Raw genomic sequence first — 121896 nt, 5'->3', positions numbered from 1 at the left:
TCCCACTTGCAATGGCAGACTTTCCTGCGTGCGGGAACTGCGGGTGCGATGAGTCATTTGAGTAACTACTCTGACTGCCCTCAGTTTGAGCGTGAGCGTGTCCTCATGACTGCAACGCTTCGGCGCTTACATCCTCATCCGCTTACAGAAGCCAAGATTCTAGGTCTTTGGACTGAACCATCTCAGAGGACAGCTGTGAATGGCCGGTCTTTTGAAGTTGTTAAAGGACTCAGTGTTGAATGTGTGCCCTGTGTACTCTAGCGTGAAAAATGATCTCCCATTCTCCTCTCCTTTTTCTTAGACAAATACGAAACTTTTTGGGGGAAATGAGAATGCACAGTTTCATGTAGCATATTTATTTTGTACGCTAGAAATAAGAACTATTTTTTGCACCAAAACAAAGATCCTGCAAAGCCTTTTCAGGAAAAGATGGCGACCTATTGCACAGATTACAATCGACGGAAAACATTGCATCAGTCTGCCTCGCCACTGCTGGATAAAGAAATGCTCGCTTGTGCACCTTCTCTAACGGTAGAGTTCGAGTGCACGTACACACGTTTATGTACGCGCACTCCCGTAAGCCTGCTGCGCAGCTTCATATGTACATCATCGAACTGTGACCAGTTTTTCACATCACGCAAACGATGGGGGGAATTCGGAGTAGCCGATATGCAACCGACGTCAGCGGTTGGTTGCTAGAAAGACCCTGACATCATGTGGACGGCTCTAGATGTTTGGCAGACTTCCAGTAAGCTCATTTTGACCAAAGTTTACAGTGTGTGGTGAGGTGATGCTGCGCAGAAAACTCCATTTGGAAATACTGGCGTTTTTTCTCTTCTTCTGGTCAATAAAGCATTTTCAGGCACTTACACCTCTACCTTCACCTGCATGTCATCAAAGGCGAAAACTGCTTCAGCGTTGCCACTCTCCATACTGGCATCTAAAAGGCATGGGTTGAATCCCACTCAAACCTATACCTTTCCGCGTAGTGTGGACGGACGTACGGATGAACAAAAACCTCCGGGTAAAGAGAAGGTAGCCGGTGAATGCATTTTCGAATTAAAAAAAAAAAAAACTCGTTCGCAGCCGCCGCTTTTACTCTCGCATACGTGACGCTGTTTCCCGCATTCGAGCCCCTAAGTGCCCTGCTGGTAGCCGTTTTCAGCCAGCCATTTGGCGATCTGCTTGTACTGCGACGCCATCCATGCAGAACTCCGGGCAGAGTTCCTGTCCAGTTGCTGGAAGGCCCAGGTGACTTCAGCCGACGTGCCGTTGAAGTTGTAGAACAAATTGCGCACCTTTCCGAGGGAAGAAAACAAGTAGGAATTAGAATTTTTGTGCAGGATTAAGAACAAAAAGATTATACACCGAGCCTTTAGGCGCCGTGGTACGGATACAACGTGATGGTATACTGCGCACCTGATCGAGCTCCTGGTCATTCACGATTTTCGCGGCTATGCGAATGAGTATCTCCAGAAACCTTGCTCGCCACCTGCGTGAATTCAGTCATTAATTGGCGTCCATGGCAAATCTTTGCGTTAAAGGAATGTAACATAACCTATCGTAACTAAATGAAAGGACGTCCCGTTGATCGGGCTGTGAATGCTGAAGTGTTTGTGGTTTTGTTTCTTCAATTAACCATGATAGCCAGTTAACCATGATAGCAACTGTCAGTTCTAGTCGGGCTCCTTTTAGCATTGAATTCGTGGGTTGACATCAAGAACCATGTCGCATTTTTTTCGCATCAGACGGAGTAGTACGTTATTGGGAGGCACATCCATACAGTGGTATTGTCAATAAAAGTAATATTGAAATAATTTTTCCATAATTTTAAGCAATGGCACTGTCGAAAAAAGTGGTTTAAAATATTTTTCCGTAATTTTGAAGAAATGTATCCAGAATTAGAACATCGCTCTCTAAATCTCGGTATTACATTCGATCATTTAACTATTTGATTCGTTGTTAGAATCGGCAGCAAAGTTACGCTACAGCCGAGCCCGGATATATCGAACTCGAAGGGGATATCGAAATAGATAGATATATCGATAATTCGATACATCAAAAATTGCAACAGATAAGCTTATCTGTGGCCTAGAAGCCAGAAAACATTCCACCCATGCTTGAGACGCACTTCTTGCAGCAACGTGCCGCCCGCTTCGCATTGAAGCCGCTGCTCACGCTGTTTTCGAACTATCCACTTCCTATCATAAGATGTCTAGCCAGTTAACGTTATGCTACAAATATAATAATCGCTCATTAAATTTAAAGTAAACTTAGTTTCCGCAACGCCTTCTGCAGCAAAGGACGTCACGCAAGAGTCGCCTGTTAGCTTTAGTTAGGTTGTCTTCAGCGCATGGGAGCGATGTGGGGTGTAAAGTGAATACAAAAGACCGAAGGCAACACCTAAGCACACCCAGTATACACCTCGTCACGCGGTTTCACAGCCCTAGCGCTGCCAGCATGTGTCCAACGCCGCACAGCCGACTCATCTCCGCCAACGACAAGCGATCGAAGAACGCCGTTAGAAGCGCCACTTTCAGGGGTGCGGCGCGCAGTCCGATATACTATATCGAACGGATGGCAAATTGTAGTTCAGATATAAAGCGCCACATTCCTACACTATACATAATTTTCAAGGGGATAAACAATGTGTTTGATATAGCCAGTAATTCGAAATATCCGGGTTAGATATATCCGGGCCCAACTGCACTCCTATTCCATTATTTTTTTAAAAGGCACTGTGCGCACACCGCTCCATTAAAGTAAAATTTGTAGCAGCTATGCTTCTAGGAACGGCCTGTGACGTCGCCAGAGCATAGCGAACAATCAACCACGCTACGTCGAGCATGCAGTCATTAGATAGTCACAGATTAGAGTAAATGGAGCTCGTACATGAAGAACATGGATGGCCAGTTCTTGCGGATGAAGTCCAGAGTCAGGTTCCTGCCCTCGATGCTGTGTTCCGCTACAAGGCTGAATATGCGGACGCAGTCGTTCACGTTGAACACCTTCTCGTTCAGGGCTTTCCTCAGGAGCCTGTGCGTAAAGAACGGCGGTGCCGGATGGTCGCCCACATTATCTCTTTGAGGGCAATATGCAGGCGTTCAAGAGCGTGAATGCGACGATGGCTCCCATCACAGTTTCGATCACGTAAGGCTCTTTATTTAAACAACACAATATCTTGCCCGCTCTCAAGGTGGCTTCAGAGCATGCAAGAAGTCCTGCCTCAGCTGGCGTCCCCGGGCCACAATTAAATGGAAATTCATACGGACACCTAATCCCATTATGTGTTGGCTGTGCGATAGCATTAGCAGCTTTTTATGCCTTTACCAGAAGTGACGTCACTTCCCGCCCAATGACGTCACTTCCTTACAGCTAATAAGAAGGTGCCAGTCTGGTGACGTCACTTCCCTACAGCCAATTGAATTTTATGACCGACGACGCATTGCGGCCGTGCGGGGTTTCAAGTGCTATCACACTGATACGTAGTTAAATTTCCATTGTATACTGATATGTTAGGAGGGCTCACGTATTCTTGCATGCAAGTCTTTTAACAAGTGGCATCTACGAGTGGACTACGCGATTGGAGTATATTCTGTTATAATATTTTATATAGGTGCCTCTCGGACGTCCCAAGCGATACACAACAGTTGAAAACCTTTTCCCAGTGGCTTAAGATTATGTAAGAATCCACATAAAAATTTGCGTTTCAAACCCGCGAGGAAGAAAAGAAAAAACACTGACGTCCTGGTGATCCTCTGGTTAGGCGAGCAGGTCAGTGCCCAGACGAGCTCCGAGCGTTCATATCCCGGCTCATGCGCGTGCTCTACGAAGCGGTCCCAGACGAACTTCCAGTCCGAGTAGTCGCCTCGCTGCACCGCGGTGCAGTACACGAAGCCGCGCTGGTTCCGGGGTATCCTGGATGTGGTTTGGTTTATGGGGTTTAACGTCCCAAAGCGACTAAGGCTATGTTGGCATGCACACAAGTACGCACACACGCGTGGTTTGGTTACAGAGGCTTTTAAAGCGAAAGCTTTACTACTTGCACTTTCAGCCTTTGCCGTGGCGCGGCGGTGCCACCATTGACCTTTAGTTGACCTCTATGTGACGTCATGTGTGACATCACGCCGAAGAGAAGGGCGACCGACTCGCGCCGTCGCAAGCCGCGGCGGTGCCACCACCGGCGCCTAACTCCTGCGCTCTCCGCTAGGAGCGCAACATGTGTTGTGACGTCACGCCGAAGAGAAGGGCGACCGACCAATACCTCCTTCTATGAGATATTGGACCGACTCGCGCCGTCGCAAGCCGCGGCGGTGCCACCACCGGCGCCTAACTCCTGCGCTATCCGCTAGGAGCGCGATTGTGGCGTTACGCTGAAGAGATTAGGCTCGACCACGGTGGAAGAATAAGCTTATTCTTCCACCGTGGGCTCGACTCACGTCGCTAGAAAGCAGTAGCTGTGCCAACCACCAGCGGCTTAACACTGCTTCGCGATCTCGCGCCGTCCGTGTGCGACGGCGGTGCACATGAACGGCGGCCTGACTGGACTGGATTGTACTGGATTGGATTGGACTAGAATAGATTAGATTAGATTACATTAGACTGGATTAGATTAGATTAGATTACATTGGATTGGATTGCATTGGATTGTATTGTATAACAGATGCATCGCCACAAGTCTAACCACAAGCACCACCACCAGCTACACTACCAGCTGAACCATGGCGTAGTTACGGATATTGCTTTCGCAATTACCGGGCTTAACCAAGCTAAGCCACAGCGAATTTTTTCTCACCCCAGTATACCACAAGTTATATGTGTCAGTACCGTCTCAACATGCGCTCTTCCACGATTTGCCTCAAATACCACTTAATGACTTCACAATTTGATTTTTTTTTTAGAAATAGGAACCATTGTTCCCAGCGCATCATGCTGCTTAGTCAAAAAATACCGACAAAGTGCTGACGGAGAGCAGGAGAGATTCTAAAAGCACAGTCGAAGCGTTTGGGTGCTATGCGACAGTTAATATAAATCCTTATTGCCCAAGATAACTAGACCTAATCTAGAGCAGTGGGGGGCCCTCCTGGCTGACTCCGACCCGAGCACACAGCTTATGCTGGTGACGAGGGCCAAGGCGGTGGTGGAGGCAACGGGATCCTGGAATAGGGAAGACCGACCACTGAAGCTCCAGATCTATCTATCTCGCACCCCTTATGTCCTAACTATTCTCTTCCGAAATAAATGTTTTTACTACTACTACTTTATTGCTCTGGCAGTTCATGGCCTACCGCTTGTATTTCTACATTGTGTAGTTACATTCGATTCGATTCATCGGCGGAAATCGCCTGCCAATAGATTTAGTTATAGATAGCACGCACGGTAACCCACGAGCGATGCCATAACGCCACGGGATACACGAATCTAAGAGCATTGTACACGCTGCAATCTCTGCCTGTCGGTTTGAACGGCAGGCGGAGACATTTCGCCAGCGCGAGTTGTTCTTTGCGTTACTCAACTTGTTCTGGTGCCGAGTGGCGCTCTTGAACGCCTTGAAGTAGTTCAACGCAGCTGACACGCATGGGGCGTAGTCGTAACGGCACGCCAGGGAGTAGATCTCGTTCCGGAGCAGACTGAGAAAGCAAGCACCAACTCATGTTCACGTAGCTCTTCTTAGAAGAGTGGAATCAAAGTACGTAGTAACTACACCTGTTTAGGTGAACTGAATTCAACTAAATGAACTTTGAGGACCTAATACTTTAGCGAGGTCCATTCATTGACGTACTGGCATACCAGGAAGTCATCCGACTTTTATGGATACATCTTAGTTTGTGCGCATTGTTTTTTTGTGACTTCTCTATTCTTGCTAAATTAACGCTAAAACAACCGCCTTTTTTGTTGTCAAATCTCAGCTCGACTGAAACCCTCTTATACGGGAGAAAAGCAAGCAAGCAATGGAAGGGAAATAAAACTTGCGTTTTTTGAACGTCGTCGGATGGCTTCTCTTCCCAGTTCAGTGCAGTATAAGCGGAAGTAATGAGGCGCAGGACGAACGCCTGCGTGTGAATATAAGAAAAAAAAAAGATGCAAGGTCATTTTGCCAAATGTGGTACACCCAGCTTCTACATGCTTAATACAAATACTAAAGGTGTTTTTGCAACACAATTCTGAGCGTTCGCTGCGTGTTGTCACCCACCTTCCAGGACGGGAATATGTTGGTGCCCAACAGGAGGTTCTCGATGTTCTTCCACGCGTTCAAGACTGCTTTCCACGGGAGAAACTCCCTTTCCTTGGTCAAGTAGCGGCTGGTAGAGAAGGCCAGGCTCATTTGTAGAGCGCCAGATCTGCAAGCGGCAGCGACGCAGAGATCTTGGTCGACCTCAATTCATTTCAACGTCGACGAGCGGGATGGTTTAGCACCCGTGTCACGCTTTTAGGTAATCTGAACTGGGCCGATTCCTTTATTAAAGTTTCGATGGAGAATTTCTGTTTTTGTCTGTCTTGACTTTTGAGTAGCCCTGTTAAATAACACAAGGACAAGAAAGTATAACACGTCTCGAAAGGCGTCATTTTACCGGGCAAGGTCGTAGACGTCGCTCAGGATCTGTGCCCTGTTCGGGTGCGGTATAGCCTGCAAGAAAAATTCAAGTTTTGAAAACAGAAAGCTAGCACACTAATTGTTTCAACGCTAACGCATATAGGCCAGGGAATTTCGAAGGTGGAAACTTGTTTTCACACCCTGTACCGAATGGTTTCTAGCTGCAGTCAGTGTATAAGCCACTATAACAGGCTCAGTTCAGCGAATCAGATTGCGTGCCAGAAAACAGCTGTTGGCTCACCGTGTGATCTTTCTTCAGCTGTTCGATTAGCATCATCCAGTTCTTCCTGTCGTAGTTCACGCGGTAGAATCCCTTGGCCTTGAGATTCAGCAGGAGCCACGTCGCATTGAAAGGGATGTCCGTCAGCTTGCCTGCGTCAGTAGAAAAGGCAAGACCTGCCCTGTAAACATCAGGGCCCCACTTTGCTCTCTTGAGGCATTAAAAGAGCAGACAAAAGACACTCTTCTTTACCATCGGCGTTTGAGAGCCAGACGACGGGAGGGTGGTCTCGGAACTGCGAAAATGGGCCTCCGTTCGATAAAGTGATGGGGATGTGCCATTGGTTGCTGAAAAAGAACAAAAAAAATGTTAGTTGTTGCGCAGCGGGACGGATTGTATCGGGGTATACGGACAGTAAACCTCCGCGTTACGCGTCTTTTCGTATATCGATACTTGAATGTCACAGAGCGCCGGCGCCACATTTCTCATGCGTGTAAGTGAATCAACGCTCCGCGACGACGCACTAAACGATATACTCGCTCGTTGACCTTGAGTTCAGAATCACTCAGCAACCAGTTCTCCAGAGATTAGCCCTGAATTAGTTACAAAGTGAAACAAAATGCGTGCCAAAGCAGTGAAATATCCGCAAATGTATTATTAGTACTCATGAACATGCGCATATATATGCACACTCACATGTTTTGTTTCTTTTATGCGCATACGCTGATACGAATTTTGTACGGTGTGGAAATTATCTGCTCAAAAGAAAGCACGGTTGATGGTTATCATAAGGAGGAGGAAGAGTGGGATGAAAAAACTTTTAATTTCAAGAACTCTCCCTAAAAAGGGGCAGGGGGAGAAGTGGTGATGTCGATTCCTCTTTCTGAGTGGGGCTCTCAGTCCAGGGTTGCGTTGTCGGCCATGGTCCGACAGGCACTCTCGATCAGCCGTCACCGATAGGTTGGCTTAGCGTCGGACAGGGCAGCCTGCTAAGAGGAGGATCTGGGGTGTGGGATATGTGTGGTTGGGCACCGGATGGAGCTGGACAGGCCCAGACTGAGTGGTGAAGTGTGGCTCAGAGGCATTACATCGTGGGCATCTATCGGGGTACTGCCGCGGGTGGGTGAGAATAGGTGTTTGCAGAATACGTTTTGGTAAGTGTGTGTTTGTCATTGTCGCCACGCCGTGGCTTCGGTCTTGGTTAATGTGGGGTGTGGGGGGTGGCAGTGTTGGTCTTTGCGTACGGCAGCGTTCTGTTAGGTGGGCGCAGGTGTAAAGTGTTGCGCTGATGTCTTCGTTGTTGGTGGTGGGCGTCGGTTGGGTGAGGCCGTCATCGAGGGTGCCGTCTCCTCGAGCAGCAACTTTAAAACATGTGTTCAAAACGGTAGAACGGTAGAAAAACTACACTCGGTGTGAGGAATGTGGAACATGCTTATATGTAGTCTAGACTTTTGTAGCGTAAAGGCACTCAATGGAACTCGATGACAATCAATTACCTGTTTTCCAGGCGGGGTTCGTTCAGATAGTAGCGGCACTGGGAGACCTTGGCGGTGCCTGAGGCGTAGAACCTCTTGACGGTCACCAGAGGGTAGCCGTCTTGCCTCGTCCATGAGTGCATCACCGAAGTCAGGTCCATGGGAGTGCCCGACATGTTTTCGACCTGTCGGCACGTCGGATAGAGCGTGTATATTTACTCTCACGCCACCGTATTCATGCATCGGCACCATCTTTGGGAATATCTTACAGGCAACTTCGTCAGCTAGAACTCGTCGAGGAAAGTCCGTGCAAGTCAAAGCTTATTATGTTACAGTGCAGAGCAGAAGAGTAATCCAAATGCGGGCTCAGAGATTAATAATCGCAATGTAATTTGTTTTGCACGACGAGGACTATACGACGGTTGGTCAGCCATGACTCAAAATCTATGCGATAACGACCGATAAGGTTATTACTATTTTGAAAGCACGAGCTTACTCTTGAGATTGCGAAGGCCATGAGCCACAGAGTGTGCTTGGTTAATTGGCGAACAGGAGCAACGAACGCTGAGGCCATACCATGTAATCTAATGTAACAGTAGTACAAAGGTCGATTCTCTTAATTATACAGACTATTAGCGTCTGGGTAACTCTGTTCATGAAGTGTACGGGGCATCACGTCGCATGTTCAGCCTGGCCACAGCGACTGTATTTCGGCGGGGCCAGAACACAAAGATGAGCGTACGTCAATGTTACACCTAAATGAAAGAGATTGCAACGGTCAGCATTGCGCAGCTGGGCTAGTCAGAGCAGATTCGAGATAATTATAGGAAAATCGAGCTTGGTCTCGAGTCCCACAATGGCGTTTCTAAACAGGCATCGTTATTATAAAGCGACAGCTGTATGGGTTTTGTTCGGTGAAATGATGGCGGTGACGGCATCCATGCGCACGATGTACTTATGCACCCTTAAACCTCTACACCCCCCCCCCCCCCTTCCCATGACTACTCATCGCACCTGGCTGCTTCTACCCTGCGCCGCAACCCCGCCAAACTCCCCCCTCTCCTGGCTGCTCTCGTCACGCAGGACGCCTGCCTTAAAAGGATGGACGAGCGGCTGCGTCTGACTGTACGTGATGCACTCCTACACAACTACACCTCCTCCCCTCCGTTCCCCTAGCCCAGATCACGACCCAACCCCGACACATCATTACTTAATACTGCACCCGGCTTCATTAAAAAATCAGTTGCTTTATCCGTAACCAGAAAGATACACAAATCAAAATTTCAGTACACATTAAACAATATTCCTCTTGATTCGGTGTCCGAATATAAATATTTGGGCATAACACTAACCTCTGACCTCAGATGGGATTCTCATGTTAACAATGTCACATCAACCGCCTTAAAACAGTTATTATTCATTAATAGACGCCTCAAACTAGCACCATCAGAAACAAAGCTTCTTGCATATAACACATATGTCAGACCAATTCTAGAGTATGCTAATGTTGTTTGGTTTCCTTTCACTAACAAGCTCACTAAACAAATAGAAGCAGTGCAGAGGAAGGCGGTCAGATGTATATTTAATAGACACAGGTTGACAGACTCACCAACAGAACTAATCAAACACGCAGGACTACTAACCCTTCGGTCACTTCGACTACTAACGGCATCGGTCATGTCGCTCAAACATGTGTGGATTACCTTGCAGATGCTGCCGCTTGTGATTGCCTATCAAGGAATGAGCTATAGACTACCCGCCTTGCCTGAATCATCGTTCATCATGCAAAGTGACGTCACCGAGGAAAGCTTTTGGAAACAACCCGCCAGGGGCACGTCGTCTCAAACTGGGCTTATAAAGGCGTCCCTGCATGGCTCCGTCTTCAGTGGGAGCGGCGGTACGGCATCGGTCATGTCGCTCAAACATGTGTGGATTACCTTGCAGATGCTGCCGCTTGTGATTGCCTATCAAGGAATGAGCTATAGACTACCCGCCTTGCCTGAATCATCGTTCATCATGCAAAGTGACGTCACCGAGGAAAGCTTTTGGAAACAACCCGCCAGGGGCACGTCGTCTCAAACTGGGCTTATAAAGGCGTCCCTGCATGGCTCCGTCTTCAGTGGGAGCGGCGGTACGGCATCGGTCATGTCGCTCAAACATGTGTGGATTACCTTGCAGGTTGGATATTATACTTCTGTATCACATTTTCGCACAAGTGATCCTTTTCTTGTAGTACTGCCGCTCCCAGTGAACGTTTTTGAAATGCTCAGTGTGGTATTGTCGCATCTTTCTCATCTTTCTCTTTTGCTATCCGGGGACATCGAAACCAATCCGGGGCCAACAACAGAGGAGTTATTGCAGCTAATCCTGGATAAGCAGACGGATATGGAAGCTAGACTAACTGGAATTGAAAAAAAACTGGAATCCTTTTCTGAGCTATGCGTTAAGCTAACTACTCTTGAAAGTACTGTTGAACACCTATACCGCACAGTCGACCAGCAACAACAAAGACTAATTGAATTGGAAGATAGAGCGCGTAGAAATAATCTGATAGTTTATGGTGTTCCGGAGGGAAATACGGAAACAAGACAGGATATTGAACATAAAGTGTTGAAAGGAATATTCTCTGACACTCTTGGTGTTACTGTTTCTTCGGTGGAGCGAATTCACAGGATTGGTGATAAGAAAAAAGATGAACACAGGCCCGTAATTATGAGGCTATATGACTATAATGAAAAAGCAGCTATATTTAAACAATGTAGCAAACTGAAAGGGTCCGGCTATAGTGTCTCTGACGACTACTCTCGCGAAACGTCACAAAAAAGGTCATTGCTTTGGCGTTCGGCAAAAAATGATAAGCGCGAAGGTGTGAAGATTAAGCTGGTCCATGATAAACTTTTTATCGATGGTACCGCTTACACGTGGGATTCGCGAACTGGCATGCGTGTCCGGCTCACGAACAACCAAGACGGTAAATCGCCCAGCCTTGATTGACGGGGGAAGGGCGAGCCGAGAATGCCGTATGCAAAATCCCGAAGCGAAGTACCTTGCATCACGGTTTTAAATGTGAATTCTCGCAGTTTACTGAACAAAATCGTTAACTTCAACTGGCTTATTGAAACGCACCACCCTTCCATTATTTGTGTGACAGAAACATGGCTCAACAACTCAATCTTGGACGAAGAATTTGTTCCGCCTGGTTATTGCGTCTTACGAAAAGACAGATCGTCCAGTCGCGGAGGCGGTGTGGCCTTATTTCTTAAAAGTAGCATCAACTTTTCCTCGCTACCCGATGTTCCAGAGACTGAGTCCGTCTGGTGCAAAATTCATACTTCCTTCTCGACGTTGGTTATAGGTGTTATTTATCGTCCTCCAAATGCTGATTACAATGTGTTTCCAGCTCTGAATGATTATATTGCAACCCATAGATTACATAACCACAAAATGGTTTTGTGTGGTGACTTCAATTTGCCTTACATAAATTGGGCCTCACTTGTGTCGACTGGTCGGGACAAGGCACAATGTGACTCGCTCATCGACATAGCCGTATCTTTCGATTTGTCGCAAGTTGTCCAATCTCCTACGCGTGGTGACTCTATACTCGATCTTGTGCTTTTGAACGAGCAGTTGTTACAGTGCGGGTTCAAATGCGAGGTCACTGATGGCCTTTCCGATCACAAAGCAGTCGTTCTTAATTTGAACATCGCACCTGAACCCAAAAGACCTGAATACAAGATGGTTACTGACTTCTCTCGTGCCGATGATAACATGATACTTGGCTCTTTGGCGTCAAATTTTGATGATTTTTTCTTTAGTAGTGATCAATGCAATGTTGATACGCTGGTCGAACAATTTTATAAAGTTGTGCATGACTGTCTGTGTAAGTTCGTCCCCAAGAAATGTGTCAAGAGAAACCCCACGCATATATGGTACAACAGGGAAATCATCCAACTTATACGCCGCATAAAGAGGCTTCGCAACCGGTGTAAATCACGGCATAAAAGTGATGCTGGGCTTCTTGTTTCCTTGAAAACGACTCTGCGAACTAAAATGCACGACGCTAAGAAATTTTATTATGAGAACACGCTAACAACATTTATGAAATCCAACCCATCCAAATTCTGGAAAACAATTACTCCGTCCGGTCGCTGTTCTTCATCATTTGTTGTTAATGATAAACCATGTTCTAACCCTTCAGTTATCTCCGAAGCTTTTAATAATTACTTTAGATCGGTATTTGAGAGTGACAATGGCACTACACCAACATTTAGTTTAGTCACTGAATTGCCGTCCTTCCCGAAGTTGGATATAACATACAATGGAGTTCTTAATCTACTGTTACAAATTGACGCGACGAAAAGCGCTGGAGCCGATGGTATACCCAATATGTTTCTAAAAAAGTATCCTGAGTGGTGTGCCCGCTACCTGACTGTGATTTTCCGAAAGTCCCTTCTATCCGAAACCGTTCCACAAGTCTGGAAAATAGCTAATGTAGTACCAGTATTTAAGTCCGGTAATAAACAATGCCTCTCCAATTACAGACCAATTTCCTTATTGTGTACTTGTTGCAAGGTATTAGAGCACATTATTCATAAACATATTGTGTCGTACTTGTCTAACAACAATCTTCTCTGTAATAATCAGCATGGTTTCCGGGCTGGGTTCTCCACACTCACGCAGTTAATTGAATTCTCACACGACATTGCATCATGCTTAAATAACCGCGGTCAGCTGGACGCCATTTTTATTGACTACTCCAAAGCTTTCGATTTGGTTTCTCATAGTAAACTCATTACTAAACTTGGCGCTTTTCTCAAAGGAACTCACGGCGTTCCACTACTAGGCTTGATCAAGGACTATTTACGGTTAAGATCCCAGTTTGTCACCTTCAATCACTCTCAATCAGCGTCTGTCTCTGTAACATCTGGCGTCCCGCAGGGATCAGTTCTAGGGCCACTTCTATTTCTCATCTACATTAATGACGTCGTCCAGATAACTGCTAACACACCTGTTAAAATTCGTCTATATGCAGATGACTGCGTTCTGTATTCAAACATAAGTAATGCATGCGACCAGCTAATTTTAAATAATGTGTTTTCTTCATTCTGTGCTTGGAGCAACACATGGCAGATGAAGATAAATTTCAGTAAAACTGTGTCGATGACATTCACTAACAAGAAGAATCCTTTGCGTTTTTCGTACACTAACAGCACTCATCAACTAACGCACGTAAACGAGTTCAAGTACCTAGGAGTAACCTTTTGTTCTAACTTAAATTGGTCAAAACACGTCGATTTAACGTGCTCCAAGGCACTGAAGAAACTCGGATTTTTAAAACGCACCTTAAAGGATTCGACTAAAAACTGTAAGCTGACGGCGTACAAATCTCTGGTAAGGCCTGTGCTTGAATACGCCTCGGCAGTCTGGTCACCGCACTTCGCTAAAGACATCACTAAACTAGAAAATGTGCAGAATAAAGCAATAAGATTTATATATAAACGTTATGACCGCCAGTTCTCTCCCACAGCTCATGCCCGCACCTTATCACTTGACACACTTCAACACAGACGCATATGTGATCGCCTTATCACTATTCACAAGATCATCAACAAATGCATTTATGTTGACGCCCCGCTTTTCTTTTCTTTCGCCAGTTCTTCAGCACGTGTCACTCGCCGTACTAACCCGCTTAACATTGTGCCGTTTATGCCGTTTTTGGACTCTTTCAAATATTCATTTTTTCCTTCGACAGTGGAGCTATGGAATAATTTGGATATTACATTACGTCAGATGTCTGTTGACCGGTTTGCGCAAGAATTGTCTAATCATGTATTTTCTTATTAATAGCACACTTTTGTTTATGTAAATGTTTATGTTTGTTTGTTTGTTTATGTTTATGCACTATCCTACTGTTTTATCTGTTTTCCATCCTATGTACCACTCCTGCAATGTCCCAACTGGGATAGCAGTATTTGTAAATAAATAAAATAAAACAGAGCAAAACTAGCGCGCCTTAAAACCATGTACCAACTCGTACACAATCAATTAAAAGTCGCCACTTCAAGATACATATCACAATCACAAACGCGACAAACACGTAATAAACACATACACACTCTAAACGAGTTTTCATTCCGTACTGACACTTTCAAATATTCATACTTCCCTCGTGCTATACGCGAATGGAACACCTTGAACACATCCATTGTTAGTAGTCCATCATTGAATTCCTTTAGCACACGTGTGGAAAATCAACTACTTATATCTTAGTATTTATTGAGTTCATATATGTCATTACCAAGTTATTCCTTCCGTTTGTGTTTTCACTTGTGACATTATTGTCCGCCAAAATCATGTCACATGCTCCTCACTCTGGTTTATTTGTTATTCGTATCTTCTAATGTAATTTCGTGTTATATTTTTTATGTACTTTGATTAATTACCATTGCTATTTTTTTTGTGTGCCTCTGTACTTTGAATGCCCTCCCTGTTACGATCCCTGATGGGATTGACAGTATCGAATAAATAAAATAAATAAATAAAATAACATTATCAGCAAAAATTAGAGCTTACCCGTGGAGCTCATGACAGTGTACATAGCGGCACAAAAGCAATAGACGTACCACACTACTAAATGAGAATTACTACACTGTCCTATTGGCATCAGCATTTCACACTACCACAGCTGCCGCTGCAGTTCGCCTTCTGCGAAGGTAAACATCCAGTCACTTTCTTTTTATTTCGGGATGCAAAACTGCGCTTATTCGAGATCTTTTCTGCAATGGTTCAGAAGCGTGACCTAAAGGAAGCGCATCTGGCAATTGACCGTACCTTCTCGAATGCCCTCCAGATGTCGTCTTCGTGTATGCGCTCGTGCCTGTACGTCTGCAAGAACTCCTGGAACAATGAAAGCGCCGTGTGTGTGAACACTCTTGTAGCCTCTCGCGCTGTACCGCTTCACCGTGCACATTTCTGCCACAGTACTTACGCTCAACCCTCTTCGGAAGCTGTTGTTGCTCAGAGAGGCTTCCACCATCCTTACTAGAGCAAGGCCCTGAAAAATAAAGCGACATTTACCTTGTTCGCGAAAGCGTTTGGTAAAAAGTGGAGTATAGCGAGTATTTAGTGCTTCAAATAATAGTGAGGTATTTTCTGGCAACTTGAGTTTTCTTCAAAGTTTAATATTCATTGTTTTCAAACATGGGGCGTAATAGGTTAACAGCTTTGTTACCTCCATTTTTTTGTTCTCTCTTTAGAGACGCTCGCATCGTTATGACCACCAGCTTGATGAGCGGGGGTGTTATACAACTACACCTGATATTCCTTCCTGCGGTTATATTCCTCTGTTACATTAGTGTTTAATAAATTGAACTTTCTATGTGCATTCGGACGCATGTCTTGTCAAGGACTATTAAGGCCAGAATGAGGAAAATAGCGACAATATTCCATTTGTCGCTTGTCTGAGTGCTCTGAACTTATCCGCGCTTTCAAACCAAAGTCATTAAGTTTAAATAAAGGGATAAAAATACGAGGTTTACTTCCCCTCAAAACAATGCAGGTGCATATAGCTAAGGGTATTTTGAAAGACAAAATGATATACATAAGGACGCATAACTGTATGTGGAAGACGAATATATAAGGGTAAAAGGGGTGTAAAAGAAGACATGCATATCGAGCATAAAGAGTTTTTATGCTTTTGTCCTCTCCGTAATGCTTCCAATGTAGGAAGACAAGAATGCATATCAATATAGAATGTTGTATGCATATCAACCAACTTGCCCAACTTTCTGCTCTCCTAAGACAAGAATGAGCCCACTTTTTTTACATTACCATTAGATTTCATTGAAATGCTGCATTATTCGTACGCCCTTAATAAGAACGCTTGTGGCGATAATTTTTATGCGAAGCATACTACTTTAGCTACCACTTCAGCCCTTCACCGTGGTTATGCGCCTCCAAATCACGTGATACATGACGTCACACCACGTGACACGATGACGTCACGACAGTAGAGAAACGGGGGCCCACCTCGCGCCGTCGCTGTGGTTGTGCGCCTCCAAATCACGTGATACATGACGTCACACCACGTGACACGATGACGTCACGACAGTGGAGAAACGGGGGCCCACCTCGCGCCGTCGCTGTGGTTGTGCGCCTCCAAATCACGTGATACATGACGTCACACCACGTGACACGATGACGTCACGACAGTGGAGAAACGGGGGCCCACCTCGCGCCGTCGCTGTGGTTGTGCGCCTCCAAATTACGCGACACGATGATGCTTCGCATTCTCCAGGCTTAACCAAGTTAAGCCTCAGCCATTTTTTTAACAGATTAATCAATTTTAAAAAAACGTACCTTCTTCAAATTGATGTTCACGAGAGGATTTTCAGCATGCGTCTCGATTGAGTCTTCGTCTGACAGCGCGTAGTGAGTTCCGAGACTGTCCAAGTACATCGCATCGTGAACGTCGTAGACGAGGTCCAAGTCAACCTATTCATGCGCATCAAGAGATGAATGAAACGAAATTTGCACGGCCTTTTTTTTTCGGATCACAAAGTTGAATTCTGCTACTGTCACGTTACTGGTCATCAAACGGGCGATGAGAGAAAAAAAAATGATGGTAATTATGTAGTGTGCTAGCTGAGCAACCCGCGCTGCCAGAAAGCCCACTGCAACATTCTAAACGGTTCTTGCTTTACTTAGCGACAAACCATTAAGTTCACTGTCCTTCGGCTGAAGTGTTGCAGCTCGCAATGAACTTTCCTGTTTCCGTGTGGCAATGCACCATAAAAGTTAATACCACGAGTGCGATTTCAGCTATTCTAGCCACGTCTGTTGGTAGTGAAGACAAACTAGCAGTTAAATAGAGCTTGCTTTGCTACGACGTAAAGTGCTTGATGTACCGTCTAGCTGTAAGACTAGAGAATAGTTGCGCGGATTGCTGCTGCAGACATCGCAACTACATTGTTGATGCAGCGCTAGTTGACTAAATAAATAAAATGTTCCGAAATTTATGGGGATATAATTAGGGAGAGCGAATGAACTGCTGACGACTTACGGCATCCCAGTAAGCGTCGATTTTCTTCAGTGCCGAGTACTTGTTGAATTCTGCCAGTGCTCGACTCAGCCAGATGTTGTTCCATCCAGACAGCGTCACGTGATTTCCAAACCACTTTAATGAGAAAATGAGACATTTTAACGTGCGACAGCTATTTGCATAAGATGGTCATCGCAGTGTTTCGTACACGCCATGACGTAGTGAAACGCTGTAGGACATGTTTGTCCATGTCATTTGTCCTTACATGGTTAGTCCTTGTCGCTGTTGCAGCGCACTAATGTTCTTCCAGTCACGTGGCCTAAATGTTCGCGCGACGGTAGCCTGTATCCTGGTGGCCACCGCGGTACCAAAATTTGTAATCGCACGATTTGTTGCCTCAGGAAGCTAAGCGAATTGCTCTCGAGTAAAATGCCAATAAAAGTGAGTAGATACAGCAAGCGTCAAACCTTCGTGGCGAAAGCTACACTACTATAGCTGGGACGCATATCGCCGTGAGCCTCCGAATGACCTTGAAACGACCTTGAGATAAGTCATGGCTAGTGTTGCTATGCGTTTATACCTAACCATGCGGGGTCCACTTAGTGGAACACCTTTTACCTTGAACTTTGTCCTTGACCTTGACTTTTGACCTCAAACTTTGACCCTGAATTTTGACATTGAATTGTCGTTGCAAGTTGTCGGCAGACGCAGTAAGGAAGCCACGAGGTAATCACGTTGTGTCACGTGATTCAGTTGTGACGTCATGTATGGGGTATATATAACCAGAGCTGTGCGCTGGGCTTAGTCACACGCTACGGAGGAAGGAGAGCGCGCTGAGGAGCGCACGTATAGTGAACCACATCTTCGAATATTGAGGCAGACCGCTACTGACCACCCAGCAGACATCGCTTGCTTATGTAGCTTTCGCTACGTGAAACTCGGTTCGGCAGAGTTGAACCGCTGCCTAACTTTTTATTCGAGCTGACAGCCATCGCGCAACATCATAGCTGCATAAGGCTGTAGAGGCGGGCGTGTACACGTACGCCAGCCGCCGAGACGTGTCTCACCTGCCCTGATATGGCCTGTGCCAAAGAGGACAGCCTGTGAACGGCGTCCTTGGCCATGGTCGTTCGGGGATTTTGGAGCACGAAAGTTGGCTCCTTCATGAAGATCAACCCAAAGTAGCCGGACGTGAGTATGGAGCAGTTGGCGAGGATCACGATGTCTGAAAACCAAAGACGCGCACCGCGGTCGCATATCTGATCGATGAAAATGGCTATTTATCCGGCGTGTATCAGGTTTACAAAGCAACAGAGCGCAAGAGATCACAGAGGTCAGTTCGCGAAGTCGCGTGTGACAAAGTGCGCAGTGTCTATCCGCTCACCGAGTTTTGGCATGGGGTACTTTGTCTCGTAGTAATCCTCGTAATGCTCGAGCAATTTTGGCACGATGTCCAGGGCCAACTTTTGGGCCAGAGTTGTTGCGGACGCACGAGTCCATACCCGCATCTGGAGGCAACAGATGGGAACTATGGCAGGTCGTATCAAAGAACAAGCTCGTCTGAAATGTGCACTGCAAACAACACCAACTGGCACGAGCACAAGAAAATGACACCTCATTTGTTTTCCTTCCAAGGACACTAGTGTCTATTAAAACCCAAAAATCACAAGGGGGGTGTCAGATTTCTGCCTAACGTGGTTGTATATATTCTTGGGGTCAGTTCAGCGTGAAGCAAACTTGAAATGATCGGGCTCGTTGTGACTGTATCGTTATCATAACTGTAATCCATAATACTCTTCTGAATTTTAATCAAGGCCGTAGCTTACCGTGCCTTTGCCGAAGGACGGAAAGTCGTTGAGTGTCAGTGCAATTAGCAGGGTCGGTATCTTCGGCGTCCTGGCGAAGGTATCGGCCACAAGATCCGACGTCCTAAACATGTGCAACAACATCTTAAGATTTCGAAATCTTATGTGCAGCGTACGCTTGTCTGCAGCTAGTTCCTGCCATCGACACCGCAAACTGACGTTCAGACACCTGGCTTTACTATCTGGAAACGTGTGCATGCAGCACTGAAGGGAAGAGGGAGGGAATGTTTTGTTACTTTGAACGCTTTCAGCAAGTTCTGGTCGAGACGTTTGTGCAACTTCCACAAGGTGAAACACACGTGGGCGCCCTCTTAGCAGCCACTGCAGCAGCCAACATGACACGGTTCGTAGGAGCCAGCTGCTTCACCAAGGATTATTTAGCGCGAGTAACGTAGTTTTGTTTCATGACGTGTCTCTTTCCAAGTCATAATCATCATCAGCGCGACTACGTCCAGAGCAGAACAAAGGTTTCTCCCATATGTCTTCAATTAACCGGGTCCTGTGCCAGCTGCGGCCACCTTGTCCCCGCAGACTTCCTAACCTCAACCGGCCACCTGACTCTCTGCCGCCGCCTTCTACGCTTGCCTTCTCTTGGAATCCACTCCATTACCCTTAAGGACCAGCGGTTATCTTGCCTTCGCAATACTTGACCTGCCCATGCACATTTCTTATTCTTGATTTCCGCTAGGATGTCATTAACTCGCGTCTGTTCCCTGATCCTCTCTGCCTTCTCCCTGTCTCTTAACATTGCCCCTATCATTTTTTCTTTCCATAGCTCGCCGTGTTGTCCTCAATTTAAGTTGAACCATTTTCGTTAGTCTCCACTTTTTTGTCCCATAGGTGAGTACCGGTAAGATATTGCTGTTATATACTTTTCTCTTGAGGGATACTGGTAAACTGCCATTCAAGATCTGAGAGTACTAGCCAAATGCACCCCAGCCCATAATCTTATTTTAGTGATTTCATTCTCATGATCTGGATCTGCGGTCACTGCCTGCCCTAAGTAGATGTATTTTCTTACCTCTACCAGCGCCCGGCTACGTATCGTAAACTGCTGTTCCCTTCACAGATTGTTGAACATTACTTTAGCTTTCTGCGTATTAATTTTTAGACGTACTGTTCTGCTTTGCCTAAGTCATTGATAGTGCTTAGCAGTTCGTCTCCTGAGCTACTTCCCAAATCACGCGATTCGAACTTGCATAATCACGTCCGCTATTCGCCTGAAACCAGCAGATATTTCCGATGTAATTTTTTTCCATATCCTTCTGGCAATTAAGATCGTTCCTCCGGAAACAGAGTTCAGATTCAAAAGCAAAAAAGGTCATTAAATAGATATTTATGCTTACAGAAGTAGTCTGTATTTGCTTTTGTGTCGCTGTCTGCACTGATGCTCTGAGAAACAAAAGCACGATCTCTTAATGTGCTGGCCATACTTCTGCATAAGACAAGCAGCACAGTACTTTTACAGCGCCATGGTACCGTGGCTAGATGACAGCTAGAATAAGGGCAAGTGGCGAGCCCGTACTCTTCTCCGCGTTCGTTCCTTCGAACATAATTTGCTCTGAATCGTTAGTTCCTCCAAGCATGTGCTAACGCTGATTAGCTTCTGGCTCACTCGATACAGTGGCAGTCTTCATATCGAGAGGCAGAAAGTTCGAGTCTGGACTCCACCAGCGGCACGTGGCTTTCTTTATACTTAATCGCTGTTCAGAGCGTGTTTTTCGTCGAAGAACTGAACACAGCTGCAGTATGTAATGTACCTCCTCTCTGTCCTGTAAACTGGCATGTTCGAGACGGCGTTGAGCCCCTTCTTGTGCACGATGGTGATGTCGAAGCTGGCCGTCACGGAAGGGTCGTCGAAGCAAGGGAACACCCTCCGGGCATATTTAGGGCGCATTTTGGTCAGCAGCACCCACCTGCACTCGCCAGGAATTCGCAAGACGCAACCAGCTTCGTAACCTCAAGCGCATAGCATCGGTGAATTTGTGTGCGTCCAAGCGCAGCCATGTACGTAACACGCTGAATTTTGTGAGGCTGGCTGAAGAAAGTCATTGGGTCAAAGTTACTCACTGTGAAGCTTATTTAGCGTAGGTTTGAGATATGCGTTCTGAACGCATGAACGAATATCATAGAAGCAGTTCACAGCTAGTTTGTCCACACTCGCTAAGTCTTCCTAAGAACCCGGCAAGTAGTACGATGGACCTTATACCGGGTGTCCCAGCTAAATGTAACCAAACTTTTAAAAAAGGCGAAGGGTCCTAGTCCAGTGAAATCACCTCAGGGTTGTTCATAGTCGCGTGGCCTAGTCTTGAGTATTTTTTTCAGTTGTTTAATTAGCTAACTTTTTAATTATTAACTTTAGGAAGAAAGTGTCAATGCAAACGTTTTAGACCACCTCGAAAAACCGCTAGTAGTGCGGTTTCCGTCAAGTTACGATTTACGTAGCTTCATTTATTGGCCTTAAAAGAAAGTTGTCACGTGACCAGCTGCTCGCTGACTTCTCGGTCCCAATGTGCACCCAAAGTCTCATCGAGGAGAGGACTTCAGAAAAAATCGATTTTATTCTTTAAGGCGCGTCTTGGGACGTTGAAGTGGCACAGTTGTCATGTGAAAGCTTTTTCTTATTGTCCGGGTTATGGTTAAAGGCCGGTAAAAAATCTACTTTACGTAAATATTACTTTGCTGCAAATGTCTCAGTAAGCTGTTTTTCAAAGCGATCTACAACTTTTTCATTGACACTTTGTTCCTCAAGTCAATAATTAAAAAGTTTGTTAATTAAGCTTAACTGATTAGTCAACCTTGAAGAACGAAAAAAAATACTGCAGACTAGGTCACGCGAGTCTAAACAACTCTCATTTGGTTTGAGACGGCTAGGACACCCCTTGTTTTTTAAATGCTTGGTTACATTTAGCTGGGACACCTGGTATATAGAGGGCGAGGGACGCCACCAGAGGTGGGTTAAATAAATTGTTTAAATTTCATCGAACCGTTTAACCTTCTTACCAAGGAGGATGAGCTATCTCATCATTAAAAAGAGAAAATTGTGCGTCTTTTCCTTTCCGAAAAAGAATTATACTTTACGTGAAGAGATCAACCACAAAGGAAGGTGGACCGCCTTCCTCAATCCTGCTCATTTCCGGTCTATGCGACTCGGGGGCTGTATACATAACGTTATCATCCTTACTTGTGTGCGTTGTCCACGCTACGTTCATTTTGCAAGTGCCTCTATCACTGTGAGCTCACGACCGCAGTATTTTCTAAGCTTCTTTGAAAAAATCGCATGATAACCAATTAACCATGCACAGAGACTTAAAGTTCTCAGTAACGTAGACGTTCTGTGCATCTGCTGAGAACTTTAGTATGTACAAAGTAAATGCGATCCCTCCTTTAAGCTATAATCATCCAATGTAAAACAAACCTTCGATTTCTGTACTGTCGTCCGCTGAAGTCCAGGTTGGTTCTGAGCAAGAAGTACTTTGTTTTTTTTTTTTGTTTTTTTTTTTTCAAAGGCGGCGCTGATTCAAAGAGCGTATATTACGGGAGGCCCCAAAAGAACGCCCATGCCGAGGCTATCGATCATACCCTTTCGCCAACATGGCTTAGGTATGATTCTGTCAAGATTTCTCAGCACATGAAGAAACGTACCGGGGCCGCCTGGTAACTGCGTCGACATAGCTCACGCGGTAGAGACCCTTGGGCTGGGTGCCGACCGTTCCAGAAAAGCGAAGCGTGAGATTGTAGCGCTCGTTTCTGTGGAGCTGTTCCTTCAACCGGATGAGGTACAGGTCCTCGATTACGTTTCGAGACGTGTTGTCAATGCGTAGGGGCTTCTGGACGCTCCTGAAGGTGGCCACTATGTTGAGCACGTCCACCGTCAGACTGGCCGCGGCGTGCAGGGCTATCTTGTCCGTGCGCCTCCTGCACACGAACGTGACGGTCACGGTTCCGTTGAAGCTGAAGTTGCTCGCCTCCTCGAGGCTGGGTTCGACCTCCAGGACGTAGTGGACGGGAGTAGAACCTTCCAGGAAGACGCGCCGTCCGCGCGTGGTCGACGTCCTGGGAACGCCGGAAGCGCTGCTGGTGGCGTCGACGGCTCTCTCCGTGACCTGCGCTTGTGGCTCGGCCCGAGGCACCAGCCCTTTCATTCCAGCGTTTGCAGGCTCGGTAGGCTGCAGGATGGCGTTGAAGAAGTGGTCCCTTCGGTGGGGCAGGAGAATGCCGGAGGGCTCGGGGTCGTCGTCGTCCTCACCGGAACGGAGTTTGGGCAGGACAAAACTGCCGACGGTCGCATTCGTCGCTGGTGCCGCCGCCGCTTTGGTTCGAGCGGCGGGACCGAGGTGCCACCACGTGATCGCGCGGGCTAGGTCGCTGCTGCGCGGACGCCCCGGAGGTGGCGCGCGCTGCGGGGAGCCGGCGACGGACGCAGCGCTGAAGCCCATCATGATGACCACGCTGATCACGAAACACGAGGCCAGGCAGGCGAGCTGCCAGGGTTGGTGTTTGACTACCGGTGCTTGCGCGCTGTCGCTGTCAATAGAACGAAAGAGCTTGTTGCTCAGGTCGTGTGCGGTCGCGTTGCTTGAACCAGCGACCCGTCGCGCCGACGAAGACATTGCGGAGCCTGCGGTTGTTGAAAAACTTGTCAGCACCTACGGAGCTTTCGCCTAGCGATGTAAATCTTGCTGTCGTAGCTGAAGAGACAGCAAAAGGCAGCGAGTTCTTGCTGCAGTACGTCAGAGTAAGGAAGCTCTACATATTAACTCAGTACGTGCAACTGAAACTGAAAAGTGAGGGTTCGGCAGCGGCCAGTTGGTTTCATATCAGTCTCTGCTGAATGGATAGCAATGACGTTATGTCCCAGTTTACTGTCCTTTATAAATTACCGCTGCTACACAAAATTTCTTCTCGATTTTCCGTGCTCTGTGGTGCTTTAAATATGTTACTCCTCTTTCCTTGACTGAAATGTCCCTGGACTTTCACATGAAAAGGAATTTCACCACTGACCTCAAATCGGTGCTGCACCTTCGTTCCTTGCTTCTTCTTCTTCTTCTTCTTTGATGCCAGCCAACGCACGTGGGTGCAATGGCCACGCGCGCGCAGCAATGGGCTAAAATCCCGGTAGACGACAGAACAAAGCCTGGCGTAAACTTCAAACTACACCTATCCAAATCCCCAATTGTGTAGCTTGTATTCGGAATGACTCTACTCAGACAAATGCAAAAATTGTGATAGCAAAGCCGATCTAAATCAAATGATCTGTAAATGCCGCAGTCCCTACCCGCGAGTCACTTTATCGACTCTGATAATTGAGAGGCTCTAAGGCTCAGCCCCGGCTCCCACGCTGTTAATTAATAAATTCCAAAGCTAAGTCCAGTGGGGTCATTGCTAGCTGGTTCGTCCTCACATTACAGCCCTCACATTATGCGCATATGTCCAGGCCACGTAGGGCCATGGCACTGGCACCCCGGTTCACACAGCGAAGTTGTGTGCGGGTCCTGCGAAGCAAGGAGGGCCTCCCATTCTTCCCCTGTTCCGATGGCGGGCTGTCCCTGCGGGGGAGGATCGCCAGGGCAGCCGAAGAGGATGTGGTCCAGGGTGGCGTGCGATTCTCCGCAGAGAGTGCACTCTGGGGAAACGGGGCGGAAGTAGGGCAGAATTTGAGAGGTGGGAAGAGTTCGGGTCTGGAGTCGCCTACAGAGGATTTGTTGAGAGTGGGATCGGCGGAGGTGGGGAGGAGGGTAGAGTCGGCGGGCAAGGCGTGCTTGTTGTGTGAGTTCTGAGGACGTGTGTACCCGCTGCCTCGAGAAATCCCGGCTGGGGTCGCCATTTGCCCTGCAAATAAGTAAGTAAGTAAATAAGTAAGTTTTTTATTTAGGACAAAATTTACGAAAAATTCTGTCCTGAGTGAATAGGCTAAAAAAGGCAGTTACCAGCCTGACGAGGCCATCCCACCCTTGACAGCAGCGGCAACTATTTACAGTAGTTTGAAAACACTTGTAAAAAGTACATACAAACAGATCGTAACAGTGAAATTATAGACAATGCATTTAAATCATGTACGCACAACATATTTGCAAGAGACACAAAGATACAATAAGTTGAAATGCAAACAAAAGAAAAATGCCAGCTTATGCACTTCATAAATAAAATAAATCAGATAGAAATAAGAAATAGTGTAATTGCATTTGCACATTCAAAATGATATTTGCATTTGTACAAAAAAACAGGATACATAGGATACATGGAAATTCCGCCTATACCTCCATAATGTACATAAGTTTCACTGTTTTCTTGATTTTGTGTTGTGACGGATTGGCCGATAGTATTTCAGAGATGGCAGGGTATTGATTCAGAAGTCCTCGCGTTAGCAGAATGTCACGGAGCCCTTTGAAACGGTGGTGCCGCCGAATTGGCCATGCACGCGGAGATTTATAGGTTGTGGGGAGGGGGGTACTGCGCTTCCTCCTACTGCTCATGTGTTGATATCCGGATTAATTTCGACCAATCACATGAGGTTCTTTAGCATGTACTGACATCTCAGAGCACACGCGTGCCTTTTACATTTCGTCTCCATTAAAAACGCGGTCGCCGCGACCATGATGTCCTCCATTAACATATATGCGGAGGAGTGCGGGAAGTAGGGTAAAAAATGAAAATTATTTTTCGAGAAAGGACCGACAGACATAGTAATTGTCTAACTTATGTGGACACCTATACCGCGCACTGAGGGAACGGATGAAGGAGGGAGTAAAAGAAGGAAAAAAGAAAGAGGCGCCGTAGTGGAGCGTTACTGAAGAACCCCCCTGATCACAGCACACTCCTCATGGTAGGCATCGTCTGGGCTCCATGCCAGGCGCCCCTTTTGGCAACGAGCGCCACAGGCACTCGCACACGCACCAGCCACGGTGGCTCAGTGGTTAGGCGCCCGGCTACTGAGCCGGAGTTCTCGGTTCCGAACCCGGCCGCGGCGGCCGCGTTTCGATGAAGGCGAAACACAAAAAGGCGCCCGAGTGCTGTGCGATGCCAGTGCAGGTTAGAGATCATCAGGGGGTCGAAATTATTTCGTATCGCTCCAGGCACGTCTTTCTTTCTTCTTTCACTCCCACCTTCCTCCCTTCCCCTTCGGCGAGGTTGAGGTGTCCATCGAGAAGTGAGACAGTTACTGCGCCATTTCCTTCCGTCAAAAACCAATTTCAAAAACCAATCTTCTCATCTATTACAAGTATTTCGTCGCGCAAATTTGTCAATCACGCACACAGCACTCCGCGTGTATGCAAGACCTGCCTGCGTTGTACACTGCGAAGACTAAACATCACAAAAGTTGGACAGGCAAGAGCCTTGGTACAGGACGTCGTCAGCGTGGATAGCAATCGCGAAGTGAGACAGTTACAGCGCCATTTGCTTTCCCCACCTCTACTGATACCTGATGCCTCCTGAAATATCCGCTAATTTTCGTGTGTTGTCTGCAGCTTTGTTCAGGACAATGTGTGTCCTCTATGCTCTTTCAAAAACAGTCGAGCACAACGAACGCTCGCTTATTAATGAACAAGGACGGGCCTACCGTCAAGGCCAGGGCGTTGACCTGCCACCAATTACCGCCAGCGCTTCAACCGCACTTACTTATATCGCGTCCGTAAAGCAGCTCATGAGCCTTGCCGAGGCTCATTGCGTCGGCAAAGAGCTCATGACCGCGCTGGAGAGCTTAGATAAGCGTGTTTCTTCAAAGACACCCCTATCACAGCTGTGATAAGGGTGTCTTTGAGGAAACAGACGCGCATAATGCACTTTTTGAAGAAATAATTAAGCTCCAGCTTTGTCTGGCTTTGCATTTTTGGATTTAATATGGTAAGTGCACTTAATACGAACTTCGAATACGACGAACAAAATCCGCGCGGCAGTCAAGTTTGTTATAAGTAGACTCTGCTATACGTGTATCCTAACGAGCCCCTCATTTCTTGCCCTTGTGTGCTCTATAGAAGGAACACTTTCGGGGAAAAAAATCACGTTTTTATCCCGATTATTAAGAAATGCGTTTCAGGTGCAAGAATCGGGTAAAATCGGGTTTTACCCGATTACGAAGGGCTCTAATTATACCATGCAGTCAGAAAAAAAATAGCGGGTGGGAAAGCGATCAGAAACGCGGTGACACGTATCATGTATTCTGTGCAGCCTGGTTCCTAGTTGGTGCTTCTGGGTCTCTGTAGTGTAGCTAATTAGAGAGCGAAGCAGAGAAAGGACCGAATCACAGCTTCATATTGAGCGATTCTGGCACGCTTACGTCCCACTAATCATACGTTTATCGAACGTACGTGTGACCCGTTACGCAGGAATTCCGGCAGCATTTCGGTTAGAATGTGGAAGAAGTGCAAGTAGCTTCCAGGTCAAGTAAAATTTTTGTCAAGGCCACGATTTCATACAAGTCGCACGTGCATGTGACAGCTCTATCGGCCCCACTGCAAAAAAAAAAAAAAAACACACGACATTGCAGTTTCGTCTTGTCCATAACAAGAGTCACGGTGTTTTTATTCATTTGATAACAAGAAAAAATCTGTAATCTGACCATCAGGTCATGCTGGCTGCTTCAAGAACGATAAGCTGAAAGGCAAACAATCGACTGAAAAAATTAGGCAACCAAAACAGCCACGCTCACAGCCACTTACAGCGCATGCACCATTACGTTTCAGTGCACGTGCCAATCTTTCCACTGCGTAGATAACTGGCGAACTACCCTATTTTTCGCGCACGAAAAGTCAAACTTCATTAAAAAATGGTACATGGCCTGATCTATTGCAGTAAAACGCCAGTTAACCGCCTTCATCAACCGCATTCTATGTTCGGCGCTCATTTTGTCTCGCGTAATTCGTTCACGGAAAAGGCGGGCAGGAGGCGCGAGCCGCGGAAAAACCTGAACAGCGTGCTGAACACTAGTCACTACCAGACAAACGCAGGGGTTTATGTGCTCGAGAGCCTTCTCTTTTGTTGAGGGATGAGAATATGATTTATTCAGTATATCAACCTGTCGCACCCTAGCTTATAGTTTGCGTTTTTTTATCTGCGCGGTAGATATGTGGCAGACAAGCAAGCGGTTTAGATGAGTATTATCATGGCCTAGGCTATGGTATTATAATGGCGCACTTGTTGAAAATCTACTTCGTGGTGTCTTTTAACACTATCTCAATTGTTTGACCAGATTTTGCCTTGTGCCGTCCTATGTTTTATTTTGTTTTAGCCGCTTTACCGGTTAGAGCAAATTAGTGGCTGTTCGCCCTCAGCATCAACTAATTTCGGTTCCGGTTTCGGAACCCTTTACGCCGTTTAGTGGCGTTACGTTCGTGCAGCAATGGCGGCTGCCGTTAGCGGCTGCGCGATGGGAACCATGAGACCCAAGAGCGGCTAGAGGACATTTTTTTTTCTTTTTCCCCTCTGTGTGCGTGTGTGTGTGTGGCGTGTTGCCCAATGCAACTGTCTCAATATTTTGTAGATCTCTAGTTGTTTCTGGTGGTCGTTTTGTTTCTTGTAGTGTCGTAGCAAGCCGGAAAGAGTAGCTTCATTTGCTTGTAAAGCGTCAGCGAACTCGGGCCCCCTGTAACGACACGAATAGCGATCGATCATTTTACGAGAGCAGCTCGCTTCACTCGTCAGTACCTGTGCACTGCGAACTGCTGGTATTTGCCCTTGCAGTTTAACCCGCTGTAACTTAGTTCTGGGAAGGCAGATTCGCGCTGTCTGGGCTATTCTGTTGTAAAGCACGCGGTTATTCGACTATGCTTAGCTGACACCATGCAATATGACCTGAACCCTCCTGCGCGAATCCATCGGGCTGCAAGATTTCAGAAAAGGTACGCTCACTTTTCGCCATGTACGGGTAGAAAACTGCCGGCCGTGTCGAGACGAGTACCGTACACTTGATATTTCCGGTTGTGTCGCTGTACCTGTGTCTGATATGTTTGTTTGGTATTCCTCCAGGCGATGACCGATAATGTCTTACAATGAATTGGAGCAAGGCTATCTGGGCCTGACAAGTCAACCACTTTTCTACATTGGGGATGACTGTGGTTATATTAACTGGAACAAGATAGAAAAGGTATACTTATATACTGATCTCTGCATGTGTGGCTTGTCCGTGTGCAGTAGAGCTTTCTAAACGTTCATGAAACTTGCGCGATACAGCGTAAGTGCGGGATACAGCAACTCCCATTCATTGCATGTTATTAGAGCGCTTATTGCATAGCATAACCCTTTCCGGGCGTTAATGCGCTATTCTTTGATAAGCTTCTGTTCACAACACAATGAAGCAGTATTAACTAACTTGGTTAGCAGTGGGCTAGACAGCCTCGATAATTTTTATTTTTTTTAATCGTATGCGTTGCAGAGGAATGAACAAAGAAAAGATATATGAAGCAGAAAGCATGGACCTACTGAACATTGTCTTCGAATATGTTATCCTGAGCTTTTGAGAAGATTTTGAGCATGAGACGCGTATGCTTATCGTTGCACAGCTGCCAGGAAGTTGCACAACACTGTGTGAAGCTCAATACATGTTTCAGCTGAGCGCACAGGCTGGACACGCACAACCGTGCAGGCCCATTGGTGTTATGTGAAACCCAAGATTGCAGCAGCACAGTCGCAAGCCATCTGAATGGTTTGAGGAAGCAGGAAACGTTGTTTGCTCCTTTCCCCAAGTTTCCTGCCACCCCTGCTGCCATCTGCGGTGCATCTGGCTGTCTCCAGGCTCTCCAATGTCTTACTATGGCTTTCCGTTGAACCTCTCGACAAATGTGTCCATTTTTCATCCATGGAACAGGCCTGCAGTGGATATTGCCGCTTATTGGAGGGCATTGCGATGTGTATGTATGCTTTTCTTTTGCTTATGTTCTCTTTGCTTTGTGTTGCTTGTTCAGAAAGACTTTATTAGTGCTGCCCTTAGTTTGCCTTGTCATAAGCTGATTTTGCTGTTAGAACCCATTATACATGGTTTGGCAGTGCATTTGTGAGATGCTTTCTTTATATTTAGTTCCTGGTTGGGGTTATTTTTTTGCATTGATTTGCCTTACTGCGCTTTGCCACATTGAGGTTCATGTTGGTTTTTCGCTTCTGTTACCATTTTTGCGCCATTGTTGCGTTCGTTCATTGCCTTTTACGCCTGCATAGTGTGATGTCAACATGCTCATGAAAGGGCTGCATGTTATTGGGTATCACCGCAGTTGTCATGCTTAGTGCTATACTCTGCACAGTAGCATTACACGGGTGTCAAATCCTCTGATATGCTTAGTCCCACGCAACAGCCAAGCACGTTACCATCAGGATTGGAATTCGTTTCAAGCAGCGACTCTACCAAATGCACTGTGCTAGTGCCAAAGGCTTAAAATGCGGTATTACCTTTTCACAGTCTTAAGATTCTATTTCATTTCATGTTCGACCTTCACATCTTAAAATTTTATTTCTCTTTTTTATTCACAAAGTTGATGGTGGGTATTAACATTTATTTATTTATTTATCTATTTATTTATTTATTTATTTATTTATTTATTTATTTATTTATTTATTTATTACATACTACCAGTCCTTTCCAGGACTAAGGTAGGAGTGGAAACATTACATTGTATAGTGACAGAAATACAAAGACAACTGGTACAAACAAACAAACCCGTAACAAAATATGCTTACTAAGTACTACACAAATGGTCATAAAGCAGAGACGAAAACTCATCACGAGATTCCACAGACACCACGTCATCAGGTAGCAGATTCCAGTCATGTGTGGTCAGCGGAAAGAAGGAATATTTAAAGCAATCTTTAGCAGCACGGAATTCTTCGACATATCGAGTGTGTTTATTATGGGTTATGCGAGATGTGCACTCCTTTATATAACATTGCTTATCAATCCCAACAGTTTCATTCATAATGTTATAAAATAGACACATATGCTTGTGAAATACTGTAGTTGTGTTAGTGGGCTGTGCTATCATGGTATCTATAGCAACAAGCCATGTGTAGTCTGGCTTGATATGAAATGGAACATTAAATTTGGTATTCAATTGGGGGTTACTGTCCTAAGTTCAATTGGCCACACGGTTTTTCCCACATAGACACCTCATTGCTACTTTAAGGATTTGCACAGAAAAAGGGAACTTTGGTTCTGGAATGCTTACTTCGTGTTCTCTGTGGTATTGAACTGCATTGCACGTTGCTATGTTTGCTTTAAGGTGCTGTCATCTTTGTGTGTGGATGCAGACATGTGTTTTGATCTCTGGTCACAGAGTGCATGGAACAAAACTTAGGGATGGTGATGAGCATGTTGAGTACTAGTTTGTGCTGATTAATCTTGTTCAAGATATTCATTTGGAAAATTATTTGTGCTCCAAAACTATGCTTCTCCTGTGGCCTTATTAGATGAGAACCTCGCACTTGCATTTTGTAAACGTTGACAATGCCATGGCTGCTACATTGAAAAGCAGATGTCTCAAATTATGGATGTTTGGGACATGATGGGGTACATGTTTGGACAATCTTATGTTGAAATTGGTGGCAAACTAATAGCAATTTAGGGACAGAAATATTGGTACTACTTAAAGGAAGGATATTGCAGGGCTGGGTCTGCGAATACGGTGGTCTTGGGCAGCATGCGGGAATTTTGTGTCGAGGCCACAAAATTTCGTAGTTAAATTATGTTAAAATCTAAACATGTTTTTTGTGTATCTTAACTGAGTGCAAATCAATTAAAAGGTACCATGGGATTGCTTACATGGTCTGAATTCATTTTCTTTGCCTCACTTTGCTCGCTTGCAAAGGCACATTTTATTTTTTTTCTCTTTTAAAAGTTTGAAAAGAACCTTTGGGCTTTGCAATTGAGTGCTCTCATCAAATTTTGGTGCAGTGTGCAGATACGGGTCCAACTAGTAAGCCATAAAGTTTTTCTTTCTGGTGTTCTAGTTATGAAAATCACGAAATGGTACTTATTTTATTAGATACTGCATTGTTTTGCAAATCCAAGCACATGTATCTTGTGCTTTGTTTTTGATTTTTCCAGCTTTCTTGAAGCTAATTTTGTTTTCCTGTGGTACATTACTTATGCTGAGAGTTGTCGTGAGCTGCTGGTAGGGCTAACATTTGTTTTCCATAACTTAAGTCTATTTCTCTCGCATGACTAAACTAAAGTGCTGTTTTCTTTCAGATCCTTTAGACATCTCTCTCACACACTTGTCTACTCGATGATCAGGCAGTGAAGGCTGCTTGCCCACTGAGCTCACATATGGTATACAGACTGCTACAAGACTATGCACCTTTGACTTACAATGGTCACAGCAACCCCCCACCCTCCCACCAGCCTTATAGAATAGTGATGCATTATTAACACTTTGGAAGGAAAAAGAAAAAGCCTTGTCCTCGGGAGTGGAGTGGTGCGGTAGTTCTTGTAATGGTCTGCACGGTACTTATAAGGGGTAATAACTATCCTAGTGCTGATACTGGAATGCATTAATGACTTCAAAATTTTTCATGCTTTAAGGAGGGCAAGGTAGCTGTAAAATCAAGGCTGTAGTGAGCAGGAAGGGTGCGGTTGTCACTACATATCCATTTATGCCTGGTGTTATGTGCCTATATTGTTTGTCTGGTAGAATTTGATCACCAACAGATATTGCGGACGTAGATGGAAGCACTAGTGCCTACTGATTAGAAAAAAAGAGGGGGAATTTTTCTGTGTACTGATGTTGCCATGCATGATGTATAGCCTCTAGCCATTAAGTTTTCAGTCCAGCCTGTGGTGTGGGACAAATTCATGAGTGTTTTTACCTCTCGTTGTAGCATGACCTCATTATTGCCGTCTACGCTGTGCAGCTTCCCGACACTTGTGAGACGAGATTGCAACGCTAGGTCATTTGTCTTCTGAACATCAAAACTACCAAAAGCAGATTTTCGTTTACATCAGTCCGAGCGTGCTTGTTAGCATGCATGTGTGAATGCATTAGCATTGGCATCACTCAAGTGTTCTTCAAGTGCTTTTCTTTTCTTTTCTTTTTTTCGTAGCTAGTAGCTGTGCATGGTAGTATATAGATGTGGCATAGTATCCTGATATAGAAACTGTGAGCGTGTGTACCAGAAGTGCGTACATATTTTGGCTTCTGATTGTTTGTTTCACCAATGACGTGTTCCTTGATTTTATGCAGAGAAACCCTTTCTATAAACTTTCTTTTTATTACATGACTAATGTGTGAAACACATCATGTTGTAAAATTTTATCAACTTTCCTTAGCCCCTGAGTACTATGAAAAATAGCTTCTCCCTTGATCAGTTCTGAGACATCGGTATTGAGCTTTTCTTTTTTTAATAGTATTTTCTCTTCCAGCCTTAACTTGGATATGAATAAGTGACTGAAACCTTCAGAGACTGTATGGCTAGCAGTACATTTCTTTTTTGTCTTCATTAGATATGTTTACATTAGTTTCGGAAACACGCTCGCATCAATCCTAGTTCTGAAAGAATAACCAGGTTCAGTTAAGTTTGTGTTAATGCTGCATTAATGTTTAATTCATTGAATGCTACAAAGCAGTTACTTTCTTTTTATTAAACACACAGTTATATAAGTCAAGCTGTCATAACTTTGATTGCAGTGATTTCTTTGTTATGCAGATTGTTTTGTGTGTATATGTTATGCAAGAAAACGAGAACTGTGAAACTAGGTTTGGGTGTTATTTGCTTAAGTTATTCCTTTTCCATGTTTGTTCTAGGATCCCGAACATGCAGACTCTGAAGATGAGAGTCTTGCTCCAGGGAAGCAAGTCCTTGTTGGCATTTGTGCCATGGCCAAGAAGTCTCAGTCCAAGCCAATGAAAGAGATTCTCACAAGGCTTGAAGAATTTGAGTACATCAAAACTGTTGTGTTTCCAGAGGAAGTCATCCTCAATGTGAGTCCGAAAGAACAGTGGCAAACCCTTAACATCGTGGTTGCAACCACAGGCACTTTTTTGGAGTTTCGTGACTCTGAATGTACAATCCATGTTATTACTTGCCTTTTGCGAGATCGATCCCATCGCAGTTCCTGTGCGTGCACGTCATTTTCATGGTGGTTACAGTGTCAGGTTTTTCTCGATGCCCTGCTAAATGTATGTTCAGATGCAGTGTTGAGTTTAGTTGGTACGATGCCATGTTTCCGCTCATTGGCGTTTTGTTTCTTGTACTTTTGAGTGAGTGTTCATAGCAAAGGCAGCTAGGAATCTTTTTTTCGGCAGAGCATGCCCTTTCAAAGCATAGGTGCCATTTAAAGGGACACTGAGGAGAGCACTATTAATATTTTTTTTATAGTAAAATCCGATAGTTCGGCATGTCATGGTTTTGTTGCCACTTGGCCGGCAGCGAAAGATGCATTTATTTCTAAGAAATTTGGATTCGAAGTTGAAAAAGTTTTTCCCGCCACTCTGATTCAAACTTGGGATTCTCCTATGACGACACAGGACTAAGTGACGTGAAACATGACGTGCGCATGACGTAGCGCAGACTCCGTGATTTCTGGCGGCCCAGCGGTGCGGCCTAGCAACAGCCGAAAAGAAAGCTACCGCCAGCCGCACGCTGAAGGCATCTATCGGCTATTGCGGCCGTCGCTACAGTCGCTTCGATTACGTTTGCACTGGCGTTTTGCCAGCGTTACGATGGATCTCGTTCTCGAAGTCTTCAACGAAGTTCTCGCAAATAGACACCTTTAGCATACCGTGTACCTTGTTACCGCTAGCGGAATACCGGGAGCACGCCTACCGCCGGAAAACAGGCGCTGATTGGTCCCGATGCTTCAGGAGCGCGCGTAGCTGCCGGGCACGTGGCGCCATCTGGCGACGTCAAGGACATTTGCGCATGCATTGGCTGCGCCTCAGGGATTTGTGGCTTCTCCGGTCCTAGAGTTGCTAGAACCATTGGTTCTAGCAACACTGCTTTGTCCTATGACGTCATCACGCTTGTGCTTGCGAGTTTGGCCTGTGGCGGCGATACCTGTATTTTGGTTCTTGCTCTTTTCTACGTTACAAGAGCTTTGTTGTCAGTATGAGTGGCGTTTTTGTAATCAGGAGCTGGTATTCTGTCGATACAAGCCAACTTCAATTTCTCCTCAGTGTCCCTTTAAGGCCGACTCCTCATTTTCTTTCTTCTTTCGTGGTACGTTTATTTTAGCAAAACATTTACAGCAGGTTCTTCTCTCCACCCGGACCACTGCCACTAAAATATGCAGCCTTTTTTTATGTTGTTTTTGTCCAGATAATTTTTAAAGTTCGCTATTTTTCTGATCTCAGCTCATGCAATTTCTGGGGACACCATTGCATCTGCGATGTTACAAACCTTGCCCACACTTTGATTGATCATTTCAAAACGTTTTATTAACAGGGTCATCCAGCAATTGCAGTTGCTAGATGACCCTGGATGACAATGTGCATCTTCGAAACAGAAGTTGATTCCGTGATCCTTCGGATGTTTACATGACAATTCCTGGCATTTGGATGTTGGTTTTTCCGTCAGTTATGACTAATGAATTTTTGCACATCCTTGTAGAGTATCAGCCACTGGTATTCTGTGCCGGAAAATTAACAAATTATTTCTCTTGAGCCCTCAGTTTAGTATTAGACCTAAACATATTTGTTTACAATGGAAACAAAAAATGGCGCCTGAAAGCGATATAAGAGCACTGGAAACCACTTTTAAGTATCATGAAAAAGTGTCATGTGTGGTTGTAACGCGAGAGCGTTAGAGCGGCCATTCGGAGGAAAAGCCGTGCGCATTGTCACACTGATTCTGGTTTAGTCAAGATGGTTGGGACATTACATAATGAGCTATGGAATGAAAATGATTAAACATCGAGTTAATTTGTCATTACGTAGCATGACTGAAATGTTTTGGTTTATTGGTTTATTGGGGTTTAACGTCCCAAAGCAGCTCAGGCTATGAGGGACGCCGTAGTGAAGGGCTCCGGAAATTTCGACCACCTGGGGTTCTTTAACGTGCACTGACATCGCACAGTACACGGGCTTCTAGAATGTCTCCTTCATCGAAATTCGGCCGCCGCGGCCGAGATCAAACCCGCGTCTTTCGAGCCGGTAGCCGAGCGCCGTAACCACTGAGCCACCGCGGCGGGTGATTGAAATGTTTTATGGCATATAAGAATGTAAAGTAAATTAATTACTCTGAAAAAGGTATTGGAGTAATTTTTATTTATTTATTTTATTTATTTAATACTGCGGAGTTGCTTGACTCCAAGCAGGCGTGAGCACAGATACAAATAAAAAAACAAGATATGCGCGAGCGTCATGCAAGAGCAAACAGATGATGCGAAAAAAGAAACCAAAAAGAAAAGGGTTTCACATACAAAAGGCTCTCAAATTATCAACAAACGTTTCTACATTCGGGCTGTTCACTACACACTTCGGCAATTCATTTCCACTCTGTAATCGAACCCATGACCATTGGGTTCGAGTTGGGACATGCTACCCATATGCCATTGAAGCACGTTTGTTCGACTTAGTTAAAAGGAGCCCTTGCATAGCTTCTGGTGTGTCACGTCCTTTAGTATGCCTAGTGATGTATGCTAATGAGAGCCTATAGTTAGAAAAAGATAATAATTAAGAAAGAAAGTAGGAAGTAACAATTAACGCTGTTACTTTGTAGTACCCTTAAAGGTGCACTGAAGAGGAATCTGAACTCGTCTTTTTGCCGCGGGATCTGCACGTTCCTAGCATTCTTAGAAACTGCGACTTATTGCCCTGTGTGGCCGATTTCCCTAATTAAATCGAATTAACGCCCGGCTCCCGCCTTTTTTTTTTAATTCTGCCTGGTACGGTGGGCGGAGTCGACCAACGCATGGAGTGCCTTTCACCCAGTCCCGTGGTGGCTTGCCGCTCTGCCATCGGCGGAGTAATACGTAGTAGCCCGTAGAAGCAAATAGTCCACGCGTATTTTTATTTCTGCGGGCTTATTTTGCGGTTGTATTATCTGCAAATGAAACTATTTATTCACGGAAACCTAGAAAACAAAATGAAGCGAAAGCAAAGCCTCCACGGAGCTGGCTGAAAGGCACTCCCTGCGTTGGTCGACTCCGCCCACCGTACGAGGCAGAATTAAAAAAAAAGGCGGGAGCCGGGCGTTAATTCGATTTAATTAGGGAAATCGGCCACACAGGGCAATAAGTCGCTGTTTCTAAGAATGCTAGGAACGTGTAGATCGAGTTCCCGCGGCAAAAAGACGAGTTCAGATTCCTCTTCAGTGCACCTTTAAGGCATAGCTTAATTGTCCCCCTAGTTTTAGTACTTGCCTGTTGGCACAACTTTTTTATCATGCACTCTGTTAATAAACTGTGGCATCTATTTAATTGGTAGCCTGAATGCAGCTGATGGAGTGCCATTTCTTTGTTTTATTTCTGCAGGAACCAGTTGAGGAGTGGCCGCTCTGCGACTGTCTTGTGTCTTTTCATTCCAAAGGGTTTCCCCTGAACAAGGCCATTGAATATGCTGAACTCAGGAATCCATTCATTGTCAATGACCTTTTTATGCAGTATGACATACAAGACAGGTAAGGTTTTGGACGGGAGCTTTGACTGTTCAGTAGTTTGTAATTACAGGAGGTTTATTTACAGACTCAAAGATAGGATTGGTACATGAGAATAAGAAACAAAAAAGTGATTCAGTAGTGTTCTTTTATGCTTAAAAATGTTGGTATTCACCAGTTATTCATTAAGGTTCCTCTTATCATTAAGGTGCCGTCTTGCAGCCCACTGACCTTGAAGATTTCAGACTTTGTTTCAGAAGAACTTCACTCATACTTTTTTACCCTTTAGTGACCTACAATCATGAGCAATAATACCTAAATGACTGGTTTTTCCTGCCTCCTTGAGTACAGTGGAACCTCGTTGTTACGGGTGGACAAAGTTGGGGCACATGTGCGCACTTCTGCTTTGTTTTCGTGGCGGCCGCTTCAGTCCTATACTTTCGTCTACTGGCACCTAGAAATTACGCTTTTAAGCTGCAGGTGACAAGGAAAACGAGGATGGCAGAAACATGGCTTCGCAGCAAACCTGTGGAACCACATCTTGTACACAGCTGCTCGCGCGCCATTTGCCGGAGCATAGTTTCGTTTTCGCTCTTTTGGTCGTTCACGCTCATGCTGCAGCGGCAGTGGTACTGCACAGACAGTTGCGGCAAGAACCATGCCGCTCGCAAGCGAGCACAGCGTTGGTGTAGGTGCAACACATTGGAAGCCGCTGAACACGGTTGAGGCCAAGCGCCGATAGAATAGATGAGTAGAGTCCCTCTTTGGCCGGTGCGCCGTTGCACTTGCGCGCATTGCGTGCTAAACGTAGGCTGTCAAAGTTCCGGCACAGGTTAAATCACTATCGCGAAGTGACACTCGCAGCTTATCATGCGGGAACACTGCCACTATCGCGATGTTGTATTGCGTGGGTTTCTATGGGAGCTTGGGCAGTACTGGCTTAACCCTTTGAAGGTTTTTGCCGTATATGTATGGCGACGGTTTTCTGTCCCGCAAGGTCTTTGCCGTACGGGTACGGTTTCGATCTTCCGTTTGAAATTTTGCGCCAAAAGAACAATGCGTGCTCACTGGGGGGTGCTGCCACCTCTTAGGACTTACAAGAAGTGTTTGAATTTTGTGCTGCCTTCTTACGGAGATAAGCAGAACTTATGTCTAGCTTTAGTGCGGCGCCACAGACTGCGGCAACACCCCTTTTGTAGTTTTGGTTTCTCCGCGTGATCGCAACGGAGTCGCGCGAAATTTGAGTTTTCTTTTTGTCAGCACTATCTTGCAGGGGCTGCTGAAGTTGATTTCTATCTTTATTGGCGCTGCTCTTAGCTTGCTTATCACCGTTGCTCGCGAGGTATTCTCGCTCTCTGCGGCAAAGCGCCTACACGGTTTTGATTCCACCGCGGGATCGCAACGGAGTCGCGCGAAACGTGTTTTCTCTTTTTGGGCACTCTCTTGCAGAGGCGGCGGAAGTTGATTTCTATCTTTATTGGTGCTGCTCTTAGCTTGTTTATCACCGTCGCTCGTGAAATTGTATTGAACATTTTCCAGTTGTGAGTGATGCTGTCACCAAAGTACTGTTCCTAACTTTTTTACTATTTATTCTCGATTATATACATTTTGTAGATTCAAGATCCGCAATAAAGTAATTTGACCACCTGGGAAAGTTTTCTTCAAAATAATTCAACAAGAAACTGTAGCCAGGAAAACGCAGCATCCGAGAACGTAACAGCGGGGCTATACTGCAGTTGACTTGCCTTGAGACAAAACTATAAATTTTAAATATGACAAAGAAAGAGAACAAAGTAAAAGGGAGAAATTTTTGGTTGTGGAGTAGCCTTTTTTTTGGTATAGCTTCTGACATTGGTTCTTTGTGTTTGACTTTACTTTTGCTTAGTTTGTTTCCCAACATCTTTGTTCTGTCTGCTTTCCTGCTAGTGGCCCTAGGACTCACTCTTAAGTTAGTTGTATTCCAGTGCTGCCAAGCCAATCATGAAGGAAGAAAAATTTTACTTTCACTTCATAGTGTTCGTACAGTGTCCATGACAGCACCCTGTCACACTGCCTTTCTCCATGTGAAAGATTTGTGAATGTGATGATGTACTGTTACTGGATTGGATCTGTTATTTGCACTCAAAAGCCAATATTTCCACCGGAACAGCACTATCATGGACTCTGTATATGCCCACCTTGCCTACATGTGGTCAGCTGCAGGTAGTCAGTATCGTGTAGCGTACCACTGTACAGCAGTTGTCAGCAGTGCTGACCGAACAGTTATTTTTTACGTTATGTTGAATACAGTAGAATCTTGATGATGTGATCACTGCTGTTACAAATTTAAGCATGATACAAATTGGTAAAATTTCCCAGCCAAAGGGCTCTGTGTTGAATGGGCTGAATTTTGGATGTACCGAACTGTGGATGATATGAAATTGGGAGCCATGGCCACACCCACAAGCAGAACGCACTGTTAGTACTGAGCGACAATGCATGGCAGGTACATCGCCGACATTGCTATCGCCAGTCCCGCAGTAGGTACCACGAGCAGTACGTGGTGATACGCAGCAGTAAGTGGATCCCGTCTGCTGAAAGCACATCCACGTGAATGCATGTTTTGTGCTTCTGCATGCAGGTGTCAATCTTTTTTTTTTTTATGGTGAAAACATTTTTTGTGACCTCCTAGGATTCGTGTCACCAAGGTCCTACTACTGTACCGTTACAATTAGTAAGCTCTGAACAAAAATATAACTGTTTGTTAAGCAAAGAATGTGAGGCTTGCTTTGTTTCTTTTTGCCTTTCGCTTTTTCTGACTGTTGGATTAAGCAGCATATAGCCTCTTGATTAGAAGAATGCTAATGAGCCTGCACAGCAATATAATGTTGGCAATTTTTTTCACCCAGGAGGAAAGTCTACAGCATCCTTGAAGATGCAGGCATAGAGTTACCAAGATATGCTGTCTTGGACAGAGAGTCTGCTGATGAGAAACGTATGGCTTTTATAGCTTTTCTCATGCTTTGCATGTTTGTAGGGGATTATGGTGGCGATTTTATTTTGTTGGCAGCTAGTAATAAGCAGGCATGCATGGGTGCACTCGGCACGATTTTTGAAATGATTTTGTTTACAAATTGCTGTGTCGTGGCAGCAGAATTTTATCCTTGTCATTGATGTTCCATTTGGGGAATTTTTCTTTTTTCAAAGAATTTGAGGAGTAAAATTTGATGAAAAAGAAATTTTTATGGAGTTTAGGGGAAGTTTAAGAACTGAAATGGTCTCACTTTTCCCAATTGCCAGAGTTAAATTTTAAAGCTGCTGTGGGGAAAGAGGGTGTGCAATACGGATTTCGGGGTCAAACTGAGGGAATTTTTGGTTACGACATGGAGCATAACTGATCCACGATGCCATCTATGTATCATGCCAGAAGAGTTTCTGAAAGTTCCACATGGAAGAAAAATATATGTGCTTTAAACCACAGTGATGTTGCATACAAACAAAACTGCATTCCTCCAAAGCTGCTCTTGTATATGTGTCATTGAAAATGCGTATATTTTTAATATATATTTTGATTTTCGTGTCTAATGTTCACTGCAAGACTTGTGAAAATATTGGCACTCTTGTTTTTGGGCTAGATTTATTTGGCACCTTTTCTAAGTGAATTCAGTGCTACTAATTTCATCTCATTCAGAACGGGAACTTGTTGAAGGTGAAGATCACGTTGAAGTCAACGGTGTGACATTCAACAAGCCCTTTGTGGAAAAGCCAATTTCAGCTGAAGATCACAACATCTACATCTATTACCCAACAAGTGCAGGGGGTGGCAGCCAACGCCTGTTTCGCAAGGTCAGTCGCTGCTGACGTTTTGCTTAAGGGGGGACACTGGTCTTGAAAAGAAAATTTAGTTAATTTAGTCATAGTTATGAAATTTTCAGGGCACATGTATTTTTGTGCGCTGATTCTAGATATGTCATTTAATTTCATGTAAAACAATTCCTTGAGCACTTATGCACTTTTTATGCAAGTATTTTGTGAAGAGTTTTGAAGAAAATTTGCTGTGGGAAACTCGCTGAAATGTATGCCATTGGGTTCTCTTGACACCAAGGAATACAATAAAGGTAAAATTATCATCCTGCCTCTCATAGAACAGGAGTAATAGGGTACTGAAGCTGCCACTCCAGAAACAGGAATACACAATTTCCTTCTCATTTCTGAAGCGACAACTTCAAAACTCTACAACTTAAGTTCTATGATAGGCAGGAAGACAATTTTACCCTTATTGTATTCCTTGGTGTCAAGAGAACCCAATGGCATACATTTCATCGAGTTTCCCGCAGCAAATTTTCTTCAAAACTCTTCGCAAAGTACTAGCATAAAAAGTGCATAAGTGCTCAAGGAATTGTTCTACATGAAATTAAATGACATATTTAGAATCAGCACACAAAAATACATATTCCGTGAAGATTTCGTAACTGTGACTTCATTAATAAAAATTTTTTTTTCAGGACCAGTGTCCCCCCTTAAGCTTCAAAGCTACAACCGTGGTACATTCTGATTGCATTAGCCTTGGCACTAAAACCACTGTCTGTGTATTAATATTGGGCCAGAATGCATTGTACTATCTACCGTTTAAAGTCGGACGAGACTTCAAAAATGGTTTTCAAAAGTTTGCTGTTGAATTGTTGTAGTAGAAACTATGGCTGTGATATTTGATAGCAATCTTCTAAATGAATGCTGCTTGCATTAGAGTTCAAACCTGCTTGAAAATCTTGTCTAGTGTTGTTTATTTTTGTTTCTTATTTTTTCCTTTAGTCTGCCTTTTTCTTGTTCTTTTTTACACTTTTATAAAATCCCGCACAAAAGAATTTTCAATACCTTTTGTTTGGTGCATTATAGCCTTACTTATTCGCCACTAAACCTAACACAACACAAAACGTACCTTTTTCCTGAAATCTACTGTATGCAGGGGCCTGAAATTTTTTATGAGTGCACACAGTTATTCTACAAAACTGGACTAAAACAATGCTTTTTGAGGAAGAGATAGATTTTTGATGGGTTTTTTTCTTTCTCAGTGCAATAAAATTACCACCCTCGCGAATGACTTTTTTTTTTGTCATAAAAATACAACTTTGGCTCTTGATTCTAGCTCCAGTCATGTAAAAGGCATAAATTTGTGGACAATCTTTGTTTCTTTACACCATATAGTTCCTGAGAAAAGGTGCATAAACCTCGAAAAATACTCTTTTTGTGGAAAATCCAAATAATGACTCAAACTTCCACTTTTCCACTCAACAGGACAACCAAAAAGGACCAGAAAGGCATTTTTAAAGTCACGAATACTGAAGTGTAATATATTTTCTGAAAGTTAAAGAAATGATCTATCAGCAGGTCGCAAAATCTAAAAATATATTTTTTTTTTTACAAAACAAGTGGGCTGAGAAGAATGCAAATATAATGCCTCTGAAAACTGCCACTTTTCTGCTGGATGTGACGCCAAAAAAGGATCAGAAGAGCGTGTTCTTGAAATGCTCCTCAATATGCTCTTGAACAGAATTTATTTTCAAAGGCTGTGTAGCCTACCTGGTTCACTAGCAGCCCTTGTGTAAGAACGGCAGTTAGAAATGAAGATGACATCAAAACTATAAATGAGGTCTCAACTGCCATCCTTCCATTTGTGTTGTTACATCTTAATAGTGTCGATAGCACATGACTATAGATACAAGTGATAAATTCACATATGCATGCGCACGCCCCCCTACTAAAGGCTGAGGAGGCCCAGCATTATGATCATCTGTAAATAACTCCATCCAATTTTTTTTTGTGCGTGTATTGTCTTGAGTATTTGGCTGGTACTTAAAGATCTGATGGGTAATGATGTGCAAGATTTCTGAGAAGCAGCCTGTGCCAATGAGCATTTTTTTTTTAGAGTTATCACTAATAAATGGTTCTTGAAATACTATTTTATATCATTTTGACAGGGCATGAACATAAGCTTCACCCAATTCTAAGCTCAAATCAAGAAAGGTCAAATAATTGAACCTGCTCCATACTGGCAGCTTTCATCTGAAGCTGTTGCTATGTTTGCGACACTTATTAATGCTGCTGCAGCATCTCTTGGCACATTCTGGTGCTCTCTCATGATCGTCAGTGCTGCTTTGTGTTTCCATGCATTTCTGCGGTATGTGCTTCAGCTCATTGGTGCACAAACAGTAGCACAAGGCTTTTGAATGTGGAAACCTGATTGCTGTTTCCCATTTCGTTTCAGATTGGTAGCAGGAGCAGTGTCTACTCACCTGAAAGTAGAGTAAGAAAGACAGGATCGTTTATCTATGAGGAGTTTATGCCCACTGATGGCACCGACGTCAAGGTAAGCACTGTTGCAAATAAGGCTTGTATTATAAGAAGTGAGCATGATTGCATGTTTGACAGGGCCGTGTGAGCATGCAGTAATTTCGAATATTCGATCGTATATAAAGTATTCCACCCGAAAGTTTGGTATTCGAACTTCAAATATTCATCTTAAGTGAGGAATGTTTCTTGGAACGGTCGCTTCGCGTAGTTTCGATTCAGCGTCCCTCCTCTGGGGTGGCCCCAACTCCATGGATACCACCTAGGCATGCGTGCCCCCATGCGTATTCTAAGCAGCCTGTGCATGTGCACGACAGCGTAAGCAGGCGCAAGCACTACGTCTAGATTTGTACCTGCCAGGTGTCTGTGCCCACGCCGGAGCCACCACGGCAGCATGCATCAGTTGGAAAATGTATGGCTCCCTTGACTTCCGCTGGATGAGTCTGAGCTGGCTGCAGATGCTGCAGCTGCTCTTCTCCACGTGAAATTCATTAATCAACTGCGAGGGTGCAGGCACAGGAGGGAGCTAGCATGAGGCTCGTGGAGATGGGCACCCCTTTCCGAGGCCAGACACGATGTGGCGCCGGGCACGCAGGCACACGGTGCATATGCCTGACTGGCAGAATCCCATGGAGTCACCACTTAAAAGCAACAGTTGCACAATGACGTAATCACAGTAAAGACCAGCAGTTGGCAGAAGTCCCACAGATACGTTGGCTGTCCACATGTAAGCGCAGTGTGTGTCCGTTTTGCTGTGTCTTCGTCTTCTGAGTGCTTTTGCAATCCTTTAATGCACAACCAACTAGCCCTAAAACTACTGTTCACAAGTAGGTTGACTGCCCAAATTTCCAATGGCTATTTTTGCAGAAAGTCAACACAGCTTGAATGTGTGTTGCAAAGCTTCAATGCACTCTCTCTTTTTTTCATGTTATGGCCTTGTCTGTTAAAAAAATACATGATTTTGAAAATGCGTAGTTTGCCGTGCAGCCTTTTTTGTGTGCAAGAAGTACTTGAAATATTTGCTTGGAATTCGCTTCAAACGGAAAAAAAAAACACTATTTGCACAAACCTGATATTCGACCACTTTACTGTGTTATGATGAAGCCTTAGTCTTAACGTATGCATGTAGCGGTATAAATTCAGTGATTAGAATTGTTTTTTCACTTTGTAGCCGTACTAATCTAGGGTAGCATTGTTTCAGTGGGAACTCCAGTGCTGAAAGCACACTTATTTTCCTTTCTGTGTCATGCTTTTTCACTGCTCGAGTGTGTCGCGCCCTCAGACACATAGGCAGTGGCCGTCTTCCTTCCCCCAGGTGTACACTGTGGGTCCAGACTATGCGCATGCAGAGGCCCGCAAGTCCCCTGCCCTGGACGGGAAAGTGGAGCGTGACAAGGAAGGCAAAGAAGTGCGCTACCCTGTCATCTTGACCAACACTGAGAAGCTGATTGCTCGCAAGGTCTGCTTGGCCTTTAAGGTAACCACGCCCCTCTCTGTATAGTTAAATGTTGTGCAGCATTTCGGACATGCCCTTCTTTCCCTTCACTTTATATTTTTCCATGTTATTTGAAGTAGTGCTCAAAGATCTAAGGGGTTCTTTCAATGGTGTGCACTGAAGGTAAGAAAAGGGAGAGACTGGTAGATATTGAATCATCCGTCATACTTCCGCAAAAATTTACACGCCAGGACCGTGCTTTTTCTACGACTGCTTCACCTGGCTCGGTTGTCAACTTCTTTATTTGTTTTGTCGTGCGCTATCCGACCTTCGTAAGGCAACAGAGAGGAGAATGGAAGAAAGCAATGCTGCCACCTTTTACAGGCAGCCATGCACCCCACCTCTTTTACATGCTCTATCTGTGAACATCATTGTGGTTATTGGCGAGCCATTGAGAGCTGGTCACGACTGATATCACTCAAGCCTCATGACATTGCAAGACAGGATTTCATGAAGAGACCGGCACCAGATGTTGCCGTTAGGCTTGGAAATGGGACGTTTTAAAAATTATTTGTAAATTACCTGCTTGCCTTTGAGAACTTACATGTGCCATGAATGCTCAGTAAGCTTTATTCTGTATAATGCACATATTTTATGGCTGACTTCAAAACTGTTGCAAGGACTCTTTAATGGTTGCATGCTGGTACAAGTGTGCAATACATTGGCTTGTCATAGTGTGCTGTGGGCTGGGCTGCAACACAGCATTTATTGTGCTAGGTTTGCTTGCATGTTTTTACACTTTCGCCTAAGACAGAGCAATTTGTCCTTGTAATCAGGTTTGCTAAAACACCCACCCTCCCGATATTTTCATTGAACCTGGATTTTTTTTATTTTTAGATTAAACCTTCTCTGTGGCTTGTCTGAGTATATTTTCCTGCACAATTGAAGGGGGCATGTGGGTCTTGTGATTGCAAAAAATCGCTGAAAAGTCAATTTTTATAAAAGCAATTTTTCTTTCTAAATATACATCAAACTATATCTCCGCAAAATATTCATGATTAAAATGATCCCAAAGTATTAAAAAATGAATATTTTGAGGGTCTTGTGGTTGAAAAGTGAAATGCGAGCTTCGAAATGAAGTTCCACTTCACGCAATTGTAATTCCGAAACTGCCCTTGAGCTGCCACTATCTTGCTTCTGTGTGAGAGCTCAGTTTAAGCCCCTTTCGTTTGACACCTTCTAAGACAGCATCAGAGCAGTGCAGCCAATGCTTCCCGTGACACAATTTCCCGTGGCTCCATAAGTGCACACTGTCTTCAAGTCTCTTTATCTCTGTTCGTGATTTTACAGCTACTGTGTATACCTTTCGGGCTTTTTCTCTGGTTTGCTTTGGGTAATTGAAATGAGCTTGGAATCAATTTATTTGGGAGAGTTAGAGCTGTGCAGGGATGCTATATTTACTGGAATTTGCATAGTGCCTAAACTTTAATTATTTGCTTTCCTAAATTGCCAGCCATCCTATTTTGTTTGTTCCATTCATAGGTTTTTTTTTACCAATGTATTTTCACTGAGGCAAGTGCAGAAAGAGCATCACTGCACAGAGTGCATCTTGGGTGCTGCAGTTCTGTAAATGTTTCTAATAATTTATTAACAGTTTTTGGTTAATGGCCTGTAACAAAGAGCCCAATTAAAACCACATAGTATCTGCTTATAGATCATATTCTAGTGTAGTTATCCAAAATCTATGTGCATACTTAGTATACAAAAGCTGTATCTTACCGGTACCGTTACTCACCTGTGGGGCAGAAACGCGGAGGCTAACAAAGAGGGTTCAGCTTAAGGACAACGGAGCGAGCTATGGAAAGAAAAATGGTAGGTGTAACGTTAAAAAGCACACTTTCATGGTAATGTATATGTGGGCCATGTCATTAATAAAAAAAAAAAAATTTTTTTAGACCTGCACACCCCATTAAGCACTGTCTATTCTATAAGATGCAAGATTGAGCAACTCTGCACAGGGTGATCATATGTGTTGTGGCATGTTTAGAGCTTTAATATAAAGAGTACGCAAAAATTATCACTCATAATATGTTGAGTTCACCTCGTGTACAACTTAAAGCTCTTTGCATTGTAATGATTTAGATGTCTCAGAATGTTTACTTGGTTGCAGATTATTTATTCTTCAGTGCAGCAGGGGGTAACCTTTTTTTTTCCTTTAGTGTGCCTTTGTGTGTTCCCGTAATGAGTGGGGGGGCGGCCCTTTGCAACCGTGGTGCAGCAAACCGTTTGTGGCTTTGACCTGCTGAGGGCCAATGGCAAGTCATACGTGTGTGACGTGAACGGGTTCAGCTTTGTGAAGAACTCGATGAAGTACTACGACGACTGTGCCAAGATCTTGGGCAACATGATTCTGCGGGAGCTGGCCCCTCAGCTCCACATCCCCTGGTCCATGCCCTTCCAGCTGGATGATCCTCCCATCGTGCCCACTACCTTCGGGAAAATGTGCGTCCACTCCTCCTTGCATTTTGGCCTCCTTTGCCCTTTTTTACAGCGAACAAATCATTAACCCGAACTTGTATTATCTTGAAATATTGATTACATCTAATGTCCATGGAATCTGTGTGGTAGGTGTGTAGATAAGGGCTCTCAAACTGGATTCTGCAGAACCCTTGGACTCCTTGGAGTGTGTTTTTGTATTCCTCTAGTTCAGGGGTTCTCAAACTTATTTGCTTGGAGGAACCCCAAAAGCCTTCAATAAGTTCCAGGGAACCCCCCCCCCCCCCCCCCCCCTTCCCCCCTGCTTTCACTTACCAGCAATGTTGTCGAGTGCATTTTTGCAAAGAGAGAGTTGCAGAGGTTAAATGTTTATTGCACAGATTAATACAAATACTAATGTGATGGGTGGTACTGCTTCCCTTTTGAGAGCAAGTAAAAGCGTGGCTCAGCAGCACTCAGAGCCAGTCTCATATCAGCTGCCGGGTCAGGGCCGGTGAGGGTTCTCGCAGAACACAAGAAGACAGCCCGCGGAACCCCTGTGTTCCGCGGAACCCAGTTTGAGAACCCCTGCTCTAGTTTATAAGTTTATGCATGCCTATACCCCCACCTTTCCTTTGCCAGCTATATTTTGAGACTAATATATAGACTGTTTCGCTATGCAGCCAGTCATTATTAATTATATTTGGAGTTTCTTTTTTTTTTTTTTTTTAAAGGCACTGTGTCTGCATGTTACTGTATTTACGTGATTGCAAATCAACTCGAATGTAAGTTCACTCCCCAATATTAGGTGCCGGGGAAAAGAAAAAACATGTGCCCGTGGGCACATTCCAAAATGAAAATGTATTTACCACTGGACTACTGGTCCTTGCTTGTGTCATTGTCCTCACTAGTGCTGCCGTCGTCATCGCTGCTGTGGTCCCATAGCCCGTCCTAACGTCATTGTCCCGCAAAGTCCTGCACTTCGCAAACAACCGCACCACAGCGTCACGTCGAACAACTGAAAGTTTTGCCTCACTGCAGCCACTACTGCATCACCCGTTCGGAAACATCGAACTTGTGGCCTGGCACTCAGTTGTTCTTTTCTTCGGCGTAAATAATGACAGCCGTCTTGAATGTAGCCGTGAACGAGCACCTAACACTTTCCAGCCCTGGAGCACAAATGACAATTGACGAAGCACTATTAAAATGGTAAAACATGGCTGGCAGTCAAGTAAAACGCACCAAACAGAGCCAAAGAGAAACTATGCACAAGCAACGTCTGCTGTTCCATCAGCTACTGGCACTCCCCGGAAGTGCTGCTGTTCCGCTTTTGGAACAGCTGCCCTTCCATCAACTATCAACGCTCCCATGAGCGCCAAGTGCACATCTCTAAAAGAAAAAAAAAAATAATAGTAATAAATCCTTCCAAACAAGCGCCCAGAATAGCTGAATGCTACTGGATAGAGCCGTAAAGCAAACATAAAATTGCAACAACACTGTAGTATCCCTGATATCTCGTTTGTCTGCCTTTATTTATGGGGCCATGCTTTGGTTTTGATTGTAAGTCGACACCCCTGCTTCGGATTTTAAAATAATGAAAAAAATATGCCGGCTTACAATGATGTAAATACGGTACTATATTTTGCATTGATATTAGGAAGGGATAGAAGCCAAGTCACACAGTTTTCCTCAGCACATTATATAAGGCGTTCTGGTTTTCAAGGCTAAAGAAAGATTAGGAACCGGTGATGTGGGTGGCGGCTACAGAATGTCATCAATCTTTAGTTTGCACTTAGCATGCATGCCGTCTCATTCATGACTCTTCTCTTTTTGCCTTGCATTCAGGATGGAACTCAGATGCGTCATTGCTGTTATTCGTCATGGGGATCGCACACCTAAGCAAAAAATGAAAATGGAGGTGAAACACCCAAAGTAAGCACAGCCTGCAGTGCTAGCTGAATGTGCACTGTGCATGCCAGCAGTTAACTTATTTCACCCTTTTTCACAGGTTCTTCGAGCTTTTCGAGCATTATGGAGGCTTCAAGGATGGTCACATCAAACTGAAAAAACCAAAGCAGTTGCAGGCATGTGATGTGTTCAGTATTGTGTCATTGCATGTTTGCTTCTTTGTTTGTTTTAGTGCAACATTACAGTTACTGAACTTGTTTTGCGTAGAGAAACCTTGCATCACTATGCCTGTGTGCATGCAAACCTTGCAGGAGATCCTGGACATCTCACGCTTCCTCCTGAGTGAAATCGAACACAAGTCTGACCCGGAAGTTGAGGAAAACAAAGCCAAGCTTGAGCAGCTAAAATCAGTTTTGGAAATGTAAGGTTTTCCCCTTAATGGTCGTTGTGGTATGCAGACCCTTTTTTGTTTTGCTCATTTCAATGTGCAGGTATGGACATTTTTCTGGCATCAATCGCAAAGTGCAACTGAAGTACCAGCCTAAAGGAAGACCTCGGCACTCGAGCAGTGATGAAGGTAAGTCGCGACCAGTAGTGCTGTGTTCAGAAGGTGTAATATATTACTAATAGAACTTTTTGTTGCCACTAAAACTCATATCAACAAACACCCACTTCTGAGAAATCCTGTTGTACATTTCGTTTTGGTTGATGCTGTTTCTTTTTCCTCATTCAATTTTCCCTGCTGTGAAATTGTGTAAAAATGTTTTATTGCATGTGCAGAAAGAAAAACTCCCCACCCTCTTCCTTTGGCTCCTAAATATGAGTGCAAGACGGTGAACACTCGCTCAGCAACTCACATGGAGCCTTTAGAAAATGGCAAGTTCATTGTCATGGGTCTCAGGATGTTTACAGCCTCCATGTGAAAGGAGAAGCCTGTTGAACAAACTGGCTTGGCTCAAAGCATTGCTACTTTTTTGCAGCTTAATCCCACTGTAGTGCTTTTCTCACTTTTATACACCAGAAGAACTTTTCATTATACATGCAGAGAAAGCTTCAAAGAGCTTTTTATCCTTGATAAAGTGGGATTGCTCAGCCTTTTCTTGATTCTCCTGGCATTTGTTCAGCAACAAAAGAAAAGTTCATTGCTGAGAATTTGGCAATAAATTTCACATATCTTTGTCCTGACTCTCAAATGAAATTTGTGATGTTTTAAAGGACTTTGTGTGTTGGGTTTGCTTTGGTTAATCTTCCACAGTTTTTTTGTTCTTGCCCTTGTTGTAGAGTTATAAGTTAGTAGCGATGGCATATAAAATTACCTAGCTGTTGTGTGCTTATACATAAACTAATGTTTTCTTTTCTGTTTCACAAAAATCTCACGTGATGTCACAATAGTGTACATGCAGTAACGGCTGGTGGCGGCACTACTATATATCTCCTATACTTCAAGCCTTTCTAGCTTATACGAGCTCCATTTTTCATGAGGGTAGCTCCTTAGTCATAGAGAGTGGCACTAATCCACTGGGCTAGACCAACATGTAGTATTAGGCGTCAGTGTCCCTCTGGGACGTTTGTTTCTGCTCTGCAGACTACCCAAGGGAGCCGTCGCTGGTGCTCATCCTCAAGTGGGGGGGTGAGCTGACACCGGCCGGCCGAGTGCAGGCTGAAGAGCTGGGCCGAGTCTTCAGATGTATGTACCCTGGCGGACAAGGTACGCTTGGCAGCTCGGTCTTACTGGTACTGGCACATGCAACTCCTCCCATCCCCACCACCCCTCCTAGGTCGATCCCACTGCATGGGGAAACTGGTGACGCACCCAGGTCACATAGCAGCATTTGGTACACGAATGAGCTGGCATCAGAGTAGCGCCTTTCTTTATTGCTCAGATTCGCAGTCGTCTCTTGCACAATACCAGGAGTCATCGATGCCATTCGCTATGGTGCTTATTTCTTGGAAAGTTCCGACTGTTTTTCTGATGCAGTAAATACAGACACAGCTATTACTTTTGCCTGTGGCATGCTATGCGTAAATGCCCCAAAATGTGGCCCGGTTTGCTTCGTACCATCAGGATACACCAGAGGAGCCATACACAAAGTTTGAATTGCGCACTAGCAGGGCGGCTTTGTGTGCATTCTTTTCTTATTAATATTGTTCATCATTCTTTCATTTTAGCTGCTCCCAAAGATTGCAAATGTTCTAGCTGTTGAACATACTGAGTAAAAAGCACTCAGATCCACATTTTTTCCAAAAATTTTGGTACCAGGTCATGATGCTTGGGCATTCTTGAAGTAATTTTTAAGAAAGACCATACCAAGCTGGCTACAAAAAAAAAAAAATGAAACAAAGGCAGCTACAAAGGAGCGACTAGACAAAGCTTGCCTGCCTGGTCGTAGAAATTTTTGAAAATTTGAAGTAGCAGCTTAATTACAGATGTCTAATACTGTACAATATCACCTCCTTTTGGCACTCAGATCTTATCTCCTGCAGGCCTACCTGCAGATGCAGTCCCACCTCCGAAGCTTATGTTGAGGCTAGGGAGCTTTTATTTTTTATTTATTTATTTATTTTGATGGAATGGCTTTATGTGGTCGTGTGCATTCTCTGGCACCACCTGCTCCCTTGAAGATTCTTGTGACTTCATAGCAGCACACCTGAACACTGACTTCAGCATACAGCCGCGATGGGACAGGCTCTATGCATGGAGCTCATTGTCATCATTAGAGCGCATTCATTCATCCATTCTTTGTTCATTCACTTGTCCATTTCTTAAGGAGAAATTGGCCTTAGAGAATAGCCTTTTTGCATAAGAAGCATTTTTTATAGCAAATGTGGGTATATTTTTTCTATAGGTACACAGAAAAGTTTGTATAGGCCAGAGCATGAAGACACTTGTCCTTAGTAAAAGGCATTAGGCATTTTTTCTGTTGCTGAAGCTACAATATTTCCATGCTGCAAAAGTGTCTTTTCCTACCTCTTGTGACGTGCAGTTTCTTGTGCCAGTTGTTGTAAGGCTAGGAACCATTTGTTGTAAGGCTAGGAATAGTTCCTTTGCATGGACACATCTTTCACATAATCACATACAGGTTTCACTGAAAAGTAAAAAGACAGTAATTGGGCCCTGATTACTGTTCCTCCTTGATTGCAACCTTTTATGCTTGTATAGAATGTCACCCCCCCCCCCCCCCCTTTTTTATATAGTTGTGCATGCAGCTCGTTAAAAATAGTCTTCTTGGGGTAGCAGCTGTGAGTACAGACAGCTGTTTTTTAAAACTGCATTCCAAAGCATCTTGAGAAGAGGTTCAGTATGTGTCCCTGGGTGCTGTTGACTTATAAGTGTTCTGTTTTGGCCTTCGTAGTTGCAACCCATGGTAGTCGTTGCTACCTCTGCAACCATGCTCCTAGACTGTTCTTACTGTTGTTCCAACCCTGCCAATGGCGCGAGTGCCATTTCTGCAACCCCTAGATGAGGTGCAACCATTTCTTTATTTTACTCCTGAGTGTGCCAGTGCCACAGGACCATTCCGTTTGCTTTGCTCCACCTGTTGTTCACCAGACCCATTCAAGCTACTGTATTTACCATTATACTGAAATTTCTTCACTGCCTGAGATGTGAATGGAGTGCAGTGGAATCTTGCTAACTCAAACGCTCCCTGTTTTTCACTTCCTCATTTGAACTGGTGCTTGGGTGCCATCGGAGCCTTACGTTTTTAAAATGGGAGGTCTATCGGATGAACCGTTGAATATGGAGAACTTGATTCAAACAGCAGTGCTCACTGACACAGATTACTTTTTTGCGGGAATCACTTGGCAAAGCAGCATGTACTGGGTAAATGCTCAAGAAATGAAAAGTGATGGGAACAAAACACAGGAGAGCCGTATGTCATAGCCAGCACTGCCTTAGAAAGTTAGTAAGCACTGTTGCGGTGTTATAGTCACCTTTGTTGTTAAGTTCAGGGGTGTCTAGTTAAAGAAAAGCACTTAAGGAACCAACTGCTCATGCAAGAAGAATAGCAAAGAGCGCATTTTATTATTTGATGTCCATGCCAGTTTCAGACCCATGTAGTCCTGTTCTGCAGCTACATCTTTGCACTTCTCAGACAGTATGCTTCGTTGAATGAGTGTTTTTTTTTTTGTCTACTCTAGTCACATGCCTGTAAATGTATGACAAGTGAACTGTAGTTGTATATAGCTCATGACTCTGTGTGTCACATTTCGTTATAGTCCTGTAGGCTAAGTTGAAAGGGATAAGCTAGGTGCTTTACTAAAACATTTTTTTTTATCTCATCCAAGTTGAATTAGCAAGATTGTGCTGTGTAATGGTGCTCACCCAACTATAGTTTCTGCTGAAAACAAGTGCTTTTGATCTGTGAAGACAAAGCTGTTGGTTTTATTTGTTCAGTGCTCATTATAACTGCTTATCAACTTTCATTTTGTCTCTTCAAGCTAAAGAGCATGGAACCTTATTTTTTTTTTTTTTTTGCGGGCTCAAAAAGACAGATTTGAAGAATTATTGTATTCCTTCTTTCGTTGCTGCATTGCTATATGTAATAGCATCTTTGCTGTTCTCTACTGCTCCTTAACTTTAGTATTTGTCTCTACCTGTGCACAATAAGTATTTGCTGGGTTCAGAAGTACAAGTTTGACACCAGGCACATTAGTAAATACAGTACTGCACGGGTCATTGTTATGTGTGTTGTAAACTTGTAAAATCGTGCTGTTTCTTTTTCCCTTTCTGGTGTTTTTTTTTTGTTGTTGTTTGTTTGTTACAGAGTGTTGTCCATCCTCCCTTGCAGTTGCTGCTCCAGCTTATGTTGCTACTGGCGTTGTTGGCTTGACGCCATACCTTAATGTGTTTTATTTTTGCTTGTAGTGCCACTGCAAGGCTTTCACTACTCATCGAGCTAATGCGCCTTCAAACTTACTGTTATTCATGTGGGCTGTGCCGTATGTATGCTGACTCTGTATATCTGCAGCCACAAGCAAACTGAATAATAATACAGTGAAAAAAAGTATCTGTGAAATTCTGCTGAAACTTCACATTGTCAGCGTCTGAAACCTTTTGCGTGGTGAGAAAACAAAGGAAATAGAAGTTAAATTATTTTGCAGACATAGGCTTCTTCTTGAGTCTAACCATCAGCCTACCTACCTAACCCTGAGCCAAGCCTAACATTTTATAGCCTAAGCCTAACAATTATTTTACTATGCCTTGAAAAAGAAAAAGAACGGATGCCTTGCAAGCAGTCCATTATGCCACATGTCTATTACGTCAAGGAGTGCCTTTCACCCAATCATTATTCACAGCATTTTTTAGATGCTTTATGTAAACTACAGTTTACTTATTAGATATCTGCCTATTTTATTATTATTAACTCTAAGATTATGACAAGCAGTTCTTATGTCAGATTTAGTAATTGTTACTTATTGGCTCCGTCCCTTGAATGTAGGGTACTGTATGTATCAACTCATTATTATTACATGGCCCCACCAGCATTTCACACTGCTTTTGCTACTTCGGCCGACCTGTGGTAATTGGATGATGAGCGAGTGATGGCCTTGCATTGTGCACTGCGCATTCTCTCGTTTTTGCCAGCATTTTGTTTGACACCATATTCAGTTGCTGCTTGTTCTTCGCACGCCCTTCGTGAATAGTGGAATGCCATCAACCATTCTCAACGGCTTCAATCGAAGAAACGAGTGAGCATGATAAAAGGCCTTTCTACTCGTGCTTCCCTGTGCTCATTAACGCTGAGAACATTAATGCACTTAATTTCAGCTTGTTCTTAAAAGATGTGCTTACAGGTTGCCCTTTCAGTGCAATTTAGTTTTAAGATTTTTCTTCCTTAAAGTACCTGCCTTTTTCTTACTGTGTGAAACTGAAGCAGTCAAGGATTTGCAATATGCAGACCTGATGCTCATGTAGACGACTTGTGCATAGCTACCTGATATTGAGGTTATTTTCTTCTCTAGATACAGGTAGATTTCTACGCTGCAACACACCTGCAGCTAAAGGACTCTTTTAACCCTTTGAGTGTCATATATATATCCGTATGTTCTCCACTCTGCGTTTAAAATGCATGCTGGAGCACGAAGCTGGCGTGCCCGGGGTGGTGCCGCCATCTGTAGTATACATTTCTAGAAGCTTATATTGTCATCTCTCTGCTGGGTTTGTCAGTTGAAGGTCGCGGATTGTCGAGCAGCCGCGCCAACACCTCCCTCATGGGGGGGTGTCGCTTGGTGCTAGTGCTGTGTGCTCAGCTTATGAAAGGAGTGGAGGCTTCTTTCTTTGTGTGCGAGCACCCCTACACATGCAATTCCTTCAGTCAAACATTCATGAGGGTGGTTCTGGCATCTGTTGTAACTTTGTAGAAGTTCCTTTTGTCATTCTCTCGCCGTGTCCGCTTCGGGGCATCAGGTTTACGGGGCGCGCGCCACTACCACTCCACAGGCTTTCTCACCATTATTAGCGACAAGCCAAGGTCGCTGCATCGCTCTTCCATCTCCCTGTTTCATCTTTTGTTCATAAGTTGCCGTTTTTACTTTGTCCAGGACACGAACTGCTCCCTCCTTGAAGGTGCATCGCTCCCAGAAAAAAACCTGACACTCAAAGGGTTAAATTAAAAAGGCTGTGATGACTTTTTTTTTTAAACTGCTTGTCTCTCTTGTTGCTGTATCCTAACCATGCAGACCTTACTATGTTAATACATAACACTGATTTAAGTGAGAAAAAAAAAATAAATTAAAAGTATAGTCCATTGTTTGAGGGAAGATGAACGAGTCGTAGTTTCGTTACTTTTCAGTGTACCTTTCCTTGTTTTCATCTAACACCTAAAGCGTATGGCTTTGAGAAACTTTGCACTCACGACTGCACCACAGTGGAAGTCCGGCCTAGAGTATGTGTTTGTGTGCATGGTCGGCATTTCTTCTCCAACTGCACATTTAGCAAAGAGCCTGTAAATACGAGCAAAGAAAGAAAAAAAAGTGTACGGCTGTGACGTTGAGAATGGTTTATGCCAGGACAAACCACGATGGGGCTACATTGTGCTGTTATTATTTTATGATGCGCTGACCAACTTTAGGTGAATACGCTGGCACTCGAGGACTGGGATTGCTGCGCCTGCACAGCACGTTCCGTCACGACCTCAAGATTTACGCCTCGGACGAGGGCAGGGTACAGATGACAGCTGCAGCTTTTGCCAAGGCAAGTGAGCAGACACTTTTTGTTTTTGTTTGTTTGTTTGGACTGCTGTTATGAACTGAAGTTTACCGGGGGCTGTGAACATGATTTTCAAGTCAGTCTAGGTTCAAAGACCGTTCTCCAGTGATTATTATTAACTACTAGCAATCAGGTTTTGGTGAGCAAAAAAAAAACAAAAAACAATGTGCATATTAAATGCGAAGGATGAGGTGCAGCCCACTGCACACTTTTCAGAGTTGGGTAATATGTCAGAGCAAGTGAACTGCCATGAAACCCACGTACATCTGTGAATTGTCAATGAAATAGTCTTAATCGTTTTTTCTTGGGCTAGTTGGTTTTTCATGCTGTAGGTGTTTGCAGCGCACACGAAACACGGACGGAGAGAAAAGGGACAGAAACACAGCGCTGTGTTTCGTTCCCTTTTCTGTTCATCCGTGTTTCGTGTGCGCTGCAAACACCTACAGCATGAAATAGTCTTCAAAGGTCAGTGCGATGTCTTTATTGAATTAGTGTGTGCTGGAATTGTCCGTAATGCCTTGGCTGGATGCACAAATCTTTTATTAGAAATCATATAAGGACGCTGTCAACCTATAGGCAATTACTGTAACGCAACTAACTTAACACTAATTTGAGGTACAAGGTCGCTTTACAGATCTTGTGTTTGTGTGGGCAAAAACTACAGAGTTAACCATCATGAGCATAAAAAAAAAACTTACAGGCAGTTTTACACAAGAAATTATAAAAGGTGCCATAGAGTCTCCCAGTGGTGAATATGCATATGCTCGTAAAACATTTTAAATATACAATCACACCAGACAGCATGCTGTGTATACAACTCTACATTCACCTGATTTAAATATAATTGACCTTTTCTCATATGCTCTCACTTCCTTTCCTTCATACTTGTATATAGTACTACTCAAAGCTGCTGTCTTCTTGTGTGCTGCTGAAGAAATATTGATTGTCAAGGTTAAATGAATGAGTACTATTCTGAGTAATTATGCAGCAGTTCTTTCATACTTGTATATAGTACTACTCAAAGCTGCTGTCTTCTTGTGTGCTGCTGAAGAAATTGATTGGCAAGGTTAAATGAATGAGTACTATTCTGAGTAATTATGCAGCAGTTCTGTGCGGTGCAGTAGAGCAGGCTTATCTATAGTTTCTGTTGGTTAAAAACCTTTATTACTGCTTAAAAGGTATACTTATGAGAAGGAAGTGTTCTGACATATATATATATCACGTACACATTCTAACCTATCAAGTGTGTATGCCTTTAATGAGAAGGCTTCTAGATAAACAGATATGTAGTCTGAAGATACGTCTTCTTGTTCCCTGCATTGACTTGTCCCAGCCAGCTCAAAAATGGTGCAGTTAACACTTCTTGTATGATTTAAAATGTACGAGGTGCCGTAAAAAATACTATCTTCTACTTGTTGACAAAATACATTCTAGCCAGATTTTCTCTCAAATGCCTTTGGAAGTTCACTGTGGGAGCTATATAAATGATATCTTCCAGACACATAGGAAAAAGACAAGTCATATTTATTTTCAGTCAAACAAAACAGGCAATAGCTTAGGAGTTGAGTCAGTGGTTCTCTTGACTTGTGCAACATTCTTTAAGCTGACGGCTTTGCTGGTGTAACAGAGCCATGAAATAGTTTGCAAGTTTTTAGTGCTGGTTATCTCTGTCGACATGAAGCTAGTACTGTATCTAGTATTTTTTAACACATGAGGTCTATGTTGCTAGAATAAAAAGAAGCATTGTGTGCTGTTCCAGGGTCTTCTGGCTCTGGAAGGTGAACTGACGCCAATTCTTGTCCAAATGGTTAAATCTGCAAACACTAATGGGTTGCTGGACAATGACTGCGACTCCAGCAAGTATCAGAACATGTGAGTTCTCTTTACATGCATACTGAAAAAAAGAACCACATTGCAAACAACTGAAGTTGTGTGTCGCACCACGTGGCCTTGTCCTTCAAAATGCTAGCTTAATTGAGTGACTTTGTGCTTGCTGAGCGTTTATTTACGTCCAGCACGTTAAGATAAAATGTTCACCCTGCATGCTTTATTTTTTAATTTGTGACTAGTGAAGGTTATTTATAGCAGTTGAAGAAACCATGCACTTGCCAAAGGACATTGTTCTTTGGTGAGTATATGTTTTCTTGAACCTAGATGTTTCTCCCTTGCCATGCGGAATGCTGTAGAACCCTCGACAAAGTTATTTACGATCTTTGATTGTGCATAATCTTGCAGCCTGCTATAGGTGCAGAGGTTTGCGCGTTAGTTAAAATAACGGTTGCACTGGGTGCCCACTTGCATGTTGACTGGCTAATGTTAATTGTTTGGATAAAAATGTTTCAACATGTGGCATGAAAATTTTGCTGAAATTGAAGGGCATGCCTAAATTAAGTGCTGCCGAAATTGTATGGATTCCAGCAGTTGGATATTTATATTGTACTCATACCGTCAAGATGAGGGAGTTTCTATTATGCAGAGACACTGGAACTATACCGAAGAAAGTGCTGCTGTGCAAGATCATTGCTTGTAATAAATTGAACAGAAAAAAAGGATTTCCTTGTCTTCTGTTCTTTATTTGCCTCAGAAGGCTGTGCCTATGATACTTTCTTTATCATCTCAGTTGTCCAAACCAACCATGGTACAGTATGTGAGGCATAAAAATGCACTTCAGTACCTTTCACCTACAGCTCATTTTGGAGAGGTAACTTGGTGGTTTTGCTACTCTATCTCTTTGCACTTAAGGACCTAGGTTTTTTCCTGCATAGCATTGGTGCCTAGTAATCATATTATCACAGAAGCATCGTTTACTGCAGTTTTAACATTGGACTCTGAAAGCCAGTTTTTAGGCCTTTCTGTTTTGTTATTTCTTCTGCTTTTTAGTCTTTGTTGTTAGGGTTGAAGTTATAGGCACTTATTTCCATTTAGTATATGTATCACCTGTGTTTGAAACCGGATTTGGCTAAGCACCAAATAAAAAGCAATTACTGCCTATTAGGAGTGCTTAAAGGGCAACTCCAGTGATTTTTCGATGTTCATCGATCGGAATGAAATTTTAAGTCTATATTCTTTATGGTAGTCTGATGTCTCGTGTAAAATTTCGGACCTGAAAGCGGTGTAGTTTTTCTGCTAGTGAATTTTGAAGACAAGCGCTCCTCGACGCGAGCTGACACAAGCGGCACCCATTGATTGAGCAACTTCTACAGGCCACCCTGTACTATGACGTCACTGGCGTGTTGATGTGTCAAGATGGTGGGGGTGCGCTCGCGTTGGCAGTACAGGGGAAAACTGAAAATTGGTTTTGAGGAAAGTAAATGACACAGTGAGGGACAGGGACACTGGAACCATGAAGTAATGGAGGAGTGAACGAAGGAAGGAGTGAAAGAAGAAAGGAAGAAAGAGGTGTTGTAGTGGAGGTCTCCGGAATTATTTGGACAACCTGTGCAATTTCGCGCCATCTCAATGTGCCTGATGTAATGTGTACGCCAGAGTGATGGGTCACGGCAACTTCTGTTGTGCTATGGGGTGCATAAATTCTTCGTCTGTGACAACGGGTGTGGTCTACCATAGGTTTCCTAGCGATAAGAACCTTCGCGACAAGTGGGTGAGAGCTGTCCGCCGTATCAACTGGTCTCTGAGGAAGCATTCCTGCTTGTGCTCAGAGCATTTCGCGCCAGATTGCTATGAAGACAGCGTGTACTTCAGAGAGAGCTTTGGACTCGCTAAGGTTTCGTTCAACCGACGCTTGAAGGCAGATTCTGTGCCAGCGTTATTCGAGTACAACTGCCCATCTCAGCGGCCAGCTGAATGAAGCGCGACCATCAAGAGGAAGCAGACCACGGTAACCGTGCTCAAAGTATGTTGGATTTTAGAACTGTAGCTGGTGTGAATTCACTTCCAAAAGATCGCCGTCGAGACAAAGCTTCGCAAAGGGAGTACTGTTGGTGATGCATGCCCCTGTAAGGACGTTGTGCACTGTAGTAACGTTCCAGCAGCAGATTCTTTCATCAGACTGGGTCGGCAGGCACTCGCCACACGAACAGCTGTCAGCGGGAGCATCACGTTAACTTTTGTTCTGATGATTGTGTCACAAATGCATGCACGAGAAATGACTCAAGTACTTACTTCTCCGAGTTCAGACCGTCTCCATGCTGCAGGTGACGCGGCCTGTGGTGTGACTCGGCTGGCTCGCGCGTAGGTAGATCATACTTGAAAGGCGACTCGTCTAGTCCAAAATTGACAAATGAGTTGTCGTCTAAGGACTCGCTGGTCTCGGAAATGCTGTTCTCCGCGCTTTCAGTCATGTCGACAGCGTGGCTCAGGGTAGTTGCGGTATCTTCGGGGACTTCACAGTGCGGTGAACACGCCAGTGACGTCACAGTCAGTACTCCATGAAGGCAGCTCCCCGGTTTCAGTTTTGCAGTTTCGGTTTCAAGTTTTGCGTTGCGTTTTTTGCTGTTTAAAAATTATTTTCGGGTTGCCTTTGAAAACCTTATATCGTACACATTACAGGAGGTTCTTACGAACACGAAACAGCCATTAACTTAAAATGGCTGAAAAGCCGCCGGAGTTGCCCTTTAAGGGAATAAAGCAGTCAGCAAGGAAGGCTTCAAACACCACTAAGCTCCCTGTGTGTGGAGCTTTTGCTACTAAATGTGTTGGCAAGGAGGTGGCAGTGGACAGTGATGTGTAGCTTTTGCATTTGCCTGAAGACTCTGATGTTCCTTTTTTAAGACGAAAGCCTTTAATGCCTCATCGTTGTCGACAGAAGGTTGTCAGCAGAGGTGTCACGCTTTTCGGTTGGTCGAAATGTTTATGACGTCGGAGTGCGCGGATTTGCAGTAATGAGGTCACCCACGGATGCCTGACGCCCCCTTTTGGAGCAGCCGACAGCTAACAAAATAGTTGTCGTCCGCTCCGACAGGGGGCGTAAGGCGTCCGTGAGTGACCACATTACATACCTCATTACTGCGAACAGAGCCATGGATACAACCGATCTCATTGAAGCAGAGAGAGGGTTGTGCTAAAGAAGCAGTCAAAGTCGGCAGTAAAAGTGTGTAGTTGTAATGTGTAGTCAAAGTGTGTAGTCAAATAAAGCACCAGTACAGCACAAACAGCCTTGCAGTCAATGCCAAACAGTGCGCCAGGAAAGGCTTTCACCTTGCAGCACTTTAGAGAGCCAAAGTGCCCCCTGAATTTTTGTACAGCGACAGCTGTTAAGTGCCATTTTGCAAGTTTTGTGTTGTAGTAGTAGTGTTAGTAGTCTTTAATATTTGGCTAACCGGTGGGTGCATGGCCATTTGGAACTGCTCAAAAGGTAGTTACTGTGGAAGGAAGGGGTTATGATTAGAGTGGAGGAACAAGTAACAGGAGGGTGGTTACAGCCGAAATCATCCAGAGGGTGGTTACCATGGTAGGAGGAGTAGAGTTACCGTGAAAGGGGAGGGTAGGGTGAGAGTGTAGTGAGGCATAACCAGAGGGGGGTTACCAGGAATGAGAAGGGTGTGGTGAGAGTGGAAGAATCGCCAACAGGAGAGTGGTTACTGTGAAAGGAGGAGAGTATGTCAAGAGCATAGGAATGTATAACCGGAGGGTGGTTACCATGAAAACCACGCAAGTGGTAGTTACCCTGGAAGGGTAAGAGGAGGGTCTTCGTGGGAGGAGGAGTACGCGTGAAAAGCTAAAAAGAGCAATTTAGAACTATAGGGATATGAAGTCGCTTTCATATTCTCTACCTCAGACCTCAGCATATCATGAAATATAATTACCTTGCAGCTATCTCTGAATCTCGCGTTACACAGTGTTAACCATCCTGTGAATTTTCTTGCCCCTTTTATCCCCTGTGCATGCTTGTGTGCTGTAGGTGAATTTGGGCTGCATATCCCTGACGTCTCTGTACGTTTTCGGGCCGCTGACAGCCCCAGAAAACGCATGCTTTTGACAGTGTTCTTTAAACATTGAAAGTCATTACAGGGTGAAACAAAGACTGCATGAAGCATTCCAGGTGGACCATGACTTCACAGAAGAAGACTTTGAAAAGGTAAGAAGATGTGAATATGGAATAAAGCTTGCAAAAGTTAGTGGTCTGGCTTGATGCCAAGAGAAGTACTAAGCATGAAATGCTTTGATGTATATGAAGTAACAATTTTATATATTTACTGATATCATTTATTGAATATCGCACGATGTCCTTTGTGGCTGACAACAATGGTAGGGCATCATATGGCGATTTGCAGATGAAGTCCGGTATTGATTGTATGCTTGAAATCGCTCAGATGTGTGTTATATACAGCAATCTCTGGTTAACTCTTTCCCTACCATGGGGAAAATGACCATTTTCTGAAGGTTTCAGTACATTTTCTTTTCTGTAAAAACTACTGCATTCAATATTGATTGCAATACCTAAAAACAGAGCTGAATAAAGGTGATTTCTATTAATATACGTTTAAACAACAAATTGCATGTTGCAACAAAAAATTTTATTTGCTAAAAACGAGACTTTAGAAAAAAATTCAACAAAAGTTGCAAAAGCACGCTTGTATATTAAAAGAGAAAAATGTTAAAAATTTTCTGAAATGTGCAAAATGTTTGTTTGTCTATTGGCCACTCTCTGCAAAGAAAAAAAATTTCTATCTTGAATAGTATTGTTGCCACAAAAGAATAACTGGAAACCCCATCGTTGTGCATCGGAGCGCGGCCGCCTGTGTTTCAGGCTGGTTTTCGTCATCACCGATATGAAAACTGAATCATCTTCAGCACCTTGCAACATTTTCAGGCTCGTTGTTGCACAGGACGTCGATTAAATCACTCGCAGATGAAACGGAGTGCTGAGATTTGCTATGCCTTAGAGTGCGTGCCGCGCTTGCGGAGGCTACCAAGCGACTTCGATGGTACCGCATCTTCGGAGTGGTTTCAAAAAATGCCGTTTTGTAGGGGCAAAAAAAAACTACATCGGAAACAAAACTTGAGTACTCCGGCTATAAGCCAGATGCGCATCGTGCCTGTACGCAATGCGGAAGGCTTCGAAGTCGAGCGGCGAAGGCGTCATCTGCGCGCAACATGGCGGGCAATGAGCGCAGGTCCGCGTCTTCATTTCTTCGCAGCGCGTTAAAAAGTTCCCCCTCGCGAGACAAAAGAAAACTACATCGGAAACAAAACTTTGGTTCCTGGCCTATAAACTACATCTGCAGCGTGGTCATTAGCAACGTAGAAGGTTTTGAAATCGGGGCATGAAATTATCGTTAGCGGGCTAGCGATGCTCAATGGGCACGGTAGGGAAAGAGTTAAACTGCCCAATAAGGCTAATAAACATTCCACTCTTACCAAAACGTTATCTTTTAACTACAGATTTAATTTTTTTTATTATGTCACTATATACTGTTTTTTTATCTAGTGCTTTCTCACCACTGTAATTACTGGTGAAGCTGAGGTAATTGCAGAACTTTCGCTTGAACATGGCGATTTGCCACCAGAAATGTGCTTTTATACATCATTTAAGTTCTTCATGATTTGTGGAGGTTTTGGTGGAAATCTTTTTTTCCATTTGGTCTTTGTCATGGACTTCTGTCAGAGAGGGGGAAAAATAAAGCAATTTTAATTTCTCGGCTTCTGGTTATTATGATGAACTCTAGTTAGGCAAAGCTGTGAGAACATTTTATTTTCATTGGATATTTTGATGATGGTTTTACCTCTCTTCTGTGAACTATTTTACTAAGGTAGAAGGCAAAGTAAAAACAAGAATGTGCTTTGCTTTTAAATATTCTTTCATCACATGCAGAGCAGGAAGAACTTTCACTTTATAGTGGAAATTACCACCTGGCTTAAGGGTGGACGAGGCAAATAAAATGAGGGCAGCTGTTTATGCGAGTTGGTGTATCATGGCAACTGGTACAAAATATGTAAGATGACTGATCCATTTCATCTAGAAAAGAAAATGTATAGTAAGAAGCACCAAAACAAATGTTTTGATTGTGTGGGAGGGGTTGTTTATTCCCTGCCGATGTCATGTGGTAAAGTATACATAAGCCATACCGGGAGATGCTTGAATGAAAGGCTACACAAACACAGCAGAAACATAGAAAATGCCAAAAAAAAACCTCGCTGAACACTGTCAAGAATGCAAGCCAGGTGTGTGCAGTCTGATGTTTAATGAATGCATCGTCCTATATAGAAGTAGAAAACAGCTAACACGGGAAATCATTGAAGCTAGAGAAATAAGAAACTTGAAAGATGATTATGTCAGCACTCCTTCTGTGTCACTATCAAGGAAGGAGGTGATGTTTCTTGATGGTGCGGACATAACCTAGATGTGCGGTGGAAAGTGACTGGAGGTGTGATAGGATTGTGGGATGATATATTCATGTTCTCGCAATGGACAAAAACCAGTCCTGCGTTTAAGAATAAAAAATCAGTTGAAAGTTAGCACATGCTTCGTTTTGTCCTGTCTGATCGGGCGCTATTTGTCGTCAAATAAAATGGCTAGTTTTGACAAGATTTTCGATTGCTCTGTTATTTTCTTTCTTAACCTTCAGGTCGTCAACTGTCTTGTGACGGAAAATTATGACAAATATTCTGTACAAATTTAGGAGATGACTTTTTTTTTATGTGCATTCGCGAAAGTTGAGCAAATCATGCTTGTGATGGTTCCAACACGTTGCGAATTATGCGGGTTTTCAAAGTCGAATCACCATCTTAGTGTCAACATGAAAAGGAGCGATGTGAAGATTAGAACTTCTGTTGGTTGCATTGCCGCGTTTCTGTGTCCAAAAGCAAAAGCATACAAGGCAACGAAGGAGGCAAACGAAAGAATAAACTTTGAGGCTGATTTTCTTAGCGTTAATTTTTTCTGTGATTGCTCTCACTCGTCCCTTCAGCATTTCGTTATGAATGACCCTAGAATTATTCTTTCTTTACTTGATGAATCCTGAAACATTGAGGAGTGCAACAGAGCTCTAGATTTTTCTGTGTACTCGTGCAGTAGTTTTTGAAAATTGTTTTAGAAACATTTTCATGTAAATATGCATGCTGGAGTTTTAAGTTTTAATTCCATGAGTACTGGGGATCTTAAAAAATTGCTGGATTATAATTACTCAATAACTGCACCAGCTAGCTTAAAATAAAATGCAGTTCTGAAATGAGAATAAAAGGTTGCATATCTGTACCAAATTTAGTTCCATAAAATGGTTTTAATTGCTTTGTCAAGCTGGTGTTCATTTTGTTTATTTTAGCTTGTCCTCTGTCTTGAGTGCACTGGTATGTGTTCATCATGAATTTCCACCAGCTAGTGGCGTAATCACTTTTTTCTCTTATTCTCTTGCAGCTCAACCCCACGCATGCACGATCCATTCAGAATGCTCTGCAGTTTATCAAGAATCCCGTCAAGGCATGTCAGCACGTGTATGAGATCATTCAGGAGTTGATCAAGGTGATTAAATGCCGCAGAGATGAGAGCAAGACCCATGGTAAGTTGAGCTTGTTGCCGCCTACCGAGCGTTATTGTGAGAACTGCCCTTGTCGCTTGCTTGCGTCTGCCAAGTGCTCTGCTCGGCCTCGTGAATGAGGTGTACAGGTTTTTGCCTTACGCAAGGAAAGAGCTAGCCCATACAAAAATATCCTGCGTCTGGTTATATTTAATCAGCCCAAATAGCTGTAACCTTTCCTGTGGCCATCTTCAGCTGTAGTTTCAGGCCGATATACTTTCCTATAGAGAGGTAAAAACAGTTCATGGTTCCGAAGCTATAGCTCTAGTGGCATGGATTTTTCAATATCTAGCAATGAGCACCGCTTCGGGTATGTATAGAGGGTTGTAAAAGGCCACAGACGGACATAGCTTACCATAGAGTTTTTCCATAGATGGCCGTAGGCCAGTTATGTATGTAAATTAAGACCGCAGGTTGGGTAGTAACTTGTACATAATAAAGGACATTAGGATCAGCTGTGATTTTTGTTACGCAAGTACCCGCATGCTTTTTTTTTTTTTTTTCTAACTGCTCGGGTTCCTAAGCATGTTTCTTGCCACAGTAGAGCTTAAGAGTGGGTTAGCAGGTGATGGACTTTTTTTCTGTCCTACGTTTGCACAAGTCAAAGACAGTATACAAAGGTGATGTACCTTAAGCATTGCTTCATGTAGGCCCTGTGTTTAATATTGCAGTGTTTCATTTATATGAACCTCATGTTTCAAGAAACAAGTTTATACCTGGAGAGTAGCACTAGCAAGGTGCTTCACTGTTGTACGACAGCGCCGCTTACACTCAGTGCTGATGGTGTGTGTAGTGTGCCAGTGGATCACCTCCGTTTCTTTGGTGGGAAAGGTGAGGGCAGCCTCCTCCTTCCAGTGCCCCTGTATCACGGGGAGACATGGGAGCTGATGCTGCGGCGCTGGGCCAAGCTGGAGAAGGACTTCAAGCTGAAGAACGGCAAGTTTGACATCAGCAAGATTCCTGATGTCTACGACTGCATAAAGTACGACCTGCAGCACAACCAGCACACCCTGCAGTTTGTGCATGCTGAGGAGCTGTACCTGTATGCCAAGGCTCTGGCCGATGTTGTCATACCCCAGGTAAGTCATCTTGCGTGAAGTCCTGTGGCTATCCTTCCTTAGAATTATACTAGTTATCATCTTTATCCTTTCCCGCATTGTGACTATATATATGTATATATACATTTTTTTACCTCATTGCTAGTGTTTGATTGTATGTGTTGCAAAAATTTTCATTTCCTGTTTGTTAACAAGGGCCACTCAAACTCAAGCATCAATTTCTCTATATGTACCTTAATACGTACCTTTGTTCATGACATAGTCAGCTTGATGACCACACTCACTATCTGGCCTTCTGGGTAGGGCTCTGTAGTCACTGTGCTGCTACTGGGCCATCGCATGGTATTGATGTGCTGGTCATTGTAGGTGATAGGCTTGTGGTAGTGCAACTAGTGAAGCTGGTACAGCTGATGGAACCAGCTCAAAATGGTAAAGCGCTTTAGAGGGGCACCAAGTGAACGTGTTGTGTTGTGTGACAGTAAAGTGTATTGGGGACATGTACTAATCATATAGTATTTAAAAAGAAATAAAAAAGAAGGAAATTACGTGCTATCACGTCTACTCTTAAGGTGAAGCTTAAACATCCTTCTAATTTTTGCTTATACCATATGCACTCGTGTAATGAACCTACTTTTTTTTTCCAGAAAAATTGACATCAGTTTTGGGGGAAGGTCTCAGTATGCGGGGATAAAAAGGTTCGACAGATTTTTTTTGCGAGAGTTGAAATTTCATATATGTCCGCCTTCCGTTGGCCCGCCCGTCTGTCCGTTCGTCCATCATTGACAAAAGCATGCAGTCAGCATTCGTGTCGCCATTGTTTGGCATCGTTAGCTTCGGAAGGGGTTTGCTGTATCATGGACATGATCCAACAATTTTGTGACAGTCAACGGCACCGGCCAGTCGTGGCGAGATAAAGTGGACATGCTGAACACTGACCCTGAGGGTCAGGTATGGGTTTTTTTAGGAGGTTAAAAAAAATTCGCGGTACGGTTGCGAGTGTGTAATGTGAATGCTTAAACGTTAGCTATGGTGTGAGCGGAATTAGGCATTTTCGCTCCCGAACTTGAGCTTGCCAAATTGTCTGGGGGTGTGAAAGGCCTGCTTCCTTCCTAGCATTTGAGTGGTGGATTTTATGTAGCATTCCGGTATAGACTGCTATGCGAGCCTCCAATGCTGAATTGCTTGGTGGCTTTCTTAACATACACTGGCACAGCCGGGCACCAAGCAAGCCACTGTCGGCGCTCCTGTTAAGGTTGCACAGCACCTTGGCGCTCTGCTAAGTTTGTGGAGTGCGCCACCACTGCTGGAGCTCTCGTTAAGAGATAAACACACTATGATGTTACTAGTGGTTTAGCCTAGTAAGAACCCCTAAGCAACTCTCGGGACATTGAGTCATGCCAACAAGATGTGTAATTTGGTGCATTGGTGAGACAGTTTGGTACGTTGTTAATTTTTCTAGCCCAATCATCTAGGGTCCTCACATGAAACAGCTTTGCAATGGTATGTTTCATGTATGCCTATTATATATCAACTCTTGAGCGCCTGTGGTCTATCGATATTGTTACACAAGGTTGTTTTGCTATGCGGTAGTGTAAGTGAAGCTCAGCTGAGGTGTAACCTTTCTTGCAGGAGTATGGTCTGACCCTCCAGGAGAAGCTTACGATTGGCCTGGGCATCTGCACTCCGCTGCTGAAAAAGATCAGAGCAGATCTGCATCGAAACATCGACCCTGCAGCGGATGAGACTGAGAGCGTTAATCGACTCAACCCTCAGTAAGATAAATGTTTACTAAACTTGCGCAGTGGACAGCTTTCAGCTGGTGGAGAGAAACTTCTTAAAATTTCGGACAAGCCTGAAGAAAGTAGACATTGTTGCATTTTGTTGCTTGTGTGAGTACTGCAAGCCGTAAAGCCATAAAAAAACTTTTTATTTATTTATTTGGCATAATTTAGCAAATGAAAAATTTTTCTCATTCTGGCAGTGACTAATCCTTTAATATAAATGTTGCACTGGTAACCACCACTTTCATGACCATACTACGTTTGAGTGACTGTTTATTGTGCTGATTAATTTGTTGATGTAATGATCATTAAATCATAGACTGATTTATTTAATGACTCAATCACACAGTACTTGATTTGAGTTGAAAACCCAGATTTTGTTACTTGTGTGGCACTTGTTTGGTAGGATTGTTACTGTAGTGAGCGTCCACATCAGTCTTAATGTTCCGATTTCCTTTCCTGACATTCAGCTTGTTGGCAGTTGTGTGTTTTGAAAGCATCAAGCATGCATCAGCTCAACACTGATTGCTCCTCTGTCTTCACTATGGTGAAGCGTATTATTCTTTCCGCTGTTTATTGCGCAGTAGACACCTCCTCATTTCAGCTCACTAGACATCAATTCCTCACAATAGTTTTTTCACTCTGCCTCATCATATCATATATCTGAGATCTTTAGTCTCTCCTCGAATCAACGTTACACTTGCCCTGCCCTTGTGCTCCTGCTGTGTGGAAAAAACCATGAGAAATATACTAGCAGTACCATTTTGTTGACAAAGTCCAAAAAATGCATTGCAAAAGTTTGCTCCCTCCAAGGGTCGCCCTTTATTCCACCCCTGCCTGATGACTCCATTGGTGCTTGTTTGAATTCCTGAATAAGAGGTAATAATAATGCACAGGCCATTTCCATTGTGCTGGCTTGAATGTTCTGGCTTAACCAGTAGCCAGTGCCCCTAGTTAAACTAGTGTGACCTATCTAAACTAAATAGGCTTCCTCCCTCACACTGAATATAAGCTCATACTTGCTAGTCGCAGTAGAGCACATAACCGTAAACAGCATCGCTAATCGCTCGTCTTTCAAGATGAGTCTAAATGCGCTAAAGAAGCTTATTTTTGGTTTTCTGAACTCGGTTTGAATGAAATGATCTTTAGGGTACCGTTTTCTAACTTATTCCTTTAGCTTGCGAATGCTACTTCATTTTAGTGCATAGTTGTAACTTAGGTCTGTCAATATAACTGCATGGGATGGTCTGATTTTCGAGACATCTCTGGTCGTCGGAGTGCTTGGAAGGAAAAAACTCTGCATTGGGTATGGCTGAAATTGTGTACTGGGAGATCGCTGCTAGACTGCTGCTCTTGCCCAGGTACTCGCACGGGGTTTCATCGCCTGGCCGACACGTCCGCACAAGGCTGTACTTCACCAGTGAAAGCCACATCCACTCTTTGCTGACTGTGCTCAGATATGGAGGTCTGCTAGATGTAAGGAGACGGATTCAATGATTCTGCATGCTTGCAGAGAATCAGCGCTGCGATGCTTTGAGCTTTGCCCTTTTTTCTTTTTATAGGAGACCAAGGATGAACAGTGGCGCAGAGCCATGGAATACGTGAATGCAGTCACAGAACTAAACTACATGACTCAGATTGTGATCATGCTGTATGAAGACCCCACAAAGGTGAGGCAAAATTCCACTTCAGTTGATGTAGGACTCAGACAAGCTCACAGCCATCCTACTTGCGCTGTATACCAATGAGCTTTGCTTTGGAGTCTGTCCCTTATTCTTTTGTATCCCAAGTGGCCTTATCTTCGTTCTTATCTTTGACACATTGCAGAGGCATTTATTATGACTTGCACTCTGGATCCTCTAATCTCTGCTGTCTTGGAGAGCATGGCTTTGTTTTGTTTCGAAGCTATGTTTTCTATTTTGATCCCCTTATCTCTGCCATTTTGGAGAGTCTAGCACCAGGTTATCAGCTTTGTTTTGTTTCATATCACATGCTTTTGTTTCCTGAATATTCTCATACTTTTTCTTTTAAAAAAAAAATGCTTGGCATTGAACGATAGCCTTGCTTTGTTGTGCACCTTATTTGTTCCGCACCTGCACCCCTGCATATCAGGAGTTCTTGAAGGGACTGACATGTGACCAGTATTGATCACATACTATGGTGCAGATGAAAAGATCTTGCATCTTATTGATGGAATCAACCAAAGTGCTACAGTCTGTACAAAGAATTGCAGTTTTAAGGGGGAAGCTGGTCTGAGAAAAAAAATTTTTGTTAATGAAGTCACAATAGCGGAATCTTCAGGGAACATGTATTTTTGCGTGCTGATTCGAAATATGTAATTTAATTTTACGTCAAACAAGCCCTTGTGGACTTGTATAATATGTTATGTAACTTTTTGCCGCGAACTTTCAATAAATTTTGCTGCAGGAAACTTGCTCGGACACATGCCATTGGCTTGTCTTCACATGAAACTATGCAGTAAGGGCAAAACTATTATCCTGCCCATCATAGAAGTTGAGTTACAGGGCTTTGAATTTGCCACTTCACAAATGGGAAAAAACTGATGATTTCAGAATACTATAACTCACCTTCTGTAACAGGCAGGATGATAATATTACCCTTATTACATAGCTTGATCTCAAGAGAAACCAATGGCATGCAATCTAGCAAGTTCCCTGCAGTAGAACTCCTTTCAAACTCTCGGCAAAAGTTACTTAACATATTGCATAAGTGCGCAAGGACTTGTTGTACATAAAATTAAATTATATATTTGGAATCAGCATGCAAAAATGCATGCTCCCTGAAGATTTCATTGTTGTGACTTCATTAATAAAAATGTATCTCTAAGACCCTCTTCCCCGCTTAAATATGCACGAACAACTTTAATTTTCATTCACCAGTCAGTCTAAATTGTTGCTCTGTGCTTATTTCAGATGAGTGCAGAACATTACGCAAAACTAAAATACGTAACCTCTGTGATGAAAGTTAGTACTAGTACCCCACATAGCTGTATATGGCAAAACCTGTTGCTGTCACATACATTTTTTTTTTATTCTTTAAAAATAGTGGCATTTTGTTACTACCTCTTCCTCTCATCCTTTTTTATGCATTTTCTGATGTTAGAAAAAAATCTTGTTGGAAAATTGGCATTGCTTCTGTGCCGTCATATGGAGTGCTGAACAAAAAGGCAACATTGAAAAAATAGCACTACGTATCTCTGCCAAAGGGGCACTGTGCCTGTTAGCAGTGCCATGTTAACAAAGATACATAATTATCCATATGTGTGCTACATGCTGAGGACATTCACCAAGGTTACAGCTTTTTTTTTTTTTTCAGCATGTCACTATCTTCCTCACTTTTGCTATTATGCAGGCATGCTGCTCTCATTTACCATTATTTCCGGCATTGGTTACATTTATACAGGAGCTCACAGACCGAAAATTTCTTTCTGTCAGTCTAGATGTGGTGATTTTTGCTCGCATTATAGATGTGTCTGCAATTTGTGGTGTGCTGAAGACAGTCTTCCTTGCTTTACTTCTTCATTGCAGAGGGAATCAAATGAGGGATTTAAAATAGATAGCCAGTACCGCTGTTATAGGAAATTACCTCCAAATTTAATATAAAATGTAAGACAGGAAGCCAACAATGCCTGCTTTTAACACGTATATTTTGAACTGTGTTTAGTGCGATTTTGGCTGCCCCTGCCCCTTCTTAGTTTCATATTTCTCTATGATTTTTCTAAATTGCTACAAAACCTGCCAAATGCCATATCTATAAGTACATTTCAACAAAAATCATTGTGTTGTGGCTAGACAGGAAATCAGCCTGACACTGGCACAGTGCATGAACAAGTTGTCAGTGCAGATGAACCTCTCTGCAGGCCTTGCTTGCAGACTTGCTGGCCTAGTATGGCCTGCATGCTTCATTTACAGCTTGCCATTGTTACGCCCAGGACCAGCACTCAGAAGAGCGCTTCCATGTGGAGCTTCACTTCAGCCCAGGGGTCGTCTGCTGTGTCCAGAAGAACCTGCCCCCAGGCCCTGGGTTCCGCCCTCAAAGCCGCAGCGGGCCGGTGCGTAGGTCCGCTGCCTAGTCTTGAGGGATCTTGACCTTGGATCCCGCAATTGTTGTTTAGTTTGTGTGGGTGGACGATGCAGTTTAGGGCATTAATCTTTAAGCTAAAAGTCACTTGTGCTGTCAAGATCTGTGTGTCTTGGGCAGTTCGCTATGCATGCCTATACGACATGTGCCCACCACCTCTCATGTGAGAATCAGCATTGTAAATTGTGAAAAAGGAAACTTGGATGAAATCTTAATATTTCTCCTCACTGTAATATGTAGTCCTTATTAATGCAAAGTTCTAGGCATATATATGGACATCAGTGCTGTAATAAGTGAATTGAACAGCCCCTAAGAAGTTCCACTAATGAGCTTAAGTCTCTTTGTATGCAACTCTGTTATCATATTGCACACAGTGTGTTTAGACCCATGTGCGTTTATTTAACTCTTTCCTTACCACGGGAAAACAGGCAACTTCAGAGTGGTATGTGTAAATTTTTTTTCACCCATTGTAGCAAATGGAATTCTCTTTTCAATGATATAATTAAAAAACGAATCATATGTTGCTTACGAAAGAAAAAAAATCTTTGATTGGCAAAATTTGGGAGACTTGCACAAAAAGTCATCAGAAATATTAAACATATCTCGTCAAAAAACAGGAGAATAAAAAAAAATCTAGAATGCATTACTGTGCCAAATTTGAGCATTGAAAGTTACAGAATTCTTCATGCTGAGGTTTCTGGTCAGCAAAAAAATATTGGCTGCATGCAGTGCTTTGGGCTACTCCACAGTGCAGTGTCAAGCTGGACCCCGTGCAGTCTTGCAGATTACTGCATCTGCTACACTGCTGGTGGCATGGAATCGTTCAGAACATGCCCAGCACCTTCAGAGAGGCTCTGAAAGCAGCGAACCTCCTTGGTAATGGTGCAATGAAAGTTAATGAGGGGCCATCCGTCGATTGTCCGGGCTGGGTGGAGCACTCCATTCGAACTAAAATAAAATGAATGGACGCCATCCTTTTGCACAAAGCTCTCGCTAGCACTGAGAGTCCAGTGTCAACGCTACAAAATTGCGAGAATGCCATCACTTCTGATCAGGGTCAGTGCGAAAAGAGGATGCCACCTTGGGCACGATGCTTGCGTGATTGCTTTGTATTGACAGGTTCCGCACAAAGTTTAAAAATACTTGCTCATGCGGCTGACAAAAAAAAACAGATTCCGAAAGTGAAGTGCAGTCCTTTTGCAACATTGTGAATGGCATTACTTGTCAGAAGCAGCCCAGATTGCTTAGAATGAGGCATTTCGCGCTATCATTCAAATTGAATGATTTAATTAGGTGCGTCAAGGGAAGAGTTAACAGCAATATGGTTAAGGACAGTTTGAATATGAGCTTGTAAGTAAGTACCATGGCTACCTCTTTATTTGGTTATAGGAGTGTCCTCATCATCTTGTTAGGAATCGCCTGTCACACTGCTGTGCTGGTGGCAGGAGCACCATCTTGGAATTGAACAGATGAAAGGGTAGGCTGCCGATTGACGGCAGCTGAAGCTGGGAAACGTGTTTTCGATTGAACAGAGACAGACAGAAACTTGGATGTCAGCAGCAAGATACATTGGTTACACTGCACGCTGTTGTTTAGGTTCCTGTGTGACGAGGCTGTTCACAGAGCTGTACACATTAGCCCTCTCTAGCTCACTTGGACAAGCCAGGCTTGTCATAAGCCAACTGCCAGTTCTGGCTCTCATGAAGAGTCCAGCTTGTCGTATATTTTCTGGCGCTCTGTGTTCAATTTAAGGCGAGTTAGGATCATCCAAAGCATTTTTTGGCTTGCCAACAGATGGCAGCACGAGTACTAAATGATGATTTTGGTACCTTTTCAGAAAAAAACATGTCTGTTGTGGTTAAAGAGAATCAGTGGAGGATTAAAGTTATTTATGAGTAGTAATCCTTCTGGCGTAGACAGTCACCATGTAGCCTGTAATGTAGCAAACAAATCATGGGCAATCTTCCGTGCTTTGTCAGTACCTGGTCCTCGTCATTGCCATCATCAGTGTAATTATCATTCTTGCCAGCCTGGTTACATCCAGTGCATGGCAAAGGCCACTCCCATTGATCTCTAATTTGCTGTGTCCTGCGCCAACTATCATATCCCTACAAATTTTTGGTGTCGTAGATCTAAAGGTGGACTGAAACTACTGAGTTTCACCAATGAGTTTGGCTCATTTGTGTTATACCTTGTAAGATGGCCACTTTTGGTCTCAATTGGGTCTGAGCCTGATGGAGTGCTATTTGCGTGCAACAACAATGCTGCACATTACTTTTCAACCCTTTTCAATCAGCTGGCCTGTTAGCAGCCAGGTGGCGTGCACAGCCTTTATCAAAAGTATAAGAGCCAAGGGGTTTTCTCCTAAGCCACATAGTGGAGCTCTTGTTTGGTTTATTGGTTTATTTGGGTTTAACCTCCCAAAGCGACTCAGGCTATGAGGGACGCCGTAGTGAAGGGCTCCAGAAATTTCGACCAGCTGGGACTCTCTAACGTGCAATGACATCGCACAGTACACGGGCCTCTAGAATTTCGCCTCCAAAGAAATTCGACCACCGCGGCCGAGGTCGTACCCGCGTCTTTCGGGTCAGCAGCTGAGTGTCATAACCATTGAGCCACCGCGGCGGACTGGAGCTCTTGTAGCATCCATAGAAGAGCTTCTACATTTCAAAGCAGCAAGGATGAGAAGGCTTCTCACCTTCAAGAGATTTAAAACACTGATGATGCATGATGAGCCCCACATCATGGCCTCGAATGAAACCCTTGGGCTCTTTACTTTTGACTGAAGATGTAAATATACCTGTGGTAGATGCCAGTGCCACAATTCAGTCTGGGGACAGCGGTTTTGAAAAAGATGCTATTTTGGAAGAGTGGAGAGCTGGGTCTTTTGGTACATGGGTCGCACAGAATAAAACCAGCAGAGAGAAATAATACCAGCTAAGCGTTGTCCTGATTCATCATGTTTGTGTCCATTCTAGGAGGCTGGTTTTATTGCGTGTGACCATGGAATTTTGTGCCAGGCACGTTTGCTACATGAACCAGGGGTGCGAACACAAAGGTTCTAAATTTCTGCCCTAAATAAGGCTTCTACACCTCCCAACAGTACCGTGAGATGTATTCGCCTAAAGAGCCAAGAAACCTCATTTCAGATATCAAGCCAGTAGAGCATTGCACCTCTGCCTCTGAAGGCCATTCATGTTGCGCGAGTTGTAGCTAACAAATGAGCTTGTAATGAAATAAAAGTAAGCAAGTAACACTTGTTCTAAATATTGTGCACTCTTCATATTGCATGCAAGCAGGCAGTTTGGCCGCTTATTGGTTTGCATTTGTGTGTTTTTTTTTCTTTAAGATGACCTCCATAAATTTATTGAAAATTTCAATTGTGCTTCAGGTACCAGCTCGATTTTGGTCAAGATCAACTTTGATTGCAATTGGAATTGGCTGTGTAGGAATCTCAGCTCTGCATTCTATTCGATCCTGATTGACTTGGCCCAGTTCGAAAGTGCTGACGCGACTGCAATATATCGCTTGAAACCGTCTGAACCTACTAGTATTATGACCTGATGGAGGTTGTCAGGCAGTGCAGACCGTTGTTAGTAGGTTTGCAATGCGTATTGCTGCCTTCCTATTGGTCACCTTGCACAGCAAGCTTTGATTTGTATGGCCTTTCTTTTGAAAATGTGTTTTTCTTGTTCTCTTGTCAGAGAGAAAAGTCGTCAGAAAAGGGTATGCTCGGGGCAACCTCTCATGACCAAGGAGAAAAACCAAGCTGCATCGAGGAGGAGGAAGATGAGCTTACGTTTGAAGAGGAGGGGAAGTACGAAGAAGTATGGTCTGATCATGTAAGTAGGCTTTTGCGAATATCGTTTTTTTTATTCGAAGCGAAAACAGTTGTACCGGAGTGTATTGAACTGGAAAGGGATCGCGAAATAGTTGGATATATTGTAAGCATTGTGCGTGAACCTCATCTTCATTTGTCTATATTCATCATCATCTCTCACCTTTGTCTTCATCGCGAACGCCATTCCTGCGAGTAGTGTAAAGCCTGCTCCGGGCATTCTGCCTCACACGGGGTGGAGGTGCTGGGCACAGATGGGGAGATGACACCGGTGGGGGCAGTTGTCATGGCAGGAGACGGGGTATCCTCAGGACGGCTTGAAGATGAAGGAGGCGATGTGGTTGGGGGTGGTGGAAAAGTTAGCGGACAACAAGAATGAGCGTTGGCATCCTTATGTTGTTTGCCAGATTTGTAAGTAATGGTAAAATCGAATTCCTGGAGGCGGAGAATCCAGTGCCGGAGCTGCCCAGACAGATTTTTAAGAAGGACAACCAATATCAACTCAACATATGTAAAAAATGGCAATAGATAAGCTTATCTGTAACCTGTATGCAAGAATACATTGCACCCACGCTAGTGACACTCTTCTTGCAACAACGTGCTACCAGATGGTGCGCCTGCAGCACACCGCTCGCAAGGCATTGCTAGGTCTAACCTGTTCCACATGGAAGCTACTGCGGATGCTGCTTTGCAGCTGTCCGCTGCCTATCATAAGGTGTCTAATGCTATTACAGTGCACTATAAATAGAAAAAAGCTCATTAAAATTAAAATACAGTTGGTTTCTGCAGTATCTCCAGCAGCGGAGGATGCCACACAAGAGCCGACACTCAGCTTTAGTTAGGCTGGCTTCACCGCATGACCGCGATGTGGCATGGAAAATGACTACAAGAGATTAAACGGCACCCTCAAGCGCACCACATGTTCACTTCATGTAGTGGCTTCACAACGCTCGGCTGTTAAGATGGACTGATAAGATGAACAAATATTATGGTCTTTTCAAGTCTGTGCTAAATCCTAAAGGAAGTATACAATACATTAGGTTAGGGGCACGGTACATCTCTTGAGAAGCTTGCATAGAGGAGTTTGCTGTAGGAACACCAGTCAATTGAAAAAGAGCGACGAGAAGAAGGCGCACGCGGCTAATTTGACCAACCCAGGGCTGGCACTGTGCATTTTGTATCGATGAGTTCAGCGCAGTGTGCACAAAAAAATCAGGGGCACTTCGTTGACCTAAAGTGCGGTGAGGCGAAAGCCTTAAGCGTGGCGTTGCTGCTTGTGTCACTGATGTGTGGATAAGGTGTTAAGCTTCGCCTCTAAGAGCAGAACGCAACAGCGTCTTGCAATGCTGCCAGGGAGCCCATAGAAGGCCATCGCCCAAGTCAGTAAATTGGTTTTTGAGGAAAGGAAATGTATCTGTCTTGCGTATCTCGGTGGACACCTAAACCTCCTCATAACAGGAAGGGAGAAAGATGGGAGTGAACGAAGGCACTGTATTCACTAGATGCGCCTTTGTTCATTCCAAACCATTGAGCTAGCATGGCGGAGTGGTAGCGTGCTTGTCTCGCACTCCGGAGACCGGAGTTTGATTCCCGAGCTCGGCCAATTTCCTACTCGGTTTTTTTTATTTATCTGGTCTCACTAGAAAGGTTAATTAGGCTATTTGGTTAAGTAAGCAATTAACTAAACTCAGTCCCACTTACTTGGAGCATCACTATACCATCCCTTTAATTGGTTGCATGGTTACTAGCCAAAGTACAATTGGCCCCGTTTGAAATTCGTGCACTTTGACGTCACAACCGTTTCGACCAATTGAAAAGCGTGGCATTTCTGTCGAGAACCCCTGCTTACAACAATGAGGCATTAAAGGCTTCCGCCTTAATAAATTGTGTTCTGTGTTGGTGTCAGCGCAGTCTGAGCATACATAACGCTGCCAAACACTATGGCGGTCTGCTGCCAGTGAATTGCAGAGTGTCGTTTTGACCACATTGACATCACTGTGCCGCACACCAAGTCGGGGTGGCATCGCTGTCTGCGTGATGGTGCGTGAGGCATTGAAAAGATCTGTTGAGCACCCCAGTGCTTAATTCAGGCTTAGACGCCCGTTATAAGCAGTGCGACACTGCATTATCATTTGAATTCTGGTGCTTCAGAGTTTGCTGTTTTCCGGCATCACAGCCCAAGTCTTCGAATTAAGCTGTCTGCCAACTCAAATTGTCCAGTTATATTTACATTACAAATTACTAGACTGCAGAACTTTTATGAATGTATCTGGGATTTTGAATGAACCGATGTTGAATTATCTATGTATGAAGTTGGCAACTTGCCACAGGATTTTTTTTTTTTAAGGAGGCTGTGAGCAATCCCTTGACAATGGCAAATTAATACATTTAATGGGTAAAGCATGTCACCATGTACATATTAATCAATTTGCACGATCCTACACGTGGACTAAACTTCACAGCACATAATGCTTAGGAACGAAGTGAACAGAACACTTTTCTCTGTTTCTTGTTCCCTGAGCTGCAAGTTGAGGGAAAATGGTGAAGAGAATTCAAGATTGCATTAATGGCAGCCGAATATTGTAGCTTTAATTTCTGCTGTGTTGTTCCATCTTTTTATTTTTGTGGTAAAATTGCTTGTAAGGTGCACTACCTATTTTTGTTTTAAGGTGTTTTCAGTCTGACAAAAGAGGTGTTTTATGGCTCCTAAAGATTTAATTCGAGGCTCTATTGTTATAGTGTTGAAATAAAGCAATAGGTGTTATTTCATGAAGACAAGTTCTTTATTTATTTATTTATTCTATTTTCTTTGTGGTAGTATGTTTTCTCTGTCTGCCGTAAAATGCATCAAATGTAAACTTCTTTTTTTTTTGTGCGTACAGGAATCTCCGACCATCCTAGACGATGATGCCAGCTCAAGAGCAAGAGTGTCTCCGTCAAGAAGTTCTGTTTCAGTGGTCCCTTTGTTCCTCTCATCGCAGCCAATTCCAATTGGAAAGGTTTTGCAGTGCACCGCTATGGAGGCGGGTGAATGTGAGTTCGCTTGTTATGCACTTCTGAGACCAAAGTGATCTATTTTTGATGACTTGCATACTCTCAACCATACTCTCAACCCCATTAGTTGTTTGAGAAGAGTTTCAGTGATTTTAGCATTAAGGATAGGATCAAAGACCGAACTTGTGAGAACCTTTGCAAGGATGTGGAGTTTTCATAGTGTTTTGCGGTGTTTACATTGTTTTCTTTGCAACATGTGTTGCAACTTGTAGCTATGTGTTTTATTGTAGTGCACGCTAGAGCTGTCATCACCACACCCACACCTGCAGCTACCCATTCTGTTGCCACTTCAAAAGGTAAAGAGTCTGACGTTGCTTCAAAAGACGTGTATCTGTCATGTACGTGTGCTTCTGTGTTTGACCTCAATTTGTACGTCCTGTTATGCTTTAAATGTGCATTGCAATACTCAAATGACATCATGGCAGTGAGATTCAGAGAGCCTTTAAAGCCGTAGCATGTCGAATATGTGACTGACGTTCAGCAGAATAACTATGTCGCTTCGTAAAACGAGTTGTGCTGCAGAACCAGTTTGTGAGACATTTTTTAGAACCTGTACAAGCAAAAAAGTCGGTGCAGTACACTCAATTCATTGCATGAGCATCTGGACCTATGTGTTGAAATTAACAGGTTTGCTCTGTTGTCATTGTCGTTTACCCCACACAGTGGCCAATCAGTGATAGCGGGGTAGGGGGGGTTTGGCCAGCCAAGTGACGAAGGGCAGATGTTAGTTTTTCTGGCCCTGGGCTGCAAATGTTACTCGGTACAATGCATGGTGCTCTGTTGTCTCCGTTTTTGGAACTGCTTTCTTGAGCTTTGCCGTGCGAATGATTAGTGCTATTCATGTAGGGTAGATTAGTGCGTCGTGAGGTGGCAGTTAAGCATTACCATAACACGCCCATCATTCATCTGCGCACGCTTGCCTCTAAGCAGTGCCCGGAGATGAACGTCTGAAGCTGTACCCAATCGTACGATGCAACTCGGACAGCCAGCGACCGAGAAGTTTGGACAGCGATGCCGCTGAGCCTCCGAAGGTGGACAAAGGTGAGCCAGACTGGGCGACCACATCACGTTTGCTGTCAGTGCGTCCGCGCCGAATTGTTCTTCGGTGCAGTTCGCATCAAAGTTGTTGCTTTTCAAGTTGCAGAAAAGAAGTTACAATTTTCACTCCTCCTAGTGCTGCATTCAGCATCAATTGAGCCTCAACACTCTCAGTCTTACTGTAGGCACACAAACTCTGTACCAGTTCTAAAACTTGAGTCTGGTTTGTGTGGCACATTATGCTGTCCCCCAAATTACTGCCACTTGATTTTTCTGCCTAGCTCTGTTAGCTTTAAATCGCTAGATTAGTCTGCTTGGGCAATTTTTTAGCACTTTTCTTGGCCCCGCGGTTTTATTTTAATCTTTATCATATATGCTAATCAATTATGTTTTTCCTTAAGGTTTGACGTTGAACTGGCCTCTTGTTAATATTATTTTTGCATTTTTTTTGCATGCGTGTTTGCATCTGAGTTTGCTTCCCTAGTGCCTCAATTGGCTACCTGTTCTGTGGCTTTGCTGCTAATTGGCATGCCCACTGCTGCTGCTGCCGCTTTTGCTGCTCATTTATTTCTTATGGGGGCTTCTTTTTTTGTGTCCTGTGTTCCAGGCATCTACTGCATTCTTGCTTCCAAACATCCAACACATTGCGCATGCTTATATTAATGCAAACCGTAGTACATAGTGCTTTTAAGGAAGATGAATTAGAAGCCCTTCATGTAATGGTTTTGCATGTCTTTCAGTTAAGCCTTATTTTAATAGAGTGGCCCTTTTTTTTTTGCTTACTGGCATTGTTCAAAGCTTTGTGCAGTTCCAGTCTCAGAGCGATTCCCTTGTTACTTGCAATTCCCTAATTTCTAGGCCCACTGTCTTCAGAAATATTATCCATATGTTCACTAGCTAACATAAAAAAAAAAGCAACTGAGTTGAGATAGTAAAAGTGCTCAGTTCATCTGAAACAAGATCATGTCTAGGCATAGCACAATCTCAGAAGGAGCTGCGAGCTCACTCTATTCACTGTTACATACATTAGCATGCAAAGAAGTTAACTTGGTTCCCCCAAAGCCTAACAGCAAAGCTGACCATTCCTTATGAAAACACTGCCAGAATGCCTGACTTAAAGAAGTGCTGGCTGAATGGTATAGCTCATTGTTTTTTTCTTGTGTTCACTTTAATGGTTGTAGTTTCTTTTCTAGTATGTAAGCTGTGCCTTAAGGGTTTTGCTGAAAGTAATATATGTGCCAGTAAGCAGTTTTGTTAGGATCAGTTGCTTTACATCTAACAGTCAAAATTACTTGCTGCTTACTCCACTTCAAATACATGAGACTGTGATCGATCCTAAGCACCATGTGAAATAAGCAATAAAAATTGAGCGAGTCTGAGTTTGCAGGATAAAAAGTGCAGGTGATAAAAGGAATCGCAATAAATGGTCATGTGACATTATCTAAGGAAGTATTGAAAGGGGTTGCTTAGTGCTGCCTAGCATTGCACAGACCTAGCTGCATTACGTCCAACTTCATTAGCATAATCTGGTTATAGCTTCTGCCCTTGAAGTAGCCTTTGCATGACTATTCAGTCAAATTCGACCTTTGTATGTCACTAGCTGAGAACTTCGCAACTTTTGTGCAAGTTTGATAACCTTGGGAACAAGCATTTTAGTTTTCACTGTAAACTTTTGTCTGATTTCGTTGATTTTTTTTTTATTTTTGTCACACTTCAGCTCTAAGCATTTGATGTTTACGGAGTTGCCCATTTCTCATGAGGGGCAATCATTTTTGTACTGGGTTTTTGTACAGGCCGGGCGCCCGTCCTGTCATGTCTTTCTATGTATTCATCTGAAAAGTTAGCGCTGTTTAAGTCTGAAGAAAAGAAATTGATTGGATTCGAGTGTGACCATCCGAACCCGCGTTTTTTTAATGCACACTCCATTCATTCTACCTGACGGTGTAGGCCCTTACTGGTAAAACTCTGGCAATCATGGGTGGACAGGTTTTTTTTTTATTCAATTTTGACATTTTTTTTTGTTTAATCCAGCTGTGAACCTGTGAAAAGCCAGTTTTGAGTTTGTTCTTCAAAATAACCGAGCTTATATAACCAACAAATGCATGTGTAACTTGCTTTTGCTCTTTTCATTTTTATGTGTGATGCAGCAGGCATTTTGTTCAGACATTATGGGGTTTAATTGGAGGAGATATATATGTTCTCCCCGTTTAACTGCGGCTGACACAGTTCAAAACCGCCCGGACCCCACCCCGTGGTCGCGTACGCTACCGAGCCCTCGCCGACCACGGAGGGAACAAAGGAATGACACACTAGCTGACACAAACAAGGCATTTATTACTAACACAACAATAACGCCAGCTAGCAACAAAATACACTGAGGAATCGAGGACGTCCGACTCACCAGCACGGTTACGAGCGAATGTTCACCCACGCTAGGGCAAGGGAAAACTCCGAGGCCAGACGGGACGGACTGGCGGGAGCATGTTCCGACCAGGAGGCGCCCGTCGACAAAGAGCGGAGCCGTGCGCTTTCCTGGTGCCGAGCAGAAGAGACCCGTCTCTCCCCCGTGCGCGAGCAGCAAACGCGCCATCCGTGGCGCTGGTGTCGCTGCAACGCAAGCGCCCTCCCCTGTTAGTTAAAGTAACATAACTAAGGAGAGTGCGTTGCGGTAGTGCTAACCACAGTTGATGGTGCATTGCAGGAAAGCGAACCACAGGGGACGAGTGCGTCCCCACAACATAAAGTACGATTTTCAGGCACATACTTTTGGAACCTAGCATACTCTCCTTTGTAATACCTGAACATCTGGCTCTCACTAAATAGTTATTTGTTACCTCTTAATTAATGGGCTTAATAATTAGCGGATCTTGCAAGTCACAGCCTTAGCTGTTTTTGCGCGCAGAAATTTTGCATTATAAATTGCTGGACAGCAGGCCAGTGTAGCAGTCAGTCTGCATAATATTGTACATAGCAGATGTCTAATGGTACATACATGTGCTTGTTCCTTGCATTATGCTTGCACCCATGCTAGTAGTTACATGCATTTAGTGCTTAATGCCTGACAGGCGGGCTAGATTTAAACAGTACGCAAAAGCTGCTGCATCAACTTCTGTACAGATGTTCCAACTGTATCACCGTGGATGGAGACCGGTCTCTCTCAAACTGCGGGTTCAGTTTCCGCTCAGGTTTTACATTTTTCAGATTGATGGCATTTGGTGACATGTGAGTTACATTAAATGCCAGTTTAGTACTAAATAGTGAAGGAAATGCATAGCAACAAGGTGAAAAATTTTGCTCATTTTCAAACTAAGTTCTTTGTGGGCGAAGGCACTGAAACCTTCCATCGTTTCCCTTCATCTTCCTTTGCCCTATCTTTTCCCAGGACGATTGGTAGCAGGTTGTGCCAAAGTTATTTCTCTCAAAAAATTATGCATTTCCTGTTTAATGTACTGTCAACAGCAAAAGTTTACAAGATGTGGGTGTGGTCGCAAAAAATTATTTCTGCACAGTGACGCAAGCCAGTTACCTGAAATGTCTGCGAGTATATGAAGTGATGTATGTACTCCATCTACTGGTATTAGCATCACTCAACTGGGTCTAGAGACAGGGCTCCAGTAATTTTGTTCCAGAGTGCACATGTCCCATAAACTCTTGCTGCCAAGTGTAGTATTTGTAGATGACCACGCAGTTTAAGTTTTCTTCATAGTGCTCAAACCAGTACCATCATTAGACTTCTTGTCACCAAATGCTGCCACTCTGTGATGTTTGAGTTTAATCTATTTGTGACAGTCTAGGCAGGAGAGGCATTCACCGTTGGCATGCGACAGCTTGTAGGTTAAGGAAATCCCCCGCTGTTGTCAGTGTGCTTGACATAAAGTTGTTGCATTCCAGGTGCTCAGGGAGCATTCGCTTTGTTGGCGGTTGAAGCCTGGTGTGGCGCTTTCTATTTTCTTCCCATCACCGTGTGACAACGCGTGCTGGCAGTTCACGGCTTGCTGTACCCAGCAGAGCACCATACACCACCATTGTACTCCAGAAGATAAAGTTCTTCTCCAAGTTCTTTTACCATCCTTTCCTAGTTTTGCCGCCTGCTTTCTATTGTTTGCATGCTGCCTGGCTTTAGCCTCTTTCTCACTGTAGTCACTCTTTGTTGCATGCTTTTGCTCTTGATTGTGTCTTGTATCTAGGTATAACTGCATGGTCTTGAACAATACCTTTTGTTTATTTGTCTGTGTTTCTGTTTCCTCTGCAGCTGGCATAGCATGGCTGCAGGTTTCATTCTCCTGCTCACTGGACACGATTATTCTCTCTTATTTTGCCCCCTCACTGCTCATTATTTGCCTTCAGCATTTTACTTGTTCTCTCTTTGCTTGCAAAGGGTATTTACTGTCTGCTTCCCGTCAGACTTGACTTTTTTTTCTTTTGGTCTCGAGGTTAGAGCGCCTCTTCTTCCGCAACGACGACACACTAGTGCATGTCCAGGACTTTCTTTCCTCATCTTCTGTTCTCCATCACTGCTTCGTTTCTGGATACTTGGTGAGAGGTGTGTGGTGTTCTTCTGGTTGACCAAAACCGTGTGCCTTTGTTGGTTCTGTGCTTTAGATGGCTTTCACAGGCACCGTCATTCTGTCCCAGGGCAATTGAGCTCCTATCTGAGGATTTGCAGCGTCGCTGACCTCCCTAAGGTCTTTGGTGAGTGCGTTTCCTGTTTTTTTTTTGCGTGCTGCATCAGTTACCTGATATGCTTAGCTCTTGCATCTGTAAAGTTTGTTGTGTTCATGCTGTGTGACTTATGGGTGGACTGCAGGCTTGCTCTGTTGCTTTTTGTTGGGCCAGCTTAAAGGCAGTGCTCAATGGAAAGGGGGTATGTTATGCTCTATGCCCCTCTGTTTGAACAGGAAGCTGGCAGCTTTAGTTAAGTAAGATTGATCTTTGTGTTAGAGAGTAGCATACTGGCATTTTAACTATACCAGTTTACCTTGTTGCAAGAGTGCTTCTCTCGTGGCTGTGGAAGGGTATGTCTTCTTGCTGTGCATTCTCTCCATTTGTTGTGCTGCTGAAGTGGTGGCAAAGGCCTGGAAACATTCTTGTCTGAATTCATTTCTAGGTTCTTCTGGGAGCCTGTTTAGTACGGCAGTGATCAGTGGTTCTTCCAGCGCTCCAGACTTGAAAAATCTCTTTCCCACTGCTGTTGCTGGTGAGGACATTGTCACACAATCCTCGGGTCTGAGAAAAGGGGTATTGTACGGTAGTCTTGTTAAAGTGGAATTACTTTTTTTTTTGGTCCAGAAGGAGAACTTTGGGAATCAAATTGTCTTCACTGTTCAGTGCACATTAACAACCATACAACCATATGCTTATGGAGTGTCCGTATGCTCGTCACAGGAGCCACTGCAGTGATCTGACTTAGCTGAACTGGTTGGCTGGTGCTGATTATATCTCAGTCATGTCAGCACATCAGTCAAGACCAGTCCTGGGCACTTTTTATCAGCGGTTCTCCTGAAAGTAGCTTCTAGCTTTTGTTGCGGCGTCCTTGGAAAGCATTCTGCATTGTACACTCCACAGCATAGATAGCTCTAAAAAGGAATTTATTAATTTGAAATCATTGGGCTCATTGACACTAAGACCCCACATCGGCCAAAAAATTGTGGCGTTACAAAACTCACGATTGGTCGAAACTGTGTGGCAATCAAAGGCAGGAAAATGTTAACCAGTATTAGTCAGTACTAGTACTTACAACTGCACCATCTACAAGTGAATTGAATAGAATTAAAATGAAATTGAAAAAGAATTTCAGTGGAATTGGATTAGCTTTGGAATAAAATTAGAATAGGATTGGAATAGAATTGCAATGCTTTTACATTACTCACACTTAAGTTTCTTAAGTGCCCACGGTCATTTTTTGTATTTGTTTATGAACAGGAAATAAAAAAAAAAGCCTTGACAAGTAGGCTGGTGCTTTGAACCAGTGTTAAATGGAAACTTTTGAAGAATTCACAAGCTTGGTCTGTGCCTTGTTTCTGCAAGCATCATAGCACTCTGCCATGAGCACAGGGCTCGCACTATGTGCACGGTTTTGTTGCAAGGATAGGGAGTGAAAAGTTTAGGGAAAGGCCACTAATGCTCTTTTTGTTGTTGTGTTTTTGCAAGATGGCTTGTGGACACTCCCTCACCTTAACTGCACGCACGCATGCATCGCAGATGGCATAGTGAGCGTACCTTCCATCCGGCCCTTGGAAACACTGCACAACGCGCTTTCCCTGCATCAGTTGGACCAGTTTCTGGGCAAGGTGACTAGTACAACGTACAGACTGCTCCTGAGCTCTGTTCCCAAGGTGCCCACAGCCGGTACCACATTCAGCAACAGCCAGTTCTCAGCCCTGCCAGTCGCTTCACCCTCAAGCAGTAAGCAGGGTTCTCTCTTTATTTTTTTTTTTAACCCTTTCTTCCTCACTTTCTTTTTCCTGCCCTTGTGGGCACTGAGTTAAGCTAACACAAGCTGGCACTTGGTTGATTTTATAAATTCTAGCATGTCTGGTGCCTGTTATTTGACGACGTTGCAGTTCTCAGTGGACTGAAATATGATTGAGCTGCCGTGGTGACTCAGTGGTTATGGTGCTCAGCTGCTGACCTGCAAGATGCGAATTCAATCCAAGCTGCAGTGGTCAAATTGCGATGGAGGCGAAATTCTGGAGGCCCGTGTACTGTGCAATGTCAGTGCACGTTAAAGAACACCAGGTGGTTGAAATTGTCGGAGCTCTTCACTACGGCGCCCCTCATAGCCCGAGTTGCTTTGGGATGTTGAACCCACATAAACCCTGAAATATGATTCAGTGCATACTAAAGAGAGCGGTTCTAAAGTCAAGAATCATCAGCAGAAAATTGTTTGCTGCTATTGCTGCTGATGACAGGCAACCAACAGCCATGGTTCAGATGTGGCCAGCTCCTATTTCCAGCTTAGGCTCATGAAAACAAATATAAACCAGGAAAAGACATTCAGGCCCCCTTCATTCATATTACTAGCAGAGAATAATATCCAGAACGGGAGCTTATGGGTTTTCTGATGTTTCTGATGTTCCAGTCTGTGAAAGCCGCTAGGATAGCTTGATACCATGTGGAAATGTTGCACAGGATGGTGAGCTGTTCTAGTTGATTCTTTTCTGCATCATGCTATTTTGTTGCCATCTGTCACGTGACTGCAGGCAACAGTGAATGACGCAGCAGGTTTGAAAGAAAAAGGATTGTGTGTGCTGCAAGATGAAAGCAAGTTTCAGGGGATCCTGGGGTGTTTCCAGGTATGATATGGAGTGGACCGCCATCATTTGTGTCTAGCAGTGGGCCATCAACGCCAACATCATCAACCTTGGATATTTGGACAAAGCTGCGCCAGATGACGGAGAACGAGTCCAGTGCAGCGGAGTCATCGGGCACCACCAGCAGAAATAGCTACAGCACACCACCTTCACCGCACGACCCACGGTACTACAACAACAGCCTCTGAGCCCCTCCATTCTCACCATACAGTGGTTGACATGGCCCTGTAAATAATCAAGACAGAAAAGCACCTATTTTTTGTAACTGCAGGATTGAAAATGTACCATAAGTTGCTCCATGCAATCAGAACACCGCCTTAATCTAAGGATAGCATCTCTCTTGTATTTTTTTCCCCTCACTTTGGTATGTTTTACTCGCTTTGTTGAATAAATAGTTGTACAGAAAAATTGAGTGCTGTATCCATATTTCTCAGTGAACATTGATCAGGAAGAACAAAACCAAGAAAATCACTGGAAGCCAATTGCCAAACTTTTGCATTAGACCGAGTGGGTGTAACATTTATGATAGCATATAGCATTTGAAGAGATCTGTTTCTGTGCTGCTAAAAGAGCTCCATGTATGTATTGAACCGTGGTGTTGGTTCAGGTGAAGGGGTAATCGTACCCTGAAATTTGCATTTTAATGCGGTAGCATAAAGAGCCTCATTGGGGAAACAGTGTGTCATCGGTCATAAAATTTGCTGGTTGGCTGAAGGGAAGCAGCACCGCCAAACCAGATAATTCCCATTGGCTACAGGGAAGTGGCGTCGTCAGACTGGATGTGACGTCACTTAAGGCGCCAACAGCTCTAATGCTGTTGCCTACACATAATATAATCACGTGTCGCTATGAATTTTACCTGAACTGTGTAAAATGTAAATGTTTCACCTTCTGTTTGCCTTGAAGGAATTGGTGAGCGCTAAAAAACCGCGGAAAAAGGACGAACACATAGGACGAAGCGCTTTCTAACAACTGTTTTAATCTCAAAAGGAACATGACTAAATACACACATTTGACGTCTTATCATGCACAGAAGAGGGAGGTACGCACACGCTGACAAGAATAAAAATGAAGGGAAAAAAGGAAAACAGGTAAAAACTATGCGCGCTTAGAACAGCCGAAGATTGCTATTCTTGAGATAGGTTAATTCAGTTCCCCCTAACATCACCGAAGGGGAGCCGACGCATTGCTTATCCATTGCTATCCGCATTGCTTATTGCTTATCTCGAGGGATATTCCTTGACACTGATTTTACGGTACATTTGCCTTTGGTTATTGTGGCCTCTTAAACCATAGTCCTCCACTTGGTTACTTGATGCTTGCTAAATGTCTACCTGCTCGAAAATGTACCAGTAGATATCCTCGTGTTTACGTTGCAAGTTTATCTTGACTTTCAGCACTGCCAAAACAAGTGCCACATGTGTCTTCTCTCGTCCTTCAACAGCGTTTCGCAGTGGAAAACACCCTTTCCATGGGGAGCACTGCTGTGTCATGTTCATATCGCGCATTACACTGCGGTCCAAGTGCTGATGGGTCTCAGCAGCAGACTTAATTATGGGGCAAATGCCTATCCGACCACAGCAGAGGGAGGCTCCTCATGTAAAGTAGGGACCATGGAGTAAGATATGCAGAAGTGCTAACGTCAGTTGGCGCATTCGATGCATGTCAATAATGCCGCGCTGACATCATACGTTCAGTGTTTTCCTTCTTTTTAGTCTTCCCTCAGCTCCCTCTCCCCTACGCGATGGGCTATTCTGTGTACCCATGTGCTGTGAGATGTCAGCGCACATTAAAGATCCCCAGGTAGTGGAAATTATTCTGGAGATTTCAACTATGGCACCTCTCTCTCTCTCACCTTTGTCCCTTTCCTTACGGCGCGGTTGAGGTGTCTGCTGAGAATTGAGACAGTTACTGTGCCTTTCATGTCCTCAGAATTTTTCTTCAATTTTTTCTGATACTCTGGCTCAAATAACTCGTCTAAGAGCTACTGAGCCGGAGTACCCAAGAAAATGGAGGAAAAATTGTTTTGAGAACATGAAAGATGCAGTAACTGAGCTACTGAGCCGGAGTACCCGGGAAAATATAGGAGAAAATTTTGAGGACATAAAAGGCACAGCAACTGTCTCGATTATTGGTGAGCACCTCAAGCTGCGTTTCAGTGGAGGCGAAACGCAAAAGGTGCCCATGCGCTGTGTGATGTCAGTGCACCTCAAGATCCCCAGGTGGTCGATTTTATTCATTCGGGAGACCTCCCAGTTCTTTCTTCCTTCACTCCCCCCTTCCCTTTCCTTACAGTGCGTGTCCTCCAAGATATGGGAGACAGTTACTGCGTCATTTCCTTTCCTAAAAAAACAATTTTTTCCTCCATTTTCCAGCTTACCACTTACTAGCGCCTAGGGTACCTCAATCCCCTTAACATCTTTCTAGTGACTCAAGTACCACCAAGATTACCATTACCAGCCTTTCAGTACCACCTGCGTGTCGACATTGCTGCGAAACGAATGCAGCGGTAAACGGAGCAGTGATCGCAGCGACGACAAGCTATATATATTTACCTCGTGTTACGTCATGAATTCATCTCTGGGGTGCGCTACGAGGCAAGAATTGGTCGCCTGTTCTTGTGGAACGTGCAGACTGTAACCAGCTGAGTGGGCTGGACTGTCTCGCAAAATCAAGGATATTTCACAAAGAATGGTGTGTAGGTTCTTTTTGTTCATACTGAACTAACTGAATCGAGCTAACGTACCTATCCTAGAACTTGAAGCTGCATTCAACGTAACCTGTGTTGGCGTGGTGCCCCTATGATGTGCACATACACTCGCAGTCAAAAGTAAATGGAAGGGGACTTTGTCAAAAAAATTTAATTTCTTTAAATCTAAAGCATATTGGTCCATGCTTGTTGGTGCACAGTGAACTTCGCAAAATCACAATTAGGCTACACATATGTATTCACGGATGCATGAATTGTGGGGCCAATGATAAAATTTTTTCGTGAATATTGCCTTCCATTTACTTCTGACGGCACCTGTACATACTTTTGGGCACTGTCTAGCACCAGCACTGTGGGTCCTTGCCCCTACAAGTCGCCTTTGCTGTAGATACGGTGCTACGATAGAGAGGGGACTCGTTTTTAAAGAGCGCTGATCAAGCCTAGCAATATTGCAGCTGGGCTAAAACACGGCCGCTGTGATCAGGCTTGATCCCGGGTACTCCGGCCGCTCCGGCTCAGTAGACAGCCATGCAGGCACTCCAAGGGAGAAGTGAAGCGCTTCGAGCGTACAGGGTGAGAGCACAGGAGAAAGATTGGTATAGGTTGGTGAGCAGGGCAGTTGGGACAGGAAGGTGAGGAGATGGTAGGGCCATACTGAGGGTCAGTGTCAAGTGCACCAGCGCGGGTCTAGATGTTGACATAAAAACTGATAATCAGCAAATACTATTGTAGCACCCACTACAATATCTTCACATGGCATTCTTCATTGTGGCTATGCTACAATAACTTTTGTGGAAATGTAGAAGAAAAAGAATGTGCCTCAGACTCCTGCAATAATATATATATACACATTCTGCTTTTCTAATCAATTAGCTTTAGCAATAACATATTCAGTAATATTCTAAATTGATCAACACCACAAAATAAATTAAAAAAATCTCCTGTGCCCCTTGGTTTCTGTGGCTTTTGGCTTCTTTCATATATATATATATATATATATTGTCACAGAAGCAGGTAGGCAGGCTTATATTTGCCATAACGTCCAAGCGCCAGCGGAAACGGCCCGGCCGGCTAACCGACTAGCGAGCGAGCTCTCGGGCGAAGAAGAGCGCGTGCCAGCCTCCTGAGCGCGACTACTAGGCGGCGCCAGTAATGCGTTGCGGCAATATATATATATATATATGAGAGAGAAGCCAACAGCCACAGAAACCAAGGAGCACAGGGGATTTTTTTAATTAATTTATTTTTTGTGGTGTTGATCAAGTAAGAATATTACTGAATATGTTGTCGCTTAAAGCTAATTGATTAGAAAAGCAGAAGAAAAAACAACCACATGCCGCCGGTGGGATCCGAACCCACGACCTCTGAATTACGCGTCCGGTGCTGCTACGGCGACGGCTGTCAAACCTTCTGCTTTCGGGGGTATTTATGTTTACAAATAACCTAACCTTGAGAGTGTTCATCAGCGCCACCCACGTTCGTAAGCGGCGGACGTGGAACGTCCTGAGTTACCGCTGGTGTGACGTAGTACACACACACACACACACACACACACACACACACACACACACACACACACACACACACACACACACACACACACACACACACACACACACACACACACACACACACACACACACACACACACACACACACACACACACACACACACACACACACACACACACACACACACACACACACACACACACACACACACACACACACACACACACACACACACACACACACACACACACACACACACACACACACACACACACACACACACACACACACACACACACACACACACACACACACACACACACACACACACACACACACACACACACACACACACACACACACACACACACACACACACACACACACACACACACACGCACGCGCCGGGCGTCCCAGCTAAATGTAACCAAACTTTTAAGAAAGGCGAAGTGTCCTAGTCCAGTGAAACCAACTCAGGGTTGTTCAGTTGCGTGGCCTAGTCTTGAGTATTTTTTTTTTGCTCTTCAACGTTAATTAATTAGTTAAGTTTAATTCGCTAACTTTTTAATTATTAACTTCAGGAAGAAAGTGTCAATGCAAAAGTTTTAGATCACCTCGAAAAACCGCTAGTAGTGCTGTTTCCATCAAGTTACGATTTACGTAGTTTCATTTATTGGCCTTAAAAGAAAGTTGTCACGTGGCCAGCTGCTCGCTCACTTCTCTGCCCTAATGTGCACCCAAAGTCTCATCGAGGAGAGGACTTCAGAAAAAATGGATTTTATTCTTTAAGGCGCGTCTTGGGGCGTTGAAGTGGCACAGTTGTCATGTGGAAGGTTTTTCTTATTGTGTGGGTTATGGTTAAAGGCCGGTAAAAGAACTACTTTACGTAAATATTACTTCGCTGCAAATGTGTCAGTAATCTGTTTCTCAAAGCGATCTACAACTTTTCCATTGACACTTTGTTCCTCAATTCAATAATTAAAAAGTTAGTTAATTAAGCTTGACTAATTAGTCAACCTTGAAGAACAAAAAATTAGTGCAGACTAGGTCATGCGACTCTAAACAATCCTCATTTGGTTTCAGACGGCTAGGACACCCCGTGTTTTTAAAAGCTTGGTTACATTTAGCTGGGACACCTGGTGTGTGTGTGTATATATATATGAGAGAAGCCAACAGCCACATACTTATAACGAGCCCCTCATTCCTCTTTCCTTATTTGCTTAATATATATATATGTATATATATGCATTAGATTTGACCTCAGCATTGTGAACACATAATCGAAAAGTTTACTTAAGCTGCTGGCTTTTCGTTTATTTTCAGTCACAAAAATATGAAGACACGAGCACGTGAAGCCATACATACAGATACAAGGCTGATCTTTGGCGGCCATATTTCCCTTCAGACTAAGTATGAGTTTCATTCAAATAGTTTGTTAGCGCGTGAAAACACGAGGATACTTGCAGACGCACATTACCAGCATTGTGGAACCAGTCATCAGAATAACGTACATGATATCCCCTGCAGGAAGGAGGCAGTCTGCATGGCTGAAATACACCCCAACTGTAGTTGCAGCGGTAAACTTTATTGACCATAAGCCTCTAGTCCAGGCTAGGGGTGTGCAGTTAGTGGCTTAGTCAGCGGCATTGTAGCCAAGAGCCGCTCCAGCCGCCGCCGCAGCAGTCTTCGCGACGACTGGCATGCCTGCGGCTCCCCAGCTCTGGCAGAGGGCGAACACGCTGCCTTTAGCCACGACTCCACCCATGGTTGATTGGACAGCGGCGGCCAGCGAACCAGCCGCAACACCAGCAGCACCAAATCCTGCAGCTGTCAACACGGCAGGCGCTGCGGCGAGCGCCACCGTCGCTCCCACTGCCGCTCCCACTGCACACGGGGCACATAAATTATATGTACAAGTTGTTCTGTTCTCCGACATACATCTAATAAATGTTAAAAAGTAGCGGTGCAATCCGTGCTATGCCTAGACTACCCCACCATATAGACTGCTGGCCCGTGTTTCCGTTTCTGACATGTTCTTGTAGCCGATCATGCTGTCAAACCTTTTTTGCGCTAAAGGTCTCGCCGTCGACTGGAAGCCGCTAATGCCAAAGCCATTGTTAAGTAAGTTCTAGGAACACAGCATGTGAAATTTTCATAGGCGACTTGGTCGTTCCATGTTACATCTGGAGTGCTGGGCCATAGCCGGGTGATCAGATTGCGTACACGCTCATTGGTCCCGACGCAGTAATCATGTACATCTCGTCGACACATGGCACCATCTGGCGTCCGCACGGCAATTCTTGTGTAGAGACCCCACAGGATTTTTTCCAAGGGCAAAGGGATTCTAAAGCCCCTCTAAAGGGGCTTAAGAGATCCACGTGCTGCCTGTACACACACACTGTAAGCTCCTCTGGCCTGCCGCTGCCTGGTGTTCAATTTCCTTTTGGATGCTGTGAGTGCCTGCCTTCGTTACATCTTTATTGTAAGTGATGATTTAAACCCCTGAGCAGTTGGCCCAGCTGAAATTGACTATATGGTGAACTAACACACACAAGATGCAGGAGAAGAGAGTTTGGAAGCTCATTTAAACAGCACGTTACGCACCTATGCAGGTCGTAGAAGTGCAACTTTGTACGGATGGAAACTGGATTGACAAAACTTGCAGACAAAGAGCAATGAAACTGTAGCCGTTAAATGCGTGTTCATGCATTAATATAATTTACAGTCCTCCATAGGCGCAATCACTTTCAAGCCCATCTCAGCATACATGCACATTTCGATCCACGCAACCTTCATGGCCAAGGCCAGCTGGACGTCTGCGTGGTAGTTCCAGTAAAAAAAAACTAAGGCAACATGATTTAGTAGGGCTCAAGCAAGAGAACGACAAGCAATGGGTGATGAAAACTTTCTAGTATTAAACTGCCGTAGTGCCATTACTGGCTGGCTTTTAGTAAGTACAGTTATTAAAGGGAATTGGTCAGCTAGTAGGGTAAATTGAAAACAAAGAACAATTCACAAAATATTTGATGGATAATGGAAATAAGACATAAACCAGTCCTAATGGTTGATTAAAGACAATATTAAATAGGAAGTTCCTTTCAAGGATTCAGCTTTCCACTTAAAGGCTAGGGCTGGATGTCTGATAATGAAATGCGAGATTTAGCACCATGGGTACTATGTTCTGCTGCTATTCGCAAGACGTGGGAAACAAACTCCAACAAAGCACACGGTGCTCCTACCCTCACTCACAAGCCACCTCACAAATGTAATTGCATTGGGGTTAGAAACCAGCCAGGACGTCGTCAGTTTTCAGAAACAAGGCAACAAGTAAAAATAGTCTAGGATGGGTGTAGGAAAGTGAATGTACTTTACCTAAGTAGACAAGGGAATTCCCATAATGCATTCGAAAACAACGTAACTGGAGCAGCATTCTTATCATGTCATGCATCATGGCACTGATATAAAGGATAGCTGCTTGTACTTGGCTATCTTTCGCTCAGCTAGTGAGATTTACATTGCACATGCTGACCTCCCAGTGTGTAAGATTGCTGCCGGCAGCTAGTTTCTGTAACATCATAAAATGAAGCCAAATGTCCCAAGCCTATGCATTCAACAATACATGGATGTGAATGAGCAGCAGGTAATGGTGGAAGCAACGAGACAGAAAACATGGCATATTTGTACAAGAACCCTCAGATTTTTACAGCTGCTGAGCAGATGGACGGGTGCTCAAGCACTGATGTGACCTCAATAATGCAAATCTATTTCTTATTACACTACCACGTCATCCCTGTTATGGTTTCTGGCAGCGACGCCAGCACTCTGTCGAGGCCAGGAAGATAGCATGAGTAATGGGCAATTATAAAGCCAGTCGGGTGCGGGACGATCTTTAAGAACATCAGTTATCGCCCCAATCTGATTTCCTTAGATTACTTAAACATGTAGCCCACTCACCCAAAGAAAACAGGTCAGCCATGTCTTGTAACTGCAAGAAATAAAAACCAAATTAATCATATACCATGATTCAGTAGTGCTAATTCAAGCATAAAGCAGGAGAATCCTCTCAGTTGTGACAAATAGAAACATTCTTAAGTCAGTCAGGAGCGAAGCAGAACTTGTTAGGCTAAGCAGCTATGTAATAGCCTGGATAGTTTTCTTGTTGGCAATATTTTCGCTTATCTCTGCAGTTCAGCCCAACACAGACGATCCATCCATTATCTAGCAAAAATTCTAACAGCAGTACTAATATTTTATTTACTTAACAACAGGCAATTAGTCAAAGAAAAAAATGTGTTGACTAGAAAGTCTGATCGGTATTATAATAGATGCTTTGATGCTGGGAAGTAACATGTGCAGGACCAACACTGTGAGACACGACAGAGGTCTCCATTTGGTGCACGCATACCCCAACATTCTTTTGGAATATAGTGACACCATAAGGACATTTCGAGCATGAGACCTTTACACTTTCCCTATTTTAAGCAGTCTTCAATAAACTCTCTGAAGAGTGTAGCCGTATGTACTGGTGATGAGCTGTTGATCGGTGACAATATTTAAATATTACAACTTTGTATTCATTATGCATCATCTAGATTTGAGCAGGTCAGCTTCTGATATTCTGTTAATTGAAAACCGCAATTATTGCTGACATCAAAGAAGTTAGGCACTGTGCATTCTTGTTTCAGATTATCCACGTTACTTCCTCTTAAATTGTTTTTGATCAATTTCAGTATAATAGATTACCTATACAACAAATACAGGAATGTATTAGCATTTTAAATATGGTTCTTATTTAGCTGTACCTATGAGGAACGAACAGCTGCACTTGCACAACCACCACTGCTCACTTTTGCAGTTCAATTGCAGATAACATGCATTGTATATACTGCACCCGTTGTCCAATTTCCTGCAACATTTACACCTTCTGACCTGAAGCATATTTGCTTCAATCTACTAAGGCTATGCGGGTTAAGATCAATTAATTCAGGCTGAGGTAGCCGTACGCGCGGCAACTATGTACAGTTAATAATTAAGGTATGGTGCGATTAAAAATACTTGTATCTGTCTTACAACCGGCGCCTCCAGCAACAAAACAGCATTAAATCCTTCCAAACTTGTTCCCGGTTATCTATATTACCTTTCCGTGACGTCCACTTTCAAAGTTTTGTTTTTTATCAAAATCCACAGCCTAATCTAAAACGCTTTACTGCACCAAAGGTGTCTTAAGGCAAGGCTACCACGGAACAGTGCGCTTGACAAATAGTTGTGTCCGCCATCTCGCAAAACGGCAACGCAAAAAAGTATAGAGGGACTCTGGTAAAACGGTCCGCCATTCTATAGTTTCGCATTCGGGCCCACTACGTATTACGTCCTACCTATGCGTTCTCTTTTCGTCGCTGCAGTTCTCTTCAACGCAAAACACGGTGTGAGTGAGCGGTCAGGCAAAGCAGAAGTATATTCGACTTCATTTCGCTTCTTTCTATCTCCAGCAGCACGAAAGGCGACGTGATAACGGCATGGTGCGAACCGATATTGAGGTTGCTTTCACAGAAATAAGGGAACTGAATCGTCACGTTTTCCGACCTCAGAATGATTGAAGTAACAACTATAAGCTTTACCTTTTAGACGTGGGTCTTCTCGTCAATGCGAAGACAATGCGCGCCCGGCCCAACTGACGTGACTCGTCGAACCCTGCCTTATAAAGCAGCCTGCGCCGCCTACGCCCCAACGCCGCATTGGTCAAGCCTGCAGCCGGAGAGGAGGAAGTGGAGAAAGAATGAAACCATACACTAAAAAAAAAACAAGAAAATGCACATGGTATGCCAACGGAAGTGACAATTTTTGCTCACATGTTTAGAACCAAAAAACTCCAAAAGCGAAGTAAACTGCGTTGAAGGAAATTTAGCTACAATTTCTAAAACATTCTTGCAGTACTGTCGCGAAATGATCACATGCGCGCGCTTGAAATCGAAACCAAAACTGAAGACGTAGCACAATGTCTAGCTAAAGTAGTTGTGTAGCTTGCTGGAATGTGCAGGATATGTCGAAACGGTGAGCGAGTACTCGACTAAAGGGCTCCTGCAATCCGACAGCGGTGCTGCAATCGAGTATTGTCCAAATGCGCGTTATAAATGGGCCCCACACTGTGTATTCAGGTATGTTATCAATTTCGCCTATTGTCTCTTTGAGTGGGCTGTGCGTCGACTTTCTTACCGACGTCGAAATGGCAGAGATTATTAGTCTCGTCTGGTACGTACCGCGTTCTGTACAGTTAACCCCCAAAAAATCTTATTCTGTCGCAGGTAGCACTAAACGTTATTTATTTGTTTTCATTAATAACTATTGAAATAACTATATGTTGATGGTCATCCCAGCCGACCATCAACATCCATTATACCCACCAGTATGACCCAAACGTCTATGTCCAACAGTGATATCTATGTGACGTTACATGAATAATAAAGATTGGACGAGAAACAGTGCATGTATCTAAGCCGCCGCGGTGGCTCAGTGGTTGTGGTGCTCGGCTGCTGACCCGAAAGACGCGGGTTCGATCCCGGAGGCGGCGGTTTAATTTCGATGGAGGCGAAATTCTAGAGGCCCGTGTACTGTGCAATTTCAGTGTACGTCAAAAAACCCCAGGTGGTCGAAATTTCCGGAACCCTTCACTACGGCATCTCTCATATAGCCTGAGTCGCTTTGGGACGTAAAATCCCATAAACCTAAAACAACCATTTCTGATCGGACATTACGGCGCAACACATCTGCATATTGTAAACACGGCGCCGAACAGATATATTTTTTTTTTGCCCAAAGCAAGTTGTTTATAGGTTTATTGAAAAAGTTTGTTTGGTTTGTTTTATTGGGGTTTAGCGTCTCAAAGCGACTGAGGCTATGAGAGACGCCGCAGTGAAGGGCTGCGGGAATTTCGACCACCTGGGGTTCTTTAACGTGCACTGATGGGGTACATAAATTAATTAGTACAGAAGGAGGTTTTGATTTATTCGGCCTAAAGCGCCTCAGGTTATGAGGGACGCCGGCGTAGTGAAGGGCTTCGGAGATTTCGATCACCTGGGGCTTTTTAGCGTGCACTGACATTGCACAGTATACACGGGCCTCTAGAATTTCGCCTCCATCGAAATTCAGCCGCCGCGGCCAGGATCGAACCCGCGTCTTTCAGGCTATCAACCACTGAGCCACCGCGACGAGTTCACAGAAGGAGGTCCCAAAGTAAAAACTGTCAGGGGGACTTCCTGTTATTAACTGCATATATGAGGCAGATAAAATTATGCTGATAACATGTACATAGGCGTTGTAAGCATTCGAGTCTCCCACTATCCCCGGACGCCTAGCGCCAGCGAGAGCTAGAAGGTGAGAACCACGGCCACCTGGATCGGCGCGCGCGCGTGACCCGAGCGGCCGCGTGAAAACGGAGACGGGACTGGAGAGAGGGCGGCAGTGAGAAAGAGGGGAGCAGCAGGGAGAGCGACTCCGGCCGTCAAGTGATGGAGATCATGTATCCGAGAAATGCCTTGAATAAACGTGTTCAGTTGGAACGGGTGTGATCGATCAAGGCAGGCGGAAAACATGTGATTAAAGATGTCAGCAACTTGACCTGCTAAATTGTATCCCCGGCCGCTTGTGCCACCCATTGTGGTCGAAATAAATTAAACTGCGCTCACTGAACAAGCGCCTCTGGCTTCAGCACGAGGGTTCCATAACTATATGGAACCCATAGTATATGAATCCGAAGCGGAAGTGTATTCTGTATATGCATTGAGTATGTTGGTGCTGTGTTGCTATATATAGTATTCTGTGCTGTGAATGCTTGGCTTCTTTGACTTAATTTTAAATGTATAATTCCCATGATTTCATTCATTCTAAGACGTCGGCACCTACCTACCCACCTCCCCAGTTCCCAATTCAAATTCCTTCTTACCGCAGTGGTGGTGCAGTGGTTTGAGCATCCGCCTCGCACGCGGGGAGTTGCGGGATCCGATACCGAGTGCCGCCGGATGCACACCGGTTATGCAGGGGGTGTAAGCTTTCCCCTGGCTTGTGATTGGCTCATCTGGACTAAATGCTTGGGAAATGGGTTTATAAGCCCATCTTGAGTAAAGTGAAAAGCCTTTTGCCATGGTGCTCTTTGCCCTAAAGGTGCCCTTGCGCCATAAAAATTCATCATAATTCTTCTTGCTTCACAAGGTTGTGAAACGTGTAAGGTTGCACAATTTACTCTGCCCAGCTTGGTAGCTGCATGTTATAATATCTCTTGGATGCAGTGCAGTTGCCTGGGATCATTTGAGTCCAATTGGTTCAAGTGGGGGAAGAACACAATTGGAAAATTGAAATGGTGACAACCGGAAATTTCCCAAATTGGAACCAGCTGTTTACTTCGACTGGGCGAAGATTATGTGTAGTCATAAAAATTTGTGGGAATGTCACTGTAATATGCATGTGCTCCGAATTAATGGTCATGCATACAGAAATGCTCAGGAGCCGTTGACGAACATCGCGCACATCAGAGGTGCACAATATAGAAAAGGAAGCTTGAAGTATTGGCTGAAACATCGAAATTTCCGCATGTCCAGGTTACATTCCTGCGACCTTTACAGAATCACAATGGAAGATCTCTTTTTGCAGTACATGACACATATATGTAACGCTGGAAAGACATTCATGGATATCGAATGGATGTTTTGATGTCCCAAGCATCTGGGCTATGGCACATTCAATGGATGTTTTGTGGTTGCATGTGATTAGGTAACCTCACGTTAAAATTTAACATACAAGTTATAACGTGCCCGTAGTGTTCAAAACGTTTATATAAAGTTTCAGATATAACTGAATATTAATGCTAGTAATAATAAATTAGTTAACATATTGTAATTTGACATAGAATGTATTTTTTATGTTCGAAATATTTATATAATGTTTCATACAGGACTGGAAATTGACATTACAAATGCTGCAGGCGTAACGTGCAAATACGTAAACATGAAGATTGTGCCATTAACAAATCATGCTCACCATCAGAACAGTGACCAGCTGTGGTGGAAGTCAGAAAAAAAAACATTAAATAGCAAGCACGTTTCAGTGATGTTTATGGAGCACTGACTTAATACATTAAGAAAACGATTCTGCAACGCTACAAAAACGTTCCAGACCACCACAAGCTTATTTAAAGTACCTAACTTAAGCACTGGTTCAGTGCTTTTTTTCCACATTTGAGGCAGTATTGATCAGCTTCAACTAACAGAACTTTGCAACGCCATTGCGTCAGCAATCGCATCGCTCAAGAGTAAGCTATAATTGTCTTACAGTCGTTAAAGAGGGTAGGCAACGACCACAACAGACGCTCTCATCACACTTTCTGGGCGTCTTTTCAAGAACATGTCCGCGAGGCATTTTAGAGCATTCCTTCCGCACGCACTTGTAGCATCTGAGCCAAAGCTGATTTGCGTGAAGACTTGCAGCTCCTGCTCGATTAAGACCTTCTGATGTCACAGTGGAAGAACTCGGGGGTAGTATTTTTGCCGGAAGTTATGCACTGCCGCATACATACTTCCTTTATTGCGAACCACACTCGCTGCTTTTTTTTTTAGCAGAAGGGAGGCAGTGAGCGCATGCGCATTCATGACCATAGCAACAACAACAGCAAAAAACATTGTAGAATAAAGAGAGCAGACAATATTTTATCGTCGATTTTTAGTCATCTTATTTCCCTATCTCGCAGGCAAACGAGTGGTGCTAATGCACGTGCCGCTTCTCTGTTAAATAAAAAATGGTTCTGAGAGTTCAGTTCGCGTGCTAATGTGTCTTCTATAGTCGAATGCAAAAAAAAAAAGCGGCTTTTCCCCGTCAAAGAAGCTCCTTCCAGCTAATGGCGTCGGCCGATTCCCATGAACTGCTGCAGTCGAATACAGCTCGAGAACGAAGCGGCAAATGCCCCTTAAAGGTTTCCCTCCAGCTAATGGCGTCGGCCGATACTCATAAGGTCGCGGTTAATCCCCTTGGACGTGCTAGCGTGAAAACTGCTGCAGTCGAATACAGCTCGAGAACGAAGCGGCAAATGCCCCTTAAAGGTTTCCCTCCAGCTAATGGCGTCGGCCGATACTCATAAGGTCGCGGTTAATCCCTTTGGACGTGCTAGCGTGAAATCTTGGGAGTGGCAGATGAAAGGGGACTAACCGCGGCGTTAGGAAAATCGGTCGATGCCATTGATTGGACGGCATCCTTTGAGGGGCATCTACCGCTTCGTTCTTAAGTTCTGTCCAACTACATAAAGTAGTGTGGCCAGATAAAAAGAAATAAAAATCATATTGCCTCTATAGCTCGCACCGCCAAAGGCACAACGGGCTTCTATCCGACTCCAAAGAAATAGAAATGGGGGTTATAAAGAACTAAAAAGAAAGTCCGACTGTTGGATGCAAGTAAGTAAAGCAGCAGTAAATGCCACTCAAGGGCCCTCCTGCCAGTGGCGTCGATCGATTGTGACGACGTCGCGGTTGATTCCATTTCACGGAGGCACTTGCCAGTCACTTGCAATTTCACAATATACCTTCGGAACAACTTTTTATGCAATGCAGCAGTGGCAGGAGACTGGTCTTTATCCCCGACCGTGGGCAGTGGGCTCCTCAGCACTATAGTCGGATACAGTCCAAGTACGAAGCGGCAGATGACCCTCAAAGGAGCCCATCCAGCCAATAGCGTCGACTGATTCTCCCCCTTGATTCATTCTCCTAGCTCTCCCCCCTTGACCGATCGCCTTGGACCTGCTAAGGTGAAATAGCAGAGGGTGGCAGGTTACTAGGGAATAACAACGGCTTCGTCGGATTAACCGCGGCGTCATGAGAATTGACCGACGCCATTGGCTGGAGGGCAACCTATGGGGGCCTCTGCCGCTCCGTTCTTGATTTGTACCCGGCTATAGAGCGCAAGCATATAGCGTGACAATGTAGGGAGGGGACTATCCGCTTTCATCTGCTACTACCTGCATTTTCAGGCAAGCAGGTTCATTTCGTCATTCATTTCGTTATTCCATTCGTTATTAATCGACCAAACGTAATTGACGCGCGTGGGGGTACAGCCCCCTCAGATGGCCTTGAGCCCTTGGCGCTCGGCGACCTCGGTGGCTCTTCTCACGAAGTTGGATGTTCGGGTCGGAGTGAGCAATGGTGCCTTCCACTATTTGGGACTCGAGAGCTGCAGGTCCAGAGGAGGGGGGGGCCCTGAGGGCATGCATGCAGAATGTGACCCAGCTGGCGCGGGCGCCACACAGGCGACATTCAGGTGTATATACCACGGGGTAAATCATACAGGGCATATATGGCAGGGTTAGGAAAGGTGTGGGTTTGTAATTACCGCCAAACTACTAACTGAGGGTTAGTAAGGGAGATGTGGGCAGCGGGGTAACGAAGTCTCTCGTTGCGGTAGTACAGAGTTAGGTCGTGGTGCGTCTTCAATACGATCCCTCGCCGACACTGCAGGGAAAGGTACGCCACAGCCCAGTCGACGAAACCTCGGGCATAATTGTGGGCAGCCTCATTCCCCGGGTGGGAGGAGTGCGCAGGGAGTCGGATCAGAGAGATCTTGCTGGAGTCTAGTTTCACGGTGCGGAGGCGAGACAGGGTAGTGGGAGAAACTAAGCCCTTGACAAAATTTCGAATGGTGGTTTTGTAGTCGCTAAGCATTACTTTGACCGAGGTGCAGGCGATTGCCAAGGAGATAGCCACTTCCTCAGCATCCTTGGGCGCCCGGAACGTACGTTACCGGCTTCAAATCAAATCAAATCAAGTTTATTTCATAGTTACACTACAGTACATGGTTATGGGGTATATATACATCAGGAGGCCCAAAAGTCGAAACTGCAAATAGGGCAGAGGGTTGCCCTTGTTGTCAACGACAGCGAGCGCAAAGGCTACTTTGTTGGGGTATCTCGCGGCGTTGATGTGGACTGGTGTGTGTCAACGGGAGTCGCGTTTATGCAGGATTTTGGCCCTGGCTACCCTTCGAGCTTGGTGGTGCTCGGGGTGCATGACTTTAGGTAGGGAGGAGACCAGGAGGTTGCTTTGAATGTGGAAAGAGAGAAGTTTTTTAAGGTGGAGTGAGGCTCCAAAGCGGATGGGGAGCTTGGACAGGATGGTACGCCCTGTTCTCGTGTGGGTTGGGCGTTCGTACCGCGAAATAAGGTGAGCCTTCGCTAGTTCCGTAGCGATATTGTGATCTCCGAGGGCCAGGAGCCTAGTGGGAGTAAGCTGGGGGAGTTGCAAAGCTGATCTATAGGCAAGCCGATCTACGGGAAAAGCCGCTTTTTTCCTTGACTTGCGTCCGACTATGGTTGGAATTTTGATTTCCTCAAGTCGTAGCTCATAGTTGTCATCACTGCAAGAGCTGCAATTGATGGGTATACCCTGGTTCGAGTTCGATGGGTTTTTCTGACGATCTTTCACGTTCCCTGATCGCTCGCATCCGGAACTAGACACTGTACCAAAACGTTGACTGTACTGGAGCTGCGAAGGTAATCGGCTACGTGAGCCGGTCTAACCGTTTCTGTTTCCCCTCTCCCCGCGAGAGACCGCGAAGCGCGAAAGCGGAAGCATTCGGCAAGAGGGAGAGCAGCGAGGAGGTCCCATGCGGACAACCGGAGACATAACAAAGTCAGTCATTGTTTGGAATTCACACCTCTCAGTTGCATTATTCTCAGCCTGCGGGCGCTAGCCTCCCAACACATTCGTTGACACAACGCCCAGTTTGTCCGACGTATACTTTCCTACCCGAAAGGGGGATCTCGTAGACCACACCCGTGGTACGCCGAACGTGCGGCTTTGCATGTTTCGTTCCACAGCCGAAAGTCGCACGGCCGCTGCTGCTGATCTTGGGGTGTATCTTGGCCAATTTACATGGCGTGGAGAAGACGCCGTTTAATTGTTGCCAACCTTTTTAAGATTGTGAGACTCTCTGTGGATGTACGCGATCACTGTAGTGACTTAGCGCTGTCAGTTGTCCTTGTCTCTGTATTTTCTTTATTCTTCCCTCCACTACTTGCACCAGTGCCTCATTACAGCTGTCAGTACGCGGTCAGGGAACCCTTCTCTGTGCAGACTGCCTACGTTACCTTGAGACCTCGCCTGCATCATGTGAGGGCAAGACTTGAGGAGCGCGGATTCCAGAAAAGTCGTAATCACCCTCTTGACAGTTTCTGACTCGGCCGAATTAAACGATGAAGGACCTTCCTTGGCTCTACAGGCAAGTAGCACCAGCAGACGCTTTCGAGCTTGATAAATAATTTCAGGCGGTTTTGTTTAGGTAACTCATACGTGAAAGAAGGCTCCTTACCATTTTGTCCGAACTGTTTTAATTTTTTTTCTCACGATTTTCTAATAACAACCATAACGACGGATACCATAGAGAGACCTTTGTCCTGCAGTGGGCGTAGTCTGGCTGATGATGACGGCTCGTAGTTGAAGATCCTCGATTTTAAAAGTTACGGGACGCAATGCTGGATATTCGCAGCGTTAACTTATATTTATTTATTTATTTATTTATTATTCCTCAAAGGTCCCTTTCGGGACATTACATTATTGTGTTCTACATAATAACATGTAGAACACAATATTAAAACAATTTTGGTTTTAACATTAACCTAGTGTTTCCGATACAACGTAATATTAAGATTGTTAATTTTGAACTGTGTAATTACATTTAAGGACACAGCATTAGCGCAATGTTTACTTCGAATGTTAAACTAATGCTTACGGGTCAGTATTTAACATTATTTCACAATTTCTGTCACTGAAATACTTTTCTTATGTAACATACAACGCTATTGCTCAACTTATGTAACAATTTTAAACAATATTTTAAAGTTCGGTGCTGCCTGGGCATGTCACTTCACAGTCCCCAGCAGGAGATGTGCATATTGGCTCGCACCATAGAGGCCGCTATCCTCAACGCAAGAGGCTAGGGTAGAGTGCCTCGATGAGCACGTTCCCTGACCGCCCCTCCGACGAACCAGGCTTCATATCTCAAGGGGAATGTGAAATATACGGTGGCAATATCGGCTTAACAAAGTCTTTCAGTGCCGAAGCGTCAGTATAGCTGCCATCCAGGAAACAAAGCTATCTGATGACAAATAGACGAAAGCAGCTGTTGTTTTTTTTTCCTGATTATATTATTATCGTCAGCCACCGGCGACCTCGGTTTCAGGTGATTTATATTTACGTGCCTTTTTGCAGCGAGAAAGAAGGATTTTCTCTTTTCCGTTAGCTAGCATTCTACGCACACAACGCAAAATCTTGCTGCAGGGAGATTTCTACCGCTGTAAGTCGCAGGAGAGCGGCGAGAAAAGCAGCCAGCTGTACATGTTCATACATCTTTGGATCCGGACTCCTAGCGCCACCTGTGAAGAAACACGCGAGCGAATGGGGAGAGAATGATGAGGCGACTGTTGCGACGGGGGCGACGGCGCGACGGCGAGATTACGAGCATTTTCCTTCCTCCGTGATTACGAGCTTGGTGGTCACGGGTTTGACGATCGGGAGAGAAGTGCCTCACATTTCCTGAGCCGAATCAGATGAAAGCGCTGCTCCGCGAGTCGTAAATCGATATTACATCATGTAATCCATCCGGTTATCCTTCGTTAAAACTCGTTTATACGTAACTGTTGTCGATCGACAACCAGTGACTGACACAGGCAGAGTAAGTGGGGGAGAGCGCTCTAGACTAGCGAGCAGGGTGGTTAGGACAGTAGCGGAAACACTGTGTGTGTGTGTTTACAGACACACACACTCGCAGCTGACACACTACGCAAGGTATTCATGCTGAATCCTGTGTTGTGGCTCTGGCTGAATGCACAGTGTAGTCTTTCTGTTGTCCGATACAAACCAAACACAAAGCGGCATTAACTTTTGTGTAGATGTAAGTCTGCGAAATATCTTTTCCTTCAGACTTCTGCAGTAGATATATGCTCTCGATTTGGCCTCCCCATCACCGTGGACGCAAAATTCAAGAAGTTTACAAAGGTGCCTGCTTTTTCCTTGAGGCACAACTTTGATACATGTACACATGCTCCGAAGCAACACTGAATGTAATTTTATAGTAGGACTGTTCTGTGGCGGCATCCCTTCCCGTCGGAATTAAGCTGGGGTCAAGTTGGACTTTTCATGGAGTATACTGTTAAAGCACGAAAAAGCGTTACCAGCATACACACGTTGACAGCATTCATAGCCGAAAAGAGTTCATTACAAATCGGAAATTTCCAGTTGGTACCGCTAGAATTTTCCAGTTGCGGTCCCAATTCACAAATTGGAGCCATTATAGTTCCCAGGCAACTGGCCTGCATTCAGGAGATATAAAATGTGCTTCTCAGGTTGCGCAAAATACCTACTGTGGCAAATATTTGCGCAACCTTACATCTATTGCAACATTCGGGTGAAACATAACAGAAGTGGCTTGGGTACTGGAGAGGTGCCGCAGGCAGATGCCAACGTTTTACAAGTCAACTGAAATCATGGGAATTCAACAGGCATGCATGTACACAAACTACAAGAGTATATAATCACACAACGCCAATTATGCTCAGCAGATGTACAAAAGACACTTTTGCTTTGAGTTTATGCACAAAAATTACGGGGCCTCCATGCTAGAAGCAGTGGAGCTTGCCCACTGAGCGCATTTTTTTTTTAGTGGCGCAAGCGATGAATAAAATTTAGCATTTCAATCTTCGAAATTTTTTATAAAACCAGTACTTGTTCTGCGCCACGTTTATAACATGCCGCTGTGTTCCGCTACAGTGCCCAGTCGGAAATTAAGCTCGAACTGGAACGACTGAAAATCCAACCGGAATTTATTTGGAGTCAAAATTTAAAGTGAAAGCAATTTCATTTGAGTAATCTTGGAGCCAGTTGAAAAACAGTTTGTTCGACATAATCCGATCAGAGCAGTGGGAATCATACTTCCAAGTGGAACCAATTGTGTACCGTTAGAATCCATTGGGAAACCATTTCGTTCGACTGGCTATAGGAATATCACAATAGCGATCATGATAGTGAGATATTAAAAATCGATCCACTTCAGGAAGGAGGGGCTAAAATTCCGTGATCCCTAAAGCACTTACCTGATGTTAACCGACGTGAGCACAGTGAAAATTGAGCCGCTCTAATTAGAGCACTGTGCATATGGACGTCTCTACAGCCGGAACAGCTGTTGCTGCGGAAATACCCCCAGTCATTGTAGTAGCAAAATTTATTGACCAAAGACCCAAAATCAAGAACAGGAGTGAGCAGTCGGTGGCTTAGTCGGCGACATTATATCCGAAGTATGCTCCTGCCGCCGCCACAGCAGTCTTCGCAACCACTGGGATACCCGCGGCTCCCCAGCTTTGGCAGAGGGCGAACACGCTGCCTTTAGCCACGACTCCACCCATGGTTGACTGCACTGCGGCGGCCAGCGATCCACCCGCGACACCAGCGGCACCGAACCCAGCAGCAGTCAACACGGCGGGCGCTGCGACGAGCGCTACTGCCGCTCCCGCTGTACACAGGGCACAGAAATTATATGCATGCGCAGTTAGTTCCGTTCTCTGACACACTTGAAGGAAATGTTGAAATAATTTTCAATCCGCCATTGGCGCGCCCACTTCCAAGCCCATCTCTGGAGGCACCCACACTGCTATCCAGACGTCTTTTACAGCCAAGGCTAGCTGGGACCGCGTGGTAGCTGTGACTAATGAAACAACTCAGGGCAATGTGGAAAGGTGGTTTGAAGCGCGGGAGGCGAAGAACAAGATTAGTGCGAACAGTTGAAGCAAGTGGAGGAGAAGCAATAGGCAGTGCTCTTTGAGGCATTTAAAACGCTTAGCGTCGGTACTGGCTGGCTCATTGCTAAGTATATATCTCCCACAAGAGTAGGATAAGCCAAAAAAAAAAAGCATAATGCAACAAATATTCAATGGATAAAGGAAATGATGCGTAAACCGATCTTAGTACTTGAAAAAAGGTAACATTAAATAGGAAAACTTTTCCAGAATTCCGGTTTACATTTGAAGTCTAGAGCTGGATGTTTAACAATGAATTGTTTGAAATCCTGTACCATAGTAATTATATTTTGCTGCTGCACACACGACACGGAAACAATGAAACAGAATATGTGTCACGAGATCAAAAACCTACAAATATCTACAAACAACAACTACAAAAAGCTACAAATATCTATACACCTATCCATGGGCGTCCGGAAGGGGGGGCAAGGGGGGGCGGTTGCCCCCCCTTGGAATTACGGATATTATTTATGCACTAGTAGAAAACAACTACATAGCTGCCGCCTCCCCCATAACCGGCCATCGGGTGCACCCCCCTGGAAAAAGTTCTGCGGACGCCCTTGCACCTATCTATCTGTAGCTCAGCTAGTGATATTTACATTGTGTGCTGGACGGACAGTCTGCAACATTGCTGCCAGCAGTTAGTTTCTGGCAACGTTCTGAAACGGAAGCTGAATGTCCTAAGCCTACACATCTTGATATACATGGACAAAAAATCAGAACACGAAATGTCAGAGTCGCCTGAAATCATGACATGCTCTCACAAGAATCACCATTTTTTTCCAGCTCTTGAGCAGATTGGCGCTGAAGCATTTATGTGACTGCACTGATCCAAATCTGTTTTTTATTATACAGCCACTTTAGCACTATATTCATTGTAGGAGAACTGCAGATTGGGCTAGTTGGTGTAGATTCATATAGTGATGGCCACTGGAAATGATGGACATTCATTTCTAGTGGCCATGAAATATTGGACACTTTTAAAGCCAATCTCTTGAAATACTGACCACTGTCGACAGCTGATTTCCTTGGTTATATTATAAATGTCGCACAGTTCAGGTGCTCGCACTCATTTAGCAACCAAAAATGCAGTCTTCACACATAATGGCAAGTGTAGAATAGCGATGCATACCTATAGATGCACCGATGGTAAAGAGGTCCGCCATGTTTTGCAACTGCAAGTGATAATAAACAGATTGAACATATACCGTTATTGAGCATTGCAAATTCAAGCTTGAAGTATGAACATAGTATTTTGAATGGTGATAAATAATAACATTCTAAAAGTGAGTCTTTACTTGTCATGCAGAGTGCAAAGTCACCAAGGAAGATTGGGGACAGGGTATAGTAGCTGCATAAGAGGATTGTTTTTTGTTAACATTTTCATTTATACCTCGAGGTCAGCAGAGTCCAGACGGTCCAGACATTCAATCCTGTATTTAGCCTCACCTTTGCGGACCAAACTGCCGTTTTCGCACAGCCTCTACCACTACCTCACACAGTTGTAGTTCGGATGCAGATAATGGGCCTTATACACCTACACCTGTTCTCTCATTTCATGCAACAGGCAACAGTAGAGCCGTAAGTAAACCCTTATGTTTTTTAAGCGGCTGTAAGTATACTTTATAAGCATAAAACTTATGGATCATAGCGCCTTCTTCGCAACTGTTTAACCTGTCCAACCTTAAAGCGCGGCAACTGTATGGAGCTAATAAGCAAGGGTGACATTAATGCAGTTACATCTGATGCTGACAGCACCAAACTCGCATTAAACGTAACTACACAACTAAAGCTTTCAAACTTTTCATGCTGCTTTCACTACCTTTCCGTGACGTGTACACTAGATCGGAGCTTAGTTTATTCTAACACCACAATCGAATCGAAAAATCTTTCCTGCGTCCGACGTCCTGTATGTCTGGGCAACGAGGCAACGGTGCGCGTGACAGCTAGTTATGCGCCATTTCTCGAAAAACGCTATCGTAAACGGCCCGTCGTTGTTGTATAGTTTCGTATTCGGGCCCACTGCGTATTTAGGTCAGCCAGGCGCGTCCTCCTTCCGTCGATGAAGTACGCTTCTTGCATCAAATCCATGGTGGGAATGACAAGTCACGTAACGCAACGGCTTAACCTCACTTCGCTTATTTCTACCTTCACCACACGGAGTGGGGGCTGCGATAACAACGTGGCTCGGGTAAACGTGGCACGGACCGATCGCCGTAGCGAAATAAAGGAGAAACGAATCTTTTCATTTCCAGCCCAGTAGTGAATGAAGTAAGAACAACAAGCCTTGCCTTTTCGACCGGGGCCTTCTCTTCAATGCGAAGACGAAAGGAAGCGGCTATCAATGCTCTTCGAAGCTTGCCTAGCCTGAGCCCCTAAGCTACCGCAGCTGCCGCCGGTCTGACACAGCTGGCCATGCAGCTGACTGACTCGACGGCTCGCTGCGGCTCGATGTGGCTGGACCACTCGACTCCGCCGTAGCCGGAGTTGACAGAAGTGGCGAAAGCTTTGTCTCTGAGCGGACGTGAATACATTTGCGCATGTGAGCTAAACCAAAACTACCCAAGAACTAGGGACTAAACTGCACTGAGGCATATTTACGGCGTTCGCGCAGTCACGTCGCAAAATTTTCATCTGTGCATATGCGTTCTCGAGGCCGAAACCGAAACTAAAAGCAACTCTGCATATCCGCAGCTTGCTCGGATTATGTGCAGGACATGTCGAAGCGGCGCGTGATTACTGATATAAAGGCTCGTGCATTCGGAGAACAGCACTTTACGTAGTGTTCATTGTGCATGACAAATAGGCCCCGCATTGAGCGCGCTGGGCCATTATCAGTCTCTCTTTTGTCTCTTTGATATGGTTGCGCGTAGGCTTTCATATCGCTCCATGTTATCAGTTAGTAAAATAGCGATCTCTTCCTTTCTCAACTGCTATGAACCACGTTTCAGGCATTTCTTTCATTTCTTGAAACACTTCGGTGCAGCAGCTGTAACTTTGTAAATAGAGGCTAAAGTCGAAACGTTATTGAACCCTCGAATCACAAAATGCGGTGAATCAGCCTGCCAGGTTTGCGGACCCCGCAGTTATTACAGCGTAATACTTTTAATAGCATTTTACAGCAGCTAATTAACGAGCTGCCGAATACTCTGCAACTCACAAGGAATAAATACGGCGACACTAGCACTTTCCAATACAGGACCTTAACATCCGTCACCACACTCACCTTAGAACTATTAATATCATGGGCTCATGCTTCTATACCCACCCATCCATGATGGCACCCGGTGAGCGTGATTGGTTTGTTGTTAACAAGTTGTATAATAAAATTTTTACTCTATTATGCAATCTAGAGAAAGCACAATCCAAGAGGTTAAACTACAAAATTTCTTTAATTGAAGAGCATAATTACTGCAGTCAATATAATCGGGAAACAGTGTTTGTGGCACTTAGTATGTGGTGCTCCACCACCACGTACTAGTGTGTGGATATATGCGGCCAGCAGGAGACAAAGTGAGATGATAATTGTCAACATAAGGAATCTAATTAACTACATTCGATAAATGAACTTTTTGATGACTGCAGTGAGTGGGCATGTTTATATCAAACACTTTAGAGAAAGTCGCACTCCTACACAATTCTATTTGCTAAATTCTCCTCTCGCGGCGTGTGTTTCGTGATAATTACTTCCAAATTTTCAGCTCTATCCGCGTAACTGCACTTGCAAGGCAGCGAGGATTGGTGCGAAAATCCTCCATGCGTGACGCGGCGTATCCTCTCCCAACAATGTATGTGAAGTTGATAACTGCTTCCCTTTCACTTTTGGCTACCGAAATGGCGGAGACACCCGACGCAGCAGCTGCGTCACACAGAGGAGGAGTTTCGCCTCGCTGCTTAATTACGTGGAATCAGTGGAAACTTTGGGACCGAATATCTCGAAACACGCGTGTCTGTGAAGATTCTACCAATTGGAGTAGTACAGAATTACTACAACCTCTACGTTTATGATATAATCGTTAATTCTAGCCGGAGAGGCTAAAAAGTTCATTAATGTACTGCATTTAATTAAGTGCCTGACGGTGACAATTTTCTCGTTTTTGTCCCCTTGGCCGCGTAACTTATATGCAGAGGGGGATTTCGCGTACCTCTCAACGTCTTATTTTACAAATATCTCTAAAACTTAATTTTGATCACCCTGTATATTTATGTCAGAAGACCCAGCGACTGAAGCGAGCTTCTACGTCCCGTAACATTATTTTACCAGTACAGCGGAGCCACAGCAGCCAGTGCAAACGGACTGCTTCTGTTCTATAGTTTCGGGTTCAGGCCAAACATCCGCCCACTGCGTCGTTTTTCTCTCGCTAAAGTTCGGGTGTCCCCTGCCCAAAAACAGGACGTTAAACGTCCGGTCAGCCAGTATGCAACGATTTCATTGCAGTTAGTTCCTTTTTTTTTTGCTCTAACAGCATAATTAGTGCTCCCAAAACGATGAGGTGTGGGGCGATAGCAGCTGCGAGTCGCAGGATTGAGAAAATGAATAGAACGAATCGTTAACACATTGCCCGGCCTCAAGATGAACAATGAAGCATAAACCTTACCGTTTCGGTATGCAGGCCTTGCCAATGCAAAGAGGAAACGACGCGGCTGCCAGCACTCTTCACGCCTAACCCTTTCTACAGCTTACAGCTGACTGATTACGGCGCTCAGTCAGGCTCAGTCGACGACTGTACTGACGTGACGCAACCTCAGCGGTTCCGGTTGGTGCGGCTCGAAGGTCAACAGCTGTGATAGAACCGGAGCGGAGCGGACGTGACGACATTTGCTCACGTGGGTGAAACCGAAAATACCCGGGAATTATGAACTCAACTGCACTGAGGCATATTTAGCAGCAATTTTTACGGCGTTCGCGCAGTCACGTCGCAAAATTTTCACCTGTGCATATGCGTTCTCGAGGCCGAAAACGAAACTGAAGGAGAGAGGAAGCTCTTTAATGAAAAACAGATTTCAGCCGTCGTGAATATTCGCCGACATGCTACTCTGCGTAGGGGTGGGATAGGGGAGTAAAGATGGAAGAAGGGTGGCATAAAAGAGTGCGACCATTGAAGAGGGTTGCATTGCAATAGTCCACTGCATGATGGCTTCTTTGGACGCGAACGAAGTCAAGTTCTGTGCATGTACAGCGGGGTGATCAAGTGTTCGCGCAATTTGGAGTTCGTCTAAAACACCAATAGCGTCTAAATCGGCAAAAAGAATATCATTGCACGTCGCTGCTGTCTGTAGCAGCTTATAGGACCTAATATAGAGTCCACTGTGAGTGGCACTTTGGTGACGGACTGCATGCATTGTTCATAGTCGGCACGTTCGTTGGCGTACGCTGGGTATTCGAAAATAATATGAAGTACAGACTCAATTGAGCCGCAACTGAAAGCAACTCCGCATATCCACAGCTTGCTCGGATGATGTGCAGGACATGTCGAAGCTTCGCGTCAATACTGATATGAAGGCTCGTGCATTACGAGAACACCGCTGTACGTATAGCTCATTGTGCGTGATAAATAGGTCACGCACTGAGCGCGCAGGGCCCTTATCAGCCTCTCCGTCTATTGTCTCTTTGATACGGTTTTGCGTAGACTTTCATATCGCTCCATATAATCAGTTTGAGAAATAACTATTCTTCCTTTCTCAGCTGTTTTGAACCACGTTTCAGTCTTTCATTGTCGAAAAAAAAATTGATTTTTCCTCTCTGACACTGCGTGCGTGCAGCCCTCGTATATAGAGGGAAATTGCAGGCCGACCGAGGTGTGAATTCTCGTACGTCTCTGCAGTTTCTCTCCGAGTTGTTGGGTTTTGGTTTCACGGTGTCTAAGGTCCCAAAGCGGCTCGGGCTATGAGAGACGTAGTAGTGGTGGGCTCCGGATAATTTAGACCATCTGAGGTTTTTTAACGCGCACTGACATCACACAGTACACGGACCTCTATAAATTCGCCTCCATCGAAATGCGACCGCTGCTGCCGGGATATCGAACCCGTGTCTTTCGGGTCAGCAGCCGAGCTTCATAACCACTGAGCCACTGTGGCGGCTCTCCAATGAAGTTATATTGCATGGGAAAAGCTGCATTATTATGGGCGATATGAATTACGATATAAGTACATTATGGGCGATATAAATGTTGGACTTAATTATTGTAAATGGGGATTGATTATGCCTCTTTCCCACACAGCATATGACGTCTGACGGAAGTCCGACGGTTTAACGCGCGGCAGCTTCGGACCTCCGTCGTTCAACCTGTTTTTTACTTAAAGTCACCCCCCAGGCGTTCATTGGACCACCTTTGCAAGACGGCGGACAAGGCAGCGTTCATTTGACGGATGTCCGAGCAAGGATACACGGACATTTCTTGCAACATTTTCGTCGTTCAATCTGTTTTTTACTTAAAGTCACCCCCCAGGCGTTCATTGGACCACCTTTGCAAGACGGCGGACAAGGCATCGTTCATTTGACGGATGTCCGAGCAAGGATACACGGACATTTCTTGCAACATTTTCGTCGTTCAATCTGTTTTTTACTTAAAGTCACCCCCCAGGCGTTCATTGGACCACCTTTGCAAGACGGCGGACAAGGCATCGTTCATTTGACGGATGTCCGAGCAAGGATACACGGACATTTCTTGCAACATTTTCGTCGTTCAATCTGTTTTTTACTTAAAGTCACCCCCCAGGCGTTCATTGGACCACCTTTGCAAGACGGCGGACAAGGCATCGTTCATTTGACGGATGTCCGAGCAAGGATACACGGACATTTCTTGCAACATTTTCGTCGTTCAACCTGTTTTTTACTTAAAGTCACCCCCCAGGCGTTCATTGGACCACCTTTGCAAGACGGCGGACAAGGCATCGTTCATTTGACGGATGTCCGAGCAAGGATACACGGACATTTCTTGCAACATTTTCGTCGTTCAATCTGTTTTTTACTTAAAGTCACCCCCCAGGCGTTCATTGGACCACCTTTGCAAGACGGCGGACAAGGCATCGTTCATTTGACGGATGTCCGAGCAAGGATACACGGACATTTCTTGCAACATTTTCGTCGTTCAATCTGTTTTTTACTTAAAGTCACCCCCCGGGCGTTCATTGGACCACCTTTGCAAGACGGCGGACAAGGCATCGTTCATCCGACGGATGTCCGAGCATAGATACACGGTCATTTCTTGCAACATTTTCGTCGCTCAATCTGTTTTTTACTTAAACTCACCCCCCGGGCGTTCATTGGACCACCTCTGCAAGACGGCGGACAAGGCATCGTTTTATTTATTTATTGGAAATACCTGCAGCGCCCGAAGGCATTATTGCAGGGGGGATGAGGATACATAACAGAAGATTAGGCCGGAAAAAAAAGAGGAAGGAAGAAAAAAAAAGCAATACAACAAGGCATGACACAGCAAGTACAAAATGAATGAAATATGAAACAACAAAAAGACATGACGAAAAAAAAAAGAAAGCCAACTGCGCACTCATACATCCGACAGCAACGCGCGGAACATAGACTCTGAACGGCACTCAACAATTTCATGGGGCAGGCGATTCCAGTCATGAATGGTAGATGGGAAAAATGCGTTTTGATAAGTGTTAGTTTTGCATTTAATTTCTCTAATCTTCCACCCATGGTCAAGTCTGTTTGACCTGAAATGCGGTGGAAGTAAATAATTTTCTTTATCTATTTTTATTTTTCGGTGAAAGATTTTATACAGCATTTCTAACCGGGAGTTGGTACGGCGTTTCCGTAACAGCTCCCATCCCAGCGTTAGTTTAATGTTAGTAACACTGCTGTTAAAATCATAATTACTTGAAACAAACCGAGCGGCAAAGTTCTGAACACGCTCAAGCATGTCTGTTAAATTTAAAGTAGGGGGGTGCCAAACAACACAAGCATACTCCAATATTGGCCGAATATAGGTAAAATAAAGAAGCTCTTTAACTTTTAGTGGTGCCATTTTAAAATTTCTTCTTAGAAAATTTAGCATGCCATAAGCTTTAGCAGAAACGTGCTCGACGTGCTCATTCCAGGTGAGATTAGACGAAAAGTAAACGCCGAGGTATTTATAGTTAGTAACTCTGGAAAGTCGGGTAGAATCTAGTTTGTATTCAGCCAAGAAAGGGTGATGCTTGCGCGTGAAAGAAATGAACTGACATTTTATTGGGTTCAGAAACATCTGCCACTTCAAACACCATTGTTGTATGCGGTCCAAGTTGCACTGCAAATGACAAGAATCTGAAGAACTGTTAATAACATGGTAGACAACACAATCGTCAGCATATAAACGTATTTTACAGGTCATATATTTAGAAATGTCATTAATATAAACTAGAAACAGCAGAGGTCCTAAAACAGACCCCTGCGGTACCCCCGAAGATACATCCGACGGATGTCCGAGCATGGATACACGGACATTTCTTGCAACATTTTCGTGCAGCAGCTGTAACGCTTTATAAATACAGTCTCAAGTAGTATTTAGAAGCGTTATTGAACTCTCGAGTTAGCTGCTTCTTCTTTGGAAGCACATGCTGCTTCTGTAGCCTAGGTCGCCAATGTTCCAGTTCTTTGACAATATCATTCTGATCGTCAGCTAATTCACCTGTGCTACCTGTCTCTAATATGTCTTTGATGCCTTTCCTATCATCCTCAAACTGCGCTCTTTCTCCTCAGAATCTCTGAGTGCACAATTGTCCTCATCTTTCTCGGATGGAATGACGTCTACAGCCTCCATGTCGTCTGGAAGGTCCTGTGCTCCACTGTCGTCCAGCACTTTAGCTTCTTCAGGCGCTGACGAGCCAGTGTTCACCCCTGACATGAGTGCTGGCAGGTAGCTCTCGTCATGCTACTCGCGCGTTTCAGTTGATTGCTGGTGGTGGTCGGCCTTGCTCTCAGTCGCGGTGCTCCTGCCACTGCAGCTGCTTTCCGGACCGTGACTGAGCTCGCAGCTGTGTGAAAGCACCAGACTCGTTTTGCATCCCTCGCCGCAAACACTAGTGTACAACAACTCAGCGTCCGCAAACACTATACGCGTCCGCTTCCATTGACTGAATGTATCAGATTTTTGCTTTTCTTTTGAATGCGATTCACAGCAGGGTGTGTCATTTCCGATTTCGGCTGCGTCGGCACTGGCTTTTTCATCAACGTCCAGCCGGATTTTCTCTTTGCCATGCTCTGCAACTGCTCCTTTTCACGCGCTATTTAACACACTTTCCTTTAACTACGCTCTAATATCAATGGGCGAGACCGCTGCAATTGCATCGTCCGATGCTGTGCCTACTTTATCCAAATGTAGAGATGTTTCTTCAGTTGGCGAATGCGGGGCATCTTCCGCTTTTACAGCAGCAGTTACCTCTTCCACGTACGAGCAATCTTCCTCGGTGGCGCACTGGCAGGGCTACTCTACAGCTACGCACTCTCACTACTATACTATAAACACCTTCAATTCTTTGGCAGAGACTACTCAGAACCAGTTGCGAGTGTTCCACTTGAACATGCGCAGTATAAGACACAAACAAGAAGAATTACGCGACTTTTTCACTTCATTGTCCGTTGAATTTGATTTGATGTTATTCACAGAAACGTGGTTGAGAGTTGAAGAACAACCTCCATTCTTTCAAAACTATGCTTATCAAGGTGCTGTTAGGTCGCATGGAAGGGGCGGTGGCGTAGCCGCGTACGTCAAACGACCCATGTCACATGAAGTTTTGCGTGATTTTTCTGTCGTTAACAATGATGTTGAGTGCCTTACCATACGTGTGGAAAATAATGTAGCTGCCGTTATCTATAGGCCACCCGCAGGCAACAAAACAAATTTCTTCGAGTTCCTAGACGGTCTACTGCGACACCTTACTTGTACTGGTCTGTCTTTCGTGATAATGGGTGACGTCAACATAGATATGCTATCGCATGATGCCCCTTCAAGACAACTCACAGAATTAGTCACATCTTACGCATGCGTAAACACTATCGTCGAAGCAACAAGAGTGACACCCAATACTGCATCTTTGCTTGATGTATGTATTACGAACATACACCCACCGAATTGTGCTGCTGGATTGCTGACGCTAGGAATTAGTGATCACCTTCCAGCTTTTTGTCTTATCCCCTCTTTGCGTGGTAAACGTAGTCATGTACCAAAGAAGATCATCCGCAGGATAAATGATCAGTCATTGAAACTCTTTCTCGTTCTGGTTGCTACCGTTGACTGGGCATGCGTATTAAAAGAAGACGACCCTAGTAAGGCGTACAATATTTTTCTTGATAAACTTATTGCATGCTACAATCAAGCGTTTCCAACGGAACTGAGTAGGCCAAGATGTAAAAGAATACGGAAGCCCTGGATTAACAACTCCTTATTAAAGAAAATAACAAAAAAGAACCGTTTGTTTCATATGTTTTTAAAAACACGAGAAGAAGATGCTCTAATCACTTTCAAACAGTATAGAAATAAACTGAGCAGTGAAATTAAAAATGCTAAGGTAGAATATTATGAACAGGTTTTTGCCAAAATAGGTAAGGATCCCAGGAAATTATGGAATGAAGTAAAAAATCTCACTGGGAAGAAAGAACAATGTACCGTACTAAAAATAGTCACACCCACAGGCACACTAACCGGTCTTGAAGCGGCCACCGCCCTCAACGCCTATTTTGCCACGAGCGCAGTGTACGAGCAGGAAAATGATGAAGAGCAAAACTTGGTTGATAACAGCGTGACGATAGTGAACTCTATGGTTCTCGCACCAGTGACTCCTCACGAAATCAACAAACTTATCAATGGGATTAGAAATGATGTTGCTTCTGGTTCTGATGAAATTAAAGCAATGCCAATTAAACATGTGTCTGAAATCCTATCCCCCATCCTAGCAGACATAATAAATAAAATGTTTGAGACTGGAATCTTCCCTGACTCGCTCAAGATAGCTCGCATCTGTCCTATTCACAAGGGTGGTGCTGAAGGAGACATAAGCAACTATAGGCCAATCTCGGTCCTGCCTGTTCTATCGAAAGTATTTGAAGGGGTCATAAATATCAGACTAGAAAAATTCTTTGCGAAATATGGGGTAATAAGTGACATGCAGTTCGGATTTCAAAAAGGAAAATCTACCGAGGACGCGCTTCTCAGTATCAAGCATGATATTATACATAACTTTGAGCACAGGCTTTACACGCTAGGACTGTTTGTAGATCTACGAAAAGCTTTTGACTCAGTGTGTCACGATGTGCTATTAATTAAACTAAAAAGATACGGTGTTCGCGGCGTCGTCCTTAAACTGACAGAGAGTTACTTAAGCAATAGGCTTCAATATGTAAGTGTCCACCAAGGAACGACTACAAAAATAGTAATTAAACAAGGTGTTCCTCAAGGCTCTATTCTTGGACCGCTATTATTCTTAGTCTATATTAATGATCTCTGTAGCATCTATAATTCCCCTAAACTAATAATGTACGCAGATGACACGAATATTTTCTTCACTGCACGTACCCTTACAGAGCTTCAGGAGATTGTTAATAAGTATATGGAGTCACTTTCTGACTGGTTACATGCCAACAGGTTACAGTTGAATACTAATAAAACCAAATATATTATATTCGCTCCTATTAACAAGCCAATGAAGAATGATATTCATATTACCTTTCGGGGCACTCAGTTAAAACAAGAGGTGAAGCAAAAATTTCTGGGAGTATGGTTCCAAGAAAATTTGTCTTGGAACACCCACATTGATAATCTTGCTCTGGAGCTCAGTAGATCGCTCGGCTGCTTGTATAGAATAAGTTCACTTATACCTTTGTGGCTTAAAGTTTCTCTTTATTATACTCTCTTTTATTCCAGACTTTCCTACTGCATTTTGGTTCGGGGTACAACCTCTAGTAGAAACTACCTCCGAATACTAAAGTTTCAGAAGCGTGTACTTCGCTTACTTGAACGATATGCAGGACACCCACAAGACTTACCAACAGGTCCACTGTTTGTAAAGTATTCTCTGCTAAGAGCTGATGAAATTTATTGCTTCAAGTTATTGCAGTATGTACAAAAACATAAACTACACGCATTTAGCAGTCCCGCTGAAACACACACGCTCGCCCTTCGAAGGCAAG

The 121896-nt window shown here is 44.2% G+C and overlaps 4 protein-coding genes across 40 annotated transcripts; 1 reads left to right on the top strand and 3 right to left on the bottom strand.

Moving 5' to 3' along the window:
* Positions 1-346: 346 nt before the first annotated feature.
* On the bottom strand, positions 347-23808 carry LOC149340511 (aminopeptidase Ey-like). The gene is made up of 20 exons (XM_089551280.1): positions 22841-23808; positions 20956-21111; positions 19157-19259; positions 18715-18838; positions 18398-18555; positions 17352-17465; positions 16649-16783; positions 15279-15344; positions 15122-15187; positions 8312-8475; positions 7068-7162; positions 6837-6967; positions 6573-6628; positions 6194-6341; positions 5974-6053; positions 5517-5630; positions 3745-3918; positions 2893-3036; positions 1420-1492; positions 347-1298 (listed from the first exon to the last, which is right to left on the bottom strand). The coding sequence occupies exons 1-20, from the start codon at positions 23806-23808 to the stop codon at positions 1137-1139; spliced, it is 3231 nt and encodes a 1076-aa protein (XP_089407406.1). The 3' UTR covers positions 347-1136.
* A 4738-nt stretch (positions 23809-28546) lies between these two features.
* Positions 28547-89133, top strand: l(1)G0196 (inositol hexakisphosphate and diphosphoinositol-pentakisphosphate kinase). 36 transcript variants are annotated; one of them, XM_089549289.1, is made up of 36 exons: positions 28547-29034; positions 29162-29279; positions 29743-30042; positions 32370-32450; positions 33922-34098; positions 37590-37735; positions 40600-40685; positions 41382-41536; positions 43956-44057; positions 45354-45515; positions 47752-47975; positions 49794-49880; positions 49957-50032; positions 50168-50277; positions 50348-50433; positions 50637-50732; positions 51442-51564; positions 55503-55547; positions 56930-57051; positions 58826-58938; positions 63028-63103; positions 66383-66524; positions 67374-67621; positions 69230-69372; positions 70743-70857; positions 70944-71051; positions 73334-73453; positions 77187-77324; positions 80203-80353; positions 80605-80670; positions 81302-81415; positions 85851-85955; positions 86048-86104; positions 86520-86609; positions 87614-87817; positions 88687-89133. In XM_089549289.1, the coding sequence occupies exons 4-36, from the start codon at positions 32448-32450 to the stop codon at positions 88911-88913; spliced, it is 4017 nt and encodes a 1338-aa protein (XP_089405415.1). In that variant the 5' UTR covers positions 28547-29034; positions 29162-29279; positions 29743-30042; positions 32370-32447; the 3' UTR covers positions 88914-89133. The 36 variants fall into 36 exon arrangements, with proteins under 36 accessions (XP_089405415.1, XP_089405402.1, XP_089405400.1 ...); XM_089549276.1 differs by lacking the exon at positions 32370-32450 and having other exon boundaries at positions 51442-51543; XM_089549274.1 differs by lacking the exon at positions 32370-32450 and having other exon boundaries at positions 63037-63103.
* Positions 89134-94511: 5378 nt separating this feature from the next.
* Positions 94512-98724, bottom strand: LOC149340509 (uncharacterized). Its single transcript, XM_089551278.1, has 3 exons — positions 98566-98724; positions 96902-96932; positions 94512-94831 (listed from the first exon to the last, which is right to left on the bottom strand). The coding sequence occupies exons 2-3, from the start codon at positions 96921-96923 to the stop codon at positions 94581-94583; spliced, it is 273 nt and encodes a 90-aa protein (XP_089407404.1). The 5' UTR covers positions 96924-96932; positions 98566-98724; the 3' UTR covers positions 94512-94580.
* A 10450-nt stretch (positions 98725-109174) lies between these two features.
* On the bottom strand, positions 109175-114554 carry LOC149340508 (uncharacterized). Of its 2 annotated transcripts, none has more exons than XM_089551276.1 (3): positions 114365-114554; positions 110899-110941; positions 109175-109480 (listed from the first exon to the last, which is right to left on the bottom strand). In XM_089551276.1, the coding sequence occupies exons 2-3, from the start codon at positions 110930-110932 to the stop codon at positions 109242-109244; spliced, it is 273 nt and encodes a 90-aa protein (XP_089407402.1). In that variant the 5' UTR covers positions 110933-110941; positions 114365-114554; the 3' UTR covers positions 109175-109241. The 2 variants fall into 2 exon arrangements, with proteins under 2 accessions (XP_089407402.1, XP_089407403.1); XM_089551277.1 differs by lacking the exon at positions 114365-114554 and adding an exon at positions 112058-112216.
* Positions 114555-121896: the final 7342 nt, after the last annotated feature.

The sequence above is a fragment of the Amblyomma mixtum genome, chromosome 6 (genome assembly GCF_055824585.1).
Source record: "Amblyomma mixtum isolate Tamu chromosome 6, ASM5582458v1, whole genome shotgun sequence".
Lineage (NCBI taxonomy): Eukaryota > Metazoa > Arthropoda > Arachnida > Ixodida > Ixodidae > Amblyomma > Amblyomma mixtum.
The sequence above is the reverse complement of the archived record's forward strand: the minus strand, read 5'-3'. Positions and strand labels throughout refer to the sequence as shown.

Excerpts from the sequence above, each read along its gene's own strand:
- LOC149340511 (XM_089551280.1), bottom strand. The coding sequence starts at position 23,808 with ATGTCTTCGTCGGCGCGACGGGTCGCTGGTTCAAGCAACGCGACCGCA. Across the intron at positions 15,188-15,278 it reads GCTTCCGAAGAGGGTTGAGC|GAGTTCTTGCAGACGTACAG; the intron begins GTAAGTACTGTG and ends TCATTGTTCCAG. Across the intron at positions 3,919-5,516 it reads GCCACTCGGCACCAGAACAA|GATACCCCGGAACCAGCGCG; the intron begins GTTGAGTAACGC and ends AACCACATCCAG.
- LOC149340509 (XM_089551278.1), bottom strand. The coding sequence starts at position 96,923 with ATGGCTGACCTGTTTTCTTTGG. Across the intron at positions 94,832-96,901 it reads GGCTGACCTGTTTTCTTTGG|TGGGAGCGGCAGTGGGAGCG; the intron begins GTGAGTGGGCTA and ends CCCCGTGTGCAG.
- LOC149340508 (XM_089551276.1), bottom strand. The coding sequence starts at position 110,932 with ATGGCGGACCTCTTTACCATCGGTGCATCTATAG. Across the intron at positions 109,481-110,898 it reads TACCATCGGTGCATCTATAG|CGGGAGCGGCAGTAGCGCTC; the intron begins GTATGCATCGCT and ends CCCTGTGTACAG.